The 132,505-nt window shown below is 42.4% G+C and overlaps 1 protein-coding gene and 2 long non-coding RNA genes across 3 annotated transcripts in view; 2 read left to right on the forward strand and 1 right to left on the reverse strand.

Annotated features, from left to right (window-relative positions):
* The first annotated feature begins 27,468 nt into the window (after positions 1-27,468).
* On the forward strand, positions 27,469-113,210 carry PTPDC1 (protein tyrosine phosphatase domain containing 1). Its single transcript, XM_089678688.1, has 9 exons — positions 27,469-27,552; positions 39,155-39,326; positions 41,865-41,945; positions 43,897-44,015; positions 47,855-47,992; positions 51,795-53,029; positions 60,393-60,578; positions 70,893-71,003; positions 94,848-113,210. The coding sequence occupies exons 1-9, from the start codon at positions 27,471-27,473 to the stop codon at positions 94,932-94,934; spliced, it is 2,211 nt and encodes a 736-aa protein (XP_089534814.1). The 5' UTR covers positions 27,469-27,470; the 3' UTR covers positions 94,935-113,210.
* LOC149461097 (uncharacterized) lies at positions 53,131-59,794 on the reverse strand. The gene is made up of 2 exons (XR_016312933.1): positions 59,647-59,794; positions 53,131-53,349 (listed from the first exon to the last, which is right to left on the reverse strand). It is a non-coding gene; the product is annotated as an uncharacterized LOC149461097 (long non-coding RNA).
* Positions 113,211-125,322: 12,112 nt separating the features above from the next.
* LOC149461098 (uncharacterized) overlaps positions 125,323-132,505 on the forward strand; it is a 20,774-nt gene continuing 13,591 nt past the window's right edge. Inside the window, exon 1 of the long non-coding RNA XR_016312951.1 lies at positions 125,323-126,518. This is a non-coding gene — a long non-coding RNA (uncharacterized LOC149461098). The remainder of the gene's footprint in view (positions 126,519-132,505) is intronic.

Raw genomic sequence — 132,505 nt, forward strand, 5'->3', positions numbered from 1 at the left:
TTCCCTTGGCCAAAACTGAGTGGGCATCAACTGAGAATCAGTGCTGCAAACAGGGGTGGACTGACAACTCATGGGGCCCCCGGGCAATAGGGGATCATGGGGCTCCTGTGTCCTTGCCCAAACTCAAAAAAGCCTATGAAAAAGGTACCAGGGGCATCTCATGGGGCCCCCTACTGACCCTCGGCCCTCAAGCAGTGCCCGAGTTTCCAAATGGTCAGTCCGCTCCTGGCTGCAAATGAGCTATAATCTAAGACAAATCTTTTTGTAGTTCTGTTTTGGGTATAGAAAGAAATTACTCTGTGAAGACTTAAAGCGGAGCTCTAGTCCCCCTAATAAATTTTTGGTAAAAGCAGATCCATGATGACCTTTCAAATAGCATTAACAATTGGAATAATTCAATATTTAAAATCATTGTAATTACTTAGTAATTCTTAAACATTTACCAGGATCTCGGAAGCAGGCAGGCGCCATGATGGCTGTGGGCATCTGAAGCCCACAGGTATTTATTTCCTGGAATTGTGCTGCTGGCTATCCCAGCGTGCACCACTCGTTCTCGCACATTTGCAGTACAGAAACTGCTCAGCGCGATGTGTGCAGTACAGGTTGCCATAACAATGGTGGGGACGGATGAAGTTCCTGCCCCCCATCAGGCAACCTGTACAGCACTGTACTGCAAGGAAGGGAAGGAATAAAGAACAGGAGAATACTGCATACACGTCTTCCTGTAATCATGGACTCCGGTAAAATGGAACGAAACACCTCCCATTCTCGTCATTTTTGGTTTCCAAGTCCCACGAAACCAAAGGGCTCCTGGGATACAGGAAATGACATCCCAGGAGACCTTACAAAGCGCCTTACGACGTCATCGCCTAGGCGGTCGGGACCGAAACTTTAGGCTTGCAGTAGATTAAAAGGTATGTATGAAAAAAAAATATCCAACTTGTTCTTTATTTCACAGGGACTACATATTAAGGTAAAGTATTAAAAATGGGTGGAACTCCGCTTTAATTGCTACCTGGGTCCCCAATGGGAAGAGCTTCTAACCCTTTTCTGATAAACTATGAAAAATATTCTTGCCATAGGTGTCCCTTGTAGAATGTTTTTCCTCATGTCACCTGTCTCGGTGACATTACTGGGAAAAGAAGGGAGTCCTCCCCTTCCTAAAGAGAACATAAGCAATGACAAAACCCTGACACAGGTTCTGCTCAAAACAGAAAATAGTGGTTGCCTAGAGTTCCACTTTAATATTACGTGCTGTACTAGTCTTGGGTACCCACAAACTGTATACCACTGATAGAAGTCTGTGCATGGATAAAGCCCAAAATGTTTAAAATGTATCTAAAGCTAAAACGTATATTTTATTTATGGGTTGAGTGTTAAAACCCCCTGTCAGGTTTTTATTGCTCTCTGGAGAGATTGATCCTATTTGTCCAGGTCACCATTGACACTTGGAGAGAGCTTTACATTTCTAAGTGTCACCAGAACAGTAATAGAGGTAAAACTCTTTCAATGGAGGCACCTGTTCTTTTTTTTTTTTTTTTTTTTTTTATAATATTTATTAATTTTCAACCAAATACAAATAACAATCACCTTCTTCAATAAAAAAGATATCCATACAATATCTTCCCACTAACATACCTAAATCCCACTTTCCATCCTTTTTCCCTCCCTCTCCCAACCCTCCCCCCCACCACTCTGCGTTTTCTTTCTTCTCCACTTCCTCCAATATTATTTCTAAATTTCATTTCAAGGGGTATTACATCTTTATATATTTCACTTTTTCTCTGTACTCTTCCCATTTTTTCCATTTTATATAATACATCTCCATCTTATCTTTATGTATATAGTACAATCTTTTCGTCTCACAGATCTGATTCACTTTAACCATCCAATCCTCCTCTATTGGCACTTCCTTTTTTTTTTTTTTCCAAAACCTAGGTATCAGACTTTTCGTTGCACTCAAAAAATAACACAGACCCGAATCTTTTTATATTTTCACTGGAAGCTCTGTATTATGAAGAAGACATAACTCGGGAACTAATCTAATATTGATTTCAGTAATCTTCCCTACTAAATAAACTATTCTCGAGGCACCTGTTCTAATGACAACTGTCTAAAAGGATTTGTTAAAAAAAACTGCCTATGCAGGTAATGGGCGCCTGTAGAGAAAAACAAACTGCATCCTTGACCAAAGTTAAATAATCCCTTTTATAGGTGTAGGCCACTTATGTAACTCCCAAAGTCTGGCTGAAAAACGTCCAGAGATTGCATCATCCTGTGCTGCTTTGTTGCTAGGATGTTGCTATGACACTCCTAGTCTTTACTGCTCACTTCCACCATCACAGGAACGAGCTCTCAAAAACCCTGCACATATGTGGTCCCCTATATTTTCTTGTCACAGCTTTCTTGAGCTCAAAGCTACTGTGACAGGACAGAGCACATGTGACAGGGTTTGAAATGGCTGGGAGTGTCTTAGTAACGTCCTAGCAACAAGGCAAAACAGGATGAAGCCATCTCTGGGAATTTTTTGGCCAGGTTTTGGGAGACACATAAATGGCCGATTCCTACAGCAAAGTTATTATTTAATCATTTGCCACCCCGCCACAGTACATCAGCTGCAGGCACAGTCACTTATACAGCATATATGTGATCTTGCCTGCTCCGGATTATGAGTGCACAGCGCGCCCCTGCTGTGACTTTTGTGTCCAACGGATACAGTGGATTACTGTTACCGATAACTACTTGCCAACCGCAGATAGCCGAATGACGGCTACACTGCGGCTGGCCAGTTCTGGGAGGGTGTCATATGATGTCCTCCCAGAACGCGCTCTCCCTGCGTGCCCCCAGCGATCTCCATGATCGCTGTGTCCTACAGACACAGCTGATCACATGATGTGGTAAAAGGCCAATCACAGCGGTTTTTTACCACGTGATGAGCCGTATCCAATGACATGCTGATCACCGGGAAATGCAATTGCCGGTTCTCGGCTGCACTTTCCTCACGTTGTCAGAGCACGAGGAAAGTACTGCTGAGAACCAGCAGTTGTCAGAACAGGGATCGGCACCGATCATCAGGGCACGATCAGTGCCCAGCAGTGCCACCCACCTGTTCCGCCCACCTGTGCCCAGCAGTGCACCCACCTGTGCCACCCAGCAGTGCCACCCACCTGTGCCCACCAGTTCCACCCACCAGTTCAGCCCAGCAGTGCTGCCAGTCAGTGCCCAGCAGTGATGTCAGTCAGTGCTGCCTCATTAGTGCTGCCTATCAGTGCCGCCTATCCGTGCCACCTCATTAGTGCTGCCTATCAGTGCCCATCAGTGCCACCTATTGGTGCCCATCAGTGCTGCCTCATCAACGCACATCAGTGAAGGAGAAAAATTACCTGTTTGAAAAATTTTATAATAGAAACAATGAAACTTTATATTTTTTATTTTTTGCACTATTTTTGTTTATAGCACAAAAAGTAAAGCGCCCAGCGGCGATTAAATACCACCAAAAGAAAGCTCTATTTGTGAGAAAAAAATGCTAAAAATTTCATATGGGTACAATCTTGCATGACCGCGCAATTGTCAATCAAAGTGCGACAGCGCTGAAAGCTGAAAATTGGCCTGGTAAAGAAGGGGGTATAAGTGCCTGGTAGGCAAGTGGTTAAACTAGTATCATGTGATCTCTATGATTGGTCATAGTGATCACATGATAACAATGTAAACAACCTGTCATGAATGGCTTTCTGTTTATGAACAGCTTGCTTATGGTTGTGATCTGTGTTTGGCCCACAGCAACCACATGGTACCTGGCTACCTGTACCATGTGATTAGCTGTAGCCAATCACAGATCACAGCCATAAGCAAGCTGTTTATGAATGGGAAACCCATTGAATGAAATTTTTTTTTATAATACTGTCATTAGTCAGTATTGCTGATCACCACCAGTGATATGATGATTCTGTACTCCAGTGGTGACAGAATGTAAAACAAAACAAAAAAAAAAGTGAAAAAAAACGTATTTAATTTTTTCATTTTCCAAAAAAACTTTGAAAAAACTCGCTATGCCTCTTACTAAACCCCTCAGATTGTCTACTTTCCAAAAACGGCTAATTTGGGGGGCATATGTACTGTCCTGGAATTTTGGGGCCTAAAGAAATGAGATAAGCAGTCAGTATATCAGGATTGGTCAATTTGCAATACAGTATATACAGTTGTTTATAGACTCAATACCAAACAAATTATACACTTTTTTTAACCAAAGATGTAGCAGAATACATTTTGGCCTAAATTTATGAAGAAATGTGAATTTTTTTTTTTATATCAGAAAGCAGACAATATTATTGTATTAAAAATTCAGTATTTTTGTTTGATATAATTAAAAAAAAAACCATTGGTGATCTAATACCACCAAAATAAAGCTCTGTATGTGTGGAAATGAATATATACATTTTATTTGAGTACAGTTTTGCATGATTGTGCAATTGCCAGTTGAAGTAGCACAGTGCTGAATGGCAAAACAATGCCCTTGTCATGAATGATCTTCCAGAGGTCACGTGGTTAACTTTGGTCAAAGCTGAACAGTTTTTTTTTTTTTTTTTTACCCGCACAGTTTCCTGTAATAGTAAACTAAGCTTTTAAAGCGGGACTGAATCCTCCAATTCAAGCCATGCCTTGTATGATACCCATTACAGTTACCGGTGTGCTTATGTCAGCTGTCAGGCCATCAAATGACTGGTGTCATAGCTGATGTACAGCACTGTGGCAACGGCAGATGAAAGAGAAGCTAAGGTGGCAACTTCCTTGACCATAAAGGATAGGAGGGTTTTAGTTCCCTCAATTCTGAGAGATCTCCAACTTCCTGTTGGGTCTACAGGACAGGAAGTGAAGGGAAATCCTCACCAAGGGGACCTAGATATCAAAAAAACTCTCAGGAATTTTAGCTTTTCCCCACTCTATACAAAGTTTAAAAAACAAGTGTTAGCTTTATATATACTTTGTTTTATATCCAAAGCCAACCTAAAGTGTGACCTCCAGCAAGAATTTCCAAAAATTCCTTTGTGCATTTCCATATCTTCTGAATAAAATATACTAACACTCCTTCTGTTTCAAACACAACACCCGCCTCCCATTACAAGTGTAGCTGGGGGAGGGTGTAGTGCTCTTCGCAAAAACTGGTGGCCCCTCGATTCCCCCTCCATCCTGAGGATTGCAGGATGGGTTAAATATTACAATTGTGTGCCCACTAGTGGCTGCTCTGTGCATTCAAACCACGTATGCGCAGTGTGGTCTCTCCTTCTCCAGCTGAGCTCAGTATCCCTCAAACTGTATGTGTGCATAGTAGGGTTGCCACCTCACCCCTTTAAAACTGAACATATTAATGACACAGGTTGTGCGGATAATTTAGTGCAGAAGAAGCACTAAGTGAGTTTAATTAGCACCTTCATCAGCCACAGAACCTGTGTCATTAATATGTGTTCTGTTTTAAAGGGATGAGGTGGCAACCCCAGTGCACAGTGTGCCTTCTCCTCCAGCTGAGCTTAGCATTGGCCACTCCAGGCAATTCAATCTGCCCATATACGCAATGTGATCTCTACCTGAGCTCAACTACAGCTAGAGAGAGCGCAGTGTCCCCCTGGGATCAAGGGGCCCCCCACAACTGCATGTGTAATAGAAGAAGATGCAGCATTTTAATCGGGGAGAGCACTGGTATGTGCTATCCAGAAAATATGGATTTGCATAGAGGGATTTTTGGAAAATCTTACTAAAAGTGAACTTGCTCTTTAAACTTTGTACTTGTATGAAAAAGTATCCTGTTCTGTTTGTATTTCTTCCTTTGAGTTAAATCTCTGGTGTTCCTGCCAATCCCTCTACTTTCCTGTTAAAAACTGACCATGCTAGGCATGAGAGCACAGCGAGGTCAGTTCTCTAGCTTTCCTGGGACTTAGCCTGCTCTCCTTCAATGGTCATACTTGTCCTGACATGCTCCCTTGCACAGCCATTCACTAGGAAGACCAGTGTCCTGCTGCTTCCCCTCCCCCAGCTCTTACGCTCCATTCACATCTGACCGTAGCGTTCTTCAGCATTTTTGTCGCGTTTTTTTTTATTAGCCAGTAGAGACAAATATCATCTGTTGCATCATTTGTTGCTAGGTTTTTCTTTTTTTAATTTTCCCATCAGCTTTAGCTTTTATTATTATTATTATTATGAATAATAATAATTGTTTATTATTTTGTTTTTTGTTAGGGTAACCCCTTACCCTAACAAAAAACAAAATAAGGTTAAGGTTGGATTAGGGTTAGGATTAGGGTTTGGGTTGGGATTAGCATTTTATTTATTATTTTCTTATTTATTTATTTATTTTATTTATAGTATTTTACTTATTATTTTCTCATTGTTTTTTTATTTATTGTTAGGGTTATAATAATAATAATAATAATAATAAAATGAATAAATAAATGTAAAATAGATACACAAGTAAAAAAAAAATCATAAAGAAATACTAGTTATTAAATAAATAAATAATAATTCACCCCTAACCCTAAAAATAAATAGTAAACATATAATAATAATAATAAACACCTAAACATCTAAACCTGATTATTATTATTACTATTATTATTAATAATAATAATATTAGTAATAATATTAAATACATGTAAAATAAATACACAAATAAATAAAAATAATCATAAATAAATACTTGTAATAGTAAATTAGTATATTAATAATAATTAAACCATAACCTTAACCTCAAAACCTAAAAGGTAATAAAATAATAATTTATTAATAATATTTTTTTTTTGTTTGGATGTTTATTATTATTATTATTATTATTAATAACAATAATAATATTAATAATAATAAGAATTTATTTAATTTTGTTTTAAGGTTAGGGGTTAATTATTTATTATTTATCATGATTTTTTTTATTTTTATGTGCATTTATTTTACATTTATTTATTCATATACTATTACTATTTTTTATTTAACGTTTTTCAATTTGAGCAGAAAATCGTTCAAAAGCACGCACAAATGCTTCAATCGCAAGTTTCTATTCTTTTCTATGGGAATAAAAACGCGCCAAAAATGTGCACATCTGCCCAAATTGAACTACAAAAGTAGCTCCAAAACTTTTTTGAGCTTCAGGCGTTTGGCTTCAGTACACTTGGAGTGGAGATACGAACCATCTCCATAGAGTAATATTGATTTTTTTTTTTTTTCCCCTGAGCGTTTTGGAGCTTTGAGCTTCGGTCTACAAAACGCTCAGATGTGAATGAAGCCTTATGCAGCTGAGAACAGAGGGGATGTGATCACTTATAAAAAAAAAGGTATAAATGTTTTCATATATATACACAATTTTTTTTACTTTCATATTGATTTTAAATGGGATTGGTTGTTTTACAAGGTGAGGGTTTGTAGTCACCGTAGCCTCCCTGGCGGTATTCCTGAGTGTAGCTCGGGGTAAAGTTTCAGTACCACAAGCGGTAACCCCCGAGCTACACTCGGGCTTACCATGCGGCGTTGTTCCGCGATCCCTCGATCACTTACCTTGTCCTGCGCTCCCGCAATGTCCCTCCTGCAGTGTCCGGCGGCAATGCAATCCGGCGGATGCCGACATCTGTCATCTGGGTTCTGTTCCTTGCGACATCGGGACGTACGAAGACGGAATGGCGGGAAATTTGAAAATGACAAAAAGTGACATTCACTAAATTCACTAAAATCACATAGTAAAACATTACTGTATCAAACCATTTCACATATATTTTGTCCCGAGTACTTTGTCCTGTGCCCTGCCTACATTTTTACTGTTCTTTCTGCCTGGAAACTGAGAAACGTCCATGGCGTCCAAAAAGCGTCCCTTTATGTCAAAAGCAGTTTTAGACCAGCTAGAGAACAGTGATAGTAAATCAGAACCACTTGCAGAATTGAGTGATAATGATTTGTGGGGAAATTCGTCATCAGACACTGAAAACGATTTTGCGACTTTGCTCAGCGATGTGCGAACTATTTCAAATTTCAGTGTTTTTGGTTTGATTATATTATTGAATTAAATTTATTATTATTATATTATTATTTTTTATGATTATTTATTAAATTATTTAATTTATGATTTCGTGTTTCAAATTTTAACCACTTGCCGTCCGCCTGCTGTTTATAGACGGCAGGGCAGTGGCAGTCCAGGGGCGGGTTGCCGTTCATAAACGGCACCCAACTTTTCTAGCTGTGCGCGCTCCCTGGGAGCGCGCAGCACCGCGATCCGGTGCCCGCTGTGTCCTCCGGACACAGTGAAACACCGATCATCGGACGGGACCTCTGTACAAGGTCCCGATCATGTGATCACTGATTGGCCAATCAGTGATCACATGCAAAGTAGTAAGCAAGATGTCACTTGTGACATCATTGCTTACTACGTGTGAAATCTGTGAATGATCACAGAGGTCACATGGTACAAGGCTATTCACAACAGCCTTGTACCATGTGACAAGCTGTGACCAATCACAGCTCACTCAGTACTTCTCAATGACTGCAAGAATGCAGACAGAGAGAAAGAGAAATGATTGCTTTTACATCCTATATGACCCCACATCACCCCCCACAAGTAGTACAGTGTCACCATGGTGACACTGTACTGCTAGGGTGACAGTATGTAAAAGAAAAAATAAATAAATAAAAAATAATAATATAAAAAAATAAAATAAAAATGTAAAAAAAAATGTTTCAAAATTATAATTTTTGGTTATAAACTAATTTGGATTTTTTTTTTTTTTTTACTAAAAAAATAACGGAATAAATTTTGCCAAGATTTATGATGAAATATTATTTATTTGCAAATTTTTTTTTCAGAATTTTTGGACTTTTTCATTTACATAGTAAAAAAAATAAAAATCCCAGCGGTGAATAAATACCACCAAAATAAAGCTTTATCTGTCTCAAAAAAATGGTAAAAAATTCATATGGGTACAGTATTGCATGACCGCGCAATTTTCATTCAAAGTGTGATAGCGCTGAAAGCTGAAAATTGCCCTGGACAGGAAGGGGGTAAAAGTGTCCGGACAGGAAGTGGTTAACATACCCGGGATGTTTACTAGACTCTTGTTCAGACAGATTTCAGTGAGTTATTCCTAAAAATTACAGGTCTACAATAAAAAAAATACATAGTCCCATGCAAAAAAATGTACCGCTTTGAGCACAGAAATATGGACATAATCAGACCGATAGGGAGGTTAAGCTGTACATAAAATACAATTTGATTTATAAGGTGATGATGATATGAGCCTGAAACAGTATACAGTATGTACACAGCAACTGCTAAATAAAAGCAAGTGTCTGTTCTACTGGCCTCCTAACCTCGTTTGCCATTGCGCCCTCTCTATGAACACCCCAGGATTCAATGTAGAAGGAACATTTCCTATAGATATGTCTGTTCTGAACTGAGAGAGTTAATGTAAAAGTCCAGCTCTGTTCCGAACTTCCCTGCAGATTTTCTCTTTTGTGGGATATGAAGGCCATTGAATGTTAACAGCATTTGTGAGGATAGAAAAGCAAGACCGCTTTGTGAAGAATTTCACTGCTGCAAGGTTTAACAATGTACAATTGTGGGGAATGTCCTCAAGATCAAATCTGCTTTCTTTCCACATTTGAATTTTAAAAGAGGACTCGGAGAAGACACGTTTCAGCTTCTTTCAGACTTGCGGTACTGCTGAAAAGCAACTGACAGTGCGTCGCTTTTCTGAGGGCGGTATAGTAGTGGCTGACAGGTGTTTAGGCGATTTTTAGGCTTTAGCCAAGCGGTCAGTTTGCGGTTGCTGTGCAGCCCCACCGAGGTGTCTTTTTATGAAACAGAGATCAGCGGTGATCCTAGGATCGTTGCTGATCTCAGATCAGCTGCCTGTTTTTACTGCCCCCTGGCCAACTCCCTGAAAGAGCCGTCACTTTGTTTCACAAACTGTAGGAAAGCATGTCATTTTACAGACCAGACTACACATTTTGTGCTATGCCTATATTGTGCTCACTGTTCCCCTTATTTTGCTGTTTTTGTATAATGTGGCATATCAGGAATTTATTCATGTAGAAAATGATTTAAACCCAAAGCCAAAAATGTTGAGTACTGCAGCTTACCAATCATTAAATGTGGTGGTTGCATTAGTTTTCTTTTTTTCTCTCTGTTTTCACCTGGTAATATGTGACGCACCTTCTGTATTAGAGTGTCTACACTCTGGATGAAGGAGCACAGGGGTCACCTTTTGGACAGCAATATTGTTAATCTGAGGGGATGGTAATGTTAGATGCACTAGCAGATTTAACTACAATAACAAATTGAAGCTGAACTCCAGCTCACACTTTATAAGCAGTTACAGCAGTTTTTTTTCTTTTGGATTAAAGGTTATTTATTACAGATACTCATATAGCGCCATCAATTTACGCAGTGCTTTATATATATAGTGTACATTCACATCAGTCCCTAACCCTCAAGGAGCATACAATCTAAGGTCCCTAACTCACATACATATACTAGGGCCAATTTAGACAGGAGCCAATTAACCTACCAGCATGTCTTTGGACAGTGGGAGGAAACCTGAGTACCCAGAGGAAACCCACACAGGCACAGAGAGAACATTCAAACTCCAGGCAGGTGGTGCTGTGGTCAGGGTTTGAACCAGCGACCCTAGTACTGGCAGGCGGAAGTGCTAACCATTTAGCCACTGTGCTGTCCTTTTACATATATAAATAAAAGCTGATCATTGTAAGCATCCTTGTCAGTGTTAAATGGTTTGTCTCAACCCTCTAATTACTACAGCTGCAGGACAGCCTGTTCTATTGAAAAACAACAGGGGTTTTTGTTTTTTCCAGAGTTGGGAGTTTCTTAAAGGAGAAGTTCACCTTTCCAGAAAAAAATAATATATGCACATATTTTTGCAGAAGCCTGGAAAGCATTGCACATGTGATTAGTGGATCAAAGGGGCAATGTCAGGCTTCTGGAGTCAAGCGCTACAGTTTTCTTTCTGTACCTTCCATATGGACGAACTGTTTGAAAGCTGCAGGGCTTGTGAATGAACTACGAGAGCACTCATCAGCGCCCTTGCAGTTCATTTGAAACTAAAAGTCGTCAGCCACGGTGGCTGACTGTACTTGTAATTTATTCATTCACAGGAAACTGTGAATGTATGGCGTGGCTGTGTGGGTGGAGCCCCGCATGGCCATGCACTTTTCAAAAAGTGACAGCGGGTGCAGGGGTAAGATCCCTTGCCCTCTTTAAGGGGGATTGTTGGAACATGTAACGTGTTCTAAAAGGTGAACTTATCCTTTCATTTTAGAGTGAGTAGAGATGGAAGTCCCTTTCGTTATTTTATGGCTGTCTATGTACCTGTTAGGGGATTCTCCCTGTTTGTCCTGGTGAATGTTATCATTGAAAGTGAAAGAAAATTTCAAATTTCGAATGTTCACCAGAACAGGAATAGGCCTGTTTAACACTGACGGTCTGATTGGGTCCGCCTGGCGGTTTTTCATGCGGACCCGATCAGACCATCCATAGATCTCTATGGACCAGCGGGTATCAGCGGAAAAGTGTCCACTGACATGCGCCGGCATCCCATCTGATCCTGTATGCCAAAAACAGACGGATGGTGATCCGCTCCCCATCCGTCTGGTGGATCAAATTGGATGGAAATGGACAGGCGGTCTGTTTCCATCCGACCGCCCCATAGAAGACAGTGGGCTGTGTCTGTGTCCGCTCTGCAGCAGCGGAGCGGACACAGACCTGTCATCCACCTGCTCATCAGGGAACAGTGGAGAGATCCCCCCCACTGAGCAGGCGGATCTGCTGACGGGTCCGGTCCATCTGAAAGGGTCTATAGAGGGGAAATGTTACAATGGGTACGCTACTTCTGGTGACTGTCATGATCCCACGATCGCTGCCACCAATATGTCACGATCGCGGCGTCAGACCCCAGACCTTCTCACCCAAACTCGTGACTGAAGGACTAGCCGATCTAAAACCGTGATGTGACGTGCGTAACAATGCCACACCCAGCTGCACCCTGCACAACGATTTTCCAGCTAACGGACCACAATCGATGTACCGGCGGCCAAGGCGATTGTTACTGGGTCAGGTTAATTACGCAATTAACCCTTCACATTGCCACCACCTCCTTTTTGTACAGAAAAAGAGGAAACTCGGCGTTATCAGCTATAACACTCTAATGATTGAGATAATCGTCTGTATAAAACGGTCATAACACAGGCCTGTTATACAGAGGGTTAAACAAACAGTAGCGTTCTCTTTAGAGGCAGGAATTCATAAATTGCAATACAGAGCTATAGAAACAGTTCAACACTTTCAGAAAGAAAGATTTATTACTAGGTCAAACGGGTGCAATAAAAATATTTACAGAAAAAGATCTAACTAAGATAAATATATACATATACAAAGAATCATAGCACAGCAAAGAGATATCAGAGAGAGGTGAAAGGGTTAAAGTTCTTGTCAAAGTCCTGGGTTAGCAGATCCAAATTTCAGAGCAGAAGGGTGCATTGATCTCCCTATGTTACCATGGTCAATAGGAGAATTCTTCAACTTCCCACTCTTAGGCCTGACAGCCTGTTTTGTATTCCCCAGCAAGGGGTGGCTCTGCAGTCAAGGACCAATCTCCGCTTAGGGCATGGAGATATGGGTGGATGCCTCAACTAGAGCAAAAATCTCCCATAACTCATATTTGGCCTATAACTTTTCATCTGCACAAGTGACATTCCACCTGCTGGTAGATTATTATGCAGACAAGTCTGAGGATTGATTAGATATGAATTATGAAAGTGTACACTGAACGGTTCGCAAGATCTATTTTTCTGCTTTCCTGTGTGTCCGTGACAAGGCGAGTGACCCACCAAAATGTTCGGCTCCTCTTAGCCCATCTGGCGATATGCTCGGTTTTTATGTAAGTCTCTCCTATTCCAAGATATGGGACATAGGGGAAAAATGGTTTTAACAGAGGTTATCTGATTCTGTCACCTACTCTGAGTTAGGTTTTATTAGGTTGGAATCTCTCTCAACTCCAGAGAAAGCTTGCCTTATCTGTTCTGAGGTGTGAAATGGTACAGCTTGCCTAGACAGCTAGGCACCTAGCTCAGAGATGCCTTGGCCTGCCAGTGACCCACAACCAGCACACACACACACACTGGCCAAATGTCTCCTCTCAGAGAGGGAGGGGAAGGGAGTGAGGGGAGAAAATGGATACTCTTAACAAAATGGAGTCTGCGTCCTTCACTGTGTGTTGTGCACGTTTGCGACAGTGACTACCAAGGATTTCCATAACTTTGGAGGTATTTTCTCCTACTGCTCATTATGGCTGTGGGACAGGAAGTCAAAGAAACTCTCCCCAATCCAGCAAACCTGATGGGTTATAACTCATACTCTATCCAAAATGAAAAAAAGTGTTGCCTTCATTTTTAACCCCCCCTTTTTTCCCTTATTTATAGCAGACATCTGCCTTTTAAGGAAACCTTGGTTCAAAGATGTACCTTCTACAGTTAGTTCTGCCTGTGATCCCTAACATGCGAACGTTGCCTAAATGCTTGTTTAGACTTGCTAGGGAGCGGTAAAAGAATGTACTTGTGCTGCATTTTTACTGCCCTCCACCATAATCTACAACGGCAGCAGATGGAAGTGTTCACATGCCCTGGTTATGATGATTTGCATCATGACCATGGCAAAAATAATTCCTTCTGTTGCATTTGGCAGCCAGTACTGCCGCTGAACATGACCCATTCCAGCATAGTGGTGTGACATTTATATTTCAATATTTTTATTGAAAAACTGTAGAAAGTATATACAGAAAAATAGGAAACATAGCCCACCTACATGGTGAGTTGTGGGTGGTGTGACATTTAAGTACTTAAATAGGCAATAAGAAGGCATCATATCACCTCCTCACCACCTGGTAAAACGCCTCTGAAAAGACTACTGAACATGGATCACTTTTCAGAGGCCCAGCATTGGTGTGGCACATCTAAACCTAGCATTACTGCATCTTTTTTTTCTAGCCCTTTGTGGTGCTGAAGCCATGGTTTATCGTTGATTATAACTGGACTAAGCCTTGTTGACTGTAGTATCAAACATTAGATTAAACTGCTTGTCTTTCCTTTGAGAAAAGCTTACGGCTAGAAAGATAAATGTTTGTTTAATCCAGAATAAAGAGCGTCAATTTATTTCAACAGAGATATATTAATAAAAAATTCAAGAGAATCTTCCTTCTCGGTCCTGTCAATATGGCATGTGGGAGGCACGTCACGGGGCACGTCACGCCGTGGCATGGATTCAGAGTCATGGCTTAGGGAATAATAAAGCTTTTCTCATCTAAAAGGGCTGATGGACAAAAAGCTGATTGTTCTCAGTAGATGCTAAAAGCTTCCCTCAGACATGTGAATGGAAGATGCGTCCGTGCTTTCTGAGCATAGAAGAGATATGAACAATGTCGTATAAACTTAAAGCCTTCAAAAACTCTGCAAAGAGAAGCCCATTCGGTGAGCCCATCATATCTATATCTTTACTCTGCAGAAGGATAGTTGTTCAGGTGTGATTTGTTGTTGTGTGTTGGTTTTTTAAGCAGTACATGTTATTTCTTTGTGTGGGGATGTAGATAAGAGAGTTGTTGATTCTGGCTTGTTTGAAGCTAAATGCCAGGCAACCAGCTAAATACACATTAGGTGAGCTGTTTACCTGTTAAAGGATTTGTATTTCTGTCTATCTAATGCTGAGATTTACACAGATTTGCCATGTAGCACAGCCGTTTCTGGCAGGGCAGGGGATCTGATTTTCCTCTGCTGCAGCAATGACACCTGTAGGTCTCCTCCCCATCCCCACCCAGTGACTGGACAGTGAAAAGAGCAGCAGCAGACTGATGAGCCCATCTATCTGTCCCTCTGATCCCTTCTATCAACATGCTTCCTGCTCTGCAGCAGAATAAATTAGACCCTTGTTCTTCTCCTCTAGTCTGAGCTCTACTGTACAATGACTGCAAAGGGTGATACCAGGTCAGACTCAGGTACTGCTTGTATTAAAAAATACAGTTAAGGTGGAACTTCACCCTAAAAGCGAAGTTCTGCTTTATGTTCTTTCTCCTACCCTTCTCTACCACTTTTGGGTGTTTTCATTTTTTGGGGAGGAGCGGGTACCTAGTTTTCGTAGATCTGCTATATGTCATCCTCCTACCCTCCTCTACCACTTTTGGATGTTTTCATTTTTTGGGGAGGAGCGGGTACCTAATTTTGGTAGATCTGCTTTATGTCCTCCTACACGCCTCTACCACTTTTGGATGTTTTCATTTTTGGGGAGGAGCGGGTACCTAGTTTTGGTAGATCTGCTTTATGTCCTCCTCCTACACGCCTCTACCACCTTTGGATGTTTTCATTTTTGGGGAGGAGCGGGTACCTAGTTATGGTAGATCTGCTTTATGTCCTCCTACACGCCTCTACCACCTTTGGATGTTTTCATTTTTGAGGAGGAGCAGGTACTTAGTTTTGGTAGATCTGCTTTGTGTCCTCCTCCTACCCTCCTCTACCACTTTTGAATGTTTTCATTTTTTGGGGAGGAGCTGGTACCTAGTTTTGGTAGATCTGTTTTGTGTCCTCCTCCTACCCTCCTCTACCACTTTTGGATGTTTTAATTTTTTGGGGAGGAGCTGGTACCTAGTTTTGGTAGATCTGCTTTATGTCCTCCTCCTACACGCCTCTACCACCTTTGAATGTTTTCATTTTTGGGGAGGAACGGGTACCTAGTTTTGGTAGATCTGCTTTATGTCCTCCTCCTACCCTCCTCTACCACTTTTGGATGTTTTCATTTTTTGGGGAGGAGCGGGTACCTAGTTTTGGTGTTCTGCTTTATGTCCTCCTCCTACATGCCTCTACCACCTTTGGATGTTTTCATTTTTGGGGAGGAGCGGGTACCTAGTTTTGGTAGATCTGCTTTATGTCCTCCTCTTACCCTCCTCTACCACTTTTGGATGTTTTCATTTTTTGGGGAGGAGCGGGTACCTAGTTTTGGTGTTCTGCTTTATGTCCTCCTCCTACACGCCTCTACCACCTTTGGATGTTTTCATTTTTGGGGAGGAGCGGGTACCTAGTTTTGGTAGATCTGCTTTATGTCCTCCTCCTACCCTCCTCTACCACCTTTGGATGTGTTCATTTTTTGGGGAGAAGCGGTTACCTATTTTTGGGAGATCCACACTTCCACTTCTGGTTGGATCACGTAGCCAATTCCACTAGAATTTTGGTCACCCAGCAGCTTTCTGGGCAGGCTGAGGGACATTTCACAGTGCAGTGTTGTTTGTTCCTGTGCAGTGGGAAAGTGGCTGTGACACCGCAAGCAGTCACAGCCGGTTTCCCACATAAAATAAGCCAGCGTCGGGGGCCCAAACACCATCCAAGAACCGGCCCAGGTGAGGATGGCATTGGTTCCCTGGACAGGTAAGTGTCCTTTTATCAAAAGTCAGCAGCTACAGTATTTGTAGCTGATGACTTTTAATTTTTTTTTTTCAAAAAGTTTGAAGAACCTCTTCAAGGATCTATTAATGAGTGTGCACTGATCAGACATAACAATATGATCACAGACAGGTAAATTGAATAATATTGATTACCTCGTTGCCATGACATCTGAAAGTGGGTGGGATATATTAGGCAGGAAGTGAACATGTCGTCCCCAAAGTTGATGTGTTGGAAGCAGAAAAAATGGGCAAATGTAAGGATTTGCGCAAATTTGACAATGGCAATATTGTAATGGCTAAATGATTGGTTCAGAGCAACTCCAAAACTGCAGCTCTTGTGGGATGTTCCCAGTTGGCAGTGGCCAGGACCTACCAAAAGTAGTACAAGCTGGCGAACTGCCAACAAGGTCATGGGTAGCCAAAGCTCACTAATACACATGGGGAGCGAAGGCTGGCCAATGTAGTACGATCCAATAGAAGAGCTACTGTATCTCAAATTGCTGAAAACGTTATTGTTGGTTCTGAGAGGTGTCAGAACACAGTACATCACAGTTTATTGCATATGGGGCTGTGTAGCTGCAGGATGATCAGGGTGCCCATGCTGACCTCTGTCCACAGCCAAAAGTGCCTACAATGAGCATGGTAGCATCAGAAATGGACCATGGAGCAATGGAAGAAGGTGGCCTGGTCTGATGAATTCAAGAATGGTTATTATTATTGTTATTATTTTAATATAGGATTTATATAAGGCAAAAAGTTTGCTCAGCTCTTTACAATATAAAGGGAGACAATACAACAATGATACAGTTCAATACAAGAGTGGTTTGAGGAACACAAAGAGTTTGAGATGTTGACCTGGCCTCCAAGATTCTTCAGATCCCTATCCAATTGAGCATTTGTGGGATGTCCTGGAAAAACAGTCAAATCCATGAGTTAAAGGAACTTCTACTGAAAGACTGGTGCTAGATTTTACAACATACATTCAGAGGTCTAGTGGAGTCCATGCCTCGATGGGTTTTGTTGGGGTTCATGATCTAATGCCTACTGTAATCATATTATTATTATTATTATTATTACTACGAGTTTATATAGCGCCAAAGGGTTTGCTCAGCGCTGTACAATAGGGGGGGACAATACATGGCACAGTACAACAAAGACAGACAGCGTACAAGGGGTAAGAGGGCCCTACTCTTACGAGCTTACAATCTAGGAGGGAGGGGGTAAAGGTACAGTAGGAAGTGGCTGGGGGGGATGAAGTGGTAGGAGGAATGAGGGAGGATGGCCGTTAGGTGAGGGTGGGGTAGGCTTCCCTGAAGAGATGGGTTTTGAGGGAGCGCCTGAATGTGAATAGAGAAGGCGACAGTCTGATGGATTGGGGCAGTGAGTTCCAGAGGATGGGGGAGGACCTGGAGAAGTCCTGCAGTCGTGCATGGGAGGAGGAGACCAGGGAGCAGGATAGAAGGAGGTCCTGTGAGGAGCGAAGGGTACGGGTAGGGTGGTACCTGGTGATCAGATTGGTGAGGTAGTCAGGGGCAGTGTTGTGAACGGCTTTGTAGGTCAGGGTAAGGAGTTTAAATTTGATGCGTTGGGCAATCGGGAGCCAGTGGAGGGAGAGGCAGAGGGGGGTGGCAGAGGTGGAGCGGGTGGTAAGGTGGATGAGTCTGGCAGCTGACTGGCAATCATATAAATGGTAAAGCTTTGCACATGCATGTAAGTGCATGTGTGGGTAAATGCCAATGCACAGAAGCATCAATGTTTACACGAGTACAGAGGCATACAGCCATTACCTCCTATAGATAGGCCCCAGCTGCAGGACAATGACATTTTTGGTGCTATGCATATTTTATGCCTACTTGCGTCCATGTTCATGTAGCCTAAGACTTTGGGGGTCCTTGAGGAGGGGGCAACTAAAGCATGACCACACAGTTATCTTTTATATGGGAAAAATAAGTTTGTTGCATGTTTGCCAAAAAAAATCAAAAGAAAACATATCTGGACTTCCCTGCATGCTCTGGAATTTTAGGTTTTTTTGGTTGACGGTCACAGTCAAGTTAAAGAGACGCTGTCACCTTACCCATGAAGGGCCCCCAACCCCCTTATACTCACATTACCTGTGCTGCGCCTTTCTCTGTCACAGTCCTTGACGATACCTGGCACCTCAAGGTATAGAGAACCATGTAACCTGCTCGCCTGTGCAGCACTAAGGCCTGGCAGACCATAACCAGACCACATGATCAAGAGAGTGACAGTGCTAAGGTCAGCACCAGCTCTGATGGAAGAAGAAGCACCAAGGAGAGTACAGGTGAGTATAGGGGGTCGGGGGGCCTCTTTACAAAGACGCTGTTGCTTTTCCCTGCATGGGCATGGTGGAAGTATCTTTTTAAGGCTGTTCCTGAAGCCATTCAGTTTCATACATAAAAGTTTCAATGTGCACAAATTACTCATAGCAGGCATTCAAATATGATGAATTAGAAGGGCCAGCAGATAATGTGAATCTGGTGAACTTCAGTTTGAAGCTCTTTTGTTTCTCAGTCATTACTCATAAGCAGCAAGGCAATGATTATTACTCAGCACCGTAATCATCTACTGAGTTTACTAAAATAATAAGTATTTGCAGGGATCAGTTCCTGAGTTCTGGCTGCAGGTGGGTTCTTGTGTAATGAACTTCTATTTTCTGCTATAATTTCTCAATGATTAGCGACAGTGTGCTCAATTAGTTATTGTACATTTGGGGTTATCTTTCTGCGTATGAGTTCGATTTGTCCTTATCACTTTTTTTTTACAGTATGCGCTCACAAAGTTAAATATGGCATATAGCCAGGGGCGGACTGACAACTCATGGGGCCCCCGGGCAATAGGGGATCATGGGGCCCCTGTGTCCTTGCCCACACTCAAAAAAGCCTATGAAAAAGGTACCAGGTGCATCTCATGGGGCCCCCTACTGACCCAGGGCCCTTGGGCAGTGCTCGAGTTTCCAAATGGTCAGTCCGCCCCTGCATATAGCCTTTTTATTTATATATAATACATATATATCCCAACCACTGCACCACCTGCCTGGAGTTTGCATGTTCTCTCTGTGCCTGCGTGGGTTTCCTCCGGGTACTCCAGTTTCCTCCGACACTCCAAAGACATGCTGGTAGGTGAATTGGCTCCTGTCTAAATTGTCCCTAGTATGTGTATGTATGAATGTAAGTTAGGGACCTTAGATTGTACACCCCTTGAGGGTTAGGGACTGATGAGAATGTACAATATATATGTAAAGCGCTGCGTAAATTGACGGCGCTATATAAGTACCTGAAATAAATATATATATATATATATATATATATATAAACCTGTAATACCTGTATCGGTTGAATGTAAATAATCTTATCACAGTTAAGGTAGAAGTCTGTTGAAAACGTAAAGTGGAACTACACAGTGCCTGAGCACCACAAACCAAAAGCGCTATTTAAATCATTTTTAATATTCAAAGCAAACTCACCCATGCATCCACGTTTTATTTTGCTGAGAAATCACTATATAACACCCCCCTAGCATTTCTGCCCGTGGCCATCTTGAGCAAGGGCTGATAATCATTGAGCATTTACTTCCTGGTATCCATCTGCCCTTAGCTCAAGCATGCAGGTAAGAGGGTGTGCTTAACTGAAAAAGCCTCTCCTCCCTTCCCGAAGATTCTTGGGATGTATGACATTAATTGCCTAGGCCTGGAAACCATGTAAAAAAATAGTGTAAATCAAGTAAAATATAATATAATCTATTTTCCTGATGCTGGCAGCATAAGGTCTCATGTACACTGCAGCTGATAAACTGACGTTCAGGAGCTTTTCTGCGTTGTTTTCAGCAACCCCTGAACTCTCCCTAATGTTTTCCTATGTGTCCATCTACACATCGTCGTTTACAGTCATTTACAGGCAGTTGAGTTTACAGTCGTTTTTTTTTGAACGCAGAAAACTTGCGTTCAGGAGTAGATTTTATCAGCGTTTCAAACACCAAATAAGCGTTTGCGTTTGGAAATTTTTTTTTAACTCTTCCATTTCCACATGCTATCCAGAGCCTTTTTCATCATGAAAAATGCATGCAAAACGTTTTCCCGGTATTCAAATATGTTAGACACTGCTGCAATAATTTCTGTACAGAAATGAGCTGGAACACATCCAAACACCACAAAAAAAAGATAGCTAATCTCAACACATACTGCTCTCTCTGCTTCTGCTCTCTCTATTTCTCTCAAAATGTCTGAAATATTTATTTTTTACTGTTTTTCAGTGCATTCTGGGCATTTGGGAAGGTCTCCTGAGGTTATCTTTAACAAAACACTTCTAAATGCAAACACTCATAAACGCGGTATGCAAACGCAGCTCAACAGACATTTTTTAACCTACATTTTCCAGCAGTCAGTTTCCATCGTTCAGAAGTGTCCCGTGTACATGGGATGTAAGGATTCAAAATAGTCCATGTTGATTGAGAGAGTGAAGTTCCACTTTTAAACCTGCTCCCACCCCCAATCTACGCCATATACTAACTACCCTGTAAAGGTAGTCCGGTCACATGATTGGCTTCAGAGGAAAGTAGGGACAGTGGGCAACATACGCCCCATAGTAAGTCTGTGACGTCACTGCCCAGGCTCTGCAACTATTGTCTCTCCTCTCCCCTGGAGAGGCCGACCTCAGCGGAGATCATGTGATTGGACTGGAGTGTTCTTTGATTAGACAAGTATAGGCATCTTCCTTTAGAGCCAGTTTACACTACATGCATTTCAGTTGCTTTTTTTCTGCATCCAAATTGCACAGAGAGTAGGTTATATGGTTGTCAATGTCATAGTACACATCAGTGCTTGCAGTTCCAGTGCGTTCTGATTGCAGAAAAAAAAACATGCTGCATTTTTTCTGCACAGAACTGTATTGGAACTCAGTAAAACGTGTAAAAAACACACCTGACCGCACTGGAACACACATGTCCCTATTTAAAATGAATAAAAAGAGGGGGAAAAATTAACTGGAATGCTTAAAAACACTTTGTTATGCATCAAAAAACATATAAAAAATACACCGGAACGTGTCAAAAAGCACATGTCGTAATGCATCTGGACTGCGTTTCTATAGTCTGAACCGGCCATTACAGAGTAGTTAGTATAGGGCTTAGAATGGGGGTTGGAGCAGGCTTATGGTTAATTAGGTTTTGGCTGGACTTCCACTTTAAAGCAGAGCTCCAGGCAGAAATAATGCACAAATTAATACAGTTCTGTATTCACTAATACATCATTAAAGCTCAAATTTAGTTACATTAGTAAAATAACAGCACGAGAGATAGTACTTACTTTCTATGAAATGTCCATTGTGCTGGTGGCTTTTTCCTAGTTTAAATCCTCTGTCCTCTGCCTCCCCCCCCCCTCATCCCGTGCTGCTGCTGAGTGTGGACTATGCTTGTTCTTTATCCCCCCCCTCGTTCATTTATGGAAGCTTTCATCAATGAAAATTAATCTATGAATGGAGGACGCATGGATTAATAAAAGGTCTGCCTCCTCTATTCATAGGGCTCTTTTAATTGATGGAAGATATGATATGGTTTCCATGAATAGAGGCGGGGGGGGGGGGGGGGCGGAAGGGCAGGCATTGTTAGCACTCCTGACAAGTGCCTATGACAGGTTCTGCTACTTGTATTAGCTCCCGCAACACCAGAGGATTTTTGCCGCAGTATGAGGGGAAGGGGGGGGCAGAGGAAAGAATATTTCAAATAAGAGAGCCGCCAAAAGTACAAGGGGCACTTCACATAGAATGTCAGTACTGTCCCTTGTGCTGTTTTTTTTTTAAACTAAACTTAGGCTTTAATGCATATGTGAACCCAACATTTCATATTCCTGTTCTCTTTGTATTATTTCCTTGTGTGAAATCCCTGTTGTTCTTGCCAGTCTCTCTGCTTTCCTATTAAAATCTGACCACATTAGGCATGAGAGCACAGCATGGTCAGTTCTTTACCTGTGCTGGAACTCAGCCTGTTCTCTAGTGTTCAGACTTGTATTGACATTCCCCTTCCCTGCACAGACATTCACTAGGAAGATCAGTGCACTGCTGTTTCTACACCCCCACCTCTCTATGCAGCTGAGAACAGAGAATATATGATCACTTTTAAAAAAGGAAACAAAAGTGTTTATAATGTGTTTATACATGTATACTCACGTTTTGCCTTTCATTTCTATTTCACCCTGAATGGGTAGTTTTACATATTATTATATTATTATTATTATACAGGATTTATATAGCTCCAACAGTTTGCTCAGCACTTTACAATATAACGGGAGACAATACAGCAACAATACAGTTCAATACAAGAGGGGTAGGAGGGCCCTGCTCCTCGGAGCTTACAATCTAGGAGATGCTTTCAGAGATTTTTTTTTTTTCTCTTTAAAGTGTAACTAAAAGCAAAACTTTTTTTAGTGTGGGATAGAGTGGAGAGGAATTAGAACACCTATTGAGTCTTTATTTCTGTCTGTGTCCCCCTTAGGGACAACCAAAAAACATGAATGTATTTTATTGGGATTTTATGTGATAGACCAACACACAGTGGCACATAATTGTGAAGCCCCCGGAGTCAATACTTTGTAGAACCACCTTTTGCTGCAATTACAGCTGCAAGCCTTTTTGGATATGTCTCTACCAGCTTTGCACATCTAGAAAGTGAAATTTTTGCCATTCTTCTTTGAAAAATAGCTCAAGCTCTGTCAGATTTGATGGAGAGCATCTGTGAACAGCAATTTTCAAGTTTTGCCACAGATTCTCAATTGGATTTAGGTCTGGACTTTGGCTGGGCCCTTCTAAAACATGAATATGCTTTGATATAAACCATTCCATTGTAGCTCTGGCTGTATGTTTAGGGTTGTTGTCCTGTTGGAAGGTGAACCTCCGCCCTAGTCTCAAGTCTTTTGCAGACTTTAACAGGTTTTCTTCTAAGATTGCCCTGTATTTGGCTGCATCCATCTTCCCTTCAACTCTGACCAATTTCCCTGTCCCTGCTGAAAAAAAGAATCCTCACAACATGATGCTGCCACCACCATGTTTCACGTTGTGGATGGTCTGTTCAGGGTGCTGTGCAGTGTTAGTTTTCCGCCACACATAGCGTTTTGCTTTTAGGCCAAAAAGTTAAATTTTGGTCTCATCTGACCGGAGCACCTTCTTCCACGTTTGCTGTGTCCCCCACATGGCTTCTCGCAAACTGCAGCTGAGAACAGAGATTATGTAATCTTTTAAGAAAAAAACGTTTATAAATATATATACACACACAAATGTTTTCATTTTTAATTTCTATTTTAAACTGAATGGGTTGATTTACAAGATGAGGGTTTACATTTGGTTGTAAAGATAAACGTTTTTTTTACCTTTATGCATTCTCTACATTAAAGTGGTTGTAAACCCTTACCTATACCCAGTGAAGCGACTGTCCTCAGGTGTTACACAGAGATTAAACAAATCCTCCTACACAAGATGTACCTGTTTCTCTGTAGCTATTTGTCCTATACATCCATTTAAAACTCTGTTTTTCACAGACTCTCAAAGCAGGGGGCGGGGAGCTGCAGTTACACACTGCACAAGAGCTCTGGGAACTGATTGGAGGGAAGGGACACGCCCTCCTTCATACAGCTCAAAGGAACACAGCTGAGGCTGTCAATCACAAGCTGTGTGCTGGAGCTCACTCTGCTGTCACCATTTTAGCTCTTGATGTCAGGAAAACTTGTCAGAAGTGACTCATGCAGAGGAAATAAACAGCAGAGAGAAATGATTCTTAGTGCTATGGAGAGAGGCAAGTAAACACTATAGAAATATGTGAGACCGGAAGTACCCAGTTCCTCCTGATTTGGACGGATCTACCTTGTCTGGCCAGGGGTCGGGAAGGCAAAGAGTCCGCAAACCAGTGCCCCCTGAGTAGTCGCCTCAGGGGTGCCACTAGTAACACCTGGGTGTGGGACCCCACAGTGTGAAGATGGCACATGGTCACTGTTTTACCACTTTTTCTGCACAGCGCCCTTAGGACCAGGCCTTTTGGCTAGGACCAGGGCAATTTTTGCTACAGGCCTCAGGGCCTGGTCTGTGCACTATTTGGCACGACCACTTTTTTATTTTCTATTTATTTAATTTATTACACCTCCCACGTTTTGTCACTTTTTCTTTACTTATGTGTGTGTTTTTCTCACAGGATGGAGGGTATGGGTCCTCGAGCCTGCCTTGAAGTCTAGGGGGAGGATGTGTGGCCTTTTGGTTCCTTCCTCCCCTGTCCCTAGGGGGTTTTCTCTTCAGGAGAGCCCCCTGACCAAGTACTTGGTGTCTGGCTTCGGCTGGATACAAGGAACGGTGGTCCACCAGGCCTTTTGGCCAGGAGGACCAAATGGGAACCTTGTCCCTGTCAGGAGCTTCGTGCCCCTGGGGATCAGGGTAGTGGTCCATCCCCTTCGGGGGAAGGACAAAGCACACCCCTAAGTGCACTTTTTCGTCTGGTGTTTTGCACTTGCACTTTTTTTGTGAACACTTACGGGTTTTTCGTTATAGTTGCACGTTTGCGGACTTAAAAGAAAAAAAAAAAATCAGTGCCTAACCCTCAAGGGACATACAATCTAAGGTCCCTAACTTACATTGATACATACACATGCTAGGGCCAATTTAGATAGGAGCCAATTAACCTACCAGCATGTCTTTGGAGTGTGGGAGGAAACTGGAATGCCCAGAGGAAACCCACACAGGCACAGGGAGAACATGCAAACTCCAGGCAGGTGGTGCCATGGTTGGGATTTGAACCAGCAACCCTAGTACTGCCAGGCAGAAGTGCTAACCACTTAGCCACTGTGCCACCCAAATAGTTAATTTTCTACTGTTTTTCAGTGCATTCTGGGCATTTTGGAAGGTCTCCTGAGGTTATCTTTAAAAAAACGTTTCTAAAATCAAACGCTCATAAACACGCATAAACACAGTATGCAAAAGCGGCTAAACAGATGTTATTTAACCTACGTTTTCGAGCAGTCTGTTTCCATTGTTCAGAAGTGTCCCATGTACATGGAACCTAAGTGATTACTTGTTAGCCTCACAATCTCATATTTATCCTTAGTATACTTACATAGTTTACAATATCTGCTTTATTTGGGATATGTATGGGAGACAACATTTTGTAATTCTTTGTTTTACAACAGCTCTGAAGTGGAGTCATGAAAAACATAGGATTGAATGTGAGAGCATAGCAGGCATTGGGTAGGTTTACTGAAGAATTAAGGCTCCTTAGTAAAGTGAATGCTTACTGTGCACCGTGAATGTTGGTCAATAAAGTGACACTGTGTTCATTCATATTGATTGCTCAATCATGTACTAGGGCAGTGATGGCGAACCTTTTTGAGCCCGAGTGCCCAAACTGCAACCCAAAACCAACTTATTTCTTTCAAAGTGCCAACACTGCAATGAAACCTGAATATCGAGCTTTTGGTTTAGAAAAAACAACTCGTACAGTAGTGCAAACTAATTAACAGTACAGGGATGACCAGAGACTGCGGACACAGTACAGGGATGACCAGAGACTGCGGACACAGTACAGGGATGACCAGAGACTGCGGACACAGTACAGGAGATGACCAGAGACTGCGGACATGGTACAGGAGATGACCAGAGACTGCGGACACGGTACAGGGATGACCAGAGACTGCAGACACAGTACAGGGATGACCAGAGACTGCAGACATAGTACAGGGGATGACCAGAGACTGCAGACACAGTACAGGGATGACCAGAGACTACAGACACAGTACAGGGATGACCAGAGACTGCAGACACAGTACAGGGATGACCAGAGACTGCGGACACAGTACAGGAGATGACCAGAGACTGCGGACACAGTACAGGGATGACCAGAGACTGCGGACACAGTACAGGAGATGACCAGAGACTGCAGACACAGTACAGGGATGACCAGAGACTGCGGACACAGTACAGGGATGACCAGAGACTGCGGACACAGTACAGGAGATGACCAGAGACTGCAGACACAGTACAGGGATGACCAGAGACTGCGAACACAGTACAGGGATGACCAGAGACTGCGGACAGTACAGGGATGACCAGAGACTGCGGACAGTACAGGAGATGACCAGAGACTGCGGAAAGCACAGGGATGACCAGAGACTGCGGACAGTACAGGAGATGACTGCTGACCTTTGGGGAGGGAGGGGGAGCGGGTACCTGAATTTGACAGGTACCCGCTCTTACTTCCGCAGAGTTTTTTTTTTATCTTACCTGTTCCTCGATCCAGCCGCGCGCTGTCTTCCCGGCTTCTGTAGTGTGGGCGCTCGTCGGACAGCCGGATGCCCAGTGCGCATGCGCGAGAAGCGCTGCGCTTTGTGATTGGTCCGGCGGCTTCTGGGATCTGTCATGTGTCCCAGGTACCGCCTTACCATTCACAAAGAGCACTGCTTCTTGCGCATGCGCACTTGGGACCCGGCTGTCACGCACACTACAGAAGCCGGGAAGACAGCGCGCCGCTGGATAGAGGGACAGGTACGGTCCCACTGCAGAGCTGAGCGGCCGGCCCGGTATTCTGACACGGCGGCGGTGGAAATACCGGACCGGCCGCTCTATATTCGCTCCATAAGACGCACTGACATTTTCCCCCCTTTTTTGGGGGAAAAAAAGTGCGTCTTATGGAGCGAAAAATACGGTATTCTCCTGGCGTGCCCACAGATAAGGCTCGGCGTGCCGGCTGTGGCACGCGTGCCACGGGTTCGCCATCACTGTACTAAGGAAACAAAAAATAAATTATTTTTGCTAGAACCTGACTCAGTATTCAAAGTGAAAACAGGTTCACCTTATGTACTAACATTTACTTTGCTCATTGAACAGCCTATATTCCTTTAGTAAATCAACCCCACTATGTTCTAGCGCATCTTTTGGTCTGTATGATAGCTATGCCAGGAAGTAAAATGCGTGTTCTTTTATGTGTTACAACATCTTTCTTCTTTGTTTCCATGCAGTTGTTGCAATGACGTCTGGAGTGCTGATTCAGAATGATTTTCTGTGTTGTACCTCTGCGAACAACTCTCACCAAGCAGCAATGAGCTCAGGTACTAATCTTCTTTGACTATTAATCTACAATCAATATATGTTCCTAAAGAATATGTAAACCCAACATTTCATATTGCTGATATGTGCCTGCTGTACTATGTACTTGTATGAAAAAGTATCCTGTTCTCTTTGTATTGCTTCCTTTGTGTGAAATCCCTGGTGTTCCTGCCTGTCCCTCTGCTTTCCTATTAAAAACTGACCACACTAGGCAGGAGAGCACGGATTGGTCAGTTTTCTAGTTGTGCTGGGTAATCAGCCTGTTCTCCTCCAATGAGCATTCTTTTTTTTTATTATTATTATTATTATACAGAATTTATATAGCGCCAACAGTTTGCTCAGCGTTTTTCAAAATAAAGGGAGACAATACAGCAACAATACAGTTCAATACAAGAGGGATAGGAGGGCCCTGCTCCTTGGAGCTTACAATCTAAGACAATCATACTTGTCCTAACATGGCCCCTCACACACAGCCATCACTGTGAAGTTGAGTGTACTGCTGTTTCTCCTCCCCATCTCTATGAGCTATTTATGCAGCTGAGAACAGAGGGTATGTGATCACTTATAAAAAAGGAAAGAAAAAGGTATTTATAATTTTTTTTCATAGATATAGAAATGTTTTGTCTTTCATTTTTTATTTTAAACTGAATGGGGTGTTTTACAATGCGAGGGTTTACATATACTTTAACCTTCATGTAACTTAACATTAACACTAACTTTTGCACTAAGTAAGAAGAGAAAAAGGACGCCATCTTCTAAGTGTAGTTTACTGGAATAGCAATAAATTCATATATGTATGCACTCACTGTGCAACATAACGTAACCGGCATATCAAATAACAGATCCAGCTGGGAAGTATAATCTGTAGGAAATATACTGCATATCTGCAGAGTTTGGCAGGGATGTGGCCGGACCAAGCAAAGTGAAGCAGGAAGGCAACTGGGAAGGTTGAAAGCGTGCGCTTGGTCTCCTTCAGCTATTGCAAGCAGAGTCAAGCAAGGAGGCATCTGGTCACTGTCGCAACAGGTGATGTCACATGAGGGGGTGTGGTTCAGGACAGCACCACCCCTTTCTCAAGCTAACCTTAACAAAAACCTTCACACTAACCCTCCCTGCAACCTAACCATTTCCCCGAACCCTCAACACTGATCCTCTCAGTAACCTAACATTAACTCAAACTTGGGCAGCACAGTGGCTAAATGGTTAGCACTTCCGCCTGGCAGTACTAGGGTCATTGGTTTGAATCCCAACCACAGCACCACCTGCCTGGAGTTTGCATGCTCTCCCTGTGCCTGCATGGATTTCCTCTGGGTACTCCAGTTTCCTCCTACACTCCAAAGACATGCTAGTAGGTTAATTGGATCCTTTCTAAATTGGCCCTGGTTTGTGTATGAATGTAAGTTAGGGACCTTAGATTGTATGCCCCTTGAGGGTTAGGGACTGATGTGAATGTACAACAAATATGTAAAGCGCTGCATAAATTGACGGTGCTATATAAGTACCTGTAGTAAATAAATAAACTTCACACTCCCTGTAACCTAACCTTAAAGCAGAGTTCTAGCTTCAAAAATTGTAGCTACAGACTTTCAAAATACAGCCACTTACCTGTCCCTTGGTCCTCACCATTGCTGGTTTCACCAGCTGTCTTCTCTCCCTGGCTCCGGCATCTTTAGTGTGGGCACCCGGCTGTGGCAGCTTGCGGCTTCACAGCTGGGTGTCCACTGCACATGCGCGAGAAGCACTGCGCTTTGTGAATGGCCCCGTAGTCTTCTGGGACCTGTCACATGACCCAGAAGACTATGGGGAGGGAGGACAACTTAGGCGATCGCAGCAGAAGTGGGAGTGGGTACCTGTCAAATTTGGGTATCCGTTCCCCAAAGGTGCCAATGCTTAATGGGAAGTGGGGGACACAGCAATAAAGCAGGACTTCCCCTTTTGGGTGGAACTCCACTTTAACACTAATAGGGTTGGACTGACAACTTATGAGGCCCCCGGGCAACAGGGGATCATGAGGCCCCTGTGTCCTTGCCCACACTCAAACCACACCCAAAAAAGCCTATGAAAAGGTAGCAGGGGCATCTCTTGGGGTCCCCTACTGACCCCGGGCCCTTGGGCAGTGCCCGAGTTCCCAAATGGTCAGTCCGCCCCTGAACACTAGCCATTCTAACCCTCTCTGTAGTCCTGCTGTTGTGTGTGCTAGGTCTGTGTTGTTCTGGGGTGGGGCACTCCCCAGAACAACACAGTGACACATATGTGCAGTTGCTGGGCTTTAAGGCCCACCCGTCATGCTGCTGCATATACACCTAACGCCATTGGGGTGAAACTACATATTTGGGGCCCTCATAATTGCCATAATTGTAGTGTGCCCTCCTGTAGACGTGCGAGCCAATGGGAGGAACCACGGGGACAGTGATGTAAAGTACATTGTAATTGCAATGCCAAGGATCAGCAAAGAAACAGCTTGAAGACATAGGCCACCAGAAAGATAACCATACATGTTCTTTTTCCACAGTGTGGGTTTTGTTTACTTTTTATCCTGTGGTGACAATGTCACTTTAATCCCTTGATTGCATACTTACCTACTATGTTCTGCACCCTACCTCCACCAAAAGATGCCAGCACAGAGGTCTCTGGGCCACAAACTTCTGTTTTTTTGGTTCTGGCTAATGAAGATCACAGCAGGCAGCTTGTGGTTCCTATTCTTAGGCAGGACTTCCATCATTAAATGTTGGATGGGATGGACAGGTTCACTTTAAGACACGCCATTCAAAACTACTTGCTTTGCTGGAACAGCCTGTAACCGCTAATTATATATAACTCTTTAACTAATACATTTTACAAAGTACATATTTTAAAGAACTTTATGATTCTTTATTTAATGTGGACAAATTTTGCAACACTTTACAGCAGCGATCAGCTCTGCAATGAGTTTATTCTCATTGATCTGGGTCGTATAGGTGCATTACAGCTCTTTGAGTAACATGACGGAGCCAAGTTGTTCGTTACTATAGAAACCTCCCAGCCTATCACGAAGTGCAGTGAGATTCTATAAATTCATCAACACACATTTCTCACCAAGTTGTGCAGTCTCTGGCACTTAGAGGGATAGGTCATTACACAGCTGGCTGCTGGCTTCATACCATGCAGGGGTCGTCCAGAAGGCTTTCCACTGTGAACATCATCAACAACTTCCTCCATGGCCGCAGATATTCCACTACCCCTGCTGTCATCCCTCTCCAGAGAAGGCGCAACTCTGCCATTGAGGTCCTATCATCGTCCACTCACAGGGTCATGGTGGCCATGTCTTGTGTTAGCCCCGGAGATGTGAGTGACGACGTTCTTCAGATAAAGAGTTAAGTTTTGTTTTTTTTTTAATTTTTAGATTTCCCTTGAAGCTAAACCAGTGATTAATCAGTTTTAAGAGGTGTATGTCTTTTCATATGAAACAAGAATGTCATTGATGTTCTGCATCTTCCTGTATTCTTTTGTATTGATTCATGTGTCGATCTTATTGCAACTTTAAAGAGCAATTCTAGGCAGTCAATGAATTCAGTCAATGATCTGCCAATTCTGTCTAACAGGCATTGCAGCTATGTGGAAGACAGAAAGTATACTTGGTTTTCTTTTTCAGTTCTTATTTTATTGCAACATTTTACAGAGCTGCTCACATGTGGGCTGGGTGAGTCTGCTTCCTCTAGCCTGTGCTGTGTAGCTTCTTCTGTCTCTGCTTGCAGGAAGTCCAGCTATAGTAAAATCGTAAAACTTGTATTAATTAGAGTGCCAACGTTACAAACACCCTGGCGGGAAAGCGCCTCTTAGGAAAATGACTCACAGTTCAATGTGGTCAGATGTGGCTGGGGAGAGATGCCGACAGCGTCTGTTTCAGAGGGTGAAATGCGGCCTGGCCGCTCCGGTTGCAAGGGGGGGGACTTCTCTCCAAGTTAGCAAGTCCCTAGTCTGTCTCTTCTCATCTGGAACCTTTCACTACCACTATCTACTTTCTCTAGCAAGCGGGGTCCCTATCCCTACACTAGCCACTCTCAGAATGCCAAAACCCAGAGCCCATGGAGGATCAGGGGATAGAGGACACAAGCTGCAGCTGAAAGTGCAGCCAACAACACTGGACAGGAGACCTGCTGGAGGTGAGGAGAGTGCACATTTTGTCACGATGCCTCCACTTCCTGGCTTTATTGTGAGTACATGTTACCATGGAAATGGAGCCACGTGAAAAGCATGCACAATTGCTGCTGCTGAGGTGTGTGCCCATTCACCAAGGGCGGCCACATGTTCAAGGGAAGGAGGGACTGAAAGAGGGGGCGAATTGCAGGAGTTGTATCCACTCCCTCAAAACTTCCAAACACAGAATACACCATTACTGGCTCCTTCCTGACCCTTTCACCAGCACAAACTAAAAGACTGAGGAAGGGAAGAAAAGGTATGGAACTGTACTATGTTTTTTTTGCTTTCCCATACTTCTCTTTTAAAGTCAAACTTTAAGGGCTGTTTTAAATCTGACTGGTGGCTGTAAGCAGGGCTGCTGTTTAAGCCAGGAGGCCCCGTACAGCCAACCTAACCAGGCCCTCCACCCCACCCACCAAAAAAACCCACAGTTTACGAAGCTTCAGTTATGAATGAGCACAGTGAGTGATTGGTACAGATCACTTATTGTGTTCATTCAGGAAAGAAAGGGGTTGATAAATGTGACCTATTTACCAGACCCTTCCCCTACTCTCTATCCTGTAGGATCCTATTGAGTGCTTGCAGCTGCTGATGGAAAGGAGAGAAGGGAAGCCAGCAGAACTGTGGGGGCACACAGGGGGACCTGGGCAGCATGGGGAAATGTATGGTGCATAGAGAAGGGAGGGTTATGGGTGCAGCAGGGTGGCAATTACTGGAACCAATCCCCTGCATGGCTCTCTCTGCAGCAGCTGAATGCCAGATTTCAGCTGCTGTAGAGAAAGCAATACAAGAGATCTGTTCTAGTAGTTCCCCCCATCGTGGTGATCACTCTCCCTGCCCACATCTGATTCACCCAGCTGCCTGGGCCCCCCTGCTGGCCTGGGCCCTGTACGGGAGGACTGGTGGTACCCCCTTATCCACGGCCCTGGCTTTAAGAAACATCTTAGTACTTACTATGATACTTTACACTTTCTGTGTATGAGAGACAGCCAAGAGCCTGTTGTTAGTGTCCTTAGGAAGTCCTGTCTTAAAGTGGGACTGAATTGAAAAAGTAAAATTCACGATCAGACAGCTCTGCAATAAAATGAACTTACCAGCATGTTCACACTAAGCTGTGCATGTATAGCTCACTGTGCATTCTCAGCACGCCTGCGTGCCAGAGTGAATGATCTCCAGTGTGCATGTACAGGAGCTAACTCTTCCTGACCCAGCCAATCAAGCTGGCTGAAGACCTTGCACCAGTAAGAAGCTGGGGGAAGATGCAAGCATGGCATCACCTGCCTGGAGTTTGCATGTTCTCCCTGTGCCTGTGTAGGTTTCCTCCGGGTTCTCCAGTTTTCTCGCACACTCCAAAGACATGCTGGTAATGATAATTGGATCCTGTCTAAACTGGCCCTAGTATGTGTATGTATGAATGTAAGTTAGGGACCTTAGATTGTACACCCCTTGAGGGATAGGGACTGATGTGAATGCACAATATATATGTAAATTCATGGGTAAATTGATGTCACTATATAAGTACCTGTGATAAGTTGCATCGCTGGAGTGAAGGTAAGTACCTGTGGATTTTAGTTCCACTTTAAAAGTGAAAACAGACTTTGTTGGTGCATCCAATTCAAAGTCATATAATATATAATTAATGAAAAGGAGAGCAAGTGTGAAGATAAGATGTTGTAACTGGAAGATCTTTAATGAGTCATTATCATGGAGTGTCCTACCACATTCAAGTCACTGAATATCCCTTGGAGTACCTAAATCAATCATTAAGAAACGGAAAGAGTATGGTGTCTGTCTTCCTATCTAGAGCAGGCTTTACAACCAGAAAGCTAGTGAGATAGACCAGCAAGGGATATCAGCTCTGAAGGAGCTACAAACCTCAGTGGCTAAGATTGGAAAGGCTATTCTTACAAAAACTGTTGACTGGGTACTTCACCTTTGGCAGCTTTATAGGAGAGTGTCAAAATGAAAGTTACTGTTAAATGAAATTCACACATTTTGCATACAATTTTGCTGGATGCATGTGGGATTCTATGGTCTGATATGGCCAAATTTGAGCTTTAAACTGCCAGGCTAACTGCCACACCACATGGCACATCAACATAAACAAACCACCCACACTGTGAAGCATGATGGTGACAGGATGATACTTTGAGGATGCTTCTCTGCAGGTGACACTGGGGGGCATGGGAGAGTAGATAGTGGAACAAATACAGCAATATACAAGGAAATCCTAAAGGTAACCTGAAGTCTGCAAGAAACCTGAGCCAAAGGAGAAGGTTTATTATAAATCATGGCAATGACCCCAAGCATAAAGCCAAACTTCACAAGAATGGCTTAAAAGAATAATGTTAGTGCCTAGAAGCAAAGTCAGAAGCCAAATTTCAATCCAATAAATTATGGGAAAATGCCTGTTCACTGCTGATCCCTATGCAACCTAATGTTTTTGCAAAGAGGAATGATGAAAAATTGCAGCATTGCAAAGCTGACAAAGATCTATCCAGTTATGTTGTGTTTTTTTTTAAATTAAATAATTAATTTAAATCACATTGCAGAGATAGTTAGCTAACTAGTGTCAGAAATGCATAATTAAATCTGCCCACACATCAATTTTATATGACAATGTGACAATGATACAGTATATAAATACTTCAAAGTAGGTGATTTCTTACAGGTACTGTATGTGCATTACTTTAAGGGGTTCCAGAAAGCTGCTTGAAATGAAGAAAGTAATACGTAAGAAATCTCATTACATATTTTCTCATTACAGGTTTAGTTCACCTTTACAAAAAATGGCCAATGCATAATAGGGGTGTCTGTAGATAATAATAAACTGTGTAGCTCTGACTAGAGTTGAATAAAGCTCTTGAGATAGGTGTAGGACTGTAGGCCATTTACAAACTTTCCTCAGCCTGACCTGAATACTCTCAGGATGTTGCTAGGACGTTGCTAAGTGAGGCCTAGCCATTATTGCTCACCTCCACCATCACAGGAGAGAGCTCTCTTTCTGATTTAAACCCCCTCACATGCTCTTTCTCTCTCCTGATGCAGTAGCTCTGAACTCAGAATTTGAGAGCTCAATAAAGCGAAGGAGGGAGGTAAGCAGCAGTAATGACTAGGCCTCCTTTAGTAACGTCCTGGGAGTTTTCAGGTCAGGCTTCATGAGGTACATAAATGGCCTTCCCCCTATAGCATGGTCATTATTTAACGTTGGTCAAAGCTGTACAGTTTGTTTTTATCTACAGACACCCCTTATCTGTATAGGCAGTTTTTGGTAAAAGTGAACTAACCATTTTCAGGTTTTCCGTAAATGCTTTAGAAACGCTTGCCTAATTTGATGTTGTACAGATGAGCATGAAGCTAAAATGATACAGTGCCCATGTGTACAGCAGTCTGTGTTGAATGGAAGCCTTATTTCTGCATGGCGGCTCTACATATACTTTGTCTATCTTTATGTATTTTTACTAAAGTATGAATAATAGTTACATAAGACCGTATTCTAAGCAGTTACTATTATGTGCTTTGTTTATGTAGACTTGTTTTATACACCTCAAGTTGTTTAAAAAACCCACCTGTCATTTAGATTAGAGTCACGGTCTCATTCTGCATAATCTCCTTTAATGTTGTGGATTGAGAAGGACATTTTTTTCTTTTATATCCAGCTCGGAACATTGCACATCTTATAATCTCCATAATTTTCTATTGTGAATAGAAACTGTGTCCTGACATTTGTTATGTGTTAACACAGTTAACACGCAGTAAGTGCTTGATGTGTGGGCAGATTTTTATTCCTTGCTGAAAGCCAGTTTTTGCATTTTAACGCTTTCACTGCCCAGTCCTGTGCTTCACTTTTAAACTCAGGTGGCTGGACCATTTTTGCAATTTTTCAATTGTTTTTTTTTCCCTTATAACTTTCAGAGTTTGTGACCACCTCCCCTCAAACTCTACATTTTCTGAAACCTTAGAACATATTGAGGAAAAAATAAGGTGCCCGGGATTTTTTTTAGACCCAAATGTTTATTGGGTCTACATTTTGTGCAAATGTTTATGAAAACAATATTTTCACTAAAAATACATTAATATCATTATTAGGGGATAAAAACACAGCAAAACTTACAAAATTCCTGCTAAATTCCTACTAAGGCCTCGTTGACAGGGTGTGTATTAAAGTGCAGGCCCGTGGAGGGTTGTGTTACCCTGCAAGGGGAGGCACAGGAGTTTTGTGCAGGCATTCTGATTCATGTCAATTTGGACACCACTGCTACATGGATGCAATCGCTGTTCCCAATCTGTCATCTTTGCAGGCGTGGGTGCATGACCCTGAAAGCAGACGTGAGTTCAGGGATGTGCAACTGTACCCACACGGATGTCAAATTGGGATCAGTCCCTGTGTCCCAATTGACATCAATGGGACAGCCTGCATAGGGATGCAAGGGACACCTGTAAATGCCTGTGCAGATAAACACTCCCTTTCATGAGCGTGTGTTGTAGTATGCCCCATGTGAATGAGGGCTTACTGTTTTTTTTGTTTTTTTTTACTTTTGATATTTTATACAATTTTTTTTCTGGGGGGGGAAGAAGGATGGGACTTTGTTTAGATTTTTGAGACAGCAAAAGGGACTAAAGACATAGTGTCCCTTTCCCTGCAGCCTCAGCTGCACTGCAGATGAATGAATTGGAAGCCTCATACAGAGGCTCCTGTTCATTCACAAACTGATGCATGGTAAAAACTGTTTAGTATGCTTCACTGATGAATGAACACAGGAGTGATTGGTACTGATTGCTCACTGTGTTCATTCAGGAAAGGAAGGGGGCTGGTAAACCCATGTTTACTAGGCCACCCCCTTCCCCCCCCCCGCTCTCCATCCTTATGCAGGCCGTAGATGGGGAAAAAACCGGCCGAAAATTCATCCAAAAGAATAATCGGCCGATTTTCGGATCGTTAGTGGCTGAATTGGTCGGCCGGGTTTCTTGATTTTGACACTTTTTTTAATCAGTCATGTTGGGAAAAAAAAGGTCCGATTATGCCCATCGGCTGATTTTCACGGCAATGATGGGCAAATCGGCCGATCTTTTTACCGATTAAACACTTACATATACCAACTCAAGTTACTAGCCTTAAGTGATACATAGAGATTCATTAAATCAGATGACATAAATTGCCCTCTACAGCCATTCGAACTGCAAAATTTACACAGCATTTCTCAGCTCCAGTAGGCAGGGGTCGGGTATCTGACATCACACACTGCACAGCATAAAGTAAGGGGCTGAGTGTAAGCTGAGAGCTGAGGGGAGGGGAAGGACACAAAGGTGATAGCTACAGGGGATAATCTGATGGAGGTGACTCAAGTGAGGTTTGAAAGATTTCTTAAAGGGTGGGGGCTGACTGAACATACTGGAGTAGGGAGTTCCAGAGGATGGGAGAGGTTCTGGAGAAGTCCTGGAGGCGAGCATGGGAGGAGGTAACAAGGGAGCTAGAGACCAAGATGTCTTGGAAGGAGTGGATGATTTGGACAATATCTGTAGATGAGGTTGGTGATGTAGCCAGGGACAATGTTGAGGATAGCTTTGTACGTTGTGGTTAGTATTTTGAATGTTATACGTTGGGTTAGTGGAAGACAGTGAAGGGATTGGCAGAGAGGGGCAGCAGTTGCTGATCGGTTGGCAAGGTATATAAGTCTAGCAGCAGCATTCATAATATACTGAAGGGGATAGCATGTGTAAAGGTAGGTCAGTGAGGAGGGAGTTGCAGTACTCAAGGCGAGATATAACCAAGGTGTGGCTACGTTGTTTTTGGTGTTGTTAGTCAGGGAGGGGCGAATTCTGGAAATGTCGTGGAGGTTGAGGTGGTAGGATTTAGCCAGTGTATGGATGTGGGGCCTGAAGGAGAGGGGCCAGAGTCTAGGGTTGCACCTAGCACCCTGGCATGTGGGGGCAGACCAATGGTTGTGCCGTTGATCTTATTGGTAGAGTCATGAGTGGGGGATCGGAGAGGGGGAACTATCACAAGCTCGGTTTTAGAGAGATTGAGTTTGAGGAAGTTGTGTGACATCCATACTGATATGTTTCTCAGTAGATTTGTGATACTTGAGGAGATTGAGAGGGTGGGTTTGGGAGTAGAGAGATAGATATGGGTGTTGTCAAAGTAGAGCTGGTATTGGAAGCCATGGGAGGTTTTCAGTTGGCCCAGGGAGGAGGTTTAGCTAGAGAACAGGAGGGGTGCAAAGATAGAGCCTTGGGTAAGTGGAGAACCAGGAAAGAGCAGAGTCACGGAGGCCAAGGGAGTGGAAGAGGACAAACAGTGTGGCCAGACAGTGGGGAAAGCAAATAAAATTAGGATGCATCACTAGAGGGGTCACCAGCAGGAGGAAGAAGGTCCTGATTCCTCTATATAGATCTTTAGTTAGACTTCATTTAGAATACTGTGTCCAGTTCTGGAGACCTCACTTACAAAAAGATATTGATAAAATAGAATGAGTCCAGAGCAGGGGCGGACTGACAACTCATGGGGCCCCCGGGAAATAGGGGATCATGGGGCCCCTGTGTCCTTTCCCCACACTCAAAGCACACCTAAAAAAGCCTATAAAAGGTACCAGGGGCATTTCATGGGGACCCCTACTGACCCTGGGCCCTCGGGCAGTGCCTGAGTGCTCGAATGGTCAGTCCGCCCCTTGTCCAGAGATGTATTGGTTTAATTTTGCCAATCCAACAGAACAAAGTAAAATCTGACTTGTGTATGCTCTTTACACTTTCACCCCCATTCTAAATTAAATCTGTGATATAAAACCTACGAACAGCACCCTTTAACATACATGCTGCAAGGACAATTTGAGACTATGTTTTACTCACCTCTGTTTGGAGTTAGGGTGATTGTATTGATCCATTGGATTTCAACAGCGATGTTTTCCTGTAGGTAGCAGAACAATTAGTCCTCATGCACGCTGGATGTTTTTACAGCTGCTGTTTCTGGCTTTTGCCGTTTTCTTCTACAGCCAGTAAACTCCCCAGCATGTTATCCTATGTGTCCATGCACACACAGACTGTAATTTTTTTGCGGGCGCGTTTTTTGGCTTAAAAACCCCCCAGAACTATTGGGTTTCTAGAGAAGTTTTTTTAGCTGTAAAAACGCTCTAACGCTGAAAAATGCGGCAACACGCGGTAAACCGGCGGTTTTGGACTTCTTTTAAGCAAAAAGAAAACTTTTTTTTGGTAAAAAAAAACCCGCTAAAAACTGCAAACGCAAAAAAAAGCAGCAAAACGCAGCTATACACTAATGCATAAACATTGAAAAACTCATGTTTTTAACGTGACTTTACACAGCTAACGTTATTAAAACACCCCGTGTGCATGGAGCCTTGTATGGGGATGGACAACTCCTGTGCTTGAATAATTACATTATTAAATGCCATTTATATTGTTATGATTCAGGAACTGGCAGACGTCCAACTTCGAAATACACCAAAGTGGGAGAGCGTTTGCGGCATGTCATTCCGGGTCACATGCAGTGTTCCATGACGTGTGGTGGACGCGCTTGTAAATATGAAAACCCCACTCGATGGAGCGAAGAGGAGCAAGCTATAAAGGGGCTATACTCCTCCTGGTAAGTTCAACATTGACTAATGCTGCTCATATCATGTGGGATGTATTGTATTAAAGAATAGCTAAAACAGCAGCAAATTTATTAATGTATATGCAGCCTGACAGCATTACAGTAATAGATATGGAGGGTTCAGTTGGACTTTAAAGTAGTACTAAAAGCTAGATGGGTTTCTCTTCATACCCCCCTGTCCACAAACATTTGCCTATGGTCCCGTGTCACCACCACTGGCTCTGGGACCATTTGCACCATTCCCACAACTTCCGAGTCATAGGAGAGAGACTCAGGAAGTGAAAGGCTGCTGGGACAAGGGGGTAGGGGCATGGACTGCCAGGTGCTGTGTGTTTCAGTGGATGCACACAGCCCCAGTTGGGGGCACGCATACACATGTATCACTTTAGCAACCTCGCTAAAGGAGACACCTGCTAAATATAAGGCAATTGAAGGGGTTTAGAAACTTGCCTACCCACAGAAAGGGACAGTTTTAAGGAAGAAGGCTAAGCATAACATGTAAACTATTAAAACAAAATGTTAGAAAATGGAAGCTTGTGAACTACTATGTGAGTGATAAATTACTACTAAGTGTTGATTGTGAATCTCCTGCACCTAACACATACTCATACTAGTGTGCCAAACCAATACTATTTACCAAATGCTGCTGCTCTTCACTTATAAATGCTCAAAGTAAGTAATATATGCATAGAAATTGCTAATATTTATCTCAAAAAGATATGAAGATAAAACAAGTGAATCACCCAAAATATCAAGTTCCAAAAAAGCAGTGACCATATAATTGTAAAAAACAATTGTCAAAAAAGGTCCATATATAAACTCCTTCAAACGTGCAAAGTTCACTGTAGAAAGAAATATCCCGTGCCCTTTTATTTGATTTTTGTGTGAAAAAAAAAACTTGCATTTGTGTGCTCCCCCACCGGTGTTGCTCTCACCTCATGTATATGACAAAACTGTTAAGTAAGGTCATATAACGCTTGTGTCCCTTTAATTGGGCCAAAATATGGATGGGATGGTATCTTGCTGTTTGGGGTCCTTCTCCACTCTATCGATTGGTTTCCCTTCCATGGTGGTTGATATAGAGGAATGAATCAAATCGTAGTTTATCATCCTTTTAAAACCGTTTTATTAACCACCTCCCTTCCGGCCGTTGTATATAAACAGCCGGATGGTGGCACTGCAGGGTCGGGTGGCCGTTTATAAATGGCCTCCCCACACCATGCTTGTGCGTGCTCCCTGGGAGCACGCAGCACCACGATCCGGTGCCCGCTGTGTCCTCCGGACACAGTGAAACACAGATCGTCGGACGGGACCTCTGTTCAAGGTCCCGATCATGTGATCACTGATTGGCCAATCAGTGATCACATGCAGAGTAGTAAGCAAGATGTCACTTGTGACATCATTGCTTACTACCTGTAAAATCTGTGAATGATCACAGAGGTCACATGGTACAAGGCTATTCACAACAGCCTTGCACCATGTGACACTGCACTGCTACGGTGACAGTATGTGAAAAAAAAAAAAACATAAATAATAATATAAAAAAAATAAATAAAAATGTAAAAAAAAAAGTTTAAAAATTATAAATTTTGGTTATAAACTAATTTGGCTTATTTTTTTTTTTTTACTAAAAAGATAACGGAATACATTTTGGCCAAGATTTATGATGAAATATTATTTATTTGCAAAATTTTATAAGAAAAACACTTTTTTCAAAATTTTTGGATTTTTTCATTTACGTAGCAAAAAAAATAAAAATCCCAGTGGTGAATAAATACCACCAAAATAAAGCTTTATCTGTCTCAAAAAAATGGTAAAAAATTCATATGGGTACAGTGTTGCATGACTGCACAATTGTCATTCAAAGTGTGATAGCGCTGAAAGCTGAAAATTGCCCTGGACAGGAAGGGGGTAAAAGTGTACGGGCAGGAAGTGGTTAATAAAAGTATTGCACTCATATATACTCTGTACATAAGCCGCTTTGTGCACAAAATGTGTCCTCCAGATTTTTTTCAGTAGAGGACACATTTTGTGCACAAAGTGGTTTATATACAGAGTATATGTGAATTCAATGCTTTTTTTTGGAAATTGATATTGGTTGATTCACTTGTTTTATCTTCATATCTCTTTGAGATAAATATTAGCAAATTATATGCATATATTATTTACTTTGAGCATTTATAAGTGAAGCGTGGCACAATTTGGTAAATAATATAAAAAAGTGTTTAATATATAAAGAAGGGAAAACATCCTGCAGTTACATTGTTGTTGTTTGAAGGAGGCTTTCTTTCTGGGAACTTTTTAGATGTGCTTGGTAATCACTGATCTTTACAAAAACATAACTGCAGGGATGCATCAGACAAAACCTTCTGTGTTTAAAGATGAATTGCTGATGGATTTTACCTATCAGACATGCAAGTCGAACGGACGCTAATCATTAAATAGCCAGTACTTATATAAACAGATACAGCAAAAACTGTAAGATAAAACCTGATTTTTAAAAAGAAAAATGTTTTATTACTGTTTCAGGATCACAGATAAGATACTTGCAATGGCAAGACCCTCAACAGAAATCATTGAGAAATATAATATCATCAAGCAGTTCAAGAGGTAAGGTTGTTGTCTAATAAGTGAAATGAATACCATCTCTGTATTCTATATTTGTAGTTTTGATGTTTTACTGATTCAGTTTGGGGCTCCTGTAGATGGTTGTTGTCAGTGGTTTGCTTTGTGCATTTGAATGAAGATCTGCTCAACCAAACTGCGTTTGAAAGCAAAAGTCTGCTTTGAAACTGCTGCATCCATCTCAGTCTCTATGGTAATATAACCAAGGGGTTGATGTACTAAAACTGGAGAGTACAAAATCTTGTGCAGTTGTACATGGTAGCCAATCAGCGTCTTACTTCAATTTGTTCAATTAAGTTGACAAAAAAAATGGAAGTTAAATTGTTTCTATGGAGAACTGCACCAGATTTTGCACTCTTCAGTTTTAGTAAATCAACCCCCATGTATATGATAAGGTTCTCTCTTAATCAATGTGGTTCAGTGTAGACTACTGTATTTTATTTACTTTTCCAGTATGGAAATTACCCACTGATCAGACAAGTGTACATTGCATATTTTTCATGTTATCTTCTTCAAGCCCTGATAAAAAGGGTCTATTTGAACCCTGAAAGATGTTGGCATTGTACCTTTCAATAAAATTAACTTCTGGACATTACATAATATGCCTGGTACCTTCTTCACCTCCTTAGATGACTGAGGTTCCACCTACATACTCCCTAAGAAGGATCTTATTGGCACCTAATCTGAAACACATTCTAATTTTCATGGATTTGAAATGGTGGTACATGTAGGGGTGTACTTATCTTTTTCCATGTGACAAATCTGCATTTTTGTTCATTTAGATCAGTGATCTCCAAACTGCTGCCTGTAGGCTAGATGTGGCCATTTGCCTGACTTTATCTGGCCATTGTGGCACTATTCCTCACACTGATACAATGCACTTTTCCTCTCACTGACACCATTGATGGAGCACTATTCCGTCCGCTGATACCAACAATGGGGCATTATTCCTTACACTGATACCATCAATGGGGCACTATTCCTTCCATTGTCACTGACGATTTGGCACTATTACTTCCACTGACACCAGGGATGTGATACTTTTTCTCCCACTGACACTCATAATGAGGCACTATCTCGCCCACTGAGGTCAATTATGGGGCACTATTCCTTCCAGTGATACCAACAATGGGGCATTATTCCTTCCACTGATACCAACAATGGGGCACAATTCCTTCCACTGTCACTGACGATTTGATACTATTACTTCCACTGACACCAGTGATGTGGTACATTTCCTCCCACTGACACCCATAATGAGGCACTATCTCGCCCACTGACGTCAGTGATGGGACATTGTTCCTTCCAGTGATACCAACAACGGGGCATTATTCCTTCCACTGATACCAACAATTATTCCTTCCACTGTCACCGACGATTTGGCACTATTACTTCCACTGACACCAGGGATGTGGTACTTTTCCTCCCACTGACACCCATAATGAGGCACTATCTCGGCCAATGACGTCAATGATGGGGCACTATTCCGTCCACTGACATCAATGTTGAGGCGGTTTTCCTTCCACCGACACCAGTGATGAGGCACTATTCCTCCAAGTGACATCAATGATGGGGCACTACTCCTCCTCCTACTGACCACAGGTGCTATGTAATTTTGTTAATCCAACCGACAAGCATGGCTGGACATTGTTTATTACGGGGCATATTCTACTCCCACTGGCCACAGTCCAGCCCCCCTAGAGTCTGAAGGACAGTAATGTGCTCATTAGTTTATAAAGTTTGGAGATCCCAGATTTAGATTATGAGAATAGTTGGTAAAGTTGAAGTTTTCCTTGTGCCTGTTTTATTGGGAGAAACTAAAAATGTAATACCATAGCTTAATTGGTTTGACACATTTTTTATTTCATAGACAACTCTATAGTGAAAATAGGGCAGACCTGGATAATAAATACTTTATTTACCTCTATTTCTGAAGCTGTGGAATAAAAACAGTAATTAACCTGCAACGTCCTGGAGAGCACGCAAGCTGCGGGAATTCTTTAGAGCAAGAAAGTGGGTTCACGTATCTTCCAGAGGCCTTTATGGAAGCTGAAAGTAAGTTCGATCCTGCTGTTTGTTCTCATTAATTATAAAACAGCATCAATTTGTGCCACTCGGCACTGGGTAAGGGGCTGTTGTGTAAGGTCCAACAGTCTGTTACGAAAGTCATTACTACATGTAATTGGAAAGTACACTGTCTCACTGTGGTGTCACAGATGTTCGAAAACATTTTGATTATGCCAACCTTGCTGTTATATTGACAATGTAAAAACAGTATTCTCACTTTGTTACTTTAATTTTTCTTAATGCATGAAATCATAGTGTGCATTGAAGATTTACTGGCAGTATCAGTTTTCTTTTTTCAGAATTTACTTAATTTCACCTGGTGATCTTGCCAGTAACAAACTTTGTGTCCTAAAGTGATAATGTTCATTCATCCTACTGTATCTATGGAGGACAGCATTATCACCCTAGGACAGAACCACAGGACATCTCACCCTCACCTCTTCTCTATAGCATGAGGAAGGTGTTCTGCAGTCCAAAGAGATAGCTAGGAACAATATAACTGATAAGACTGCAGCACAGGCAGAGAACTCAGGATGTTATCTGTTCACAAGATTTCTGTCAGGATCAGCATGTAATTTTTTGCACTTAGAGAACAGATATAACAGTTTTTCTCTTTGTGTTCCTAAGCCAGCTGGTTGAGCTTTAGACTGGCCAGATATGGATTGAAATTTGATGGTTCTGCCAGGATCGGTTGCATTTCAGTCTATTTGTGGCCACTGTTGTTGAACATTAATCAATCTACCAATCAAGTACTGTTCAACCGCCCTTTCCGTATTTTTTTGCTCAATCAGAGCCACGGGCAATAAGCTGCAGCACCGATCTGTGTATTCTGACAGCAGGGGGAGTCTCCTTGTGGTCAGAATGCAATGACACAGTGGGAAGGATTCCCCCATGCACATTACATGTGTGGATATGGGAATTGGGTCAGTTTTTTTTTTAGTTCAACCTACTGGTTGGACAAAAGAAATGACCCGTGTATGGGCAGCTTTAGGCTCCATTCCATATTTTTAAAGGATTCAGTTTTCTTTTTTGATAGTCTTTTGTTCAAAGAACTCAGTAGTAACTCATGCCCTAACATGAGTCTCAGATAAAAGTTTCAGTCAGACAAATTGTTCTTTCCAGCAAGCAGCTCTGCTGTGTGTCTCTTTGCTTTACCCATAGTGCTCTGAGAATCCTTTGTCTTGTCAGCAGTTTTATATACATCAAGGATAGGCAACCTTGGCAATCCAGCTGTGGTGAAACTACAAAGCCCATCATGTCTTTGTGTCAGGGAGCCATGCCTATGAGTGTTCTCATGGGACTTGTAGTTTCACCACAGCTGTAGTGTCAAGATTGACTTCCCCTGATATACATTATATGGTGAATAGTTTGGGGACATATGCCAGTAACACCTACTATATGGCCAGTTATGTGAATACTTTCACAAATGATTGAATTCAGGTGTTTTCAGTGAAGGATACTCTTGATGCTACAGTGTACAGTACAAAGGCATTTTAGTCATTTGTGTGTTTACATTCCTGTGGCAGCAATTTGGATAGGACCCTTTTTTGTTTGTACATGGCTATGCACAGGGGCGGACTGACCATTTGGAAACTCGGGCACTGCCCGAGGGCTCGGGGTCAGTAGGGAGCCCCATGAGATGCCCCTGGTACCTTTTTCATAGGCTTTTTTGAGTTTGGGCAAGGACACAGGGACCCCATGATCCCCTATTGCCCGGGGGGCCCATGAGTTGTCAGTCTGCCCCTGGCTATGCATTAAGCAAGGTTAATAAAGACATGATTTGATGAGTTTGGTGTTGAGAATTTTGAGTGGACTGCACAAAGACTTGAGCTCAACACTAATGAACACCTTTAAGTCGGTTGTAAATAAGGTCTTCTCTTCCAACATCGGCACCTTATCTCTTAAATGCTTTTTTTACTGGATGGGCACAAATTCTCAGACACAATGCAAAATCCTGTGGTAAGCCTTCCCAGAAAAGTGGAAGCTATTATAGCCACAAAAGGGGATGTGGGGAACTCCATATTAATGGACATGGTTTGGGAATGGGATGTCAAACAAGCTCATATAGCTGTGGTGGTCCACAAACTCATATTAGGAGTATACTGCCTGCTAAATTTGGTGAATCAGGAATCAGTGAGCAAAGGGAAGTGTTGCAACATTCAGATTCATGTTTTGCAGTATATTACTTATCCAAAAGATGTAACTTTGTGCTTTTTTTATTATTGCACCATCAACAGAAATGTTGAGAAAAGCTAGAAGATTGTGAAAAATGGCCATCTCCCTAAACTGTATACTGTTGAAATATGGATTGATTATGTCATCAATTGATTGTTGTAAACAGGGTGGATTTGATTTAAATCAAACTGATTTAAATCACGATTTAAATCACTAGTCAGTAAGGCTTGATTTAAAGCATAGTTTTCTATATAGACTAATTCTTGCTGGTATAACTTTAATATGCAAGTAGATGAAGATTTTTAGAATAACAACTTTTCATATTAGTTTTTTTATCCCCAGTTTAATAGGTTAATCATTCATATTTGGACAACTTTTCTGTTGTACTTAGGAAGGAGAAAAATAATTACCTTAATAATAACAATTTAAATAGATTTATTCATCTGAAACAATAACATTCCAGCATATGTGATTTGCTTAAACAAACATCCATGTTTGTTAACTAATTTGGCTAAACAAAATATATATATTTTAAGAAACTTAGACTGTCAGCCCCTTCCTCCTCCCACTTAGTTTCACTTTCTTCTTGTGCAGATCTATTCCACTCCAAACAATCAGAAAAATATTGTTTCTATTCTATTCACTGAACTTCTTGAAACTTAGCACTGAAGGGGTTGATTCTGTATTCATAGGTTTGTAGAAGTTAGGATTAAGGTCTTTTTATTAACTGTTCATGTTATAACATTTTTGCTGTGAAGAAGAGGCATGTGATCTCCGCTGAGTCAAATTCAGTTTTGAGAACTGCAAAAGTAAACCAAACATCTGTGATAATATCTTGTAGGCAGAGAAACTGCCCAATAATCTTACAACAACCTCTGGAAGAGCATGACATTGTGAATGGATTCATGGAATTTATTTACCAAAAAAATTAAACATATACAGCCTTATTCTACATAATTAAAAAACTAATCTTTATTTCATGATGGAATAACCTTTGGATGGTAATATATTTTCCTCAAAAAGCATTTTATTCAAAAAAATCTGATTTAAATAAAAAAAATCCAATTTAAATAAAAAAAATCCGATTTTTTTGATTTTTTAAAAAAAATCATTGATTTTTTCCACCCTGGTTGTAAACATTAATATTGATTGTAATACAAATAATAATAATAATAACTAGCATTATTGTTAGTAGTGATGGTGTTATAGCAGTAGTTTTAATACAACTTTAACAAGTATTTCAAGCCACTGGAAATAATAAAGAAGCTCTTTCAAAAATATATTGTAAGCAATTCTGAAAAAAAAAAAAACTGTTAAGAGCTTGTTATGCTTCATTTATTTTGATGTCTCTGAATCTTTTTTATAAGCTTTTGTGTTGTCACCTAATGTCGCTGATGAATTTCACAAGCCTTTTATGATTAGATTTTCCACATCTGCTCCTCACTACAGTATTGTGTTATGACCCTACATAACAGTTTTGTATTAGTAATTTCTAATTAATATGACAGCTAGATGCAAGCTGGATTGAACAGAATACAATAAAACTCTTGTAACAGCCTAGACACAGTGAGTACTCTGCTTGTGACGCACCCCGTCAAATGCAGAAGTCACTTATTTCTGCTTTAATGTAATAAATCACTCATCTCTTTCAGTTTATTTTTACAATTTTGGATGGAAAGACTATGGTGTTGCTTCCCTGACCACAATTCTTGATATGGTGAAAGTTATGTCGTTTGCCTTACAAGAAGGAAAAGTAGCGATTCACTGCCACGCCGGCCTAGGACGGACAGGTAAGACAAGTTTAAACAGACATTGGGTTTGATTTACTAAAAACAAATAGACTGTGCACTTTGTAAGGGAATTTGCACCAGAGCTTAGTAATAAGATGCAGCTTCACTTTGCAAAAAATACCCAATCACATGCAAGGGAAATAAAAAACAGTATTTTTGCTTGCATATGATTGGATGATGACAGTCAGCAGAGCTCCCCCTCATTTACTAAGCTCTTTAACAAATGCACTTGTAGAGTGCAACTGCACTTACAAAAGTGCACAGTCTATTTGCCTTTAGTAAATCAATCCCGTTATCTTTTAGTAGCCTTAGACTACAGTAGGTTTAGACTACAGCCAATGGTAGTAAGTTCCAGTGCTTTGATTATATTTTGAACATAATTCATACACTTGGGTGCATTCTTGTAATTTATATAAGGTACTACAATAAAAGATTGTTTGGATGTTTGATCATGAAGGCGTGAGTGTTTAAAAGAGAAGTTCAGGAATAGTAAAAAAAATTTTTTTGAAAAATCGTATTCGCCTAGATAGCTGCAACACCAGTCTGATGCTGCAACTGTTCCCCCAGCTGGCTCTACCCCAAGAACTGAGTGATCCATCCCAACTGATGGTTTAGTTCTCTCGTCCCCTTAAGGCAGAGAGCTGTGACTGTCAGTCTCTGGCTTTGTGCTCTGCCCCTTCCAGCGCTTACCAGGCTACGGAGGGGGAAGGAGGGGCTGGATCAGGCTCTCAGCTCAGCTCTCATTCAGGATCTTTTCAGAGCCTGGACCAACTCAGTGACGTCACCTGCAGCAGGGTTTAGCCCGCTGTCGGCTAAAAACTGGTCACAGGACGGCAGAGTGAACTGCACTCCTGGGATCCATAGGAGAAGTATAGTCAGAATAGCTTTGGCTGTAATTGTTCTTTAATTTGTAAGGCCCATGTAAAGCAAAACTCAGCCAAAAATAAAAATCTTAGGATATTGAGTGTCCTTGTGTCCATAAGGTTTCCACTACTTCCCAAGGAAGGGCGGCACATGCATTCCAGCACACCCACCAGGTCACTACTGGTCAACAGCTCAAGGTATCAGTCCGGTCCTCTTGGAGAGTTGGTTGCTGTTCCATATGACTTTGTTCAAGTCCTCAATTATGCCACGTGACGAAAAACTTTCTTTCATGGAAACCCTGAGATGATGGCCCTTCGTGTGCCTGTGTCGGCGTCCCGGAGTGCACTGAAGTGCTGATGGGAGCAAGGAACGATTTCTGACTGTGAAGTAGCGGAAACCTTATGGACACAAGGACACTCAATATTTCTTGAAACTTGGCCCAAGCGGACCAGTAGAAAAACAGCATTACTAATTACTGAGTGCTATTTCTGGTTGGCTACCTGCCCAAAGTCCATGATGTTCACAGTACACCTAGATTTATCATAACCTGTAGTTGGACAAGCTGCTCCCTAACATTGTCAAGTGTATTCATCAAGGTCCTCACAGCTTAGGTTATCTTATGTTTGTTTCTTATTGCACCGCACTGACCACCTAGGGCCCGGCCACGCATTTGGAGATGCCCTTTTGGGCCTCTACACACTAGGGCAATATAAGTGCACTTGCATTTTTTCTTGATCATTGGGACCACAGGGATCCCAGGTTCACATAAGGAGGTTACCTTAGAAACTATTTCCTCCACTGCAAGCAGCGGATTGCTGTGGTAAGCTTTCAATATGTGAATCTATATGCGTCTGGACATATTTTATTTATTTTTTTGTTTGTCTATTGTGTTTTGTCAATTCATGGTTTTCACTGTGTTGAATTCATGATTGATGCCTACATCCATGCTGGTGTTCTATTTATTTTTGAACAATAAAATTGTCAGTTTTATAAAATATATGGTACTTTAATTTTTCTAAGCGTTACCTTTGCCCTATATTTGTCATCAATAGTAACCACTTTTTGCCTATGCTTTGGGCAGTTCTGTTTTTTGATTTACTGTAAGAAATCTATGGACTGTTGAATAAATCTATGGACTTCTTTAAACTACAGGTGAAACTCGAAAAATTTGAATATCGTGCAAAAGTTAATTTATTTCAGTATTGCAACTTAAAAGGTGAAACTAATATATGAGATAGACTCATTACATGCAAATCAAGATAGTTCAAGCCGTGATTTGTCATAATTGTGATTATTATGGCTTACAGCTCATGAAAACCCCAAATCCACAATCTCAGAAAATGAGAATATTGTGAAAAGGTGCAATATTCTAGGCTCAAAGTGTCCCACTCTAATCAGCTAATTAAGCCATAACACCTGCAAAGGGTTCCTGAGCCTTTAAATGGTCTCTCAGTCTGGTTCAGTAGGAATCACAATCATGGGAAAGACTGCTGACCTGACAGTTGTGCAGAAAACCATCATTGACACCCTCCATAAGGAGGGAAAGCCTCAAAAGGTAATTGTAAAAGAAGTTGGATGTTCCCAAAGTGCTGTATCAAAGCACATTAATAGAAAGTTATGTGGAAGGGAAAAGTGTGGAAGAAAAATGTGCGCAAGCAGCATTGATGACCGCAGCCTGGAGAGGATTGTCAGGAAAAGACCATTCAAAAGTGTTGGGGACTTTCACAAGGAGTGGACTGAGGCTGGAGTCAGTGCATCAACAGACACCACACACAGACGGATCCTGGACATGGGCTTCAAATGTCTTATTCCTTTTGTCAAGCCGCTCCTGAACAACAAACAACGTCAGAAGCGTCTTACCTGGGCTAAAGAAAAACAGACCTGGTCTGTTGCTCAGTGGTCCAAAGTCCTCTTTTCTGATGAGAGCAACTTTTGCATCTCATTTGGAAACCAAGGACCCAGAGTATGGAGAAAGAATAGAGAGGCACACACTGCAAGATGCTTGAAGTCCAGTGTGAAGTTTCCACAGTCTGTGTTGATTTGGGGAGCCATGTCATCTGCTGGTGTTGGTCCACTGTGCTTCATTAAGTCCAGGGTCAATGCAGCCGTCTACCAGGAGATTTTGGAGCACTTCATGCTTCCTTCCACAGACAAGCTTTATGGGGATGCTGACTTCATTTTCCAGCAGGACTTGGCACCTGCCCACACTGCCAAAAGCACCAAAACCTGGTTCAATGACTGTGGGATTACTGTGCTTGATTGGCCAGCAAACTCGCCTGACCTGAACCCCATAGAGAATCTATGGGGCATTGCTAAGAGAAAGATGAGAGACTTGAGACGGAACAATGCAGAAGAGCTGAAGGCCACTATTGAAGCATCCTGGTCTTCCATAACACTTCAGCAGTGCCACAGGCTGATATCTTCCGTGCCATGCCGCATTGAGGAAGTAATTGCTGCAAAAGGGGCACGAACCAAGTACTAAGTACATATGCATGCTTATAATTTTCAGAGGTCCGATATTGTTCTATGTACAATTCTTGTTTTATTGATTGCATGTAATATTCTAATTTTCTGAGATTGTGGATTTGGGGTTTTCATGAGCTGTAAGCCATAATCATCACAATTATGACAAATCACGGCTTGAACGATCTTGCTTTGCATGTAATGAGTCTATCTCATATATTAGTTTCACCTTTTAAGTTGCATTACTGAAATAAATGAACTTGTGCACGATATTCTAATTTTTCGATTTTCACCTGTATATTAAACTGTTCAACAGACAATGGTTCTGTCATATTCTTCCATGGAGGACAGATCAGATTTCCTTTTCTTCTTTTCTTTTCTAGCTAAGTAAGACGGTTTCACTAGCGTTAACATTCTTAGTTATGTCTTTTGTTTGGGCAAGCTTGTTATTAACGTGGCTCTGTTTTTCTCCTAGGGGTGCTAATTGCATGTTATTTAATATATGCCACAAGAATGACTGCAGATCAAGCTATTTTGTTTGTCCGTGCAAAGAGACAAAATGCTATCCAGACCAGGGTCCAACTCTTGTGTATACGCGAGTTTACTCAGTTTCTGAACCCTCTGCACAATGTGTTTGCTTGCTGTGACCCAAAAGCCCATGCCGTCACTTTATCTCAATACTTGATCCGCCAACAGCACTTACTTCACGGATACGAAGCTCGCCATCTCAAATATGTGCCAAAAATTGTCCACTTGGTTTGTAGGTTATTGATAGACTTAGTGGAAAACAGGCAAGTGGTGGAGAAGGAGATCGTAGATGTTCCAGATCTCTCTGCTGAGATCGAGAAGACTGTTTCTCAGTTTTCCCCTGAACAACTTGATAAAGTTTTAGCCAGTGAAATTGATACGGGGGATTCATTAGCCCATTCTGTTACAACCCCAGCTTGTTATGTAGTTCGTGATTCAGTGTTAACAAGTGAACAGGAATTTGACCCCTTGTGGAAGAGGAGGAACGTAGAATGTCTTCAGCCATTGTCCCATCTAAAAAAGCGTTTAAGTTACAGTGACTCAGATCTAAAGAAGGCTGAAATTCTCCTGGAGCAAGGTGAAACCCCATGGACAGAGCCAGCAGAGATGTGTTTTTTAAGCAAAATCAATGAGCATATAAGGGTTAAGCACTGTTTCGAAAATCATGAGATCACAGACCCTATGCCTTCGGCACGGTCAAACAAAGAACCTTGTGCAAAAGCAGCTTTTTTTTTCTGGAGCCAGAGTAAAGTCGGTAGCATTGAAGCTCCCAGAGATGGTTCCCCTCTATTTCATAGGATGAAATTCCATAAAGAGATGCAGCGAAGTCGTACTTTTTCATTAGGATATTCCTCAATAGCAGGCAGTGACCAATCAGCTTTAGTAGACTCTGAATATTTAATGCCAAGCATGACTCCTCGGGACTCTACTGATTGTAATTGTGCTGCTGAGAACAATAGAATACAGGAAGGTAACAGCATCTCCAAACCTCAGGACACTAACTGCACTTCATCCAAAGTGACTTTTTATCTAGAATGTAGTGAGACACCAGAAGTTGTCCCACAGATTGCCCAGGAGTATGAACCAAGCCTTGATGCCAGGCGCTTGCTGGCAGCTAAAGCTCTAGCATGCTTGACTTATGATGGTGCTGAAGAAGTTGAAGAAAAAGTAAACTTTTGGCAGGTAGATATGCTTTTATTGATTTAATTTTTATCGTGCAGGTAAAAGTTTAGCAGTTGTGTTGAAAAAAAAAACAAAATTGCTGAATACTTTCACAGCTCTGGTTTATCATTGCCAAAATTTTATTTTAACAAGTCACTCACAATGAAAACAGCAGTTAGTGTGTTTAACATTGGTGGACATCTTGGATGATGATTCTTGCTTGTGTATTCGGGAAGAGTTGGTGATGATATTTTTGGATGGTGGGCTGTCTTTTTTGCTTTATGTCTTTAGCTAAGTGTAACCCCATATAATTTACTGCATCCATTCTGCACATGGCCACTCTAAAGAAAAAATATTATAGATTAAGGTGTCAAAGTGATATTCTAAGATGCTGTATGACTGTATTAGTAAATCTGCCATACCTAAAAATTTCACATCAAGTCACTGGGGTTGATTTACTAAAACTAGAAAGTGCAAAATCTGGTGCAGCTGTGCATGGTGGCCAATCAGCTTCTAACTTCAGCTTGTTCAATTAAGCTTTGACAAAAAAAAAACCTGGAAGCTGATTGGTTTCAATGCAGAGCTGCAGCAGATTTTGCACTCTTCAGTTTTAGTAAATCAACCCCAGTGATAATAGGATTAAAGTGATTCTAAAGGTTGGATTTTTTTTTTTAACCACTTCCTGTCTGGTCCATGTACATTCACTGCCTGAGTGTGCTCCCTGGGAGCGCGCGGAACCGCGATCCGGTACCCGCTGTGTCCTCCAGACACAGCGGAACACCAATCACTGTACGGGACCCCCTCTGTGTGAGGTCCTCTGTGTGAGGTCCCAATTCATGTGATCTCTGATTGGCCAGTCACATGAATAGTAGTAAACAACATGTCACTTCCTGATCTTCATTACCCCCCACAAGTAGTACATTGTCACCATGGTGACACTGTAGTGCTAAGGTGACAGTATGAAAAAAAAAAAAAAAAGCCATAAATAATAATATAAAAAAAAAATAAAAATGTAATAATTTAGAAAAATTATAATTTTTGGTTATAAACTAATTTGGGTTATTTTTTTCACTAAAAAGATAGCTAAATACATTTTGGCCAAGATTTATGAAGAAAGATTTATTTGCAAAATTTTATAACAAAACACTTTTTTTTCAAAATGTTTGAACTTTTTAATTTATATAGCAAAAAAATAAAAATCCCAGTGGTGATAAAATTCATATGGGTACAGTGTTGCTTGACCGCGCAATTGTCATTCTAAGTGTGATAGCACTGAAAGCTGAAAATTGGCTTGGACAGGAAGGGGGTGAAAGTGTCCGGACTTGCAGTGGTTAAATAACATACATGTCATTCTTTCTTGCTCTGTGCAATGGTTCTGCTCAGAGCAGCCCCGATCCTCTTCTTTTTGTGTCCCCCACTGGCGGTCCTGGCTCCTCCCCCAGGTGAGTGCCCTCAATAGCAAGCCACTTGCTATGGTGGTACTCAAGCAGACTCGCTCCTGAGCCACAATCCTGTGAATGGACATTGTCCATTCACACACAGAGAGTGGCTCAGCCCCTCCCCCCACTCTCTCATCATTGGCTCACTGGCTGTGATTGACAGCAGCAGGAGCCAAAGGCTCCTGATGCTGTGTGAATGAATGAGGAGAGAGAGACATGTTGCATTTTATTGCAGTATACCCGGCTAATCGCACTGCAGTGTCAGGCAGCACATCATGCTGACCAACATTGCAGTGAATGAAGTGTACATTTTGTATAAAAAAGGTGGGGGGAGCCTCTGTGCGATTTCACTGGTAAGCAATGTGAATTTGCCCTAAGGCTAGCACAATTTCATTCAAAAAGGTCCATTCACTCCAAAATTGAATGAACAAAAAACATTTATTTGAAGTGCTTTTGAATGATATTTGTTAAGTCTTCAGATGTACCAATGAGAATTTTCATACAAATATATGGACATTTGTTTGAAAATCTAGTGTATGTCCAGCTATGCTGTACTTTCTTTAACGTGACAGGGTTGGTGTTTTCTGATTAGCCCAGCACTGTCACAGGAGGATCAGGAGACAGCACTTTCTAATCTCTCACATGAGCAACTAAGGACTCGTTAACACTTGGCTGTTTTACACCCCTATAGCGTTTGGCAAGCATTGGTCCGGCGTTTGTGGAGTGTTTTTTAACGCATGCGTGGTTTGACGGAGGTTGCTAGGCATTTGCCGAGCGTTAAAAATGCCCCACAAACGCCTATAATGCAGTTTGAATGGTGTTACCGCTCCGCAAACGCCTCGCAACCGCGTAGCAACCGCACCGCAAACGCCGGCCGGACATTTGCGGAGCGGCACCATAGACTAGAATAGGAGGCTTCAATGCCTCCTAACTCAACCAGAGGCGTCCGTTTTGCCGCGACGCGACGCAAACGCTCCCGTTAGAACAGCACCATGTGCAGTAATGTGCAGAATTGGCAGAGGCGGTAAAAACGCTTCCCAAACGCCTCTCTGCCGCCTGCACACAACACTAGTGTGAACGTAGCCTTATACCGGGCAACTTTCCTTGAAATATGTATTTGTGAACTGCCATATCTGCTGGGAATGTGTTATTGTGTTCATTCAGTTCTCTAACCCAAACCATTTATTTACTGTGCTTTCTTCTCCAATCATCAAGCTGTTTTTTAGACTCTCAGTACTGTGTAGTGCTGTAAACAATAAAATAATTACAGTGCTGCCTCTGAATGCAGAAATATTGGGGGTTACAGGAGGCTTGTGTGTCAGCAGATTGCTATTTAATGCACTGTTAACCCCAAAAACAAACATTTATTATATTGCTGCTCACCATTTCTTAGATGTGATGGCTGCATTCTATTTCTTTTTAGGCTTTCTTTCTTCTATTTTCACCTGGTGATGCAGCCAGTACGTTTGTTGTTTTTCAAAGGAACAATCTTTTTTGGTTGTATCTGTTACAGTGTTGAGACAAATCATCCGCTGCTGACGGGTGTTTAGAATGATCAGCTTTTACTTATTTAAGTAAAACCTTTATCCAAATGTAAAAATACTGTTACTGTAACTGCTTGTAAAGTATTAGCTGGAGTTCAGCTTCAATTTATTAGTGTACCTGCTACTCCATCTAACACTCCCCTACCCCCAGAATGACAATGCTGCTATCCAAAGGTGCCACCTGTGCTCCTTCATCCAGAGTAGGGGCACTCTAAAACAGGAGGTGTGTTATTGGGCATATCACCAGGTGAAAACCGAGGGAAAAAGCCTGAGAAAGAATAATACAGCCACCACATCTAATAATTGGTAATCTGCAGTATGGTAATTTTTTTTGTTTTGGATTTAATACTGCTTTAAAAATACACTAAGGTGTTCTTTTAGTGAATATATAACTATATTATTGTTAATTCTTTTAGACCTGCTTACACAAGCAATTATAAATGCCTCTTGCATACTGCTGCCGAAATACTGAACATTTTCAGGCAAACAGGCGTTTTTTTTGTTTTTGTTTACTGATCCAAATTCATCCCATTGTTTTCAATGTGTCTGTACACACAGGCATGTAAACGTGTGCTGCGTATAGATGAGTAAAAAAAAAAAAGCAGAAATGTGAGATGCTAGTCAGTATTTTATGCATGTATGTGAAATATATGCTTGTATATGCAAATACATACAAAATAAATGCCTGAAGTTTCAGCCAGGAATACTGATGTTTAAACATCAGTAACATGTGCAAGTACCCTTATAGATACTGAACTGTGGAAGCTGTGCCGAAAAAAAAGAGGGCAATGGATTAGTCAGCAGTATTGTCTGTGGACTCCCTGCAGCTCATCTTTTCTCATTACTGACTTACTTTTCCTTCTTCTGCACAGTCTCTCTGTGGAGGTGACCATCTTGGTATAGGATGGGCTTTGATTCTTCATGTCAGAGCCTCCAGCAAGGAGTGACATCACTGAATCTCTCTCCAAATCTTTTGGGACTGGCAGAAATACCTTAGATCTCATACTACAGATATATACACTATATTGACAAAAGTATTGGGACTCCTGGCTTTACATGCACATGAACTTTAATGGCATCCCAGTCTTAGCCCGTATGGGTCAACATTGAGTTGGCCCACCCTTTGCAGCTATAACAGCCTTGACTCTTCTGGGAAGGCTGTCCACAAGGTTTAGGAGTGTGTCTATGGGAATGTTTGACCATTCTTCCAGAAGCGCATTTGTGAGGTCAGGCACTGATGTCGGATGAGAAGGCCTGGCTCACAGTCTCCGCTCCAATTCATCCCAAAGGCATCCTATTGGGTTGAGGTCAGGACTTTCTGCAGGCCAGTCAAGTTCCTCCACCCCAAACTCATTCATTCATGTCTTTATGGACCTTGCTTTGTGCACTGGTGCGCAGTCATGTTAGAACAGGAAGAGGCCATCCCCAAACTTTTCCCACAAAGTTGGGAGCATGAAATTGTCCAAAATGTCTTGGTATGCTGATGCCTTAAGAGTTCCCTTCACTGGAACTAAGGGGCCAAGCCCAACCCCTGAAAAACAACCCCACACCATAATCCCCCCCCACCAGACTTTACACTTGGCACAATACAGTCAGGCAAGTACCGTTCCCCTGGCAACTGCCAAACCCAGACATGTCCATTGGATTGCCAGACAGAGAAGTGTGATTCATCACTCCAGAGAACATGTCTCCACTGCTCTAGAGTCCAGTGGCGGTGTGCTTTACACCACTGCATCTGACACTTTGCATTGCACTTGGTGACTTAAGGCTTGGATGCAGCTGCTCGGCCATGGAAATCCATACCATGAAGCTCTCTATGCACTGTTGTGCTAATCTGAAGGCCACACGAAGTTTGGAGGTCTTTAGCTATTGACTCTGCAGACAGATTTCGACTTTTGCGCTTCATCATGCACTGACCCCTCTCTGTCATTTTACATGGCTGAGTTGCTATTCCCAGTTGCTTCCACATTGTTATAATACCACTAACAGTTGACCGTATTAGCAAGGAAATTTCACGGATGGACTTATTGCACAGGTGGCAACCTATCACAGTACCACGCTTGAAATCACTGAGCTCCTGAGAGCGACCCATTCTTTCACAAATGTTTGTAGAAGTAGTCTGCATCCCTAGGTGCTTGATTTTATACACCTGTGACCATGGAGGTGATTGGAACACCTGAATCCAGTGATTTGGAGGGGTGTCTCAATACTTTTGGCAATATAGTGTAGCTATGAGGGTGCAGGCACCGGAGTGCCTAGGCACACACATACCAGGAAGTGCACTTTTCAGGATGCTGCTTAGGCAAAAGTAACATTTCTAGATGTCCCCGTTAGTAAATCTTTTTTTAGCATAGTTCCACATTGAGGTTATATTAAAAAGGAACTAAAATTTTGGATTTGGAGTTAAAAAAAAAAAAAAAAATAATCAAAATGCCCTCCACCCAAATCAGTGCATAGCACCGTAAAGCCTTCTCAGAACAGAATGTATTTCTATGTGTTGTTTCTTTATACACCACAAATAAGAAGATTATTTCTCATTTTAGGACAGTGGGCAGAGCCATACAAATCATTCCTTTATGCTGCAGTGGCCAAATACACATCCAGAAACTCAGTTGTATAATGAATATATAGCCTAATATTATAGAGCCATTTATTCCAAACTACACACAGCTGCCCCAGACTTTTTGGCCATCACCAGTACAGCACATTTACTTCACAATGCAGAGGGGTACTGTAGTATATTTTTGTTCCAATGTTTGATTATTACAAGTGCCAGACCGCATACTGATCAGAGATTATCAGGCCAAACTATAACTTGTAGTCTCACAAGAACTGAACAGTCATATTTATACAGCGAGAGAAGTGAGACCTCTAACACCTTTCATTCTGTAGAGAGCTTAATCATAGAGTCATGTAAAATGGGGTACTCAGGAGGACTTTCAGAATGAGGACACAGTAGTGATCTGGTAATCAGTGGCTGGAACCACAGCACATGGTGGTAGATGCAGAAAACTAACAATCCCATACATGTCAGATGACAAATTATCTTCCACTCTTGGAGAGAGCACAAATCTGAGGCACAGGCAGCGGAACAGGTAAGTGTTAATACTCTTTTTTTGCAGGTCTTTTGTTTTTTATTTGGTCATAGAGTTACTTTAAAATGTTACTAAACCCACAAGAGTAAAATCAGTCTGTATATGCAGTAAAGCATGCTTGTTATACTCACTGTGGAACCTAAGGGGTTAATCCTCTGCCTTCTGTAAAAACACTGTATGATCCTGACTTCTCTGATTCTCCCCTTCATCCAGTGTCCCCCTCTTATCTCTTGATAAGACATATCCTGTGGAAACACTCTGCACATGTTGGTGTATATTGCTAGGGAGGTTTTTTTTTTCTTGGGAGAGTGCATTTGATCAGCACAGAGCCAATCAGCACTGTCCAGACAGAGGGCAAAATGAAAACTCCTACAAGCTTTACCCAGTGCTCGGCTGGACAGTGATAGAAGTCACAAGACTGCTCTACCTGCTGATGAGAAAAGTTATTTAGCAGCTTATATTTACTAAAATAATTGCACTTTCATGTTCTGTGTACTGTGGGAGACCAGATGATGCAGGGTCCTGGGTTTAGTAACACTTTAATACCAGCCCTTACTTACCGCTGTAGGTGCAAGCACTATGAAGCAGTTAATCCTTAAATTTCACAGCAGAAGCACAGAAGTCATTTACGTTTCCTTGAAGCTCAGCTCACTCTGATTCCTCTCCCAGCAGGGATTTATCATTTTTGTAAATGTAATGTAAACATAGAGCAGAAGCTCCCCAAGTGAGTGCTGGAGGAGACAAAAACAACAATGTGAAAGTTGACAGCGCTTCTGCTGTGAATTTATTGAAGATTATGTAATCCCAACATTTCATATTCCTGATATGTGCCTGCTGTATCATGTATTTGTATGAAAAAGTATCCCGTTCTCTTTGTATTGCTTCCTTTGTGTGCAATCCCTGGTGTTCCTGCCAGTCCCTCTGCTTTCCTATTAATAATCGACCACACTAGGGATGAGAGCACAGCCCCCCAGCGTGGTCAGTTTTTTGGCTGTGCTGGGAGCTAATCCAATGGTCAGGCATGTGCTGACACCCCCCCTCCTGCACAGCCATTTACTTGGAAGATTAGTGTACTGCTGTTTCTCCTTCACTAGCTCCTTATGCAGCTGAGAACAGAGGGAATATGATCATTTATAAAAAATGGGAAAAAAGTATTTTTAATGTTTATTTATATCTATACACAAATGTTTAGCCTTTCATGTCCATTTTATATTGAATGGGTTGTTTTACCAGTCGAGGATTTCCATATACTTTCAGTTACTGATTTTTTTTTTTATTATAAAAGCATGTTGTCTGTCCTTTTTAGAAAGAGCTAAACTCCCGAGAAGCAGCATGGGATCGCATCTGCACAGAGAGGAATCCCTCTGTATTTAGTCATTTAATGTGGTCCTGGCTTGAACAGCTGAAAGAACCTGCTATCACAAAAGAGGATGTTCATTTGTTAGAAAGTTACGGTGGTGATCTGGAGAGCGCCCTCTTCCTGCTTGAAAAGGTAAATGCAACACAACCTGTCTACATATTCTGTTTTCTTTCTTTTTTTCTTTTTAAAGGCAGCTGCCCAGACTCAGAAAATTACATGCAGCTCAAACCTTTTACTGGCACATTACCATAGCAACATGAGATATTTCCTAGCCATCATATTGTATGATTTACAATGATAATGCTGTATTAATAACATTGTAGTGGTGCTGTATTGTGTTTTCTCTTAAACAGTGTGCATGATACAAGGTCAGCATCAAACTGTAGAGTGTTGCGTTGCACAATATACTAATAAACTCTCTGTTTTGGAGGCAGCTAATATATAAAAGTGCAGGCCTGTGTTCATATTTATTTATTTCAGGTACTTATATAGTACCGTCAATTTGCGCAGCGCTTTACATATATATTGTACATTCACATCATTCCCTAACTCTCAAGGGGTGTACAATCTAAGGTCCCTAACTTACATTCATACATACACATACTAGGGCCAATTTAGACAGGATCCAATTCACCTACCAGCATGTCTTCGGAGTGTGAGAGGAAACCGGAGTACCCGGAGGAAACCCACGCAGGCACACATGCAAACTCCAGGCAGGTGGTGCCGTGGTTGGGATTTGAACCAATGACCCTAGTACTGCCAGGTGGAAGTGCTAACCATTTAGCCACTGTGCTGCCCCATATGTGATGGAAAATTTGTGTTTCCTTTCAGCTCCCAATCTGTGACCAAAAATTAAATATAGATGCCCTCAGATGCCTTAGTAACAGCTAATCAGCACCTGAAAGTCCTAAAGCTACATAGTCTAATATACAAAACTTGACTTTTGCCAAGAAAGTTGAGGCTGTAACTCCCTATTGGACATTATTTGCTATGAAAAACTAGAACAGCCTTTCTCAACCAGGGTGCCCAGGGACCCTGGGGTGCCTTTAGGTTTCTTCAGAGGTGCCTTGGCACATTAGCTGAGTGATGGAGAGAAACTTTGGAAGAAGAGAAACGCTGGAATACTGCTCAGTACCAGTGTGCAAAAGTGTATTTGCTTTGGAAGAATAAATCACCTCTAATGTTCGGTGTCCTACATGTGTGGATGTTGCTTCTTTATATAAAACTATTAGAATAGTTTTTCACATTTTAGAATGGGGTGCCTCAAGACTGTCCATAATTGTAAAGGGTGCCTCAAGACTGTCCATAATTTTAAAGGGTGCCTCAAGACTGTCCATATTTTAAAGGGTGCCTCGGGACGGTCAAGAATTTTAACTGATTTTTTGACTGAAAAAAGGTTGAGAAACACTGAACTAGAAGTATGAGGCATGAGGGGGCTAGCAAACCCTGTAATGTCTAGCAAATGGTGAGATTTGCATATCAGAGTGCAGAGTGTTTATAGCTGAACTCTGGCTAACTTATCAAAACTTATAAAAATCCCTATAATAAGGCTACATTCACGACCGACTATTTAGGGACTGGTGTGAATGTGCAGTATGTAAATTGTTGGCGCTATATAAATACTTATCAGACAATGACAGACCGATGTTTCTTTTATGTCACCCTTTGACAAGATGATCATTAGGCTACATTCACACAGGTGATATAGGTAGGTGCGAATTGTAGCAGCAGGTATCTTCTGATTCCTGCTGCAGCTCTGAGCGGCTAGGTGTGGCTGCTGGGCCCATCCACTATAATGACAATTCACCAGTGGCTGCAGCTATTCGCAGCTCCCTGTGCAGCCAGTGATTACCTGTGCTGATCACTGCTGGACGCATTTTGTGTGCATACAACAGCGATCACCACAGGTAATCGCTAGCTGTGTGGATATCTGCAAATACCTGTGGCCACCGGCATCCTGTCGATATAGTGGAAAGGGTTGGCGGCCATAACTAGCTGCTCAGAGTCGCAGAAGGAATTGGAAGAATCCTGCTGCTACAATTCTCACCAATCTAAATGGCCAGTGTGAATGTAGCCTAAGGCTCTAATACTGATTTTATCAAAAGGTAATATAAAAGAAAAACCTATGTCATTTTCTTACTTTATTATCAGTATTTATGTAGTGCTGACAATTTACATACTTACACCAGTCCCTGCCCTTGTGTTTAAAATCTAAGGTAGTTCACATGCATACAGTTGCAAGAAAAAGTATGTGAACCCCTTGGGATTACGTGGAGTTTTGCAGGAATTGGGCATAAAATGTGCTCTGAACGTCATCTAAGTCACAACAATAGAAGAACACAGTCTGCTGAAGATAATACTACACAAACATTATATGTTGCCATTGTTTAATTGCACATAACATGTAAACATTCACAGTGCAGGGAGGAAAAAGTATGTGAGGCCCTAGCTTAATGACTTCTCCCAGAGCTAATTGGAGCCAGGAGTGAGCCAACCTTGACTCCAATCAGTGTGATGATATTGGATGTGTTGCTGACAGCTGTCCTGCCCTTAAAAAACACACACCTGTTTTGGGTTTACTGCTTTTAAGAAGCACTGTCTGATGTGAACCATGCCTCGCAGAAAAGAGCTCTCAGAAGACCTACGATCAAGAATTGTTGACTTGCATGAAGCTGGAAAGGGTTACAAAAGTATCTCCAAAAGCCTTGATGTTCATGTGTCCACGGTAAGACAGACTGTCTACAAATGGAGAAAGTTTAGCACTGTTGCTACTCTCCCTAGGCGTGGTCATCCTGTAAAAATGACTGCAAGAGCACAGTGCAGAATGCTGCATGAGGTAAAGAAGAATCCCAGAGTGTCAGCTAAAGACCTACAGAAATCTCTGGCACATGCTAACATTTTTGTTGACACATCTACAATAAGGAAAACATTAAACAAGAATGGAGTACATGGGAGGACACCACGGAGGAAGCCATTGCTGTCCAAAAAGAATATTGCAGCACGTTTGAAGTTTGTAAAAGAGCACCTGGATGTTCCACAGCACTACTGGCAAAATATACTGTGGACAGATGAAACCAAGATTGAGTTGTTTGGGAAGAACACACAACACTGTGTGCAGAAAAAAAGGCACAGCACACCAACATCAAAACCTCATCCCCACTGTAAAACATGGCGGAGGGAGCATCATGGTTTGGGGCTGCTTTGCTGCCTCAGGGCCTGGACGGATTGTTGTCATTGATGGGAAAATGAATTCCAGAATTTATCAAGACATTTTGCAGGAAAATGTACGACCATCTGTCCGCCAACTGAAGCTCCGCAGAGGATGGGTGATGCAACAGGACAATGACCCAAAGCATACAAGTAATTCAATAAAACAATGGCTGCAACAGCACAGAATACGCCTTCTAGAGTGGCCCAGTCAGAGTCCTGACCTCAACCTGATTGAAATGCTGTGGCATGACCTTAAGAGAGCGATTCACACCAGACATCTCAAGAATATTGCTACACTGAAACAGTTTTGTGAAGAGGAGTGGTCCAAAATGACTCCAGATCGTTTTGCAGGTCTGATCTGCAACTACAGGAAACGTTTGGTTGAGGTTATTGCTGCCAAAGGAGGGTCAACCAGTTATTAAGTCCAAAGGTTCACATACTTTTTCCTCCCTGCACTGTGAATGTTTACATGTTATGTGCAATTAAACCATGGCAATATCTAATGTTTGTGTAGTATTATCTTCAGCAGACTGTGTTCTTCTATTGTTGTGACTTAGATGACGTTCAGAGCACATTTTATGCCCAATTCCTGCAAAACTCCACGTAATCCCAAGGGGTTCACATACTTTTTCTTGCAACTGTACATACACATACAAGGGCCAATTTGGACAGGACCCAATTAACGTACCAGCATGTCTTTGGAGTGTGAGAGGAAGCCCACAGAAACACAGAAGAACATGCAAACTTCATGCACCTAGTGTCTTGACCAGGTTAGGAACCAGGGATGCCAGTGTTAAAAGGCAGAAGTGTCAAAAGTGGAAGCTCCGCTTACTTGCCTTCTCCCCTATATATGGTACCTTTTGGGGGTAAGCATGTACCTGGTTTTGACAGGTACCCGCTCCCACTTCCGGCTCAGTTCATCGCGGTGAAATGAGCTGGAAATTCGGTCCCTTTCCTCCCTCCCGCAGTCTCCTGTGAACTTTCACAGGTCCCAGGAGACTGCCGGACCAATTAGGAAGCGCAGCGCGACTCGCGTATGCGCAGTGGGCACCAGGCTGTGAAACCACAAGCTGTCACAGCCTGGTGCCCACAGCTGAGACGCCGGCGCTGTGGAGGAAAGAAGGGGAGAAGGGACAGCGTGGGTGAGAACATTGCTGGACTCCGGGAAAGGTAAGTGTGTGTTTATTAAAAGTCAGCAGCTACAGTTTTTGTACACAAAAACGTCGGGAACTCCACTTTGAGCTCAATTTCATTTAAAACTGCTAAGAGGCAGGGCTTTTAAGACAGAAGATACCCTAGCAATCTCTTCTATCATAAATGCTTCTCCCTGTCTGTCAGCGGTAATGTACACTGAGTCATGTTGTACACTTATGGCACCGCTCTGTGCCGTGATGAAGTTACTCACATGCACATGTGTAGGAGTGACATCATCACAGTCCGGCCATTCAAGTGGTCAAACAAAGCAAACCTGGAAAGGAAGACTGGAAGAAGAATGAATTGTCCAGGACCAGCTGTACTGCTGACACCTTAGTGCTGAAGGGATTAATTTGAGTAAAGTAAATCAAGTGTTAATATTGCAATGCTCCATGCTATTCAGGGTCCCACCTCAAATCTACCAACAATAACTCAACTGTGAAACGGTATTGTAAATGACTTAAAGTGGTTGTAAACCCTTCCATATACCCAGTGAAGTGAGGGGCGATATACAAATATTAAACAAATCCTCCTACATATGTTGTACCTGTTTATCTGCATTCTTCTCTTCTCTACAGCCATTGATAGTTCAGAATTTATACAGTTTGTCTAACCTTTCAGAAAGCAGGGGGGCAGGAAGCTGTAGCTACACTTGCAAAACTCAGGGAGAGCTAATTGGAGGGAAGGAATACACCCTCCTTCAAAAGCATACGAGAGCAGAGCTGAGTCTGTCACTCAAAGGCTGTGTGCTGGAGCTCCATCCCCTGTCACCTTTTAACCCCTTGGTGTCAGGAAAACTTCTCAGAAGTGACTCATGCAGATAGCAGAGGAAGAAGGAGCAGACAGAAGTGACACTTGGTGCTCTGGATTGAGACAAGTAAAAACTATAGATGGATATTCTTCATTCATATTTCATGTCTGAGGGTTACAACCACTTTAAATTCTGAGCCAAACATAAGGGGTATCTTTTGAAATTCAAAAATAAGTGTTAGAACATAATAGGTTAGTTTGAGCAAATGTTCCAAAGAAATTCATGCGCCGCTAATGTTCCTGGATTGTAATCCCAAAGTCTGTTCAGTACCCGTAGCTTGCTGAGAGAATTATTTGAATACAATAAAATGACACATCATTGCAAAGTAGGATTTTTTTAAAAGGCCAATAAGTGCTCCTTTTATCCCCACATATTTGGCTGTATAACATAATAGCATAAGAGTTTTGAAAAATTGAAATCCTTTGTGCGAAAGAGCTTTTAAAAGTATGATGTCCTCAGTACTCGTACAACGCAGATTAATTTGAGCTTGTTTTTTTTTAAAGTAGAACTGCACATGAACAAAAATCTCCGCTTCCATTAAGCACCAATCATTTCTTTTTCTCCGGGCAAAGCTGTGCCATCAGTCATTGTGGTGCAGTGGGCATAACACAGAATTTTCAGAAATGACAGGCAGCTTTTCCATTGTAAGGATAGGAGATAAGTACTAACTGGCCATATGGTTTCAGCAGCCTCTCTTTTAAAAATGCTTTCTGATTGGGCCGAAGTTAGGTTTCTTTCCTTAAAGTGATTGTAAACCTACAATTTGTATTTATTTTTTTCTAACAAACATGATATACTTACCTGCTCTGTGCGATGGTCCTCTTCTTGGGTCCCCTGCCAGCCCTCCTGCCCCCTTTCAAGTACTTCCATAGCAAGCTATGCTTGGTGTCTATTGAGTTCAGCTTAGCCCTGTCCTCTGCTCTCTCCTTTCTGGCTGTGATTGACAGCAGCAGGAGCCAATGGCTCCCACTGCTGTCTCTGAGCCAATGAAGAGAGAGCGAGAGCCACTGCTCTCATGCACCTTGCTGAATCAGGCCCAGGTAAGTATAACGAGGGTTGGGGGTGGCAGGGTTGGGGGTGATCCTAATGCATACAGTGCATTAAAGGGTAAGTTCACCTTTGTGAACAAGTTACATATTACACCCATATTTAGAGTGTAACGTAACATATTCAGCATCTGCCAGCTCTGCCCCCCTCCCTGTGACAGTGAGCTGGGGATCTTCTTCCTGCACCCACTGTCACAATCCAGACAGAGTGTGGCTGCGCGGGGCTTCTGCCACATGGCCGCATTCATTCTTTAACAGAGTTCTGTGAATTAATGAACTACAGGTATCGCCAACCTTTGCAGCTGATGGCTTGTAATTCTCAATGGACTACCAGGGCGCTGATGAGCACTCTAGGCAGCTCATTGATCTTTCTGCTCTTCAGTAATTATCTGCCCATATCGGAGTTATAGGCAGACAGCTACACAAACAGTCTGCAGAAGCTTGAAATTTCACCCGCAATCTGCTACAATGCCTTATGGGCTCCTAAAAAAACATTTAATAAATGCACATTTTTTAGCTGCAAAAAAATGTGCGTTCATTTTTTTTTTTAAGGTGAATCTATCCTTGAGCCTGGGTTCATACGTCTGCGGTGTGGTATATCGCATGTGATTGACACAGGAACTGCACCGCATTCCTGTGCAAATCACATGCGAATTATGTGTGGTGCGATTTGAGAAAAACATTTTTGTATGGCTCAAAGATAAGTACAAACTGGCCATATGGTTTCAATTTTGGGTTACCATCAGAACAGGAATAGAAGGAAAATTTTCCAATGGGGAAACTAGTTCTGGTGACAGACAGGGGTTCCCTTACTTTGGTGGGATTTCCTCTCACTTCCTGTTTTGGCTCTGCGACAGGAAGTGAAGGGAAATTTCTTCAATGATACATAGATGGCAAAAAAAAAAGGAGCAGGGCCCTTTTTTTGGTCCGCACCAAAATCGGATCGCATGGGTGTTCACACCCATTCGATCCGATTCTGCACATCGCTCTGCGTTTTGCGAACCAATTTCGGGGTGTTGTTAACATACTCATAAACGGGGTGCTATTGTAATGCGGCGCAGAATTTGCACAGAAATCAGTGTGAATTCTGCACTGCATCAGTGTGAACCCAGGCTGAAGGGCAGAACCTAGCTTTACAACCACTCTAAAGGCAAAACTTTTTTTCATTTTGGATAGTGTGGAGAGAGATTATAACACCTGTCAATTTTTATTGCTGTCTATGCTCCCATTAGGAAGAGTCACCCTCTCTATTGGTCCTGTTTACTGTTATCATCAAAAGTAAAAGTAAAAGCAAATCCCAAATTTTGGGTTACCATCAGAACAGGAATAGAAGAAAATTTTTCCAATGGGGAAACTAGTTCTGGTGACAGACAGGGGTTCCCTTACTTTGGTCGGATTTCCTCTCACTTCCTGTTTTGGTAGTGCAACAGGAAGTGAAGGGAAATTTCTCCAATGATACATAGATGGCAAAAAACATTGACAGGGGTATAACCCTCCCTTACTCTATCCAAAGTAAATAAAAAAGATTTTGCTTTTACAGAAAACGCAGTAGAAAAGGCATCTTATGCATGTTCCCCTGCAGATCCTTGCCAGTGAATCATACCCAAGCATAAGGAACATTCTCATCAGAAGGGATATCTGATTTGATATTATTCCAGGTGCAGTGATTACAACATGCAATGAGTTATGTGTATCAGGAATTAGAAGGACATTTGGACTCTTGGGATCATTCACGATCTATTACAGCTTTTTGTTACAGAAAGGAAAAAGTTTTTTGCCAATTTGCTTGATTTACCTAGATCAGTGTTTTTCAGATTGAGAGGTACAGGGGTCCAGAAACACGGCCCCTGAAAGTACCAAAGAGCACACATAACATTCGGTATATGTAATGCCACAGATGACTGACACTGCAGACATATTAAAGGAAATGGTCTGAGACTGTAGAGTGTTACTGGTCTTGTTGGAGACTGATAACCTGCTGCAGAAGACAGGGCTCATTCAAACAAGCCCACGCACTAAAAGTAGTTGTTATAGTACATAGACTATTGTTCGTAATGTGCCGGCAGTGGGGGTGGCACCTTTTGGTTTTACAACACAAATTGTTTACCTTACTTTTTACTTTTTTGAAATGTCACAGTGACATTTCATTCATCCCTATGAATTGCAGCACTGCTGCAGGACGAAAACGAATGGGACTTCCAGTGAGTTTAAAAAAATGCAGCAGGACTGCATTTTTCCGCAGTGCTATAAAACCCACCTAAATTCAACATTTAAATGTGAAGAAGGCACATAAAAAACAGTTGTTTTCAGTGACTAGAGTTGATCTAGCGCAGAAAGATGCCAGTCACCACATAGTGTGAATGGCGACATGTTACACAGGACTGCTAGAGATCACTGCCATTAATGCTCCTTTACAGATTACTTCTCTTGTTCCCACTATTAGGGAATGAAAGGGCTGCAGGTTGAGCACTAGGCCCTAAATATATAAATGGATTTAAAGTGATTCTAGAGTCAATTTTTTTAAAATAACAAACCTGCCATACTTACCTAATCTGTGCAATGGTTTTGCACAGAGCAGCCCCAATCTGCCTCTTCTCAGGTCCCCTGCCGGCACTTCTGGCTCTAGTGCCCCTATAGCAAGCTGCTTGCTAGGGGTATAGGGGCACTTGTGTATGCTCCCTCCTGAGCCTGCTCTCTAGGGGTTATTTACTAAAACTGCATGGTGCAAAATCTGGTGCATAGAAGCCAATCAGCTTCCAGTTTTTATTGTCAAAGTTTAATTGAACAAGCTGAAGTTAAAAGCTGATTGGCTAGCATGCACAGCTGCACAAGATTCTGAGTGCTCCAGTTTTAGTAAATCTCCCCCTATGTGTCTATTGACACAGAGTGTGTGGCTTGTTTCTGCCCCCCGCTTCCTCCTCACTGGTTGTGACAGTGGGAGCCAATGTCTCTGAGCCAATGAGGAGAGAGAGAGCCGAGAGAGCTGCTGTTCTCATGCTCGCCACTGCATTGGGCTCAGATAAATATGGGGGGGGGGTACCAGGGGGTGAAGCTGCATGCACAAGGTTTTCTTTACCTAATATCTTCTATGTTTAGAACCACTTTAGTGTGTAAAAAGGATGCCCATGACTTCTTTAACCTCCCTGGCGGTATTCCCGAGTGTAGCTCGGGGTAAAGTTTCAGTACCACAAGCGGTAACCCCGAGCTACACTCGGGCTTACCATGCAGCGTTGCTCCGCGATCCCTCGATCACTTACCTTGTCCTGCGCTCCCGCAATGTCCCTCCTGCAGTGTCCCCGGCAATGTCCTCCGGCAGATGCCAGCATCTGTCATCTGGGTTCCATCCCCTGCGAGCGTCGGGACATACGGGGGACGGAACGGCGGGAAATTTGAAAATGACAAAAAGTGACAGTCACTAAAATCACTAAATTCACATAGTAAAACATTATTGTATCAAACCATTTCACATACATTTTGTCCCGAGTGCTTTGTCCTGTGCCCTGCCTGCATTTTTACTGTTCTTATTGCCTGGAAACTGAGTAACGTCCATGGCGTCCAAAAAGCGTCCCTTTAGGTCAAAAGCGGTTTGAGAACAGCGATAGTAAATCAGAATCACTTACAGAATTAAGTGATAATGATTTGTGGGGAAATTCAGACACTGAAAACGATTTTGCAACTTTGCTCAGTGATGTGCGAACTTGGCGCTATATTTGAAATTTCAGTGTTTTTGGTTTGATTATATTATTGAAATAAATTTATTATTATATTATTATTTTTTATGATTATTTATTAAATTATAATTTATGATTTCGTATTTCAAATTTTAACATACCCGGGATGTTTACTAGACTCTTGTTCGGACAGATTTCAGTGAGTTATTCCTATATATTACAGGCCTACAATAAAAAAAATACATATTTTCATGCAAAAAAATGTACCGCTTTGAGCACAGAAATATGGACATAATCAGACCGTTAGGGAGGTTAAAATGTATACGTTTCAGGATTACACATGCTATGTATTGGGACATACTATATTTTATGTTGCATTATATATGTTATACATGAGTTTGTTGTGTAGATTTTTGCAATAAAATTTCCATTAAATCCTTTTTTTCTTTTTTTTAGTATTTTAAATGGAAACTTTGTATTTCCTTGTCTGAATGAATATTTGTTTTAATGACAGGGTCAACATCAAACCATGTTGTGCATTTTGCAGTGTGTGAGTAACTTTCGACCAATCCCTGATGACATAGAAGATGCTATACTGGAAAGGATGATTGCAGCCTTTACAATGGTAAGATTTAAATATGTAAAATAATGGGGAGATACAGAACATGAACATGGAATATACCAGATGACAAACATAAAACGCTCTGTTATGCCAGCACAATTCTTCTCTCAGTCTGTGCAATTTACAGGTCTATATGCCAGAATATTAGTAATTACGGAAACAGCGCTTAGGACTCTCCTAAATTAATAAAATAAACTCAAGCAGCTGGAATCACCCAATGTTCCCCTTCCCGGAGAGGCTTTACAATTATAACCAATTGGGGTTATTTACTAAAACTGACGAGTGCAAAATCTGGTGCAGGTCTGCGTAGTAACCAATAAGCTTCCAGGTTTTATCATCAAAGCTTAATTGAACAAGCTGAAGTTGAAGCTGATTGGCTACCATGCACAGATGCTCCAGATTCTGCTCACAACAGAAGGTATTCACATCTCATTCATTCACATATCCAATAAATATAATTATTCTTCATTTCAGTGGCCACCTGCTCATCCAGAATAATACTTTCTTTTTATATTGCAGTAATAATTCTTATGAACTTTGCAAACCTACAAAATTCTAAAATAGATTGTTATGTGATACTGAACCTGCTTTTGTGAGGTCAGAGAACATCCTTGCACAGTGACCTGTCAGCTCCTTTGTTACTGAAATCTTTTTTACTATGTTGGAAAAAGAACCATTATGCAACACCATGTGATTTGCTGCTATTGTCTGCCCCCTACTGGTTAACTTTATAATATTGGTGTAATTTAAAAGCCAAGTTCACTTACAAAAAAAAATAATAATAATAAAAAAAAATAGCAAATGCTCATTTTCTGTTGGAAAAAAAAAGTTTATTTTTATTCCTAAAAGCCTGCAGAACTTTGCACCGCAGGTGCAATGTCAGGCTCCTGTAGACTCTCAGTATAGCTGTCTGCTCTTACCTCCCCTACAGGCAGGCAGTTACTGAAGTCCAGGAAGATCAATGAACTACAAGAGTGCTCACCATTCACTGTGGTGGCTGATGGCACTTGTAGTTCATTCACAGATCACTGTGAATGAATGAAGCAGCTGTGTGGGTGGAGCCTTGCACTGCCATGCTGTTTTTGAATTGTGACAGCGGGTGTGGGGAAAGGATCTCCCGCCCACTATCACAGGGAGAAGGGGGATCGGGAGTGTAGGGGGGCAGGTCTGGAGCATGTTACACATTACACCCTAAATATAAATGTAACATGTAACATGCTCCAGAAGCTGAACTTATCCTTTAAAGTGACTTTAAACTGTGGTTTATTTCTGTTCAAGTATGTATTTTTAACTCTAAAAGGTAACCTTTATTGCTCTCTGCCTCCTCTAAATCTCCAAATTCTCTCCAAATGTTTTAAAATCTTTTTTTGCTGTGTTCAAATTTCCTCTTGCTGGTTCTTAATGGTCCCCCCCCCACCCCCAGAAGGGACATAGTCACCCTCTTTTGCTCATTTCTGAGATCGACTATGGGATATGTAGTTTGCATAAAGCAGTGTACATGACCACAACAAACGCGCACTGCTCGTTCCAAACAAATGGACAAGAGTGAGAAAAGGAGAAGTTCAGGAGCTCATGGAGGACTTTACAAGGAGGCAGGAAATACCGTATGAAACAAATTCATGGAAAGTAGATTATAGGGCCATTAAGTAGCAGATGTATATGAATTATTTTTAGGAAATAGGGATATTGTTTAGTGTTACTTTAACCATAATGAAAGATAATAAATGATGTTTCCATATCAGAGGTATCGGCAATCTCTCCCCCACTGAAACTGGCCACTGGGGAGATCACATGACTGGACTGGAGCCCTCTGAGAATAGGTAAGTATAAGTATTTTCCTTTCACACAGTAGTTAGAACAGGATTTAAAAGGGGGTGGGAGCAGGTTTAAGCATGGCAATGGACACTTTAATAACATTTTTTTCTATTTAAATTTTTTTTACACTGTATATTTACTTATTTTATTTTTTTGTTTTATGATCAACTTTATTGCTATTACAAGGGATGAACGACATGATAGCATGGGCTGTGACAGTTCCTCTTTATGGAGAGAATGTGACCGAATCGGTATCATTATTATCAGGCTTCTTGATGGGATGCCAGAGCCCGGTAAAGGCAGCGGCGGTGGGGGGGAGACCCCTTCCACCGCTCGTAAAAGTGATCCAGTGACTGTATAGCTGCTTGGATCACTTGGGGAATCCTTGGCTAAAAAAGAACGGTACCAGGAACAAGGTCGTAGCCTCAGCCATGATCTTGGTATAACCACCTTAATATGAGGTTGTATCTATGTATGATGGTATTGAGGTGGTTTTTTTAGGGGTTTGACCCTGAGGGGTTTGACCCTTTTTTTTGGGTTTTGAGCCTTCAATGTAAAGAGGGTCTGAGAATTTAGTAGCTTTTTATATAGTAAGTGGGTGTAAGAATCTGGATAGTTCAGAACTAATCCAGTGATGAAGGTGATAAGGGTGCTCTGCAATGTAGTATTAATTTAGGTGGAGGATGGTCCTCCACTACCTAGGGCTCACAGGGTAGTCTTCTAACTACGTTTTTTTGGCAGCCTTAGCCCAAAATAAACAGTTTGACGAAAGGTTTAAGGATGCAGTATATACTCTGGAATGTCATAGACCTTTACGGAGAAAAAAATCATCTTTATGAGGCTCACCCTACCTTGTACTTCCAAGGGGTGCTTAAATTAAATTTGGATTTTAGTCTTGACAGTTGTAAAAAGGGGTTCCATATTTAATATAGCAAAGTCAGAGAGGTTCCTGGATATATTAATGACCAGATATTTAGGAATGTGTTCTGAACAGAGGAAGATAGGCTTGTTCCGGCATGGGAAGAAATGTATCGTGGGGAGGGATTTGGGATTTTGACTAGTTAATGACCCAAATATTTAGAGAGACTTCTTTTAGCATCAAATGCATCTTAGGCTGAATTGCAGTTGTTTAAAATCTATAAAATCATAAACAGTGTCGCGCTCCACTGACAATTACAATAAAGAGTGAAAGAAATTGTTGAATTGAATACAGTCCAACAACAAATTATATGTGATAATGCAATCACGCTTCTGCTGCATAAATGTCTTTAATCAATCCGTGACTTTGACATTCCTTCTAGTGATGTGATAAGAAACGATTTGTGTGCAATCCACCAATCATAAAAATGTGCACCTTCACCGGCTGTGCTCTTACCTGGCATATATGACCAAACTGTTAAGTGAGGTCATATAAGGCTTGTGTCCCTTTAATTGGACTTGGAAATGAATGGAATTATCCCTCTTCACAGTTAGGGGTCTTCTCACTTCTTTATGACTCATCAGTCATGTTCATATACAGTTGCAAGAAAAAGTATGTGAACCCCTTGGGATTACATGGAGTTTTGCATGAATTGGGCATAAAATGTGCTCTGAATGTCATCTAAGTCACAACAATAGAAGAACACTGTCTGCTGAACATAATACTACACAAACATTAGATGTTGCCATGGTTTAATTGCACATAACATGTAAACATTCACAGTGCAGGGAGGAAAAAGTATGTGAACCTTTGGACTTAATAACTGGTTGACCCTCCTTTGGCAGCCATAACCTCAACCAAACGTTTCCTGTAGTTGCAGATCAGACCTGCACAACGATCTGGAGTAATTTTGGACCACTCCTCTTCACAAAACTGTTTCAGTGTAGCAGTATTCTTGGGATGTCTGGTGTGAATCGCTTTCTTAAGGTCATGCCACAGCATTTCAATCGGGTTGAGGTCAGGACTCTGACTGGGCCACTCCAGAAGGCGTATTCTGTGCTGTTGCAGCCATTGTTTTGTTGAATTACTTGTATGCTTTGGATCATTGTCCTGTTGCATCACCCATCCTCTGCGGAGCTTCAGTTGGCGGACAGATGGCCGTACGTTTTCCTGCAAAATGTCTTGATAAACTCTGGAATTCACTTTCCCATCAATGACAACAATCCGTCCAGGCCCTGAGGCAGCAAAGCAGCCCCAGTGCTTCTTGAAACCAGTAAACCCAAAACAGGTGTGTGTTTTTTAAGGGCAGGACAGCTGTCAGCAACACATCCAATATCATCACACTGATTGTAGTCAAGGTTGGCTCACTCCTGGCTCCAATTAGCTCTGGGAGAAGTCATTAAGCTAGGGCCTCACATACTTTTTCCTCCCTGCACTGTGAATGTTTACATGTTATGTGCAATTAAACATTGCAATGGCAACATCTAATGTTTGTGTAGTATTATGTTCAGCAGACTGTGTTCTTCTATTGTTGTGACTTAGATGACGTTCAGAGCACATTTTATGCCCAATTCATGCAAAACTCCACGTAATCCCAAGGGGTTCATATACTTTTTCTTGCAACTGTATGACCAAACTGTCAAGTGAGGTCATATAAGGCTTGTGTCCCTTTAATAGGACTTGGAAATGAATGGAATTATCCCTCTTCACAGTTAGGGGTCTTCTCACTTCCTTATGACTCATCAGTCATGTTCATATAACATGGTATAACATATTGTTTCATTTCTGTCTTCCTTTACTGGTAATGTGGCACTTCTGGAAGCAAATCCCTCTGCCCTTCTTTCCTCTATAGTTGTCTCTTTTTGTAGTCTAGGCCTGTAGAGAGTGGAGACCAGTGTCCAGAAACATCAGGCTAAGCCCAGTCCAGGGGCGGACTGACCATTTGGAAACTCGGGCACTGCCTGAGGGCCCGGGGTCAGTAGGGGGCTCTATGAGATGCCCCTGGTACCTTTTTCATAGGCTTTTTTGAGTTTGGGCAAGGACACAGGGGCCCCATGATCCCCTATTGCCCAGGGGCCCCATGAGTTGTCAGTCCGCCCCTGGCCCAGTCCTTAGTGGATCAAGAGAAATCAAATAGTTCAGATCACAAGGATCAGAATTAATATCAGGGTCACAAGCCAGGGCCGGTTCAGGTGGCAGAGAATCAGCATAGGAGGTCACAAGCCAGGGTTGGTGCAGGCAACTGAGAATCAGCATCAGGGTCACAAGCCATGGGCAGTTACAAGTAGCAGTAGAAGCATCATGAGGCAGAATTATGTGTGGAGCACGTGGCTTGTGACCCTGATGCTGATTCTCTGTTGCCTGCACCAACCCTGGCTTGCGTCCAATGCTACATTTCTTGTATGGTTTCTGTGTAGAGGAAGTATATCCAAATCCTGTTTTGTATTTGCATAGTGTACTAGACACTATATACAATATTGAAGTTGAACTCCTGTCAAACAGCTAGATACACTGTTGTAATACACATTATACCTGTCAAAAAAAGTTGTAAGCCTGCACAGCCAGTCCTGAGACTTACACAGTCCTGCCTTTTTTACTGCAGTTCAGCACTATAGCCTGGGCACCTCTCTCCTCCTAGCCTGTGATTGGACATTGGAGGAGAAGAAGCTGGCTGTGGAGATTATTCCTCTGTTCTTTCTTCCTATCACCGAGTACTTTGTCAAAGCATGAGCACTGCAAAAAAAAAATCCTAATTGGCTTGTAGTGCTTTCCCTCCCTTTGCCAGTTTGAACTGTTTTGTAGAATCCATATCATTTCATATACAAAACTTGTGCATTCCCTATTCCACACTGTCCTATTCCATATGTCATGCTGTACATTCTGTATTGTGCTCTGCCTCATTCCATATAGCATGCTTGTACATTCCCTATTACACACCCTCTCATGCCATATACTATGCTGTTCATTCTCAATTCCACACCGCCTCATTCCATATGCCATGCTGTCCGTTCCCTATTCCACACCGCCTCATTCCATATGCCATGCTGTCCGTTCCCTTTTCCTCTATGGCTCATTCCATATACCATGCTATGTGTTCCCTATTCCACACCGCCTCATTCCATATGCCATGCAGTCCGTTCCCTTTTCCTCTATGGCTCATTCCATATACCATGCTATGTGTTCCCTATTCCACACCACCTCATTTTCTATACCATGCTTGTTTGTTCCCTATTACTATGCTCCTCATTCTATATCCCTTGTTGTATGTGTTATATTCCACACTGCCTCGTTCAGTATACACTGTGCTGTACGTTCCTTATTCTGCACCAACATTACAGGCCCAATAGCTTTAGTGTGTCTCTGGGAGTGCCAGAACTGCCGTGTCAAATTCTTGGACAGTGCATGCCTTAGACCAGGGGTGCTCAACCTTTTGAAGAGTGAGGGCCCCTTAAATGATTTGGTAGCTGGTTTGGGGCCACACTGAAATGAAATGATTCAGAATTTTGAATTTTTTATTTTGAAAAGCATAATGAAGATTTTCCTCCTGCAGCTGCTGAATGCCGGCAGAAGGGAGAGGAAGAGAAGCCTGCTTTCAGCAGCTGCAGAAGGAAACTGGAGAGCATTGGTTCCTGTATATGCTGCCCCCACCACCCCTCCTGTCCAGGTGTAGAACAGAATGTGACCCCTAACACTATATCAGTGGTTGGGGGGGTGATAAAAACAGTGCAATGCACCTGCGGCTTTCCTGGAGCTTAGCTGAGCTTTGCCATAGACTTCTATTATATCTTGCAGGTGTGGTGCATTGGGCCTGAATTTGGACATGGGATTCCTCAATCATTATCCAACAGTTTTATGACTATCAGCTCAAGCATGACTGCCTCTGCTAGTGTTGCCCCCCCCCCCCCCAGACTTTGCTTTTGCTGTGTCTTATCTCTGTTTTTTTTTTTCCCAACCCCTACATCTCTTCTAACATTTTGCTAAATCTTTGTTTCAGTACTGCTTAGATCTGAAGAAGGGGACATTCCCCAAAAGCTTGTCCTCAAAATTTTATGTTATTGCGAATAAAAAAGTATCACGGACAGTACTCAATTGTTCCTGAAAGCACACCAAAACTCCTGCATTCAATCTGAGGTAAAGGGCCACATCAGAGGGCTCCAAGGGCCACAAGTTGAGCATCCCTGCCTTAGGCACTAATCACCATAGATATGCCACTGGTGGGCGATTATGTTACATTTCAGCAGATGTCTAATAAGGACTGCAGGAAAAGATCCATTTGTAATGTTGATGAATTGTGAGAATAAATAACTATTTATAGGAGAATATGACTAACATAGATGAGTCCGTTTTGTTTGTTCCGTCAGTGTGTTGAATTAAAACAAATTACCCGATTCCCCCATGGCACACACTCAATGTAGATGGGGGAATCCTCCCCACTGTGTTATTGTATTCTGAAAGCAGACTTCCCCACTGTCAGAATACACTGATCAATGCTGCAGTCTATTGCCTACAGGGCTGATTGAGCAGCTTTTTTCCAACAGGGTGGATGAATAGAAGTTGAATGATCCTATCTGTTCTACCCCCCCACACCGCACACCGTTCGTAAATACTTACCTGACTTCTCTCACTTCTCCAGCACTGTCCCAGCTGCAGCACCTTTCTTTTCAGTTCCCGGTCTCACAGGAGACTCTGAGAGCAAGGGAAGCAATAGGCCTTTGCTGCTGTTAATCAGACTTCTGTGAGGAGGGAGCAGAGGTGTGGCTTACCACTGTGTGTCAATGGATGCACACAGCCTGGCATGTGAGCACTCATACATGGTTGCCCCCTTAGCACCCAGTCTGCTGAGGAGGCACCCAGAAGAAGAAGCAGACAGTGACGGTGAGGAACTGAAAAAAAGGAGGTAAGAGACTGCTCTCTGCACAGAGCAGGTAAGTAGACCATCTTTTTTTAAGATTAAAAAAAATATTCTTAAAAGACAGGTTACATCAATTTCATCCAAATCACATATCAGTTCACTAAGGGCTGGTTCACACCATGAATCACAAAAAAACTGTGCAATTTACATGCGATCTGGATGCAGTGCAATTTCAGCCCATTCATTTGAATGGATTGAAATTGTGCCGGACCGCACTAAAAATAGTGCATGTACTACATTGCAAAACTCACAGCAGCCGTATCGCATGGTAATACATGCGATTCGGTGTTGACAAACGCACTGCGTTTGTGACCTGCATTTGGGAAGTCATTAACGCTGACACCTCATGCAGATTGCAAGTGCAGTGCGTTTTGAATGCAGTGTGGGACACTTCAACAGAACAAGCTTCACTGAACAAGCTGAAGTTAGAAGCTGATTGGCTACCATGCACAGCTGCGCCAGATTTTGTACTCTCCAGTTTTGGTAAATCATTTTCCATGTATAGTCATATAATCCCAAATGTTTAAGCAGGATATCTAAATGTCATTTATTACATTCCTTGAAAATGAATGAAACAGCAAATCTCTTCATATCCTTGTTCAGACATGTTACTTACATACACATATTCTGGGATGAATTCAAGTATTTCTAGAATGCAAGTTATGTGGTCGGAGTTTCTGAGAGTAAATCCCAATGTCTAAAGATAAATATATGAAGGTGGAAATAACTGAGAATTGAGATCCATTCCAGGTCCTCTTATATGAGGACCAGGAAATTCACAACTTCCATGCTGTATTAAAATAAATAGAGCAGATGATGTCAATCAGAATGTACAATGTGGTATAATGTGTTTGCAGACACTAATTGGGAAAGCTGTAGCCAGTCATTCACAATGATCTGCTTATCTGAGCAGCATTGTTGTGCATTACAGTCCTCTGGATAGTTCCATATTGGCAGTGTTTTCAAATCCTTTTCCATTGTTTTAAAATATATATAACTTATGGCCAAAGACACTTGACCAAAATGTTGACTTCAGGTGTTTTCAGTGAAAAGTACTGTTCATGTATACGAAAACATTTTTGACAATTGTCTTCCAACCTCGCTCCAACGGTGTAGCCTCCCTGGCAGTATTCCCGAGTGTACCTCGGGGTAAAGTTTCAGTACCACAAGCGGTAACCCCGAGCTACACTCGGGCTTACCATGATCCCTCGGTCACTTACCTTGTCCTGCGCTCCCGCGATGTCCCTCCTGCAGTGTCCCCAGCAATGTAATCCGGCGGATGCCGGCATCTTTCATCTGGGTTCCGTCCCCTGCGAGCGTTGGGACGTACGGGGGACAGAACGGCGGAAAATTTGAAAATGACAAAAAGTGACATTCACAAAAATCACTAAAATCACATAGTAAAACATTACTGTACCAAACCATTTCACATACATTTTGTCCCTAATGCTTTGTCCTGTGCCCTGCCTGCATTTTGACTGTTCCTTCTACCTGGAAACTGAGAAACATCCATGGCGTCAAAAAAGCGTCCCTTTAGGTCAAAATCGGTTTTAGACCAGCTAGAAAACAGCGATAGTAAATTAGAACTACTTGCAGAATTGAGTGATAATGATTCGTGGGGAAATTCGTCATCAGACACTGAAAACGATTTTGCGACTTTGCTCAGTGATGTGCGAACTTGGCGCTATATTTCAAATTTCAGTGTTTTTGGTTTGATTATATTATTGAATTAAATTTATAATTATTATATTATTATTTTTTATGATTATTTATTAAATTATAATTTATGGTTTCGTGTTTCAAGTTTTATCCTACCCGGGATGTTTACTAGACTCTTGTTCGGACAGATTTCAGTGAGTTATTCCTAGGAATTACAGGCCTACAATATAAAACGCCAAATTTCCATGCAAAATAATGGTACAGCTTTCAGCACCAAAAATCTGAAATAATCATACCGCCAGGGAGGTTAAAGAAGGCCCTTTTCTGTTCAGCATGACTGTACTGCTGAGTACAAAACCAGTACCATAAAGACATTGGGGGGAATTCAGTGAAGCTACTGCTCTACTTTTTAGGCGTTAATGCCTCTTGTCAATGAATTGTGACAAATTTGTCCAACACTGGGTTCTGACAGCAACTCAGGCACCAAATTCAGATAATTCTAGAATGTGCCAATTTTACATTGTAATGCAATGAATGTGCAAAATTCAAAATAAAATACCAAAAATTTGTATCAGAGCAAATTAAGACCAAGTCTCTTTTGGCATAGAAAGAGAAACTGTCACAGACAGATTTTGTGAAAGTGTCTTGCATGCATTCTAAAAGTGTGTTCCAAACCCAAGTGCAAGTTCTAGACAAGTGCATGATTTTGGCGTACGCTGCACCACTTTTAGAACACGAGAGACACTCTAACGAAATCTGTCTGTGTCAGTTTTTATGAATTCCAGGGATTAAGCTTTATCAGTTTGGTTTAGAACAGGGGTGTCCAAACTTTTAACTTTCCTGGGCCACATTGGAAGAAGTTAACGATCACTGATATAGGTAATGTGTGGCGGGAGTCACTTTGGGTGGGGGGCCCATGGAACCCAGCTCACTTTGGAGAGGTGGGGAGACCCCTGTTTCAGCTCCCCATATCCCTCTTATGTATAAATCACCCTGTGCCTGTTCGGGGTGCAGGGTGATCTGTCCTGATATTATGTGGGCTTTGTCTCAGACTGTGTAGACGTGTTTAGGAGATAGGTGGGGTGGGGGTTGTTGATTGTTTAATGTTATGTGGTTGCATCCCATTGTTCTATTGTTTGTCTGGCTTGGGAGCAAACTATTATGGGATGTATGTGTTTATGTCTATTAGATTAGTGGGGGGTGTCTCCAGCAGCCCTCCCTCCTGATGGGACTGTCTAACGGTGTGAAGTTTGAATACCTGTGTGTCTCTTGTTACTAAATGTAGATTGCCCCTCCCTGTGTCATTATGCAGGGAGGGGGGATTGTCTGGATCTTGGGTAACAATAGCCAGATTCACTGGTCCCCTGTTCCAGACCTGAGAAGCAGCTTCTTGACAGAGATACCCAGTCGTAGGTGTCTGGGGTCCGTTACATAATGTACCTATTTGAGCAATAAAACTTCATTTTTTTGTGTAAAACTAGACACTATTTTTTGTCAAATATACTAACATACCAATATCTGGTTGGATGGATGAAGTAGCAATTCTCAATTATTCTCAAGGAGCTCATCAAATATTTTGGTTCTAATTTTGCCCTTTGTGTGCTTTATCCTTGAAAATAGTTGCTCACAAATACAGGTGCTGCTGAAAAGTGCTGACATGAATAAGGCGTGATTGTGAAGAGTAGGAGATCTTTCTTTGGGAAGATAAAACATATAGAATTCCACTAAAGAGAAACTGTCAGATTTTTCTTCGGCCACATGTATTTGCTAAGTGTAAATGCATATTTACACAAAATTCCATAAAACAGACATTTTTAAGTACGTTTACAATTCTGTGTTGGCCCGCATTCATAGCCATCTTGGGCCACAGGTTGGACACCTTGGTGTAGAGGAACTTGCGTGGCCTACACAGAACTCTGACTTCAACCATATTGGACACCTTTCAGGTGAATTGGTATGCTAACTGCAAGCCAGATCTTATAGAGAAACACCAGAACTTGACCTCAAAAAGGTTCTTTTGGCTGAATGGGAACAAATTCCTGTAGACATACTCCAAAATCTTGTGGACAGGCTGATGTAGTCACTAGGGATGACAGGTATGGAGACAGAAATCTATTTTAGCACCCACTTTTTATACTTAGAATGTAAAATGTTGTATTAAACAAGACTACACTAGTACAGTATTGCTACAACAATTGTATTAGCAGACAGTAATTGGCTAATGCCTGTGGTTTTGAAATGGACCATCCAAGCAGCATGCTGGATCTCTGAGTTGTGGCCCACCATCTCCTGGGCTAAGGTCACTACCTGTTGGGCACTTTGGAGAGTGGCAGCAGGGTATTGGAATGCTCTCTGCCTTCTGGCGCCCAGCACTAAAACAATGTCAGTACTGTCAGGTAGAGTAATCTCCACTCAATAGTACAAGTACAGTATAGTCCAGGCTGGATGTGGAATGAGAAAAAGCGGCATAGGAGCATGTGATCAGGTAATAGACCACTGACCACCAATGTTGGGGGGTTTCAAATTTTCTTCCACTGACCACCAATTTTGAGCTGTTAAAAAACCACTGCCACTAACAACCAATGTGGAGGTGGTGGAGGTTAAATAATACTGCCACTAATTACAGGGTTGGGAGTTTAAAAAATGCTGCCACTGATCAATGCAGTGCTGGTAAAGGTTTAATAACACTGACCACTGGTGTGGGGAGTTAAATAGCACTACCACTGACCATTAAGGGGCAGGGAGTGGGGTTAATTATACAGCCACTGACACCAATGCTGTGGGTTAATATTGTATCCAGTGACACCAATGCTTGAGGTTGTTATTGTGTCAACTAACACCAATGCTGGGAGTTATTGTAGCAGCCACTAGTACAAATGCTTGAGGTTATTACTGTGGCAACTGACACCAGTGCTGGGAGTTACTAATATTATCTTGCTACTGCCCTAACAATGGGGCTTATTTTAAAACTCTTCAGTGAGAGACCGAAGAGAAGCTGTCACTTGATGGACCTACAGAATCTGACACTTCTATGAATGTCAAATTGCTGGTTCCCAGCCACCTACTTTAGTTCTCCATCCAGCTTATGTGTCACTAGAGAAAATGCTCGTGACATAGGGGTGATGGAGGAACCACAGCATGCGCTCTTGGCCATGGAATCTGAGACTCCTGAAAATGCCGCATTCAGAATATTCTACAAAGGTCAGTTTCTCTTCAATATAACAGCAATCGTCACAGGTCAGGACAGAAGTGAGCATTAAAGAGGAACTAAAAACAAAACTCTTTATTGAATATAGTAAAGGTGGGTTATAGCCTCTGTTAGTTTTTTGTTTTTGCCATCCATGTTCCTTTGGGGAAATTTCTTTTCACGTCCTGTCCCATAGCCAAAAGAGGAAATGAGAGGAAATCCCTCCTAAGTGTGGGAATCCATGGTTGTCGTCAGGGTCACCAGAACCAGTGGTCCCATTGACAAATGTTTTCCCTCTCTTCCTGTTCTGGTGACAACACAAAATGTAACTTTTTCTTTTACTTTCACTCTTGGTGATAACAATAAACAGGACAAATAGAGAGGATGAATCTCCCTAACACAGAAATCAGTAAAAACCTGACATGGGTTCTAATCCCTCTCCACTCTCTTCAAAACTAAAAAAAGTTTTGCCTTTAGTTATACTTTAAGCGTATTCTTGCACGGGGCACATTTAAAAAATGGTTTTTTTTAAGTGACAGGGCTCTTAAAAGGCAACAGAAATACCGTTTCTAACACATGTATACATGGGAATCGAGAAAAGCGATTGATAGAGAATCCACTGACACACAATGCAGTTTTAATATAGCAAAATGAGCTAAAAATATCATTTTAACCGCATGCCGCCCAGCCACTGTACATATACCGCGGCAGGGCGGCACTCACAGGCAAAACCACGTTTTAAGACGTGTGTTTTGTAAACAAATAGGGGGCGCGCACGAGGCGCGCCGCCGCCCTATTTGTCCCGCGGATCACCGCTGCAGATGTCAGTCAGCGGGTCACAGCTGCTCCTTAGCGGCTATGTCCCGGCGATCGGCGGTAAACGGTGACAGAGAGCACAGCTGCAGTAGCTGTGCTGTCTGTTACTTCCCTGTCAGCTCCAGGATGAGCTGATCGAGAAAGAAGAGTTTCTCTTTCTCGATCAGCCTTGTCCCGTGCAGCACACCCCCCCGCCCCCTAGTAAAACACTCCCCTCACTCCTATAACCCTTCCCTGCAAAATAAAGTTAACCCCTTCCTCCCCTTTGCCATTAGTACAGTGTCAGTTGTTTTTTTTTTGCACTGATCACTGTATTAGTGTTTTTGGGGATGTCAGTGACCCCAAGTCAGTACCCCCCAATGTCTGCTGCAGTCCCACAGTCCCGCCATAAGTCGCTGGTCGCTGCCATAAGTCCCTGATCGCTGCCATAGGTCCCTGATCGCCGCCATAAGTCGCTGATCGCCGCCATTATTAGTATGAAAAAAACCCTAAAAATCCCAGTATCTTTCCCACCATTTGGAAACGCTATAACTTTCACGTAAACCAATTATTTACACGTATTGGGTTTTTTTTTTAGCAAAGACATGTTGCAGAATGCATTTTGGCAGAAATTTATGACTAAATTTGATTTTTGCATTTTTTTTTACTGGACATGTTTTATAGCAAAAAGTCCAAAATATTGTTTTTTTTCCTCAAAATTGTCAGCCTTTTTTTTTATAGCGCAAAAAATAAAAACCGTACAGGCGATCAAATACCACCGAAAGAAAGCTCAATTTTTGTGAAAAAAAGGACGTAAATTTTGTTTATGTACCGTATTGCATGACCGCGCAATTGTCCATTAAACTAGCGCAGCGCTGTATAGCAGAAAAATGGCGTAAGTTGCAGTATTTATACTATAGTTTGTAGACGCTATAACTTCCACACAAAGCAATCAATATACACTCATTGGGATTTTTTTTACCAAAAACATGTAGCAGAATACATTTTGGCCTAAATTTATGACCAACTTTGAGTTTACTATATATTTTTTATAGCTGAAAGTAAAAAATATTGTTTTTCTTCAAAATTTTTGGCCTTTTTATGTTTATAGCGTGAAAAATAAAAAGCGCACAGATGATCAAATACCACCGAAAGAAAGCTCTATTTGTGTGAAAAAAAGGACGTAAATTTCGTTTGGGTGCAGCATTGCATGACAGCGCAATTATCAGTTGAATTAGTGCAGCGCCGAGTAGCAAAAAGAGGCCTGGTCATTAAGGGAGGTAAATCCTCTGGAGCTCAAGTGGTTAAATCATTTAATGTACAATGATCAGTTATATGCACCACAGTGGTAATAATGTATTTTTACTGGCTTGAGTCAGATATTTCAGATTATTTTAAGCTGTTGCCTCCATGGCTTCTTCTACTTTTAACACTGTAGTTTTGGCCAAAAAAGTTACAAGAATTATTCACATTATGTTTTATGGTGGAAGCAATGAGTACAGTGTATGCCAAGCTGTTGGCTTCTGTACAGACCACCCACACAACAAACCGGGCATGAGACTGTTATAAAATGCTGGTCGTATTTCTCAGACTTTGAATGGTTTTGCTCTATAGAACCAGGTTGGGTCTACAAGGAAATGCAGATGACTGTATTCACAGGAGAAACTTTTATCCAGGGCTTAGTAGTAGGGTCTACCTTCACAATGTCACCTGAAGAGTCTCAGAGTTCAAAGATCCAGCATCCCTTTACATTTACAAGCACTTTAAAATATCTCACCATAGATAAAATGTGGACCCTCCACATTACCATATATCTCTAATTTAAATTCAAGCTTAATCTATAAGAAAAAGCATCATAGATTACTGTTTCTGGGAGTATCCAATTCCACAAGCCTAGGCTCACACTATGAATCGCACAGGAAGCGCACCGCCTTCCTTTGCAAGGGAGAGTGTCACCAGCACACCGAGGATCACCAATATGGGTCCAAAAGTTTTAATGAACGATCACATAGTTGCAGCAAGGCAACGTTTCGGAGTCTCGCAGGACCCCTTCATCAGGCATGTGACCATTCCTGTGCAATTCACATATGATTCAATGCAGTGCGATTTGAACCCATTTATTATGAATGAACTCAAATTGCACCGTATTGCACCAAAGTAGTGCGTGCACCAATTTTCGAAACACACTGCAACCAGATCACATAGTTGTACCATGCAATCTGGTGCTCAGCATTTGCAACCTGCATTTGGGGTGTCATTAACATTGCACTTACACACAGTGTGATTTGAATGCGGTATGGGGAGTGTGAACAGATCACGGGTTTCCCGCACTGCATTCTAGTGTGAACTGGGGCTTAGGGGAGCAGGAAAGTTTTTCCCTGTTGCAGCAAATTGAAGCATGCTTTATAAGGGTTTTATGTTCTAATACATTGTCACACCAGGCTTTCTATATGAGAGACACCCCATGGTGGGTGTATCTGGGAATACCTTTTCAGTGGTATAATAGTAAGCAAAAGGAGAGCCCAAATTACCAGATTTCCAACACAAGGTATTAGAATAGCTTGAGCACTAAAACAATACTTGGATGCAAAACTGAACACCTGAACATGCATTTTGAGGCTGTGACTTGAACAACAAGCAAACAGCTAAATACAAAGTTGGAATACAACCATGAGAACTATTTTATCTGCCAAAGGATTTGTATTTCTGCCTATCCAAACCTGTGATATAAACAGCTCTTCCACACAGTGCTGCTGTGTCTTACATTGCAGGAGACCTGTGACTGGACAATGAAGAGAGAAGCAGCACACTGATGAGCTCATCTCACTATCACTCTGCTTTCTCCTCCTATCAGCTTGTTTCTTGTTAGCACATAAGCACTGTAGGACTCCATTAGAGGAATTTCCCTTCACTTTCTGTTTTGTGGACAACCTATTACCAAGACAGTAAATGAGGTAGGGCCTTCCCCGGGCCATAGTATGGCAGAGTTATAGCTCAGTTATGTCTGCTCAGGTGCCCAGTGCTGTATTGTGGGAGAAAGGAGAGAATCTCACATGTTCTTTTAATGCCAGAGGTAAAGGCATTTCAATTTGCTCCAAATGGGGTGGCTTGGGAGAAAACAGAAGGTAAGTAACAGTAAGGGTCCAGTCATTTTTTAATGGTGTGTACATTAAATTTGCTTTGCACTGACATAACATAATATGACATCATAAAAGTATGTGTATATCAAAGAACTCGTAGTGTATGTTCTTATCGGGCAACACAGTGGCTTAGCAGTGATTAGCACTTCCGCCTAGCAGCACTTGAGTCATCAGTTCAAATCCCAACCACGGCACTACCTGCATGGGGTTTGCATGTTCTCCCTGTGCCTGCGTGGGTTTCCTCCCACACTCCAAAAACATGCTGGTAGGTTAAATGACGCCTGTCTAAACTGGCTCATTTTTGTGTATGTAACTGTAAGCTCCTTGGGGGTAAGGAGTGATGCATAATATATGTAAATCGCTGCATAAATTGTTGGCGCTGTATAAGTACCTGTAATAAAAAAATATAATGCTGTTCTCTAAGGTTTTAAGTAGACCTGGACTCAAAAACTTCAAGATGAATTCCGGGCATTGGTATGTTATATATATAGTTATATTGGTCTAGCTTGGACCAATGTTATTGTGCATATACCATATCTGGCTGAAGTAGACACCACTGCTCCAGTGATCTTCACTTGCTTCCGTTTCCAGCACCAACCACCTACCCCGCTGCATACTGAACACCGGAGGTCGGCAGCTTTGCTTTGTGAGGTCACCACCCCGCTGCATACTGAACACCGGAGGTCGGCAGCTTTGCTTTGTGAGGTCACCACCCCGCTGCATACTGAACACCGGAGGTCGGCAGCTTTGCTTTGTGAGGTCACCACCCCGCTGCATACTGAACACCGGAGATCGGCAGCTTTGCTTTGTGAGGTCACCACCCCGCATTTCTATCTTGTCGAATCAGAGAAGGCTTCATATTTATTCAGAAGATGCAAAGCACCCCTTGCAAGCGGCCAACCTCCCGTGTTCAGAATGCAGCAGGGCAGCTACTTGGCACAGAACCTGGAAACAAGTGAAGATCACTGGAGTAGTGGTGTCCACTTCACGATTTGCACTGTTTTAACCTCCCTGGCGGTATGCCAGAGTGTAGCTCAGGGTAAAGTTTCAGTACCACAAGCGGTAACCCCGAGCTACACTCGGGCTTACCATGCGGCGCTGCTCCAGGATCCCTCGATCACTTACCTTGTCCTGCGCTCCCGCGATGTCCCTCCTGCAGTGTCCCCTGTAATGTCCTCCGGCGGATGCCGGCATCTGTTATCTGGGTTCCGTCCCCTGCGAGTGTCGGGACGTACGGGGGACGGAACCGGCGGAAATTTTAAAAATGACAAAAAGTGACATTCACTGAATTCACTAAAATAACATAGTAAAACATTACTGTATCAAACCATTTCACATACATTTTGTCCCGAGTGCTTTGTCCAGTGCCCTGCCTGCATTTTTACTATTCTTTCTGCCTGGAAACTGAGAAACGTCCATGGTGTCCAAAAAGCGTCCCTTTATGTCAAAAGCGGTTTTAGACCGGCTAGAGAACAGCGATAGTAAATTAGAACCACTTGCAGAATTGAGTGATAATGATTCGTGGGGAAATTTGTCATCAGACACTGAAAACGATTTTGTGACTTTGCTCAGTGATGTGAGAACTTGGCGCTATATTTCATATTTCAGTGTTTTTGGTTTGATTATATTATTGAATTAAATTTATTATTATATTATTATTTTTTATGATTATTTATTAAATTATAATTTATGATTTCGTGTTTCAAATTTTATCATACCCGGGATGTTCACTAGACTCTTGTTCAGACAGATTTCAGTGAGTTATTCCTAAAAATTACAGACCTACAATAAAAAAAATACATATTTCCATGCAAAAAAATGTACCGCTTTGAGCACAGAAATATGGACATAATCAGACCGCTAGGGAGGTTAATAACAATGAAATATGGCATACATAAGCATTACGGCACCTCAATTCATGCCCGTCATCATAAGGGCTCGATTGGGGCCATCTGGTGACCCATCTACACATTCTGCTTATCCGGATATATGCTTATACTGGGGACATCCTCAGCTGTGATCCTCTTATGATCTTTATGATCCTTGCTGCTGATTTTGATATGATATTTTCATTACTAGGCCCTTCATGACATGTCATTTATTTTGACCATATATGATTATGCCTGTACAGTGGGGATCGAAAGTTTGGGCACCCCAGCTAAAAATTTGTATTAATGTGCATAAAGAAGCCAAGGAAAGATGGAAAAATCTCCAAAAAGCATCAAATTACAGATTAGACATTCTTATAATATGTCAACAAAAGTTAGATTTTATTTCCATCATTTACACTTTCAAAATAACAGAAAACAAAAAAATGGCGTCTGCAAAAGTTTGGGTACCCTGCAGAGTTAATATCTTGTACTTTGTATTTCTTGTATCTTGTTAGTATCTTGTTAAAACAGTGCAAATCGTGAAGTGGACACCACTACTCCAGTGATCTTCACTTGTTTCCAGGTTCTGTGCCAAGTAGCTGTCCTGCTGCATTCTGAACACAGGAGGTTGGCCGCTTGCAAGGGGTGCTTTGCATCTTCTGAGTAAATGTGAAGCCTTCTCTGATTCGACAAGGTAGAAATGCGGGGTGGTGACCTCACAAAGCAAAGCTGCCGACCTCCGGTGTTCAGTATGCAGCGGGGTGGTGACCTCACAAAGCAAAGTTGCCGACCTCCGGTGTTCAGTATGCAGCGGGGTAGGTGGTTGGTGCTGGAAATGGAAGCAAGTGAAGATCACTGGAGCAGTGGTGTCTACTTCAGGCAGATACCAATGCCCGGAATTCATCTTGAAGTTTTTGAGTCCAGGTCTACTTAAAACCTTAGAGAACAGCATTATATTTTATTATTACAGGTACTTATATAGCGCCAACAATTTATGCAGCGATTTACATATATTATACATCACTTTTTACCCCCAAGGAGCTTACAGTCTAGGGTCCCTAACCTTTATGCACATTAATACAAATTTTTAGCTGGGGTGCCAAAACTTTCGATCCCCACTGTATGACCTTTTTGGTATTATGCTATGCCATTTTGGCATTTCTGCTCAGTGTATGGCGATTGCGAGTGGTTGTATGGTCTGACCAGGATCCCGGTACAGGTGTGTTATCTCATGGCAACGTTGTCCTTGTTTTTACAAGTATCAGGTGGAGGGTGCTCTAACTGTGTGTCATTTGTTATTACAATGTCAATAAACATGATGTTTTAGCCACAGATTGTTCTCTTGAGGACTTCATTTCCAGTGGAGCTACACCCACTGGCATTTTTTCTACTATATGCATTTTGGTCCTGAGAGCACCACCTTCCAATTTTGGGTGAGACGGCATCATCTACAGACTAATTGTTCACAATTTTTTCTGTGCCTGGGGATCCCGATTTTAGCTGTTTTTTTGTGACGAATGCATAAGCATTAACTTGAAAAATGTACCTCGTGTCCCAAGTTCCTCCAGAAATATAGCAGTGCACTTCCGGGTGTGTGAGCGTGCTTAGGAACTCCTGTGCCTACAGCATTTTAGCTGTATATCTGTTGTGAGATCTAAGGCAATGCTGCCTTATAGTCTTGGGAGATTTGGAGTGAAATTTAGTGCTGTAATCATTGTGCTGCTTGCTGGAGAATAACCAACTGCATGCATCTCCCTGCTTATGCTTTAGGGATTGTACACACTGTTTGCATTACGATGCACTGGGCACTGTTGTCCCAATGCAAAGACAAGGCAATTTTCATTGTTTCCTATGGTATCAGTTCACATCATTACGTTGTGGTGATGTGCATTGAAAAAAAATAATCTGTATATGCAGTAAAGCATACTTGTTATACTCACTGTCGAACCTAAGGGGTTAATCCTCTGCATTGTGTAAAAAGGCTGTTTGATCCTGTCTTCTCTAATCCTCCCCTTCTTCTACTGTCTCCAATCCATCTGATGAAAGTACAGAGCCCTAGGAGGCACTGTGCACATGCTCAGTTTAGTGTGTATTGCTAGAGAGTTTCTTTTTTCTTTGGGAGGGTGCATGTGATCGGCACAGGGTCAATCATTACTGTCCAGACAGAGGGTCAGGGGTTATGCAGCCTTAAAGGACAGTCAGAGGAGAATGACAACTCCTCCTACAAGCTTTAACCAGTGCTCAGCTAGTCACTGATAGAAGTCACAAGACTGCTATATACTTCTAATGAGAAAAGGTATTTAGCAGTTTATATTTACTAAAATAATTGCATTTCCATGTTGAGTGTACTGTGGGAGACCAGATATAGTGAATGCAGGGTCCTGGGTTTAGTAACACTTTAACCTCCCTGGCGGTATTCCCGAGTGTAGCTTGGGGTAAAGTTTCAGTGCCACAAGCGGTAACCCCGAGCTACACTCGGGCTTACCATGCGGCGCTGCTCCGCGATCCCTCGATCACTTACCTTGTCCTGCGCTCCTGCGATGTCCCTCCTGCAGTGTCCCCAGCAATGTAATCCGGTGGATGCCGGCATCTGTCATCTGGGTTCCGTCCCCTGCGAGCGTCGAGACGTATGGGGGATGGAACGGCGGGAAATTTGAAAATGACAAAAAGTGACATTCACTAAAATCACATAGTAAAACATTACTGTATCAAACCATTTCACATACATTTTGTCCCGAGTGCTTTGTCCTGCGCCCTGCCTGCATTTTACTGTTCTTTCTGCCTGGAAACTGAGAAACATCCATGGCGTCCAAAAAGCATCCCTTTAGGTCAAAAGCGGTTTTAAACCCGCTAGAGAACAGTGATAGTAAATTAGAACTACTTGCAGAATTGAGTGATAATGATTCGTGGGGAAATTCGTCATCAGACACTGAAAACGATTTTGCGACTTTGCTCAGTGATGTGCGAACTTGGTGCTATATTTCAAATTTTAGTGTTTTTGGTTTAATTATATTATTGAATTAAATTTATTATTATTATATTATTATTTTTTATGATTATTTATTAATTTATAATTTATGATTATGTGTTTCAAGTTTTATCCTACCCAGGATGTTTACTAGACACTTGTTCGGACAGATTTCAGTGAGTTATTCCTAAAAATTACAGGCCTACAATATAAAACGCCAAATTTCCATGCAAAATAATGGTACAGCTTTCAGCACCAAAAATCTGAAATAATCATACCGCCAGGGAGGTTAAATGACACGTGTGACATTTTATTAAAGTTCTAAGAAAAAAGTAAACAGTGGGGGAGATTTACTAAAACCGGTGGAGCTGTGCGTAGTAACCAGTCAGCTTCTAAGTTTTATTGTCAAAGCTTTATTGCGCAAGCTGAGTTATATGCTGATTGGTTACTGTGCACAGTTGCACCAGATTCTGAGTGCACCAGTTTTAGTAAATCACCCCCAATGTGTTGAGATCCGCACTTCAGCACTGTCTTCTTCCAACACACACTAGCAGTAGTGCATTTAGTGCGGTGGCTGGTGTAAGTGGATCCCTACTCATTCTGTTGATCTGTTCTTTTTGCACCTCGTCTGCTGCATTTTCCCCCACCAGTCATCAGGTTACCAGTCATCCAGGGGGCAGCTCTGGGATAGCAAAACCCTGCCTCTATCAAGATTGGCAGCCTCCATTCATTCCTTAACTGAAAAGTATGGTGCTACAACCCCTATGCTCCATATGAAATGTTACAGACTCCCACTGTGGCAGGAACGAAGCCAAGCAAGCTGTCCGTAGAGACATCCAAATAATAGAAGGTTGGCACCCGGGTGTATCATGCATGTAAAATCTTCTTTATTATATACTCATAGGGATGCAAAGGGATACAGTTGGATGCATTGGGTGCAGTAATGCACTGGATGCCTTCCATGACATTGTGCTCTTGCTAGGCATCACGTGCATGCCTGTGCCTTTAAGGACGGGTGGGCTCCCTCAAGGCATACCTGCCCTTAATCTATCCACTGTTACATGTGCTCCTATTTATGAAACTCTGAAAGTTATAAAGTTAGGATTGCAGTATATAGAGGAGCCTTGACATGGGCACTGATTCTCATGCATATATTTGCAAATGTGTGCAAACAAAACCCTCTGTTTTTACATAAATTGTTAGACAGGGTCAATTTGATTGTTTTCCAAGCTGGCTGGTAAGTATGCTGAGATAATTTTCTTTGTTTGTGATGTACGTTGCTCATCCATGCATTCCTTATTGCAAAGGCTAGTTATAGGTTGGGGTTGTTTCCAATTTTTTTGTACAGTTGGTGGAATCAGAGAGGGGACGCACTGGATGCTTTAGTTGCCATTGTGCTCTTGCTGTACATCATGTACATCTCAGCCTTTAAGGAGAAATGGGCTGCCTACAGGCACACCTGCCCTTAATCTATCCACTGCTTTATGTGCTCCTGTGTAGGAGACTCTGAAAATTATAGAGTTAGGACTGTAGTATACAAAGGATCCTTGATGTGGGCACTGCAACTCACGCATATATTTGCAAATGTGTGCAAACAAAACCCTCTCTTTTAACGTAAATGGTTAAACAGGGTCAATTTGATTGTTTTGCAGACTGGCTGGTAAGTATGCAGAGAAACCTTTTCTTTGTTTGTGCTGTGTATTGCCCTTCCATGTGTACCTTACTGCAAAGGCTAGTCATAGGTGTCCATTACAGAAAAGTATGGTGCTACAACCGCTATGCTCCATATGAAATTTTAACAAACTCCCAGGACCACAACCAGACAAGCTGTCAGCAAACACATCCAAATAATCGAAGTTTGGCACGCGGGTGTATGATACCATCTTCTTTATAACATACCCATAGGGATGCAAAGGGATACAGTTGGTTGAATTGGGTGCAGTGTGCAAACAAAACGCTCTGTTTTAATGTAACTTGTTAGACATGGTCAATTTGGTTGTTTTGCAGGCTGGCTGGTAAGTGTGCTGGGAAATCTTTTCTTTGTGATGTGCATTGCCCTTCCATGTGCGCGTTACTGCAAAGGCTTGTTATAAGTTGGGATGGTTGCCACTTTTTTGTACAAAGGGATCCAGTACACAAACAAACACTGACTTAATACCCTCATGGGCCTTAGCTGTAGTCACTAACAACTGAGGCACATAAGGGAGAAAATGCATCAGAATCTGTTTGTGTACTGGATCTCTTTGTATCCCTATGGGTATGTAATAAAGACGATTTTATGTGCATCATACACCTGGGTGCTGATTATTTGGAAGCCTCCATTCAGAGACACCTTGGAGAACAAGGCATGGTAGGTCACTAATAGGGTAAGATTCTCTGCAGGAAGCCTATAGGTAACAATGGTGACTAGCCATTTGCCCTCTGGCTGTTTTTTTTTGGTCACAACCTCCAGTGCTAAGGTCCTCTTTAAAATGTATGGAGGGTCAGAGGTCTCTGTGATACGTTTTCTATGGAACTCGGTTGTGTATGTTACACCCCTGGTTTCAGCTGATTTCTAACACCATTAATCTTTGTTTTGCAGGTTAAAATAGGTTCTAAGGAAGGCCCTGTGGTTTTCAACACTCTGAAACCGATCTTTCAGCACATCTTGACGAATATCCGAAAATAGACGTGACAAGACTTGGGCGGCCCTGGCTCACAGACCTGGCCTTGCAATGTTGAAATGTGTTTTAATTCCGTGAACCTCATCATGTGCGTTTCCTGTGAGGTTTGTGTTTAAGTGTTGGCTACACAAAGGGCTTCAAATACAAAGAATGTAGAAACCTCTAGGTGACTTGATATTCAGCGAACTCTTTTGTAATTATTACTTGTCTCTAAAAAGCCTTGTTCACTGTGTTTTACAGCATTCTTTATATGTTTCCAAAGTCTGGTTTAATATTTGTAGTTAATATTTGTGAATGTTCCTGTTTAATTTATTACACTCTGATTTGGGCATACTGCTGCCAGTTAGCAGACCATGTCCAAGAGATGCACTGTGAACTGATTATTGTATTCAGTATGAAGGATTCTCAGCAGAGGAGGACTGGTCCAGCCTTGACAGACCAGCTGTAGAATTCAGACAGCCATATGTTTATAATGTTTTGCGGTACGATACTTTATAGAAGTTACAAAAGAAAACATTTCAGGTAGGGATGCTTTTCAAGACAAAAAAAAAACTGAACCAAATTCTCTCATAGGCTTTACATTCTTACCAGTCTCTGTTTTACAGCACAGTCTATAAAATTGGAGGAAGGAAAAAGTGGAGTTGTTGCCTATACCAACATTGTTGCCAGTATTGCCTGGAAAATCGGGACACTTTCCTGTAGTAGGAAAATAGGGCATGGTGCTTCAAAGTTGTGTAGTACCTCCTGTTTGGCCAGGGACTGTCCTTCAGAAAGATTAAGATTATTAAACAGTATCTGAACCTAAAAACAAATATATAATATATTGGAGCTCATCATTCCTTCAGTGTGATGGCTGCATTTGGTTTCATTTTAAGGCTATGAACATTTTCAGAAAGTACAGAACATATCTGTTGATTTTGCCAGGAATGCAAGTGTTTGTCATCTCCTATGAACTGAAAAGAAAGCACAAACATCTATACCGTTCTTGTTTAAAGTGGTTGTAAACCCTTACATGTGCCCAGTGAAGTGACTGGCCTTAGGAAGTATACAGAGATGACACAGATCCTCCTACACAAGTTGTATCTGTCTATCTGCAGTCTTCTCTACATCCGTTTGTAGTGCGAATTTACAGGTTGTCTGAGAGTTCAGAAAAAAGGGGGCGGTGAGCTGAGGTTAGACTCTGCAGAGCTCAGTGAGGAGAGTTCTGAGAGCTGATTGGAGAGAAGAGACACTCCCCCCTCCACACAGCACACAGGAACAGAGTTAAGACTGTTAATCTGCTGGAGGTCCCTCCCCGTCACCCATTTTCTCTTGGTGCCAGGAAAACTTGGCAGAAGTGACAAAGGGTGGGGACCTGCAATTACACTCTATAGAGCACAGTGAGGATAGGTGAGAGCAGTTTGAAGGGAAGGGAAGGGACTCCCCCCCCCTTTTACAAAGCACACAGGAACAGAGCTGAGGCTGTCAATCTGCTTGAGGTCTCTCCCTGGTGGTTTCATGCTGATAGCAGAAGAACAAAGCAGCAGACAGAAATGACACTTGGTGCTTTTAATTGAGACAAGTACACACTATATTCTTTGTTCATATTTCATGTCTGAGGTTTACAACCACTTTAAATCACAATTCCTCATCAATCAATCCTCAGCCCATCATGTAACATATAAAGGCCAACCATGACTCCCCCCGGAAATACAATAGAGTAATGAGTGTAGCCACTCAGGGGCAAGAAGTGTGTTATTCACAGGATCACTGGGTAAGAATAAAGTAAAAAAAATGAAAGCTAATGCAGCCACCACATATAAGGTTTTGTGTGCATCCCTGTGCCAGAAATCTTATTGTCTATTGGGAAGCAGTGGCTGCATGGACACAACCGGTGTATCCCAATATGCCATCCATGTGGTGTGCATGTGTGTCCTTGTACTCACCATGAGTGCATTCAGGAGCAGCGACTGTGTCCGTGCAGCTGATGAGTCCCATTAGACTACAATGGGACTGCCGGCATAGAGATGCTTGCAACACCTGTGCATCCCCATGCCAGCGGAACATGACCCAGCACAGGACATGGATGTAATTACCCCATGTGAAGGAGGCCTAAGGACTGGTAAGCTGTAATAGGTCCCTTTCACACAGGCGATCCGATCAGGTCCATGCACCCTTTGGACAGATGGGTGTAAACGGACTTACACCTGTCTACCTCTGGGTCCAATTCGGTCTGCTAAAAAAAAAAATGGGAGGGAATCCATCCTCATCTGTTTAGGCAGATTGGATCAGAGGGTAGTCAGGTGTAAACAGACATCAGAGTCCATTTACTGTATTCGCCGATAGAGTAGAGTAGGCTCTGTCCGTGTGCGCTCTGCATAAACTGAGCGGACACAGATGCGTCATCTGCCTGGTCTGCTCCGATCTGCAGGGGATCTGTGAACTGATCACCTGCTGAACGGTATCCTCCCTATGTGGAAGGGACCTTACAGTATATAACATTTTTGTTTTTGGGTTTAGATACTTTTTAACAATGTAACAATCATATGATGTGTTTATCCTATACAGATACAGTCAGGGGCTGATTGATGACAACATCTGCTGCTAGAAACATTTCTTGTTGGCCAGCTTCCGATCATCATTTTTTCTGTCCAGGATTGCAATAAGCATTCTCTTTGGTTTTTATGGTCAGCACTTTTTATATGGCACATGTTGCATTCATCAGACCCTCTGTATTTTTCTTCTATTAACTCCCCTTCTTTTTATAACATCCTCATGCAAAATAAAGTGAGGAACTACAGTGTGATTTGTTGGGAGGAATCACAAACCTAATTACAATTGACTGTCAAAATAATTATGTTTCATTTTCCTTTATTGTACTTTATTTTGCTGCTTAATTGTAATTCAGATGCTAAAAGTTTAGAAATTATGCTACAATGTCAAAGTGAAAGAAAAAAATCCTTCCTGTTGGTCAGTGAGGCCATCCATCACATTAAAGGGCTCAGGAGGGTGCGGGGCCAAGCTTGACATTTTCTAAAAAAACAGGATTTTCATATAAATTCAGCTGCTTACATTTCTGAATTACATGCCTATTTTGACATAAATATTGAACTGAAGATAATCTCTGCTTCTTGCTTTTTTTTTTTTTTTACCATGAATTGGTTTAAATTATTAGCTTTGCGACAGGTTGTTTTAAGTGTTTGTGCCTTGCAAGCAAGCATAGTTTTAGAATTTCAAAATGTAAAACTTGTTTTTGTTCAAAGACGGGAATCTGGAATTCCCCCCTACGTTTGTCTGTGTTGAAGATGGTATAATGAAGAACAGTATTTTCCATTCGGCTGACTTCCTCCCATGGAAAAATACTATCAAATGTCACTTTTGCAGCATGCTTCAGCCCAGAAGGTAGCTAACAGAACAATGGACTTAACAGCACACTTCACAATATAAAATGCATCATTTTCTGTCCTGGCATGAAAACTTATATGTCTTTGTGACTGGAAACTATTCTGCTTACAGTTTTCATTTAAAGTGTAGTGGCTCTATAAAGAAGCAATAAACCCCTTGCTTTTAAGATTTGTGAAATAGAGATGACACACTAAAATCTTCTGGTATTTAGAGGATACTCCAGGCAAAGTGTACCTGTCTTCTAGCCACTATTGAGATCGACATCTTCACTAATTTACATCTGCGGCTGAGGGAAGCAAAAATAGTTGCTTGATAAGCATTTGTATCGCCCCTTCTTAAAGTGGTTTTAACCCTTTGAGGACCGTAAGGTTTTGGAATGCCAAAACAATCAATTTTTTTGTTTTTAAAGTTTGTACACTTCAGTTGCTGTAACTAAGCCATTTCATGAAATAATTGGCAAAAAGCTAGATCCATTTGTTGTTTGTTGATAAGAACCAATATTTTGACTCAAACCAAAAAAAAAAAGAGTTTTAAGTTCTTAATCCGATGATCTTTATCCGATGATATACGCAATTACAAACATGGGACAAATACGTCCCTTGGTCCTCAAAGGGTTAAACCCTTACATACAGTATACCCAGTAAGATGACTGGCCTCAGGTGATACACAGAGATTAATTAAATCCTGCATCTGTTGTACCTGTTTATCTGCAGTCTTTTTTCTCTACAGTCATTCAAAGTCCAGAATGTTTACAGCTTGTCTGAGCTGTAGAGTGAAATTACACTCTACAGAGCACAGTGAGGATAGGTGAGAGCAGTTTGGAGGGAAGGGACACCCCCCCCCCCTTTTACAAAGCACACAGGAACAGAGCTGAGGCTGTCAATCTGCTGGAGGTCCCTCCCTGGTGGATTCATGCTGATAGCAGAGGAATGAAGCAGCAATCAGAAATGACACTTAGTGCTCTTAATTTAGACAAGTACACACTATAGAGGGATATGCTTTGTTCATATTACATGTCTGAGGTTTATAATCACTTTAAGCTGCATAAGCATCCGATTGGGGGTGTACACATGCCACATGCCATGTCACAGTGCGCTGTGGCAAAAAAGATTCCCCCTAACACCTTTGGCATGTAGTGCTACCGCTTCACAAAACATATTCAAGTGAACGGGGCCAAACGCTAGGCTTAACGTTACAGGTATTCAGGAATCAATACTGCCACCACCTAGATAGTATTCCGTTCGAGTAGCCTGTTCAGGTCTCACATTAAAAAAAAAAAAGCATCCAGGAGGTGTCAGTATTGATTCCTGAATACCTGTACGCCGTGCCTGCACCACTCCATGAAAAGCAATTTACTGTGGATCACTCTTCACAGAGCAATGAGAGTGTAAATGGAGCTGAAATGATCATTGTAGTGTGAGGCATGCTGCTTCATACTGCCCTATGCCATAATAGTGCCACTTGAGCAAAGGAAGAGATAACCTTTATTCTCTGAGTAGATTCTATTTTTTAAGGGGGCAAGTCTCTTATCTTGGTTTTATTGTTTTTATTTTTTGACATTTGAAAATTTATTACGTTACACTTTAAAAAATATGCCTAATTATGAATTGCACTGGTTATTACTTGTTACTTTTTCCTGTTCCCCTTGGCTACTACTAATAAATGCTCTGAAGGTGCAATGGAAGTTATTTATTATGATACTTGAGTCCCCCCAGAACAGCCATGGTGTCCTAAAAGCCCAACCATCTGGGTATGGTAGAACAGGAAAGGCAATGCTAAGTGCCTGAGCAAACAATCACCAGTCCAGGGTTTCACCTTTAGTTAGCCATACACTTTTAGATTTCTCTCTTTTAGCACTGTGGAATGAATGAAAGAAATTGACCAATTCCCCATCCATGCTAAACAGCGTTGATGGAGGCATCTTCCCTGCTGGTTATTGCGGTATATGTAGACAGCCACAGCACATCATTGATAGAAAGCAGTAATGGTTTGGCCAACATTTTTTCCACCTGGCTAAGTCAATTTTTAAATGGACTTTTGTAGAGTTGGGCATTGGCCACTCACAGCTTGAATTCTGGCAGATTCAGCAGGAACAAGCTGAAATTTGTATCGTGTGTGGCCAGCGTAAGTCCTTCCAAATAATGGACTGTGAGTATAGGAACTTTGAGAGCTGTCTTGACACTGTGGGGTGCTGAGATATCATAATCACGGTATTCTGGGGCACCTTATGATGCCTGTGCTGTAACATTAACATTTGTTTCTATTATTTGCCCCCAGTACAGGTTTACCTTAAATATTGGTGTGGAATGGGGCAGGAAGGTAAGACAGTTAAAGCTAGCCATACATTGTAAAAATTTTGGCCATTCCCTGATGAACCATCCAAACTTCACTCAGTGGGTGGCCCTGCCAGCTGCCTTACACCCAACATTCATCATTTTAAAAAATCAAGGGATCTAGGCAGAAAATTATTAGCTGAAAAGCTGGTATGTCTAGTCAGATGCATCCGCTGTTCCGGTATTTTGACAGCCGGTGGGGCACAGTGGAATAATTGTGCTGTATATCAGTGTATAGCCAGCTTAAAAGTGGTTGTAAACCCTTATTTATACCCAGTAAAGTGACTGGTTTCAGGTCATACAGTGAGATGAAACAAATCCTCCAACATACATATTATACCTGTTAACCTGCAGTCTTCTCTTCTCTACATCTGTTCAAAGTGCTGAATTTATAAGCTTGTCTGAGAGTTCAGAAAAAAGGGTGTGGGGAGCTGCAGTTACTCTCTGCAGAGCTCAGTGTGGAGAGCTCTGAGAGCTGATTGGAGGGAAGAGATGCCCCCCCCCCTTCCAGTGGTGTATTTAGGTTTCATGCTGCCCTAGGCAACACAAAAATTGCCCCCTCCACCGACCGTGACACCGACCAACACCCCCCTCCCCCACAAAGAGAGCAACAACACTCCATCCCCCACCCCCAGCCCCACCCGAGAGAGCCTTCCACTACCATCGCCCCCCATACACTGGCAACCCACGCCACCCACCCTGGCAAGAGATAAGACAATCACCTTCACAGCTCTGGACATCCCCAGAGACAAAAGTCAGGCTCTGCATACACCATCAAGCAGCCTTCAGCTCCCACCTGGTCTCCGTGTGTCCCTTCTTCCATTCCTTCTTTTGGGGGATGGCGCTGCCCCCCTAAAAAATGCTGCTGCCCCCCTGAAAAATGCCACCCTAGGCAAATGCCTTGTTTGCCTTGTGGTAAATACACCCCTGCCCCCTCCACAGCTCACAGGAACAAAGCTGAGGGTGCCATGCTGCTGGAGGTCTATCCCCTGTCACCATTTTTCTCTTGGTGTCAGGAAAACTTGTTATTAGTGATTCATGCTGATAACAGAGGAATGAGGCGGCAGACAGAAATGACACTTAGCGCTCTTAACTAAGACAAATACACACTATAGAGGGATATGCTTTGCTCACAGTTCATGCCTGAGGTTTACAACCACTTTACTGCCTGGTTCACATCTGTGCGGGTGGTGCCACTGCAGGAGCCGCACAAATACCTGCAGCCCCACCACCCACACAGGAATGTAGGACCCATTAATTTTAATGGCACACCTCCCGCACTGGAAATCGCAACCATACTTGGAACCTCGGTTCTCGCGCGGGCTGGGATTTCACAAGTAGTGCAGGGTCTTCTTCCTTGCGTGTTTGGGGGCACGGGAGTCCATTCAAATGAATGGACTCTCATGCCCATGCAAATCTTAGCCCGCATGACCGCACAGATGTAAGCCAGGGGTAAGATGGCACTGTTTGTTTTCTAATTGTATTATGTTAGCTTTTGTAATGCTTTATCTTTTTTTTAAACTGATTTGTTTATGTTGCAGCTGGTTTCATTGTATTTTAAGATAATATTTTTGCGATAAGATGTGGATCCAAAATGAAGGGGTTAATGGGGCCTTCTGACTATGAGCTTCTATTAGTCTCCCCTTCGCATTGCTAGTCATCTGAACGCACCTGGTGTTTGGGCGATTTGGCAACGCTAAACATTGTTTCTGATCACAAGGACTGTCATAAAGCTATGATAACCCCTGACCATAGAGCCTATCCTACTACTATGAAATCTTCTGTGATCAAAGACAATCATATAGCTGAGCGAGATCAGGATTAGAAGATGTCAGTGGGTGGAAGGGGTTGCAAAGGCACAAGATCTGTAAATAAAAGGGAATTTCCAACAAAAAAGGAAGGCTTCTATTCCATTGTAGTCAACATCTCCTACAGTTTCCTAGGAAACAACGAGAGGATCCCTTTCTTATTGTTATTTGAAGTGCTTGGTAGACCAAGATATGAACAGAGTATCAGAGAGGACCACTGTATTTTAAAGAGAACATCTGGGGTGACAAGCCCATAGCTTGACCATTGTGCTACGAACACACCCCACTGTGCATAATAAGAAAAGTAATAATCCAGTTTTTTTCTTTGCAAAACCATCACGCTTGCCCAGTTCACTTATATTTGGAGCGGGATGAAAAGTTAGAACCTATATGAGCTTTTTTTGCTTTTTGTGTTCCTGTAGAATAATTTTCCCTTTATTCTCTTGTGTCACAAAGGCAGAAAGTGGCAGGAAATAGAGAAGAATTTTGGATGTTCTTTTGAACCCATGTGGCCATGTGGAAGTTGTCACTATAATGGGCCAATAGTTTCCCCCGCTGCAGATGATTGGTCCATTACAGGTGACAGTTTCCTGGCAGGCTTGGCCACGTGGGTTCAGAAAAGCTTCCAAATACACCAGAGCTCATCACCCGTGGGAAACAAAAGGAACAAAGATAGCAATAAAAACCTGACAGATGTTCCAATCCATTCTCAAACTACCCAAAACTAAAAAAAAATAATATTTGGCTGGGGTTCCACTTTAAATTCTTTGTGGCTAAATCACTATTTTTGCATTTTTCATATAAGCATTATGTACAGGCAATATAAACCCCAAGGGTGTACATTTTTGAAACAAGGGCTGATATTTTCTTACTTTTTTAGAGCTTAATCAATAGCAATATATCTTAGGCATTACTATAGCCACAGCCTGCTCTGCCACTTTGCAGTTCATGTACAGTTATCTCAATTCTGAATTGTTCTCCACTAAACAGTATTTTAAAAGGTATATTTATAATAAATTGTCTTTGGGAGAGGGGGCAACGAAGTTTGTGGTAGGTATAGCTTTGTACATTAAGGCAAACCAACACATAAAGTTTAAAGAACTATGGCCTCCAATTTAAAAAAAAAATGTGATGCAGCATTTAAAAGGGTTTCTGCTTTCATAGTTTTTTCATAGAGTGTACTCACACTGTCAATTTTACCCATGCCCGGGCACGGTTCATCTCCTTGGTCCAGCTCATTTGGCCAATTTGAGTGCTTCAAACCATGCCTGGGAATGATACCATACCTGGGACCACTTGGAAGAGGTGGTCGAGGGCACGGTTCACTGTGGTCTGGTCTAGTGCGCTCCAGTGTGAGCGCAAATTGCACCTGAGAACAGAACTCTCCATAGATCAATGAGCATAGAAGCAGGGATCACCGTGGTCTGATTGGCGGAGGTGATTATGTACAGTTGTGTTCAAAATAATAGCAGTCAGACATCACTAACCTGATCAATTACTGTTTTTGGTAGAAATGATATTTCTACATGGCAAATAATTTACTAGCAGGTGTAGTAGAGTAATAGAAATCCAACAGACTCAACAGTCATGACATGCATGCTGCTGATTCTGTGTAATTGAATCACTAGTTGAAAGGGGCATGTTCAAAATAATAGCAGTGTGGAGTTCTATTAGTGAGGTCATTCATTCTTTGAAAAACAGGTGGCAATTATTGCCCTTATTTAAGGAAGGAAGGCAGCAAATGTTGTACATGCTGGTTACAGTGCATTTCTCTCTGAAATTCTGAGGAAAATGGGTCGTTCCAGACATTGTTCAGAAGAACAGCGTACCTTGATTAAAAAGTTGATTGGAGAGGGGAAAACATATAAAGAAGGCTGCTCAGCTAAAATGATCGCAAATGCTTTAAAATGGCAACCAAAACCTGAAAGACGTGGAAGAAAGTGAAAAAATACCATTCGAATGGATAGAAGAATAGCCAAAATGGCAAGGACTCAGCCAACAATCAGCTCCATGAAGATCAAAGAAGGTCTAAAGTTACCTGTGAGTACTGTTACAATTAGAAGACGCCTATGTGAAGCCAAGCTATCTGCAAGAAGCCCCCGCAAAGTCCCACTGTTGAAAAAAAGACATGTGCTGAAGAGGATACAATTTGCCAAAGAGCACATTGACTGGCCTAAAGAGAAATGGCGCAACATTTTGTGGACTGATGAAAGTAAGATTGTTCTTTTTGGGTCTAGTGGCCGGAGACAGTTTGTTAGACGACCCCCAAACACTGAATTCAAGCCACAGTACACTGTGAAGACAGTGAAGCATGGTTGCGCAAGCATCATTATATGGGGATGTTTCTCATACTACGGTTTTGAGCCTATTTATTGCATACCAGGGATCATGGATCAGTTTGAATACATCAGAATACTTGAAGAGGTCATGCTGCCTTATGCTGAAGAGGAAATGCCCTTGAAATGGGTGTTCCAACAAGACAACGACCCCAAACACACCAGTAAACGTGCAACATCTTGGTTCCAGACCAACAAGATTGACGTTATGGAGTGGCCAGCCCAATCCCCGGATCTTAATTCAATAGAAAACTTGTGGGGTGACATCAAAAATGCAGTTTCTGAGGCAAAACCAAGAAATTGAGAAGAACTTTGGAATGTAGTCCAATCATCCTGGGCTGGAATACCTGTTCACAGGTGCCAGAAGTTGGTTGACTCCATGCAACACAGATGTACAGCAGTTCTCAGAAACAGTGCTTATACAGCTAAATATTAATTAAGTGATTCAAAGGAAAGCAAAATCTTCAAACATTTTTCAGTTTATATAGTGAATGTTTGAGTTTGTAAAGAAGAATACAAACGCTATTTTTTTTAACAGTCTAATATTCATTTTTCTTCAATTTTTTTAGAGGAACAACACAAATTTGATCTATTTTTGATTTGGAATAGAATGTGTCGTGTTCCCAATGCATTTGTGTGTATGGAAATAAAAGCTATTAGAAGGATTTTGAGCTTTATTCACTTTTTTCAACACACTGCTATTATTTTGAACACAACTGTATGTGTGCCCAAGAAAACCTGCTTATAGCCCAGTGTGAGTGCAGACCAGCAGAGAAGTGGGGGAAGGGGATCAAACTCGTGCGTAGTGAGAGTGCATCCTAAGTTCCTTTGCAAAGTTCCTCTTATACCTGTTGATTCTGCCAATAAAGTCTAACTGATACAGCTTTATGTGATGGTGTGGCAACAGTGCTGCACTACTCTTGAATGCAGAGCAGAGTGGTCACCCTTGTGTAGGCTGTGCCTTCTCACACTATAGTTTCAAGGGGTATGGCTATTAACATTTTCACTTGTAGCCTGTCAATCAGCACCTGGCCACGCCTACTCCTGCCCACTGCTCTCTGGATTGACAGCCCTGTCTCTCTTGCTAAGATCCTCCCACCTTCTACTGTGAGCTGCAGCATCTGGGAAGGGTTGTGTCCTACAGGAACCTTCAGTCGCATTTTAACTCTTTCGTTGGCACCAATAGAAGTCTTATGTCAGTGGCAGCATGGGCATTTAAACATACTCCTGAATGCTCTGTATTCCAGGCTCCGCTGTCACTCCTGCAGGTCCAGGGAGGGTATGGCTGGTATTGGCAGGTATAGCGGAGACAGATCAGCAAACATCTGTTCACTGATTGTCCTTCTGGTGAATTACAGTGATTCAAAAGTCAAAATATTTTTTTAGCCTACTGCATTCCCTGCATTAAGGTAAAAAATGCCCCACTAACCATTCTACTCATCCCCCTCCATAAACAAATCTATTGCTATCTCTGCTGCAACACCGCTTTTCTCTCTTCTTGTTCTCACAGGGGATACTGAGGGCAGTGGGATTCATAGGCACCAGCTGCTGTCAGTCAAACTCTTGTAAGGAGGGAGTTGGGGGCATGCCTTGTCGGTGCTGTATGTGTCTACAGACCCAAACAGTCTGACTCAAGAGTGTGTATTCACGGGTGCCCCCTTAGCACCTTAGCTTGCTAAGGGGGCACTTGGATAAGGAAGGAGCCGACAGCTCCAGCAGGGGACCACCAAAGAGGAGGTAAGGGACTGCTCTGTGCAATATCATTGCACACAACAGGTAAGTATAACATCTTTAGGTGGGGTCTATGTATCACATCTGGTGGCAACATCCATTTGTAACTAGATTTTGGATTTGCATGTTCAATTTAGTATTCAGTGACCGGACGGTGCTCTTTCATAAATTTCCAGATAATGCTCCCAAGAAATCCCATAAGTTGATCACCTACATGTTTCTGGCAGCGAGAATTACTATAGCTAGACATTGGAAGCAGTCAGCCATTCCACTTGACTATGTTAAAAAGAAACTAAGCTGGATTATGGTTAATGACAAACTCACCTGTATCCTGCATAATAGTTCGAAAAAATTTGATAACACATGGAACCCATGGATTCAATACATCTCTGTGCCTTAATGTCCCTCATTTTGACCCTCTCTTCTACTCTTTTCTTTGCTTTCCCTATTCCTTTTCCTCTATTCTGTATAGTCTTTATTATGTTGGTTAGGCGATATACACTTACCCTCGATCTAATTGGAATATGCGTTTTGCCTTAACTGTTAATTATTTTGTGGCAAACTTCATTGTTATCGGTGTATTATATTTGTATGCATGATGGAACACTGTTCATTCGTACTGACGTCTCATTAAAGAGGACCTGTCATGTCTAATATGCTATTACAGTTGTCAGCCATAGTTGTGTAAAAAAGAAAGTTTAACAACTTTAAGTCACACAAAAGCAAAAAAAAAGTTAACATTTCCCCTCCCCTGCTCCTACAACACGCACATGCTATGTAAACACACCTGTCGGGTTAGCGCAGTGTTTCTCAACTCCAGTCCTCATGGACCCCCAACAGGTCATGTTTTCCGGATTTCCCTCAGATGAAACAGCTGTGGTAATTACTAAGGCAGTGAAACTGATCAAATCACCTGTGCAAAATAATGGAAATCCTGAAAACACGACCTGTTGGGGGTCCATGAGGACTGGAGTTGAGAAACACTGGGTTAGCCCAAGGATGACAACGATGATTGGGCTACATATATTAGATCACACCAAATATGCTGGAAGGAGAGCAGTAGTTCTAGGGTCATCATTTCATCATGCTGATGAAATTTAAAGGTTTTGGAAGTCTAACATGTTTTGAGGGTTTAAACTAATCTTCAGGCCTAAAATGTGCACTTTCACATGTGTTCAAAAAATGCTTAAATTTCTGTGGCAGCAAAAAGGGTGAAAGTACACTATATTGCCAAAAGTATTGGGACGCCTGCCTTTACATGCACATGAACTTTAATGGCATCCCAGTCTTAGTCCGTAGGGTTCAATACTGAGCTGGCCCACCCTTTGCAGCTATAACAGCTTCAACTCTTCTGGGAAGGCTGTCCACAAGGTTTAGGAGTGTGTCTATGGGAGTGTTTGACCATTCTTCTAGAAGTGCATTTGTGAGGTAAGGCACTGATGACGAGAAGGCCTGGCTCGCGGTCTCCGCTCTAATTCACCTCAAAGGCGTTCTATTGGGTTGAGGTCAGGACTCTGTGCAGTCCAGCCAAACTTGCTCATCCATGTCTGTAGAGACCTTGCTTTGTGCACTGGTGCGCAGTCATGTTGGAACAGGAAGGGGCCATCCCCAAACTGTTCCCACAAAGTTGGGAGCATTAAATTGTTCAAAATGTCTTGGTATGCTGACACCTTAAGAGTTCCCTTCACTGGAACTAAGGGGCCAAGCCCAACCCCTGAAAAACAACCCGACACCATAATCCCCCTCCACCAAACTTTACACTTGGCACAATGCAGTCAGGCAAGTGCCATTCTTCTGGCAACTGCCAAATCCAGACATGTCCATTGGATTGTCAGACAGAGAAGTGTGATTTGTCACTCCAGAGAACACGTCTCCACTGCTCTAGAGTCCAGTGGTGGCGTGCTTTACACGACTGCATCTGACGCTTTGCATTGCACTTGGTGATGTACGGCTTGGATGCAGCTGTTCAGCCATGGAAACCCATTCCATGAAGCTCTCTATGCACTGTTGTTGTGCTAATCTGATAACCACATGAAGTTTGGAGGTCTTTAGCTATTGACTCTGCAGACAGTTGGCGACTTCTGTGCACTGTGCGCTCCCGCTCTGTCATGTTACATGGCCTACCACTTCATGGCTGAGTTTCTGTTGTTCCCAGTTGCTTCCACTTTGTTATAATATCACTAACAGTTGACCGTGGAATATTTAGTAGGAAGGAAATTTGATGGATGGACTTATTGCACAGGTGACAACCTATCACGCTACCACGCTTTAATTCACTGAGCTCCTGAGAGCGACCCATTCTTTCACAAATGTTTGTAGAAGCAGTCTGCATGCCTAGGTGCTTGATTTTATACACCTGTGACCATGGAGGTGATTGGAACACTTGAATCCAATGATTTGGAGGGGTGTCCCAATACTTTTGGCAATATAGTGTATATCTAAAACCATTTTTATTTAATTAAAATAATGAGGAAATATTGGTTTTATTACTGGGTCTGTCCCCGCTGCGGAGATTCACATTAACTTTTTATCTTGGTAAAACAAAAGTGATAGAAATTCATCAGAATGGGAAGAGAGGGGAAATCTTCCAATGGTAATACGTGCTTCTCTGACCATTTAATTTCCACTGTGACTTTTAACTTCTCTTGGATGTCCTGTGCCTTCTATTTGTAGAAATTAAACACTCTCCTGTTATGTTTTTAAATATAAACCCAAGGCTAATTGTGTACAGATTTTGCTGACTATGGGGGTTATTTACTAAAACTGGAGAGTGCAAAATCTGGTGCAGCTCTGCACAGAAACCAGTCAGCTTCCAGGTTTTATTGCCAAAGCTTTATTGAACAAGCTGAAGCTGATTGGGTACAATGCACAGCTGCTCCAGATTCTGAGTTGCACCAGTTTTTGTAAACCTCCTCCTATGTGTATCTATTGTTACCTCTAGCAGTTAAAATAATTAGCAGCATAATTAACAGCAGTAACATAATTGCATTTCCATGCTCCATGTACTGTGGGAGACCAGATTTAGTGAATGCAGGGTCCGGGGAGACCAGATATAGTGAATGCAGGGTCCCGGGAGACCAGATATAGTGAATGCCGGGTCCTGGGAGACCAGATATAGTGAATGCCGGGTCCCGGGAGACCAGATATAGTGAATGCCGGGTCCTGGGAGACCAGATATAGTGAATGCAGGGTCCCGGAAGACCAGATATAGTGAATGCAGGGTCCCGGGAGACCAGATATAGTGAATGCAGGGTCCCGGGAGACCAGATATAGTAAATGCAGGGTCCCGGGAGACCAGATATAGTGAATGCAGGGTCCTGGGTTTAGTAACACTTTAAACCTATACAGGGTGGAGATGAAAAACATAGTCACTGGAAGGTGTTTCCCTGCTATTCATACCATGCAATAGGATAGTTGTTTTTTTTTTACTTCCAGAAGTATTGAGAAATTGATAATTTGTGAAGCTGTTTTTACTGTTTTGTAAAGTTTGTAGAAGACTGTAATGTCCATAACCTAAGCCAGTTCTGTACAGTGACTATGGGGTGTTTGAGCTCACCGTTATAAAAAGGTAACATTCAAGAAGTGTATTATGATTTGTATTCCAATACCCATGGCAATACAGAGAACTTTGCTATTGAAGTCTTAGAAAAACACTACAGGGTTAAGGTGGGAATACACAATTAGAAAACCAACCGATCAGTCATCCGACGACCGAGAGGCGTTCGAAATCGTGGCCCACATTAACCAATCTAAAAAAAAATCATTCGTCGGGCAATACGTAGTGTTGACATCTTCCGTACAAGTGGAAGTGATGCAGTGTGTGTGACCTTGTAGCCACGCCCTTCCGGCCAGAAAGAGCGATATACACAACAATTAACAGAAATGAGTATAATATAGTTTATTACATTATATACATAAATAGTGATACATAAAAATATAATATGGAGAATTCTGGTTTCATGATCTCTTTAGGCCAATCTACTTTTAACATTTGGATTTTTCGTTCATGTTTACGAAGATTCCTTGGACATAAACATCCGAGTCATCTTCTGTTTCCGCTCACGCGTGATAGCGCTTGATAGATTTTTTTTGTAGGACCGTCATACCACCGCATAGAAAATCAGTCATTCGTATGCAAAGCAACAACATTTTTCACTGTTGTTCAACCGGATTTTTTCGTTTACAATATCATTATCGGTTAAAACATCCTGCTCATCAACGAAGAGAAAATCATTCGATCAGTGGTTCTGTGAAATTTTTCGTACAATTTTCTTATCGTGTGTAGGGGCATTAGGTTAGTAGCCAAACTATTAAGGGCAGAACAGCTACCTTGAAAATGCACAGGTGGGTATGCATGAACAGAAATGTGGCACCAAGGAATGGTTACCTTTTTGAAACTAAACATAGCTGTTTAGTCATTAAAGCCCAGCTCTGGGAAATCTGAAAATTCTCCCTTGCACTGCAAGAGTTAGCTGCTGTAGGGGATAGTAAAATCACTCTTAGACTACGTTCACACTAGCGTTGTGTGCAGGTGGCAGAGAGGCGTTTGGGAAGCATTTTTACCGCTTCCCAAATGCCTCTGCCAATTCTGCACATTACAGCACATGGTGCTGTTCTAACGGGAGCGGTTGCGTTGCGTCGTGGCAAAACGGACGCCTCTGGTCAAGTCAGGAGGCATTGAAGCCTCCTATTCTAGTCTATGGTGCTGCTCCGCAAACACCCGGCCGGCGTTTGCGGTGCGGTTGCGACGCGTTTGCGGGGCGTTTGCAGAGTGGTTACACCATTCAAACTGCATTATAGGCATTTGTGGGGCGTTTTTTAACGCTCGGCAAACGCCTAGCAACCTCCGCTAAACCGCGCATGCGGCGTTTGCGGAGCGTTAAAAAACGCTCCGCAAATGCCGGACCAACGCTTGGCAAGCGTTGGTAAAACAGTCAAGTGTGAACGAGCCCTTACTTTCATGATCCTCCACTCCACCAGCAGATGCTTTCCCGTGCTGCGGTGGTGGACTGTTCCTCTGTGTGCTCACTTCCAATGCAGGGCTATGGACCCTGTCTCTGCTTCTGATTTATTTATTTCAGGTACTTATATAGCGCCGTCAATTTACGCAGCCCTTTTACATATATATTGTACATTCACATCAGTCCCTAACCCTCAAGGGGCGTAAAATCTAAGGTCCCTAACTCACATTCATTCATACACATACTAGGCCCAAATTTAGACAGGAGCCAATTAACCTACCAGCATGTCTTTGGAGTGTGGGAGGAAACCAGAGTACCTGGAGGAAACCCACGCAGGCACAGGGAGAACATGCAAACTCCAGGCAGGTGGTGCTGTGGTGGGGGTTTGAACCAACGACCCGAGTACTGCCAGGTGGAAGTGCTAACCGTTTAGCCATTGTGCTGCCCATGAGGTCAGGACCTTAGAATGCTGGAGGGAGAATACCCAGTGGGGACCGGTTTAGTAGTCCCGGGGTTTGGGTAAGTCAATCTACCTTTCCATGTCTGCTAGACCTAGACAAACAGTTAACCCTTGCCACATGGGTGCAGTCCCACTGCAAGAGAGAATTTTCAAGTTTCCTGGTGTTTACCTTTAAGTCAAAGCTAGATCTCATCCTTTACTGTTTCATATCAAATTAGTTCAAAGACTTATTCCAGTTTAAAACTGTATTGAACACAAAACCAAAAATGTAATATATCACAACTTACCAATCATTAGTTGTGGTGGCTGCGTTTGTTTTCTATTAGGCTTTTTTCCTCTGTTTTCACCTGGTGATCTGGCCATTAACACACCTCCTGTATTAGAGTGCCTACACACTGGATGAAGGAGCGCAGGCTGCACATTTGGACAGCAGCATTATCAGTCTAGGGGAAGGGGAGAGTTAGATGTACTAGCAGATTTAGAAACACTAACTAATTAAAGCTAAACTCCAGTTACAGTAACAGTTTTTTTTCTTTTGGGATAAAGATTTTACATAAAAGCCAATCATTATAAGCACCCCTGCCAGTGATAAATGGTTTTTCTCATCCCTGTAATTGATACAATCTGCAAGAGAGCTTGTTGTATTGAAAAACAACAAACTTACTGGCTGGATCACAATGTATATATAAAGGAAAGAAAGCTTAAAAAAGAAAATGAATGCGGCCATCACATCTAAGAGTTGGTAAGCTGCAATATAGTAAATGTTTGCCTTTATGTTTAATACTGCTGTACGTTGTGTTGTGTTGAATATTTATTTAATTGAGGGTACAGCACTCCTTTCTTGTGTATTTATATTTTACTGACTTGGGAAGTATGTGTAAAATTCTTTTTCTGTCAAATGTTTACCAGTATCATAGGGGCCAAATCATGCTTGCATGTTGTCCATTGTACATAATTCATAAATCCATTGTACCTTGCTTCATTGACCGTGGCACTACAGCCACACAGTTAGTATGAATTTGTTACTAGGAAGTAAAATATATTTATATTGTTAATAGAAATATTTTAAGAAATAGTGATTTAGAAGCTCTATTATTAAACTGTTTCAGACTATTTTTGCAGAACATTGACATCATGTTTTATGGAAAAAGGTGATACAAGAAAATGGCTTTGAAAGACTTTCGTGTTCTATCTTGCTCTCTTTTAATATTTCTTTTGCTCTTTGTCATTTTAAAAATGCATTAATAAAAGCTTTATATTCATTCTAATTACCTCGCCATTTATTTCATTATTCTTAACAGCAACTATATATTTGTCATAAGTTAAGATAAACATTAACATTAAAGAGGAGCTTCAGCTCCCCCAAAAAAAAAATAAAAATCAACAGCTACCAATACTTTTAATAAAAGGACACTTACCTGTCCAGGGATCCAGCGCCATCCTCATCTTTGGGTCCCCTTTACTTTGGGAGGTCGGCCGTGACTCTTTCACAGCAGGGTTCCCACTGCGCATGCACGAACTGCACGGCACTTTGTGAATGGTCTTGCAGCCTTCTGGGACCTGTGATGTGTTCCAGATGGCTGCCGGCAAAGAGTGGGGGCAAACTTCCACTCAGATTGCCAGGGCTATCCAGGTGGAAGTGGGAGCAGGTACCTACCAAAACTAGGTATCTGCCCCCCCCCAAATATAAAAGTGTCCAAGAGTGGTAGAGGATGGAGGAGGTAGAAAAGCAGAACTTCTCCATTTGGGTTAACATCTGCATTAATAATGAACTCCAGGCAAACAGCTAACACACAGATGAAACACATATAGTGGAGTTAATTAACAGGCCAAAGTCCTTATATTTCTGTCCATCCAATCCTAGATTTACATAGGTCTGTCACACACTGGGAGCTGTGTCTTGGCAGGGCAGGAGACCTGATGCTTCTCTGCTGCGGTAAATTAACACCCACAGGTCCTGTTCCTCCCCAAGCCTGTAAATGAACAGATAAAGGAGAATCAGCAGACTGATGAGATCATCTCTCTGTCACTCTGCTCTCTCCTCCTCTTGGCATGTCCCTTCTTAGCACATAAGCATTGTAGCACAACCAACTGGGTCTACGTGATACTGTTCACTCTTCCAGTCTGAGTTCCTTGCCATTCCTGGAAGCCCTGACTGATTTGCCCACACTTTATGGACACTTTTCATTATCCCTACAGACACTGGTAAGACCAGTCCACGCAGTTGTTTTTGGTAGAAATGATATTTCTACATGGCAAATAATTTACTAGCAAGTGTAGTAGAGTAATAGAAATCCAACAGACCCAACAGTCATGACATGCATGCTGCTGATTCTGTGTAATTGAATCACTAATTGAAAGGGACATGTTCAAAATAATAGCAGTGTGGAGTTCTATTAGTGAGGTCATTCTTTGAAAAACAGGTGGCAAATATTGCCCTTATTAAGGAAGGAAGGCAGCAAATGTTGTACAGTTGCAAGAAAAAGTATGTGAACCCCTTGGGATTACGTGGAGTTTTGCATGAATTGGGCATAAAATGTGCTCTGAACGTCATCTAAGTCACAACAATAGAAGAACACAGTCTGCTGAACAAATACTACACAAACATTAGATGTTGCCATGGTTTAATTGCACATAACATGTAAACATTCACAGGGCAGGGAGGAAAAAGTATGTGAACCTTTGGACTTAATAACTGGTTGACCCTCCTTTGGCAGCAATAACCTCAACCAACCCTTTTCCTGTAGTTGCAGATCAGACCTGCACAACAATCTGGAGTAACTTTGGACCACTCCTCTTCACAAAACTGTTTCAGTGTAGCAATATTCTTGGGATGTCTGGTGTGAATCGCTCTCTTAAGGTCATGCCACAGCATTTCAATCGGGTTGAGGTCAGGACTCTGACTGGGCCACTCCAGAAGGCGTATTCTGTGCTCTAGCAGCCATTGTTTTGTTGAATTACTTGTATGCTTTGGGTCATTGTCCTGTTGCATCACTCATCCTCTGCGGAGCTTCAGTTGGCGGACAGATGGTTGTACGTTTTCCTGCAAAATGTCTTGATAAACTCTGGAATTCATTTTCCCATCAATGACAACAATCCATCCAGGCCCTGAGGCAGCAAAGCAGCCCCAAACCATGATGCTCCCTCCGCCATGTTTTACAGTGGGGATGAGGTTTTGATGTTGGTGTGCTGTGCCTTTTTTTCTCCACACATAGTGTTGTGTGTTCTTCCCAAACAACTCAATCTTGGTTTCATCTGTCCACGGTATATTTTGCCAGTAGTGCTGTGGAACATCCAGGTGCTCTTTTGCAAACTTCAAACGTGCTGCAATATTCTTTTTGGACAGCAATGGCTTCCTCCGTGGTGTCCTCCCATGTACTCCATTCTTGTTTAATGTTTTCCTTATTGTAGATGTGTCAACAAAAATGTTAGCATGTGCCAGAGATTTCTGTAGGTCTTTAGCTGACACTCTGGGATTCTTCTTTACCTCATGCAGCATTCTGCGCTGTGCTCTTGCAGTCATTTTTACAGGATGACCACGCCTAGGGAGAGTAGCAACAGTGCTAAACTTTCTCCATTTGTAGACAGTCTGTCTTACCGTGGACACATGAACATCAAGGCTTTTGGAGATACTTTTGTAACCCTTTCCAGCTTCATGCAAGTCAACAATTCTTGATCATAGGTCTTCTGAGAGCTCTTTTCTGCGAGGCATGGTTCACATCAGACAGTGCTTCTTGAAACCAGTAAACCCAAAACAGGTGTGTGTTTTTTAAGGGCAGGACAGCTGTCAGCAACACATCCAATATCATCACACTGATTGGAGTCAAGGTTGGCTCACTCCTGGCTCCAATTAGCTCTGGGAGAAGTCATTAAGCTAGGGCCTCACATACTTTTTCCTCCCTGCACTGTGAATGTTTACATGTTATGTGCAATTAAACCATGGCAACATCTAATGTTTGTGTAGTATTATGTTCAGCAGACTGTGTTCTTCTATTGTTGTGACTTAGATGACGTTCAGAGCACATTTTATGCCCAATTCATGCAAAACTCCATGTAATCCCAAGGGGTTCACATACTTTTTCTTGCAACTGTACATGCTGGTTACAGTGCATTTCTCTCTGAAATTCTGAGGAAAATGGGTTGTTCCAGGCATTGTTGAGAAGAACAGCATACCTTGATTAAAAAGTTGATTGGAGAGGGGAAAACATATAAAGAAGTGCAGAAAATGATAGGCTGCTCAGCTAAAATGATCGCAAATGCTTTAAAATGGCAACCAAAACCTGAAAGACGTGGAAGAAAGCGAAAAACTACCATTCAAATGGATAGAAGAATAGCCAAAATGGCAAGGACTCAGCCAACAATCAGCTCCCGGAAGATCAAAGAAGGTCTAAAGTTACCCGTGAGTACTGTTACAATTAGAAGACGCCTATGTGAAGCCAAGCTATCTGCAAGAAGCCCCCGCAAAGTCCCACTGTTGAAAAAAAGACATGTGATGAAGAGGTTACAATTTGCCAAAGACAACATTGACTGGCCTAAAGAGAAATGGCACAACATTTTGTGGACTGATGAAAGTAAGATTGTTCTTTTTGGGTCTAGTGGCCGGAGACAGTTTGTCAGACGACCCCCAAACACTGATTTCAAGCCACAGTACACTGTGAAGACAGCGAAGCATGGTTGCGCAAGCATCATGATATGGGGATGTTTCTCATACTACGGTGTTGGGCCTATTTATCACATACCAGGGATCATGGATCAGTTTGAATACATCAGAATACTTGAAGAGGTCATGCTGCCTTATGCTGAAGAGGAAATGCCCTTGAAATGGGTGTTCCAACAAGACAACGACCCCAAACACACCAGTAAACGGGCAACATCTTGGTTCCAGACCAACAAGAGTGACGTTATGGAGTGGCCAGCCCAATCCCCGGATCTTAATCCAATAGAAAACTTGTGGGGTGACATCAAAAATGCAGTTTCTGAGGCAAAACCAAGAAATTGAGAAGAACTTTGGAATGTAGTCCAATCATCCTGGGCTGGAATACCTGTTCACAGGTGCCAGAAGTTGGTTGACTCCATGCAACACAGATGTACAGCAGTTCTCAGAAACAGTGCTTATACAGCTAAATATTAATTAAGTGATTCAAAGGAAAGCAAAATCTTCAAACATTTTTCAGTTTATATAGTGAATGTTTGAGTTTGTAAAGAAGAATACAAACGCTATTTTTTTTAACAGTCTAATATTCATTTTTCTTCAATTTTTTTAGAGGAACAACACAAATTTGATCTATTTTTGATTTGGAATAGAATGTGTCGTGTTCCCAATGCATTTGTGTGTATGGAAATAAAAGCTATTAGAAGGATTTTGAGCTTTATTCACTTTTTTCAACACACTGCTATTATTTTGAACACAACTGTATGTGTGCCCAAGAAAACCTGCTTATAGCCCAGTGTGAGTGCAGACCAGCAGAGAAGTGGGGGAAGGGGATCAAACTCGTGCGTAGTGAGAGTGCATCCTAAGTTCCTTTGCAAAGTTCCTCTTATACCTGTTGATTCTGCCAATAAAGTCTAACTGATACAGCTTTATGTGATGGTGTGGCAACAGTGCTGCACTACTCTTGAATGCAGAGCAGAGTGGTCACCCTTGTGTAGGCTGTGCCTTCTCACACTATAGTTTCAAGGGGTATGGCTATTAACATTTTCACTTGTAGCCTGTCAATCAGCACCTGGCCACGCCTACTCCTGCCCACTGCTCTCTGGATTGACAGCCCTGTCTCTCTTGCTAAGATCCTCCCACCTTCTACTGTGAGCTGCAGCATCTGGGAAGGGTTGTGTCCTACAGGAACCTTCAGTCGCATTTTAACTCTTTCGTTGGCACCAATAGAAGTCTTATGTCAGTGGCAGCATGGGCATTTAAACATACTCCTGAATGCTCTGTATTCCAGGCTCCGCTGTCACTCCTGCAGGTCCAGGGAGGGTATGGCTGGTATTGGCAGGTATAGCGGAGACAGATCAGCAAACATCTGTTCACTGATTGTCCTTCTGGTGAATTACAGTGATTCAAAAGTCAAAATATTTTTTTAGCCTACTGCATTCCCTGCATTAAGGTAAAAAATGCCCCACTAACCATTCTACTCATCCCCCTCCATAAACAAATCTATTGCTATCTCTGCTGCAACACCGCTTTTCTCTCTTCTTGTTCTCTCACCAGTAAACGGGCAACATCTTGGTTCCAGACCAACAAGAGTGACGTTATGGAGTGGCCAGCCCAATCCCCGGATCTTAATCCAATAGAAAACTTGTGGGGTGACATCAAAAATGCAGTTTCTGAGGCAAAATCAAGAAATAGAGAAGAAATGTGGAATGTAGTCCAATCATCCTGTGCTGGAATACCTGTTCACAGGTGCCAGAAGTTGGGTGACTCCATGCAACACAGATGTACAGCAGTTCTCAGAAACAGTGCTTATACAACCAAATATTAATTAAGTCATTCAAAGGAAAGCAAAATCTTCAAACATTTTTCAGTTTATATAGTGAATGTTTGAGTTTGTAAAGAAGAATACAAACACTGCAATTTTTTTTGAACAGTCTAATATTCACTTTTCTTCAATTTTTTTAGAGGAACAACACAAATTTGATCTATTTTTCTTCATGTTTTGATTTGGAATAGAATGTGTTGTGTTCCCAATGCATTTGTGTGTATGGAAATAAAAGTTATTAGAAGGATTTTGAGCTTTATTCACTTTCTTCAACACACTGCTATCTATATATAATACACAGTGTACGGTGCTGAGCTCTATCTCTCTATATTACACAGTGCATGAGGCTGGACCTTATCTATAATACACACTATATGAGCCTGGGATCTATCTATAATACAGTGTAGGAGTCTGGGTTCTCCCTATAATACTAATACACAGTGTATGAGGCTGAACTCTTATCTATATATAATACACCGTGTGTGAGGCTGGACTCTATCAATATTTAATAAACTGTGTATGAAGCTGGACTGAATTTATATATGATGCACAGTGTATGAGGCTGGCCTGTATCAATGTATACCGCACAGGGTATGAGGTGGGTGCTATCAATGTATAGCACCATACACTGTCTATTCCAGTGTATTATATTACAGTGTATTCTAGAGAGAACCCAGACTCATACACTGTGTATTATGTATGAGGCTGGCCTGTATCAATGTATAACACACACGGTATGAGGCTGGGCTGTATCACTGTATAACACGCAGGGTATGAGGCTGGGCTGTATCAACCTCATGCTTTTTTATTGTACACGCCTTTGTTAGAACTGCAGTCAATGACGAAAACATTTATTAGCTGTATATTATAATATGAAAATAAAAATGTACTTTTATTGATGTCCTTTTCAGTTTGAGTATTATTTTGGCACACTAAAATGCCAACTTTAGTAGTGAAACCTGGAAGCTGATTTGTTTGATGCAGAGTTGTATCAGACTTTGCACTCTCCAGTTTTAGTAAATAACCCTCTGTGTGTTATACAATGATACAGCCCAGCCTTATACCCTGCATGTTATACAATGATACAGCCCAGCCTCATACCCTGCATGTTATACAATGATACAGCCCAGCCTCATACCCTGCATGTTATACAATGATACAGCCCAGCCTCATACCCTGCATGTTATACAATGATACAGCCCAGCCTCATACCGTGTGTTATACAATGATACAGCCCAGCCTCATACCCTGCATGTTATACATTGATACAGCCCAGCCTCATACCCTGCATGTTATACAATGATACAGCCCAGCCTCATACCCTGCATGTTATACAATGATACAGCCCAGCCTCATACCCTGCATGTTATACAATGATACAGCCCAGCCTCATACCGTGTGTTATACAATGATACAGCCCAGCCTCATACCCTGCATGTTATACATTGATACAGCCCAGCCTCATACCCTGCATGTTATACAATGATACAGCCCAGCCTCATACCCTGCATGTTATACAATGATACAGCCCAGCCTCATACCCTGCATGTTATACAATGATACAGCCCAGCCTCATACCCTGCATGTTATACATTGATACAGCCCAGCCTCATACCGTGTGTTATACATTGATACAGCCCAGCCTCATACCGTGTGTTATACAATGATACAGCCCAGCCTCATACCCTGCATGTTATACATTGATACAGCCCAGCCTCATACCCTGCATGTTATACAATGATACAGCCCAGCCTCATACCGTGTGTTATACATTGATACAGCCCAGCCTCATACCCTGCGTGGGTATTATAGGGTACCTAGATGACATACTGTACTTCTGAGGGAGCAAATCCCTTTTTTTTGGAGACTAAACTATCTCACACAGTATGTACTCTAGAATGGTTTGAGTGGATTCTTAATTTACAGAAGTTTGCCTTAATCCCAGGCCAGAGATTGGAATATCTGGGCCTAACCCTGGATACTGTCCAGTTGCAAGTGATCCTCCCTCTGGAAAAATATCTTCCTCTAACGACTATGATGGACTTGCTCAGGACACTGACAAATCCCTCGATTTGCATTTGTGGAAGGTGACAATCACTGTAGTAGTTGATGTTACTACACTGATTGTCACTATCTTCCGGGAAATGTGTTGAGTGGCTGGCCTTCTGCATAGTAACTGAGGGGTTCGAGTGACAGCTCTGACTCAGCTGGGGCTGCTGACATCACATCCAAGATGGCAGCAACCAGCAGTATTCTCTGGGCTTTTGGGAGGCTTTCAAAGATATGAGAGATTTACGGTCATGGCCAAAAATATTGGCACCCCTGCATTTCTCTCAGATAATGCACCACTTCACCCAGAAAATTGTTGCAATTACAAATCTTCAGGCATTCTCATGTTCATTTCTTTTGTTTGTATTGGTATGACACAAAAAGGTGGAGAAATAAAAAGCCAACTCTGACACATTCCACACAAAACCCCAAAAATGGACTGGACAAAATTATTAGCACCCTCAATTTAATATTTGGTAGCACACCCCTTGGAAAAAATAACTGAAATCAATGGCTTCCTGTAACCATCAGTCAGTTTCTTACACCTCTCTACTGGAATTTTGGACTACTCTTATCTCACCAACTGGTCCAGGTCTCTCAGATTAGAAGGGTTCCTTTTGCCAACTGCTGTTTTGAGATCTCTCCACAGGTTCTCTATGTGATTGAAATCTGGACTCATTGCTGGCCAGTTCAGTACTCTCCAGTACTTTGTCTGAAACCATTTCTGGATACTTTTTGACGTGTGCTGTGGGTCATTGTCCTGCTGTAAGACCCATGACCTCTGATGGAGACCCGACTTTATGACACTGGGCCCTACATTGCACCCTACAATTCTTTCCTAGTATTCAGATTTAATAATGCCATACACACGGTCAAGACATCCAGTGCCTGAAGCAGCAAAGCAACCCCAAAACATAAGTGAAACTCCACCATGCTTGACTGTAATCTTTTCTTTAAAGGCCACCTTACTTTTTCTGACAACAGTAGAATGATAGGCTTTACCAAAAAGCTGTAATTTTGTTTTGTCTGTCCACAACACCTCATTCTCCTCAAAGGATTTTGGCTTCCTCAGGTAAGTTTTGCAAACTCCAATCTGGCTTTTTTATGTTTCTGTGTCAGCAGTGGGCTCCTCCTGGGTCTTCTACCATAGAGTCCCTTTTCATTCAGATGGCAGCGTACAGTGTGAACCAGGGGTGGACGGACAACTCATGGGGCCCCGTGTCTCTGCCTACGCTCAAACCAAAGCCACACCCACACAACACCCTACCTACATATTGCAGCTCAGCTGCATATAAAGGGCACTAAAAATAATTAAAAAAATAATAACATGTCGTGGGGTCCCCCCTCCATTCATACCAAGCCCTTTGGGTCTATTATGGGTTTTGAGAACCCCCACGCCAAACTTTTTTTAAAAATGGCGTGGGGTCCCCCCGATTTATACCAGACCCTTATCCGAGCATGCAGCTAGGCAGGTCAGGAAAGGGGGAAGGGATGAGGGAGCGAGCGCCCGCCCCCCCTTCCTGAACCATACCAGGACACATGCCCAAAGTACCTTGTCCCCATGTTGATGGGGACAAGAGCCTCTTCCCCACAACCCTGGCCTGTGGTTGTTGGGGTCTGCAGGCAGGGGGCTTATTGGAATCTGGAAGCCCCCTTTAGCAAGTGGGCCCCCAGATCCCGCCCCCCTATGTGAATGAGTATGAGGTATATGGTACCGCTACCCATTCACAAGTGTAGTGTGAAAAAAGACAGGAGACAGTCTTTGATAAGTCGCTTATTAAAAGAAAAATTAAAGAATGTCCCTTGAAGTAGATCCAACGTCAATCACGATGCCCGCCGCTGCTACCCGAAAAAAGACCCCCCCCCTGCACGCTCCTTCCACTGACGGTCCCCCTCCTTCCGTGGTTCCCGGGATCTTTCCGGAGCCCAGGAACACATCCGCCAGCTAGGGTAGGGAGAGCACTGTGAGACTGAGGCCAAGATCTCACATACAAACCAGTACAGCCAGGGGACACATCTAACCAAGCCGATCTGTGCTTGATTAGATGGTGAAGGGCAGGGGAGATAATGTGGTCTATTAGATTATTGTCTCCATAAAGGGTACCTGTCATATATTTATCAACTAAAATAAATGAATAAAAAAAATAAATAAAAATGTTTTAAAAATTAAATTCTAATAAAATATTGTAAAATGTTTTTAAAAATTGCCGTAACCCCCGTTACCCCATACACTTGTGCAAACGCAAACGCAAGCCCGCGGTGCGCACGTGTATGTAAACCTGATAAGCTGTAAAGGCTTTAAAAACATCACCTATGGTGATTATTGGGCTCCATAGTTTTTGGCGATATTGTTGGAGCACGCAATTTTAGGATATGGAATGTTTGATATCTGTTTACTCAATGCAAACTGTTTTTATATTGCAACCAAAAATGGGTATTCTATTGTGTGTTTTTGCACTAAAATTAATTTTATTATGGTTTTTCCTGAAAATTTGCCTTTAATAAACAGTTGTGCAAGTATCATGTGACATAAAAATGTGCAGAGCTTGGTGTCAGTAGGGCAGTGGATGGTGGCAAAAGTTTTTTTCTATTTAATTTTTTATTATTTTTTACAATTTTTAAAAGCCCTGTTGGGGGGACTTTGGTAAAATAGCTCATTTGAGACAGAGAAAGGGAATGAGGACAGATTCCCCAGTCCCTTTCTTTGTAGCCTCAGCTGCATTGTTCAGTGAATGAATGAGAAGTGCTCTGAGTCTTTCACTGCATTCACAAACTGAAGCATAGTAAGCACAGTTTACTATGCTTCAGTTGTGAATGGACATAGTAAGTGATCAGTAGGAGCACACAGGGCCAGGCATCAAAAAGAAGAGGAACCTGGAAAGGAGGGCAGCATTTAGTGGAGAGAATTGGCTGTATTTTCCTCCCTGCAGCAGCTGAATGATGGCAGGAATTAAAGGAGGAGATTCAGGCATAATACAGCCAATCAATTCCACTAAATGCTGCCCCGCCTTTCCAGGTTCCGGGGTCAGAAACCAAGGGCTGCGATCTGCAGTGTATACGATCTCTGGGTGTATAGTGTGGTGCAGTGTATACAATCTCCTGGTGTAAGTAGGTGGCGCAGGGTATACGATCTCCGGGTGTATAGTGTGGTGCAGTGTATACGATCTCCGGGTGTATGTAGGGTGGTGCAGTGTATACGATCTCCAGGTGTATAGGGTGGTGCAGTGTATAGTATCTCCAGGTGTATAGTGTGGTGCAGTGTATACGATCTCCGGGTGTATGTAGGGTGGTGCAGTGTATACGATCTCCAGGTGTATAGGGTGGTGCAGTGTATAGTATCTCCAGGTGTATAGTGTGGTGCAGTGTATATGATCTCCGGGTGTATGTAGGGTGGTGCAGTGTATACGATCTCCGGGTGTATGTAGGTGGTGCAGTGTATACGATCTCCGGGTGTATAGTGTGGTGCAGTGTATATGATCTCCGGGTGCATGTAGTGTGGTGCAGTGTATACGATCTCCGGGTGTATGTAGGTGGTGCAGTGTATACGATCTCCGGGTGTATGTAGGTGGTGCAGTGTATACGATCTCCTGGTGTATGTATGTGGTGCAGTGTATATGATCTCCTGGTGTATGTAGGGTGGTGCAGTGTATACGATCTCCGGGTGTATGTAGGTGGTGCAGTGTATACGATCTCCGGGTGTATAGTGTGGTGCAGTGTATACGATCTCCGGGTGTATGTAGGTGGTGCAGTGTATACGATCTCCGGGTGTATGTAGGTGGTGCAGTGTATACGATCTCCGGGTGAATGTAGGTGGTGCAGTGTATACGATCTCCGGGTGTCTGGTACATATTTCTCAGGTGAGGTGACTGGTTAACCCCCTCGGTGCCGGCCGCGCAGTCTCAGTACATCTCTCCTGTTCGCCCGTCACGCTCTCCCCTGCTGTGGCACTGTATAGGTTAATAGAGAATGTTGCACCACGTGACCAGTGCGCGGGACTCGCACCCTAGCATGACTTCCTGTAGGTCAGGTAAACTTCACGGCTACATGGTGATTGGCCAAGGCTTCGCGCCCCTGTCTCTGACTGGTGGATCCGTTTGATGGGACATGTGACAGGACGTCACTACCGGCTTCAGCAAGCTAGTCAGACCGGGAGACCTTGTGGGCTGTGACGGAGGAGGTGTGACTGAGGAGCAGTGTGGAGGAAGCCGGGGATCCTCTAATGTCGGGACTGGAATGGGGCAACTGTGTACAGGGGACCGGGAGCAATGTATAGGGGACTGGGGGTGATATACAGGGGGTTCAGGGACTGGGAACAGAGGACTACGATGGAGGCACCATTAGTGTGAAGGGGATCAGGGACTGGGAACAGTGGTGTGAAGGGGATCAGGGACTGGGATGAGAGGGACAGGTGAGTGCAGGGACTGGGATGAGAGGGACAGGTGAGTGCAGGGACTGGGATGAGAGGGACAGGTGAGTGCAGGGACTGGGATGAAATGACTGTGAAGGAGTAGGATGTAGATGGATGATTGGGATGAGGAAATGGGTGTGCGGAAGATGCTAGGATGGAAGGAACTGGGAGGTAGTTGGGGGGGTGATTATTACTGGGAAATAGATGTTTGGGAAGTAGTCATGTGACGGGGTAGGGACGTTGGTGTGCAGAGGGACCAGAATGAAGAGGAGCGGGTAGTAGATGTATTGGATGAGTGACCAGGAGGACGATGGTAGAGGTTGGATTGGGGTAGAAGACGTGACTGAGGGTTGGGCATGGGGGAGGTTGATCTGGGGAGCTGGGTCAGCAATGTGATCAGGCAGTAGTGGGGTGAAGGGGACTGGTATGGGTAGTGCTCTGTGACAGGTAGAGAATTGGGGAACCATCAAGGATGAACATGATGGGGGATGGGAACTCAGTGAATATAGAAGGAATTGGATTGTGATCACTAATATGGAAACAGCGACTGAATCCAGTTTGTGGTTTTCGGTTGTGGAGTAAACCTGACATGGGGTGCAGGGAGAACTAGTCAAGTGCAGAAAACAGGACACGGGTTATTTACTAAACCTGGAGAGTGCAGAATCAGGCTCACTTCTGCATAGAAACCAATCGGCTTCCAGGTTGTATGGAACAAGCTGCGGTTAGAAGCTGGTTGGTTTCTATGCAGAAGTGGAGCCAGATTTGGCGCTCTCCTCTTCAGTAAACCCCCCCGTGTGGACCTATTATTGGGGGTGTAGCTTTGTATGGCCTCTGTAGTCCAATTGGTAATATAGAGTTGTATTCTAGAAATCTTTCACAAATGAATGACATGGGATTTTTCCACCTACCTGTTCTGAGTAGTAGAGTAGCTCACAGAAGCAAACTTGAATGTTTGTCCAATTCAGTTAATATACATTTGTGAAAAATCATAAAATGCCATATAAAAGTATAAACAGCCACTAACTAAAATTAAGAAAGCCTTTATGATGCCCCAAGCAGATTGTGCTGCAAATACAGCCTGCAAAGCCCCCACCCCTCCCCACGATGACCATCCTCAACCTTTATAACCAACTCTTATCAACAGTCCTCCAATGAAAGCGATTTCCTGTCCTCTTGGAGGATCAGTCCTCTTTCAGACATCTCGTGATGTTTCTGTGTATGGCCGGTGTAAGTGAACAGAAGTCAGGACGGCAGGTGTGATTAGGGGTTGGTAAAGGAAGCAGTGCAGTGATCTGGGACGGGTTTGGATCACTCTATAATTGAAAGCTAGTTTTTGAAAAATAGATGGAAAGTGACAAAAGAACAAGGCTGAGTTTATATCTGGAGGAAGTAGTTGGGAGATGTAGGGGGAGACAACAAAGGAGTGCAGGACGGAAGGGGAATTCATGGGAGCACCCTTAACATTCAGTTTGGGGGTCCAGGCAGTAGAAATGGTGTTCATATTGGGAATAAACGCTTGTTGTCGTGTTGTCAATAGATGTAAAGTGTTGTTAGAACTCTTGCACCTTTCCGATGGAAAGTTTGGATCGCTGTGGAAGCTGAGGTCTGTGGAGTCCACCCCATCCTTTTGCAGTCTGAAGAAGGTAAATTGTAGGATTCTGTTTCTTATTGTCGAAAATTTCACATATTTCACCCTTCTGGTCTAGTTCATAATGATGTCACCCTTCTGGTCTAGCGCGTAATAATGTCCCCCTTCTGGTCTAGCGCGTAATAATGTCCCCCTTCTGGTCTAGCGCGTAATAATGTCCCCCTTCTGGTCTAGCGCGTAATAATGTCCCCCTTCTGGTCTAGCGCGTAATAAATGTCCCCCTTCTGGTCTAGCGCGTAATAAATGTCCCCCTTCTGGTCTAGCGCGTAATAAATGTCCCCCTTCTGGTCTAGCGCGTAATAAATGTCCCCCTTCTGGTCTAGCGCGTAATAAATGTCCCCCTTCTGGTCTAGCGCGTAATAAATGTCCCCCTTCTGGTCTAGCGCGTAATAAATGTCCCCCTTCTGGTCTAGCGCGTAACAATGTCCCCCTTCTGGTCTAGCGCGTAATAAATGTCCCCCTTCTGGTCTAGCGCGTGACAATGTCCCCCTTCTGGTCTAGCGCGTGACAGTGTCCCCCTTCTGGTCTAGCGCGTGACAGTGTCCCCCTTCTGGTCTAGCGCGTGACAGTGTCCCCCTTCTGGTCTAGCGCGTAACAGTGTCCCCCTTCTGGTCTAGCGCGTGACAGTGTCCCCCTTCTGGTCTAGCGCGTGACAGTGTCCCCCTTCTGGTCTAGCGCGTGACAGTGTCCCCCTTCTGGTCTAGCGCGTGACAGTGTCCCCCTTCTGGTCTAGCGCGTGACAGTGTCCCCCTTCTGGTCTAGCGCGTGACAGTGTCCCCCTTCTGGTCTAGCGCGTGACAGTGTCCCCCTTCTGGTCTAGCGCGTGACAGTGTCCCCCTTCTGGTCTAGCGCGTGACAGTGTCCCCCTTCTGGTCTAGCGCGTGACAGTGTCCCCCTTCTGGTCTAGCGCGTGACAGTGTCCCCCTTCTGGTCTAGCGCGTGACAGTGTCCCCCTTCTGGTCTAGCGCGTGACAATGTCATCCTTCTGGTCTAGCGCGTGACAATGTCATCCTTCTGGTCTGGTCATAATGTCAAAGGCTTTGCAAATTGGAGATTGTATGTGAGGATAGTCATGTGAAAACCGTATTCTCAGTCTGAGATCCGCCTCCTAAGATGAGATCAGTTTGTACAAATGGAAGCAAGTTCATGTATGTTTTAGAGTTGAAGATACTGATTTGCAGATATAACTTGGTAAAAGTGTTCCGTTATCCAGCAGAGTATACTGAATGCATATAGTGGAAGTCATTGAATATAAATAGCCATTCGTGGCTTGGCAAATCCTGGTAGCCAGGTTAAAGTGTTTGTAAATCCTCACATGTGCCCAGTGAACTGACTGGCCTCAGGTGATACACAGAGATGAAACAAATCCTACATAAGTTGTACCCGTTTATCTGCTGCAATCTCTCCTCTGCATCCTTTCAAAGTACAGAACATCAGTTTTTGCTGAGCTTCCAGAAAGCAGGGGGCAGGGAGATGAACTTACACTCTGCAGATCTCAGTGAGGAAAGCTCTGAGAGCTTATTGGAGGATGGAGACACCCCACCCCCCCTTCACATAGCAACAAAACTGCAGCTGTCTAGTCAATGTTCTGGAGGTCTCTCCCCTGTCACCTTTTTAGGTCTTGATGTCATGAAACGTGTCAGAAGTGACTCATGCAGATAGCAGAAGGAAGAAGCACCAGACAGAAATGACACTTAGTGCTCCGGATTGAGACAAATACGCACCATAGAGAAGGGGTGTCAAACTGGCATCCCTCCAGCTGTTGTAAAACTACAAGTCCCATCATGCCTCTACCTTTGGGAGTCATGCTTGTAACTGTCAGTCTTGCAATGCCTCATGGGACTTGTAGTTTGGCAACAGCTGGAGGGCCGCCAGTTTGACACCTGTGCCATAGAGGGATATGCTTTGTGCATATTTCATATCTGAGGTTTACAACCACTTTAATGATTAAAGGCATACTCGCCCTAGACGATCGGTACTGTGTTCAAGCACATTTGACTAGTGTGATCACTATCATTCCCATGGCCCACTTGAAGAGGTGGGTTCGGGCACAGTTCAGTTGGACTTGCCACAGAACGCATCTGTTCAAGGCAGAGGTGATGACATACACATGGGGCCTGGTACTATGTGAGCACATACATCCGAACTCAGCACTGTCAGAATACACTGATCAGTGGCTGCAGCTGCTGATTGAGAACCATTCTCAATAGAAGCTGACAAAGGATTGGAATGGCCACACTATGTTGTTGTTGTTGTTGTTGTGCATCACATTAAGGCAGCCCAGTCATTAGGTGTGAGCTGTGTCAATGCACTCTAATGAAAATCTGACCTGCACTTATTTTGATGCAGCACACAATGCAAACATGGTGCACTGTAGCGTAGGTCCATCGGAACATTCTGTACTTGTGCTTTGAGGTGCCATTGTAAAGGAACCCTCATATAGGTGTCCGTTTATGAACCAGCAGTAATAGATCGCTGCTCAGTTCTCCGGCATTCTCGGAGAACACAGTTCTCCTGTGAATGCCGTTTATGAAGCATATGTAGATCAGTTCTCCAAACGAAGGGAGAACGGTCTACAAACGCTGGAAAACGGCTGATTTTACTATAATCTCGCAAGATTACAGAAAAAGATCAGTTTACTAAGCAGAGGTAAATTATCTCTGCTTAGTTTGTGGTTCCTCCGATTCTCCAGCTCTGGGCTGGAGAATCTGGAGGGAGAACACAGATCTCCAGTGAAGAGCTGAACATGTTCTCCTGGGTGTCATAAACTGTGAATGACCAGAGAATAGCTGTGATCCTCTGAATTGCAGCTATTCTGTGTGTCATAAACGGACACCATAGTGCAGGGGTGGGCAAACTTTTTGACTTGAGGGCCGCAATGGGTTCATATATTGGACCCGGGGGCCGGACCAAGAGTAGATGAATGATGTGTATGTGTCATCCATAGTAAGTATAGTAATATTCCCCCATAGTAAGCATAGTAATTCATCCCCCCTATAGTATTTCATCCCCCACAGTACTATTCCCCCCCCAAGTAGTAAGCCAAGTCCCCCCTGTGTCAATTCACTTACCTTTGCTCCGCGCGTTCCTCTCGCCGTGTTCCCGCGCCGTTCTGGTCTTCAGGGTGGACTGTGAAAGGAGCCTAGCTCCCCTCATGTTCGTCACGCTGCCCCGCCTACACACATCCTGACAGTCAATGTATCACGCTCCGCGGGCCGGATTAAAAGGTCCGCCGGGCCATAGTTTGCCCATTGCTGCCATAGTGCCATAACACATGGAGGAATACACATACCCATACATGTGAAGTCAGTCTAAATGCATAACAAATTTTTCATTTTTTTTCTTTGTAATATTGTCAGTGAAAGCATGCTACCAAAACATTGATTTGGACAGGTTGGCTTCAGAATGCTGCATTCATTTATCACTACCTGTATCATTATCCGCAGTGAAATTGTAGCCAGTTTTCTTGAAGTATGAGTAAACAATTTTCCCATAGTTTATAACCTATAGCTGATCCTATGGCAAATATCATGGCTTTTAAACTCCATTGTGCTTATTTGAGGGTGTTATTGGAATCATGCTGTATCGTCCATTTCATAATTGTGAATTTAGTGTCTGTGAAGTTTAACTACTAGAAAAGTTAGAAGTGGATTTACTCTCTGTAGTTTTGTAAGGCTCTGATGCCCCCTGCTGGATTATGGTTGGGGTGCACTTTTTCCTCCCAACTTCTCAGCAGTCGCTGTGTTTTCATAGGTTAGCTGGCTGGCAATCCTGTGCACTAAAACAATGGAGGCAATGTAGCCAAATATGAGCTTTATATGTTGGATGGCCACACGCTGTTGTTCTGTGCCACTACTTTGGAGAAATCTCCTATAATCCAGTCTCCAGCACACCATTGTGCTTTGTGGTTCTTCCCTCCAACCCGTGTGTCACTATAGGACACAGCAGAGGTAAGTTTTTCATGAACATAGGTGTCCTTTTATCATGCAGCGGTAAATGACAGCTGCTCAGTTCTCCGGCATTCTCAGAGAAGACTGTTCTCTGCCTTTTTATGAAGCGGTGTAGATCACTTCTAATGAGGAGAGAAGCGATCTACAAACGCTTTGAACACTAGAGAACGGCTGCTGTTACCCTAATCTCACGAGATTACAGTAGGAGATCAGTCAAAGACCGTTTATTAAGCAGCCGTAAATTACCGCTTGCTTTGCGGTTCCCCCCCGATTCTCCACCTCTGGGCTGGAGAATCTGGAGGGAGAGCACAGATCACCAGTGAAGGGCTGACATCGCTCCTTCATACATGGACAGTCTGTGTGCTGAGATGATGAGAGGAGAACATGTTCAACGCTGATCATCTGTTTCCTAAACCACTAATGATCGGAGATCAGCAACGATCATCAGGATCGCCGCTGATCTCTGTTTCATAAAAGAGCACCTAAATGGGAAGCTTTTATTTAACCCCTTGACGGCACACAAATATGTGGCCTCACGGAACTGGGCTTTTTTCCGTGGGGCCGCATATTTGCGTACCTGTCTTTGTGCTGGGAGCACGCTGAGCGGAGACCGCTGTGTCACTGAGAGCCCCGGGTCCTGTTCTAACGATCGGGACCCGGGACTCCCGAGTCCGGGTCATGTGATAGCCTCTAATTGGCTATCTCAGTGATCAGTCACTGTGCAGCCCAGCCCCCTTGTTTTTTCTCTCTTAACTCGTGACATAGATAAAAAAGAAGATAAATATTAAAAATAAAAGGAAAAATACTTAGATCAAGGTTTGATCTAGTTCAGTACAAAGGTCAGGATTTCCAAAAAAAAATTGGTATCAGTGTCAGCATTAATGTCAGTGTGTTTTAGGTTAAAAAAAAAGACAAAAACAAAATGCGCACTACCGTTTCTGGGCTGTACTACGGGTACAAATAATTTTCACATGTATCACTGCGATTGCCAATAGCTGGAGAATTTATTTTGGCTTGTTCTATAGTGGTAGGTTATGGTTGTAACAAGAAACACACAGTTAAATAAAAAAAAAACGATTTTTTTTTTTTTACTATTTTGGGCCAGTTTTCCTTTGAGAATAAAAAAAAAATAGGAGCTATCCATTACCATTTACCACCAAATGACAGCCCAATTTGTCCTGAAAAAAACCAGGTATAATCCACCCGGATATACAAAGTAGTTGTGATGATATGTACAGTTTTACTAACACATGTCAACGTTGCAGAATTGTGCTTAGGCATTTAGATTTGTTTTACCCTTAGGCTTGAAGGGGTAAATTAGAACTCTAGCCACAAGTCAAATAAGTTACCTCTGATGGTTACCAGGAGTGTGGAAATTTTTGAAATAATTACTTGTCCAGAGACTAAATCTGGGTACCAATCTACTTGTCCAGATAAAAAAAAAAAAAATCAATTTTAACCCAAACCGTATTTAAATGTGAGGTGCTGTTCGGAATGTCTGGGACTTTTAAAATCAAAAGGGGCTCTATGGCAACTTAAAAGTCATTTTTTTTTTTTTTTTAACATTGCACTGTTTATCGCCTCCTCCCCTCACTGCCTCTCTCCAGCACCGCTCCCGGGGATTAGCATGGAGGGGAGAGACCTTGCAGTGTGATGAGCACCGATTGGGTGCTTGTGAAGAATGGGGAGTGTCAGGCTTACCCTTTATCTATTTCACTGCCAGAGCCGTTTTTGTGTTTTTTGCACACTTTAAAAAAAATTATTTTAGGCTTGAAGATTACACAAAACCCCCAAACATATCTTTTCTGAAAGCAAAGACCCTAGAGAATAAAATGGTAGTAGTTCCATTTTTTTATGTCACACGATATTACCGCAAAAATTTTAGTAAAAAATACACTTAAATTTATTTTATTGCACAAAAAAGCAATAAATTACCCTGTTTTTTGTTAATATATAAAAGCTGAGGTTCCACCGAGTAAATAGATATCCAATATGGCAAACCTTAATATTGCATGCGCCATGCGCTCGTGAA

Source organism: Staurois parvus, unplaced genomic scaffold (assembly GCF_062004578.1).
Source record: "Staurois parvus isolate SC_StPar_1 unplaced genomic scaffold, SC_StPar_1.0 ptg000209l, whole genome shotgun sequence".
Lineage (NCBI taxonomy): Eukaryota > Metazoa > Chordata > Amphibia > Anura > Ranidae > Staurois > Staurois parvus.

What these genes read in the sequence shown, in the direction of transcription:
- PTPDC1 (XM_089678688.1), top strand. Translation starts at nt 27,471, where the DNA reads ATGACGTCTGGAGTGCTGATTCAGAATGATTTTCTGTGTTGTACCTCT. An exon ending in GGCCTTTATGGAAGCTGAAA is followed by an intron (nt 44,016 to 47,854) that starts GTAAGTTCGATC and finishes CATCTCTTTCAG; the next exon opens with TTTATTTTTACAATTTTGGA. An exon ending in CCCTCTTCCTGCTTGAAAAG is followed by an intron (nt 60,579 to 70,892) that starts GTAAATGCAACA and finishes TTTTAATGACAG; the next exon opens with GGTCAACATCAAACCATGTT.